A 144179-nucleotide genomic window follows, 5' to 3' on the forward strand; every position below is an offset into this window, starting at 1 on the left:
ACTCACCCCTTACTAATGACGTCAGGTTGTGTAATTACCTGTAGGTTGTTCCCAACTGTCTACATAAATCAACCTATGTTTCTTTGTGATAAATGCATTGTTTTGTTTCACTCTGACTGCATGTATGTGCAACAATTCATCGGATTGCCAATACTTGTTGAGAGATAGGCTATAAAGGAGAGCTCCCACGCTCGACAGCCTGTGTTGTTTGTTTATGCATTTGTTTTATATTACATAAAATACTATCAACATAGACACCCAATCCATAGAGACATGAACTGGCTTCTTATAAAGTCTACTGGAAATATGCTGTTGAAGAGGTGTAAGGTAGCCTAGCGGTTAAAGCGTTCGCTTGTCACGACAAAGGCCCGAGTTCGATTCCCAACGTCGGTACAACGAAACCCATTTCTTATGTATACTGTCGCGATATTGCTCGAATATTTTTTACAAGCATGAGATACCTTTTATACCAGAAATCCAAGTTTCTTAAGGGACAGTTAATTCAAATATTGTTTTATTAATGTATTGCTTCTATAAACGGAAATATGTCAGAATCAATATTTTGAATCCAACTTAAGGTAGAAAACATTAGTCATTACAATCCGTCATGTATTGGCTAGGATTGTTTTACTTGGCAGTAACGTTGGCCGGGATCTATCGCAAGTATCATGCAACATGCTAGTACCTTGGTGAGCAGGGCTCAATAGTCCAATAACAGACCTGCAATGACTCCTTGCAGCCTCCCTGGCAGGGGATATAATGATTCATAAGGATGGGGGGTGATGTACATTTAGTCATACCAATTGGTGCCAAGTCTGTTCCATATTTGGTACCCTATAGCCTTGTGATCACACGATATTTAAAAAACTAACGGTAAAGACATGTGTGGTGGTTGTTATTCTAAGCGTTACCAATGACATCATCAAGTCTGACTAGTTGAATAGTGAATACCTCTAAAATTTGACTACAGGCTTTCTTTCAGTTAGTCGCATGACTATGGACTGATGTTTCTTTTCTATTATTTTGTTTTTTTTTATTTTGTTGCTGTTTTTCAGTGTTTAATATGACGAAAATTGTAATAACGCGGTAAATTGTAATAAACTGCGGTAAAATGTAATAGCACTGCTGTTGCCACCCTTAACATAATAATCAGCATATTAATAGTGCCTTCCTTCTGTCAAGTATTCCCTGCAATATCGAATTGCTCATGTCCCTGAAATAATTTGGGTAGTATGCATTCAACACACATATTTTACTTTTACACTAAAAATATTGTATCGTGTCTGATTGTGTTTAAATGAGCATATCAATGTTCAACAAACAAATGGACACATACGATAGAAAGAAATATGTTTTTAATATTCCAATTTTGATATGAATATCACTTTCTAGGAGACTCCGGTATGCGAAAAGTCTCTGCAATCTGAAATAGCCATTATCTGCGGACCAGCATTTTATTATCTTTACGTAAATATGTATTTGAATAAACAAACATAAACGTTTTAACAAAATGCTCCTTTTCTTAATTCCTAGTTATAGCCAGTGGCAAGGAAAGTTATATCAATGAGAAAGATAGGGTTTGTTTATCAACGCCAGCCTGTTCTTTCGACGTCGAGACGCGACGCAGTGTTTGTAACGCGAGTAAACTTACACTTCCGGTAAAGTCCGTCAAACAAAGGCTGATAAGACTGAGATACGTTCAGGGGCTCCGAACGCGACATGTGGTCGGGCACTGACTGAAATATCAAAACAGCTTGGCTTGCCTATGTGATACAAAAGAAGAGATGTGGCCGAAAAAACTGTATTTTGCACCACTCGTGGGCGTTATCATTTGTAAACATATAGTTATTAGATTTTATCATTGAATGATACTTTGTAGCTCCGCAGCCGGAGTGGTTGATTCGTGGACGAATAATACTTACTTCTGTTGGAGAGACAGAACAATGATCACTTGAACTTCTAAATCTTACGTCAGTTTGAGACGGTCAAACCGTTAATGGGTTATAGCTCATTTGGGCAAAGTATATTTTGCTTTCTTATCGGTACTTAATTAAACTGATCCATGATGTGGAATGTTCGAGCGGTCGTTTTACCCCGATGGAAGTATGTGGAAAATGTACATAACGCCCTACATTTGTATCAACATTGATGGCGTTCTGCTGTAAATGGTATATCTGATTGAAATCTTCGCTGAACGAACATGTTTTGGACATGTAAATGTTTATACATAGATACGGCGGCACTTATGTTTGGCTGGTGTATGATATGTCATGTGTCGACTGACGAGCAGAGGTTACATGACATGACATTCATTCCAAAGATCGTTTCGAGAATCATTTATTAATATTCATTAAAAACAGTTATTTTGTGTTTACGTGACTCCTATCATATTTTACTATTTTGTGAAGTGACATTTATCAATATATTGGGTCGTCATCATCATCATCATCATCTTGTCTGAGAAATATATTCGCACACAGGATACGGTTAAGTTTGTGGTAGGTGGCAAATCTCCGCATTCTGTTTAAGAATTATATTCTGTTAAAATACTATATTCTGTTAAAATACTATATTCTGTTAAATTATTACATTCTGTTAAAGTATTATATTATGTCACACAGATAAGCATGACTGCAGTTGCGAATTTTCTCCACATTCATGATAAACAAAAAATGGTTGTATCAGATATTGCCCATATCGTAGTCTGTCTTACAGACCCTGATACAAATATATATCAAAATTAGCCCATGCAAGTCTATAATGTTTGGCAAGTCTAGATTACTGCAATATGAAAATGAACAGAGTCACTGGGCTCCCTTTTACTGTATTTTTATTAATATAACTGAACAACTGGTTTTTTTCTGTACGATATGTTCATTTCAGAGTTAGTAGTCTACCCATATCTGTGTGGAAAGTTCTTTATTGACACTTGTTCTTTCTCGTTTTAGGTCTCTGTCTCCCATTCACAGACGGATTGGAAGGAGTGACGATAAGCCACGAATGACCACCAGTTATTTATTTGCTGTGGCGTTATAAGTAAATGTATAACATGGCTGTCATTCACTACATGTCTCACTGGCCACTGGTCATCAATCCTTGTCCAGACAGGTCACGTGACGACCAGACACATCGCTTCACGGTGATGGGTAGTGATGCAGGAATCTGGCAGAAAGCCATTTAATAGTGGTGATAGACGTGCAATGCGATTGTCCTGACCAAAGAGATAAGTATATTTTCTGCCCATGTTTAACGTTATATTCCATTACTCAGAGTACGTACAGCTCCATGGTCACATAGGTAGACAAGCATTTAGTCCCAGAAATAAAGTTATCTTATTTCAAAATATATATCTACAAAGTTAAGTCCAAACTGAGCCCAGAACAATGCTTAATTTCAGGAGTCAATCTAGACTTGCCAAATCGTTCTAGACTTTAGTTGGATTCAATTTGAATTTATTCACCAGGGTCAAGGGACATACATATGACAAACATACATGTGTACATACATACGATGCATGCCATCTATGGCAGATTCTTTTTTGTGGTTGTGTGGCGTGTGATTGTTGTTGCCTTTTGTTTAGCGAGTGAGTGAGCATTGTTTTACGCCGCTTTTAGCAATACCCCAACAATATCACGGCGGGGGAACACCAGAAATGGTCTTCACACATTGTACCCATTTGGGGAATCGAACCCGGTTTTAGACGTGACGAGCGAACGCTTTATCCACCAGGCTACCCCACCGCCCCTTGGTTTTGTCGTGCCACGGACCTAAATATAATAAAAATTTAGGTTCGTCGTAACTACAAAAAAATGTTGTCGACTTTCGCGATGTGAAGAAGAGCTCCAAAGTACACTTGTACCAAGGGTTATTTTCACTGGCGTAATTATGTAAGATACTTTTAAACGTTTATTTATCTATACGCAATCTCACGATAAATGACGTATAAATATTCAGTTCCCTGGAACACACCTTTTCCTCCAGCTAAACGGATTCAAATGTTCTAGTAAATTACCAAAAAGCGTTAAAATATCCATCAATCTGAACACATAAGTGGAACATTGACGTTTTGAGTAGTTTTGCCATTTTGGAACCGCCTGTCCAACTCATGGAAGCTATTTAAAATATTTAAAACGCTACTAATGTGGTTCATGTCATTACACGGAGCGCCAATAAACAATTTCGGTTAAATTCCTACATGTTGGGTTGAAATTCAATATTAACACCTATACGAACTCGCTGTCTGCGGTGTATACAGTGGTGTACTGACAAGTTGCTAGAATTGAAATGTTAGTGACTAAGAGATAGGTGAAATGGGGTTTAACGTCGCGTTCAAGATTATTGCACTTATATAGCGACGTGCATGCACGTGTGTGTGGCTGTTTGTACTAGTCCGGACTGATGCCGATGTTATAGTGCTAGCCCCCTGAGATACCATGCCGCAGTTCAACATGAAAACCCCACTCAGACACAGTATACTGACCCCGAGCCGACCAATCCTTGTTTTAGCCCCTTAATGCCGAAAGCCAGACAGGGTAACAACAAGTACCATCTTTTAACGTATTTTGGTATGACGAGGCCGGGGATGAAACCCCGGACCTTCCGCTCTCCGGGCTCTACCACTAGACCACGGAGGCGGTCTTCAGAGACGTAGAGCCATTTACTCTAACATCTGTATCATTAGAAAACACATAGGGTGAATAGAAAAATGAGTTTGTGCGTATGGTTATTGTTTAGGGCCATTTGTCTAAGATAACAATACAATCGGTTAGATGTACATTTGTCAAAAAGTACTAAACGATCACTAAGGCATGTTCATTTCATTGTTGATTTTTCATTTGAATAAGACCGGGCTCTTTGACAAACAGTATGCATCATCACTAAATGTTTTGATTGACAGGAAGTGAATAAATATTGATTTGTTCCATTAGACCTGACCGACACCCTAGCATCTTACATCTAGTAAATAAAAGGGACAAGGCCTTTCCCAATTGTTAAGATATTTCTGGCAAAAGCAAGGTCTGTTGTATGGCTATGTCGTAAGAATAGTGATGAAAGCATGTGTTCGCGAAAAGGTGAGCGTATCCTATCCCACTAGAGCACCCGTCACAAACACATGCAAAGGCAAGTCAAATGTTCACATGAAGAAATAAACACAATGGTTCACCTCAAAAAAGGAAAATTGCATCGGACATCATTGTTGTCACTGATGCGCCAACTTGGCAAACAAGTGATGAAACAAATCAGAATGTGATAATGACAGCTCAGTTCAAGCCAAACTGTCATATGTCCACCACTGCATACCCTGCACCAAGCGTTCATTCAATACTCTGTACCTGTCAAACATTTCTTTTTTTTCTAATTCACAAAACAATCTGTCTTCCTAGCATCGCATAAATCACAGTGGAAGTCACAATCTGTAATGGGTAGAGCTTACTTTAAATCCCCTAAATATCCCAGTTCCCATTGCACATCTTTAAATCTACCCTCGGTTCCTTATGTAAGAGTGTCCCACCATGGTCTCTCTCAAGACCCGCACTTCCTCCTTGTAAGCCTCTGAAATCCACGTAAATCACCGAGTGTATATTTGAAGACGCAACTCCTCTCAGAGGAGTTAGCTAGGACCGTCGTGACGTAACACAACACTGGAAAAATATGGTGGTAATTTAAAGTTTATTTTTTCTGAAAGTGATACACGGGACATGCGGTTATATGAAATTGCCATTCATCATACGCTCTGGGCTTATGATTGAGAACACGTGCTTTCCTAAACCGAAGGGCAAAAAGTAAAACTTGCCTCGTTAAATTGCAAGGCACTTATTGCATAATTTTCTTTTCCTACTGTTTTTAGGTAGCACAATGACAGTTGGAAGTATGCCTCGCTGCTGGAAACTAGGTTGTTATAACGCTAGACGAGGAATGCATATCAAGTCCTTTACCTTTGCAAATGATTAACCCTTCAGGTCTGTGAAGCACTGCAATACAGCAATTGATACTGTTGAGATTGAAGGAGCCACGAGCACAATGTATACTTCAAGGATGACTGAAGTCCTTATCGATGATGCTGTATCATCCATTGAATATTGATTTTGTCCAGCGTGACCACCTTGGTTGTTTACCCATTTGTTTATTCTGTGTCATCCTGACTCTATGGCATATCCGTTTCTTGGTTTTGATCGAATCCAAATTATTCACCAACTCATCCCGGATCGGATACTTATTCCAAAGAACATCTCGTATGTGAGACACATTGCAAAACGTGCTATATTAAATAGACATAATACCAAAAGAAAAATGGTACTGAGACTGAAATTTAGTGTACATGATATGGTCCCATTACCAATGTCGTAGAGGTACATGTTATATCATAACAAATGCTATATTTGGGAGAATACTTTCGTAGTAAGGTACAGATTCTAGTACTTTTGGGGGTTGAATCCCATCCGTCATTCGAACCCACCTTGCCAGAGTGAGGCACCTAATCGCCAGCAGACAAAGTCAGCGATCAAACCACTCAGCCACAGAGACACGCTTCCACAACAGATAATATCGGTACAGTTTTGGATATTGTTTTACATTATGAAGGGAATTTTATTTCATTTGAGTATGTTCTTTAAAGGACCATAGTCATTATTTAACTTTTAAAATAATTCGATTTGTCGATGAAATACTTTTTGTAGGGTAAAATATAATGTTTTTCCTCCTGAACATAGGCACATCTTGTCTACAAACGTTGATGTAGTTGGTGGTTTAGTGTGACTCTAGACACTCATGTGAGTATTGCTGAAACTACTGTAAGCGATTCCAAGTAGTGGCACTTAACCATGTCACGTATCCAACTTGTTTACCTACAGCAACATGCCTTATTGTGAACACAGTGTGAACACTTCCGATGTTAGGAACCTAATGAATCCTATATAAGATGCTTGTCCCTAGCAGATCAACCCTAACCAATTCCAGTATATCCATTTGGGATGGCGTCATTAACCCTTTCTACATTAATATGCCGGTGGTAAAACTGCTTTAACGGTAGGAGTCGGACCAACCCATGGTGTAGTTCCCTATGAGACGGATTTACTTCTTTCTTGTGTATTTACTAAAGTCAGGGAAAATACAAAATCAGAATTCCGGAATGCAACTACTGATAATGTCAGGGATTATATCGGAACGTACTGTGTTTAGTTGACTGTGGAGTGCAGAATGGAAGGGGTTAACACGAATCCTCCCAGCCGTGCCAGCAGTGGCAGATGCAACCCAACACCTCCCACCATGCCTGTCCCGTCCTCCCTGGAGGCGGAGCAGCTCGCCTCGCCTGACAGCTGGTGTTGCTGACATTGTATACCATACTGCTTAGAAAACATTACACCACCTTACACTACACCACTACACCACATTAGACTACACTACTACAACCACCTTACACTAAACTACTACACCACCTTACACTACACCACCTTACACAACACCACCTTACACAACACCACCTCAAACTACACCACCTTACACTACACCACTACACCACCTTACACTTCACAATCTTACACTACACCACCTTACACTACACCACCTTACACTACACAATTTTACACTACACCACCTTACACTACACCACCTTACACTACACAATCTTACACTACATCACCGTACACTACACCACCTTACACTACACCACCTTACACTACACCACCTAACACTTCACCACCTTACACTACACAACCTTACACTACACAACCCTACACTACACCACCTTACACTACACCACTACATCACTTTACACAACACCACATTACACTACACCACTAAACCACCTTAAACTACACCACTACACCACCTTACACTACACCACCGTACACTACACCACCTACACTACACCACCGTACACTACACCACCTTACACTACACCACCTTACACTACACCACCGTACACTACACCACCTTACACTACACCACCTAACACTACACTACTACACCACCTTACACTACACCACCTTACACTACACCACCTTACACTACACAATCTTACACTACACCACATTACACTACACCACTAAACCACCTTAAACTACACCACTACACCACCTTACACTACACCACCTTACACTACACCACCGTACACTACACCACCTTACACTACACCACCTAACACTACACCACTACACCACCTTACACTACACCACCTGACACTACACCACCTTACACTGCATCATCGTACACTACACCACATTTCACTACAACACCGTACACTACACCACATTTCACTACACCACCTTACACTACACCACCTTACACTACAACACCACACTTCACCACATTACACTACACCACCTCAAACTACACCACCTTACACTACACCACCTTATACTACACCACTTCAAAACTCCACCACCTCACACTACACCACCACACTACACCACCTTACACTACACAATCTTACACTACACCACCATACTACACCACCTTACACTACAACACCACACTTCACCACATTACACTACACCACCTTACACTACACCACTGTACACAACACCACACAATTACAACACCTCACACCACCTTACACTACACCACCCTACACCACTACACGACACCACCACACCACTACACCACCTCACACTACCTTAACGAGATGCATTCGACACTACACCACCACACCACCACACAACTACACTACCTTACACTACACAATCTTACACCACTACACGACACCACCACATCACCACACCACCTCACACTACCTTAATGAGATGCATTCGACACGACACGACACCACCACACCACCACACCACCTAACACCACCTTAACGAGATGCATTCGACACGACACCACCACACCACCACACACTACCTTAACGAGATGCATTCGACACGACACCACCACACCACCACACACTACCTTAACGAGATGCATTCGACACGACACCACCACACCACCACACACTACCTTAACGAGATGCATTCGATACGACGACACCACGCCACCACACCACCTAACACTACCTTAACGAGATGCATTCGACACGACACCACCACACCACCACACACTACCTTAACGAGATGCATTCGACACGACACCACCACACCACCACACACTACCTTAACGAGATGCATTCGACACGACACCACCACACCACCACACACTACCTTAACGAGATGCATTCGATACGACGACACCACGCCACCACACCACCTAACACTACCTTAACGAGATGCATTCGATACGACACCACCACACCACTACACCACCTAACACCACCTTAACGAGATGCATTCGACACTACACCACCACGCTACAACACCACCACACCACTACACCACCTCACCACCTCACACTACCTTAACGAGATGCATTCGACACGACGACACCACGCCACCACACCACCTAACACTACCTTAACGAGATGCATTCGATACGACACCACCACACCACTACACCACCTAACACCACCTTAACGAGATGCATTCGACACTACACCACCACGCTACAACACAACCACACCACCACACCACCACACCACCACACACTACCTTAACGAGATGCATTCGACACTACACCACCACACGACTGCACCACCTAACACCACCTTAACGAGATGCATTCGACACGACACCACCACACCACTACACCACCTCACACTACCTTAACGAGATGCATTCGACACGACACCACCACACCACTACTCCACCATACACTTACACCTCGAAGTATTCAACACTGCCACTAAACACGAACCTGTAGTGAAGTATTGAACACTGCCAATTAACAGAAACATGTAGTGAAGTATTCAAAACTGCCACTTAACACGAACCTGTAGTGAAGTATTCAACACTACCACTTAACAGAAACATGTAGTGAAGTATTCAACACTGCCACTTAACACGAACCTGTAGTGAAGTATTCAACACTGCCACTTAACACGAACCTGTAGTGAAGTATTCAACACTGCCACTTAACACGAACCTGTAGTGGAGTATTCAACACTGCCACTTAACACGAACCTGTAGTGAAGTATTCAAAACTGCCACTTAACACGAACCTGTAGTGAAGTATTCAACACTGCCACTTAACACGAACCCGAAGTGAAGTATTCAACACTGCCACTTAACACGAACCTGTAGTGAAGTATTCAACACTGCCACTTTACACGAACCTGTAGTGAAGTATTCAACACTGCCACTTAACACGAACCTGTAGTGGAGTATTCAACACTGCCACTTAACACGAACCTGTAGTGAAGTATTCAACACTGCCACTTAACAGAAACATGTAGTGAAGTATTCAACACTGCCACTTAACACGAAACTGTAGTGAAGTATTCAACACTGCCACTTAACACGAACCTGTAGTGAAGTATTCAACACTGCCACTTAATACGAACCTGTAGTGAAGTATTCAACACTGCCACTTAACACGAACCTGTAGTGGAGTATTCAACACTGCCACTTAACACGAACCTGTGGTGAAGTATTCAATACTGCCACTTAACACGAACCTGTAGTGAAGTATTCAACACCTCCACTTAACACGAACATGTAGTGAAGTATTCAACACTGCCACTTTACACGAACCTGTAGTGAAGTATTCAACACTGCCATTTTACACGAACCTGTAGTGGAATATTCAACACTGCCACTTAACACGAACCTGTAGTGGAGTATTTAACACTGCCACTTAACAGAAAAATGTAGTGAAGTATTCAACAGAGCCACTTAACACGAACCTGTAGTGAAGTATTCAACACTGCCACTTAACACGAACCCGTAGTGGAGTATTCAACACTGCCACTTAACACGAACCTGTAGTGAAGTATTCAACACTGCCACTTTACACGAACCTGTAATGGAATATTCAACACTGCCACTTAACACGAACCTGTAGTGAAGAATTCAACACTACCACTTTACACGAACCTGTAGTGAAGTATTCATCACTGCCACTTTACAAGAACCTGTAGTGAAGTATTCATCACTGCCACTTAACACGAACCTGTAGTGAAGTATTCAACACTGCCACTAAACACGAACCTGTAGTAAAGTATTCATCACTGCCACTTTACAAGAACCTATTCTTTCACACTCATATTTCACTACAACATCATCATGATGTTGCTAGTCACTAAATGGAGACGTATAGATCGAATACGTTGACAGCAACGAGAATTATGATGTTTATAGAGTTTACATCACAGCCGCCAAGAAAGCAAATATGTCCCAAAATGACCAATGACCAAGCAATATATTAAATCTAAAACGTCAACTCCAGAGAATAACTAGCCTTGGTCATCTGATTTCATTTGGCGGAAAAGGCAACAAAGTGGTGACAAACACATGAATGGACTGCTTAAAATCTGTGATGACACCAGATGAATAATAATGTATAATTCTTATAACTAATGTTATATAATGATTTAACAGAAACATTAATTTTGATACCCCGATTTGTTACGCCGTGATCCTTTGCAACATATTAATCTACAATAATGATCTACATCAATATTCTATTCATTGTGCATCCTTAATCAATAGTTAAGTTATTCTACCACTATCAGAATTCAATACATGCGAATTAATCAAAGTTTAGCAAAAAGTGTATGAATTTTTTCTTCTTTCTGTTAAAATTAAGAATAGTGTGTGATTTTGAAACATATTGGCCACAGATGTACGAATTCAAAAGTTTAATTGATTAAACAAATTGTGTCACCACCGTTAGTACGCATAGAAGCCCCGAGCTTCACGTGATGCATGGCATATCTTCTCGTTCCGTTTAAAGAAGACTCCATCTTGTGTCTCGGTCTCCAGCCCAGTCTCCGATGCCATCTGTGTCCCGGTAGGAGTAAGCCATTCACACATGTGGTAGGGTCGGGATGGGGGGAGGGGGCGTATCGCGTTCCTCGAAATTCCTGTGGACCAGGAGGAGCCTCAATGACTGCCTCACGACACTCGAGAACGTCAAGTGACCCGTGTACATAGATGCTACCCTTTCCGATGTCTCGCTGCCTGCTTCTTCGCTTGAACCAACCGCCATCTTGAGCTCGCATCTCACACGTGGCTTGTAGGTGGCTTTCTTAAATGTTAAAAGGCGTATTTACCGACTGCTTTGTTCTGACGGTAACACGAACCATACGTTATGTCAAATGAATCTAAATCATAGCTAGGACTGTATTATCTAACCTAAGAGTTCTTTGTTCTCGAGAGTTACTGTAAACTATCACAACAGTCCCCTTGGATACTGTTATGTAAACGAATCTGAAGCTCATTCCTTTAGAAATAAGTAAACTTTGAAACAATTATCCATCAGGTATGTTTTGTTACTATGTCCGAAACGACAGAAGTATTATTGTATTTCGTGGTCTTAAAAAAGGCTCTAAGCCTCGTTTATTGTGAACTCTTTAGGCTCTTAGCCTTATATATCGAGGCCTGCTGGATTTTTTATTGAATATTGCTTACTGTGGCCTTTAAAGGCTCTAAGCCTCGTTTATCGTGACCTGTTGGGGCTTTGACTGAGCCTTATATATCGTGACCTGTAGGGGCTCTTAGTCTTCTATATCGTGAACCGTTGGTGTTCTTAGTCTTCTATATCGTGACATGTAGGTACTCTTAGTCTTCTATATCGTGAACTGTAGGGGCTCTTAGTCTTCTATATCGTGACCTGTTGGTGCTCTTAGTCTTCTATATCGTGACATGTAGGTGCTCTTAGTCTTCTATATCTTGAACTGTAGGGGCTCTTAGTCTTCTATATCGTGACATGTAGGGGCTCTAAGTCTTCTATATCGTGAACTGTAGGGGCTCTTGGTCTTCTATATCGTGACATGTAGGGGCTCTAAGTCTTCTATATCGTGACATGTAGGTGCTCTTAGTCTTCTATATCGTGAACTGTAGGGGCTCTTGGTCTTCTATATCGTGACATGTAGGGGCTCTTGGTCTTCTATATCGTGACATGTAGGTGCTCTTAGTCTTCTATATCGTGAACTGTAGGGGCTCTTAGTCTTCTATATCGTGAACTTTAGGGGCTCTTAGTCTTCTATATCGTGACATGTAGGTGCTCTTAGTCTTCTATATTTAGCAATATTTAGCAAACGTCAGAATAAAGTATAATGTGTGCCTTTAAATAATTACATGCAAAGGTCAACGGAAACTTCAGTAAGTTTACTGCAGGCGCATCTGTTGACATTATTATTCCTAGAATGACGAATACGATTCCATTATGTTTAATATTATGGCATTTCTGTGCCAATATCGACGCCTCACTCTTCGTTCTTCATTATTCTTTCCCAACCTTATCACTCCTTAAATGCCACGGAGACAATCCTTAAATAATTGAAAGCTCCATACAGCTTTCCACAACAATTTATCTAATCTTACTACAACATCACATAAAAATACGATTAAGCCAGCATGTCAAGTGTCACCTACCCCTGCTGGAACACCCAAGAACTACAAAGTGAAATACCACAATACCACAATACCATCGTCTAGGCTTACATCCTGCCCTCCAAAGTAAAGAAAGCCAAGAAGATGAAAATGAGTTACGTACGATAAAATCAGTTAAGAGTGTGTGCTGAAACAGACTAGAGGTTCCCCCTTGAAAGACGAACCTACCATGTCAATGACTGACACTTTCTCGTTAATTATGAAGGTGAAGCCAGTGTGTTGGATTTGGCTTGCTTCCAGGTTCGTCAAAAGTTCACACGAACATCCAATTTTTCAGTTGTATCTTTTAATCTGCGATACTGTGGGTATGTGTTGATAAACTGAAGACAACTTTTTACCTGCCTGTCAAATATGTTATAATTAGTTTGCACTCCAGGTGAGCATTACAACGACTGAGGAGCTATTATCTAACTCCGGCTACCTTCGGAAATATATTGTGTGAGATCGTAAGATATTGCCACTTGATGATAACGCTTCCTGATAAACCAGGTGATTGGCATTAACGTTGGTATGCGGCTTCTTGTTATCCAAATTGCCACTATCGAATCTGTTTTTCCACATCTCACTAGAAAGTTCATTTTTTCATGATTTACGTTAGCTCAAATATACTGAAGGTTTTAATGATCAGGATTGGGGTCGACTGTTAAGTCACAAAGTTCTTTTTGTTTTGCTATATCTTAACAAAGTAACAGTGATACGTTGTGTATGGTAGGAGGGACATTTTATATCTCTCAAACCACAGATGACGTTTTTTCCACAGTTGTCAACGATCGGCGTCATTTTGCATTGGTCTCCTCAGTCAAGCAGTCCTGGAAAATCAGATTCAAGAGGGTCATTTCGTTCGTTCGTTCGTTCGTTTGGTTTTTTACAGTCAGCGATATAAGATTTCAGAGCACTAAGTGATTACGATTAGTAGAAACGACGCAAAGCCTAAACACCCGGTCCATTTGGTCACCTCTTACGCCAAGCATAGGTTGGGGATCAATTTAAACCCCGGGTTGCATGAATCGGTTGAACTTCACTCACCTGAAAGACGGGTAGTCCTCACACTATGTTGAACAATATTCCAGCGCTTCACACATTGTACCCATGTAGGAATCGAACCCGGACTGCGACATGACAGCCACCATTTCAACCACTAGGCTATCTCATCGCACCTTATTTGTACACCATCCAGGTACCCGTCTAATCGACGTTTGGCCCAATAATGGTTGTCCGCACCAGATGACCAAGGGAGCCTGGACAATGCCTCGAGGTGAGATGGGGGGTTCATTTGGGGGTTCATTAATGACGTAAATTATTTATTGGAATCGTGTAGGTGGCGCTAGTCTGTAAGGTGGTGTAACTTTGGTTGCTGGTGGTCTATGTTAACAGTACTGAGTAACAGTAAGTGGTGATTAGAATGTTGTTTGTCTGTTGTTTAACGCAGCACTCAGCAATATTCCAGCTATATGACGGCGGTCTGTAAATAATCGAGTCTGGACCAGACAATCCAGTGATTGACATCATGAGCATTAATCCGCGCAATTGGGATCGATGACATGCATCAACCAAGTCAGCGAGCCTGACCACCCGATCCCGTTAGTCGCCTCTTACGACAAGCACGAAGACCTATTCTACCCCGAATCTTCACGGGTGATTGGAATGTCTCAGTATGTGAAAGGGATAGTCGTGTGTCTGCATTGTGTGATATCTTGCTGGCATCTTACTGTCGTTGAGGACAGATCTTTATCTATGTAACTGTTCTCATCACTGTATTGGGGGCGGTGGGGTAGCCTAGTGGTTAAAGCGTTCGCTCCTCACGTCGGGTTATATAGGTCCGTGCTTGAAGCAAGTTTTTTCGGCCGGCAAGATGTCCTGAGTTGATCCCCTTTATCACTGAGTGATCGTTAGTGGTTGTTGTGATGTTGTAGCGATAATCGTTCTATATTCCTCCCATGAATGTATTTCTCATGTTGTTGGTGATTACTTCGAAATTGCCGTTTCCGTCGAAGAGATTTAATTATTTTATTTACCTTTAAAGAGCAGATGTGTTTATGATTGGTGATTAATTCGTTGATGTTCCGTCAAAGAACAAATTCAAACACTTCAAATTGCGTAAATACATTTTAAGAGTTCCACTTGACGTAAGGGTCATTAAAAGAAATGAAGTTACAAAACCGGTATCGGCTAAAATTAGATTTATCAGAATATTTTTATTTGTCATAAAAATGTCCCAACAGATGGAGAGCCACGAATCAGTCTCTACGACGAAATTGCCGATTTCCACAATCTCTATACCCTATGCTGTGAAAGTATGTCACAAAGCTCTCAGTTGGGTACGGCAAATTTATCCCTGTGTGGAGCCTGGGAATTTCACCGTCCACAGCAAGTTGTGACGCCACATCCAATGGCAGTGGGTGAAAATGTATGTGCTCACATTAAATTAAAAACGTTTCAGACTCGTAAAAACAATCTTAAAAATAGTGATCATTTTCGGTTATCACGATGTGTCAAAACATGGGGCATAAAAATATAAGACGGCTGTTGTAGCACGAGGCAGGGCCCATCAGTCCGAGACTAGAGGGCCACAGAATGCCAATACTACAGTACTGAATGATACGTTCACCTGTGCCAGGGGCGGTGGGGTAGCTTAGTGGTTAAAGCGTTCGCTCCTAACGCCGATAACCAGGGTTCGATTCCCCATATGGGAACAATCTGTGAAGGCCATTTCTGGTGTCCCCCGCCGTGATATTGCTAGAATATTGCTAAAAGCGGCGTAAAACCATACTCACTCACTCACATGTGCAGTACCAGTACTCGTAGTGACCAGTACCAATACAGATGCACGTAGACTAACATTTTGTCTCTGAAATCTTATATTACACAATATCCTTCTTGACCCTAAAAGTAAAAATAAAAATTCCCTATGCTGATTTGGGGAATAGAGCTAGCTTGAGCTGGCTAGACTTGCTTTTGTATGCATTTCTAGATTATTTTTTTTAAATAAAATAAATATATTCCACGGTCATGGTGCAGGACTAAGGTACACGTGCTTATTGTATTAATCTAGGACCTGGTCACTTTGGATGGACCTTCCTCATAAATTAAGAGAGCATTTACGTATAAAACCTTAAAATGTTCATATAATAGTTTACTTAAATTTTACATTATATATAATCGTCTTGGTCCACACAGACACGAGTCATGTCGGAACGTGGTGAAACGTGATCCTCGATTTACGTCCTACTAGAGATGAAACTTGAGTGCAGGCCGAGTTCATCTCACGCTGAATGTTACTGAAACCAGATATTTAATGACACAAAATTAACACTTAATTCCTCGTATCAGAAAGTGTCCCATCTCCACCTGTTTCTGTGAAATCCCCGCTATGTCTGATATGCGGCCCTAACTAGACGTGTTTATGATCTTGCAAGACATTAATGTTGAGCTTAAAATTTGCACTGGGGATAGATCTGCCTTTAGTGCGGATACCGTAACATCCGATGCACTTTATAGCAGTTATTTGTAAACAAAACCATACTAATGATATATCAAATCTTTATTGTTCAAACACAAGAATCCAGATATTCAACTTTATTCCATATGATACCGGTTTAATTACTGCGGAGGGGGGGGGGGGGGGGGGGGGGGGGGGGAGTATAAAAAGGCTTATTCTTAGCTTAACGTTAACACATAACGAGAGTTTAAAGTGAATTCACCTATGCACAAGTCACAAGTCACGTGAGACAAATATTGTCTGTAGTATATAGGTTAAAGGTCATCCAAGTGATGTCTTATGACAGCGATAACGCTCTTCATTTTGTTTGCAGCTGAAACGTTAGCCTGAAGCAAATTCATTCATATCGTAACACTACTCAAAGAGAGTGACTAACTACTCACTAATCACTACTATGATACAGTGAGATCACACCGGGTGTTCGCAAAACGGTCAAGGTCAAGGCCACGGTATTTTTTTCTCATTTGACATACTTATCACTGCAAGACTCAAGACATACCAATCGCTGCAAGACTCATGACATACTAATCACTGCACGACTCAAGACATGCATACCAATCACTGCAAGACTAATGACATACTAATCACTGCAAGACTCATGACATACTAATCACTGCAAGACTCATGACATACCAATCGCTGCAAGTCTCATGACATACTAATCACAGTTTGACTCAAGACATACTAATCACTGCAAGACTCAAGACATAACAATCACGTTTTGACGCATGACATACTAATCACTGCAAGACTCGTGACACAGAAATTACTGCAACAGGCATGGTTATCCATTCACTTCACTATTCATGACACTCCAATCACTGCAAGATCCATGACATACCAATCACTGCATGACTTATCACATACCAATCACTGAAAGAACTACGACAAACAAATCACTACAAGACTTATAACATACCAATCTCTGCAAGAACCATGACATACCAATCACTGCATGACTTATCACATACCAATCACTGCATGACTTATCACATACCAATCACTGAAAGAACTATGACAAACAAATCACTACAAGACTTATAACATACCAATCTCTGCAAGAACTATGACATACCAATTTCTGCAAGAGCTATGACAAACCACTCAGTGCAAAAGCAATGTCATACTAATCATTGTAAGAGCCATGACGTACCAATCACTGCAAGAGTCATGCCATACCAATCAAGACTTCACACACTATTCCATTATTCTCTTTTAAAGAGCATTTTCACGTTGTTTAAACTACTTTATTATAAGATACCCCTTGAATGAATCGTTCACCGACGTTGTGATGCGGAAGCCTAACGAGCGAACGCTTAAACTACTACCACAAGCAAACACACACAGCGAGTAATGTACTATGATAATGCACTAGCTCTGACAGCAACACGTCTACGCCTTGCCTCGCATTGAGCAGGGCGTCCGTCGTGTATTAACCTTATCAAACCGGTGTTGTTTAAACATGGTCTGGCATATTTTTAAAGGAAATGCAATTCTAAAGAAATTTCAATCATATTTTGCTTTTCGACATAAGTTGTTTATCCAGCAGTTTTAGAAATACAAACAAACTTAATCAAACGTAATATGGAACAAACAATGTCTTAATATTAGATACCGATGTTTGGAAAATGCCATTCCCCCAAGAGCGTTATTTCCATGAAGAACATTGCAGTTTTAACGAGAATACAAATGTGATAAAAACATTAAGACTGACGTAATCCATCTTTCACCAAACCCTGGGTATCGCAAGGTACATTTGGCATGCGGTAGACTTCATTTAGAATAGCATCGCCCCTCCTGGCGGCCCAGGACGGTCTTCTCACTACTGTTTGTGTAGACGACCCACAGTAGCACGCCGGTCCGTTGCGGAGTCGCCAGCTCGTAAACCCAAGGTGTCTGGGAGGTTTTTTCTTGTTCTACAATCTCTCACACGTCTGTGAACTCGTTATGAGGTGATATCTCAGGAGCATCTTGTGACGTCAACTAATGGATGAGCGAGTTCTGTCTGTATTGACGTCTGAGGACATGCCAAATATAACGGTAGATGCTTGCACAAGGAGAATGGGGATTTGAAGAAACGAAGGCTACGACCAAACGGAACTCTTTGATTTACCGTTAATAAGTGTTAATGTTCAGGGTTTTTAAAAGAAATCGAATTTGAGGCATTGTTAATGTTGTACCAATTATTTATCACTTTTTAAAAAGTACTTTCCTTGAAATGTTTCGTGGGTTTCATGGTCAGGGCGATCAATTGGGTATCGTGTGGTCAATATGGCAGTTGGCATGTGCAGTATCGAAGTCTGTGTCTATTTTCACAGACATAACCTTTTCTTCTTCAAAATAAAAAAGTTTTATTGCTTAAATTTTTATACGCTCACCACTGTAAATTATATTCACTGAGTTTTCAAAACTGCTAGCGTCAAACCAGTACCACGAATGGTTGAACACCACCCCTCCGCCCACCCTCAAGGTTCAGAGCTCACTTCCGTGATGATATAATGGTCGGTAAAATGGAATGCATTCCCTTTAAACAAGTAGTTCCTCTGCTACAAGTACACAAGATGGCTAAATGATGCCAGTGAACGAGCAACAGGCCATTACAGGGCAGAAGCAATGTTGCCAGTAACACTTACTGCATATTACCGCCATTCCCACGCCTTATATCACCGTAACCTATCCACAAGATCATCCGGCATTAGTGCCAACCACAAGACTCAAAGATCCATATAAACAGAATCCAATTTAACTGAAACACTTAATGTAATCTTTGACCTTTGAGCCCCAGATACTTTCTGAAAAACAGAACCATATTCATGTTAGGCCTACTCCGTCTCATCACAAGGCCTCGTTACAAGCAGTTAGAGCGGCTGTGGACTTGGTAATAGTTGATGGTAGCATCCCGGTGTACGTTAACAGAACCCAATTATTCCTTGTAACGGGCCTCTGCAAAATACGCCATTTTGAAAGGTTTACTGGCATCGGTAGTTGGACCTAGGCGACATGATGAATTGGTAAATGATTGGACCTAGGCCATATGATGAATTGGTCAATGACGTCATTGCAATGGTTGGGGTTGTAATTGACTGAGTAATGACACGTAACCTATGACGTCATAATTATCGGTGCTCAGGAGGCCCCATTGGATTATGACTGGCACATATTTGACAAATATATATCGTGTTTTCAACTCGGCTCTGTTACTTATAATTCCCTGGTGTTTACTGTATCAACGTAGCGAAGGACACAAAAATTCATCATTGTCTTTTTACCATTTCACAGACACATGGAATCTGTGCGTCTGGTGGAGAGATGATTGTTTTTCTGTCCCTCCTGCTTATTGGCGTACAGCGCTCCACTGTTTTTGAGTGTTTTTTTGCGTTCATTTTTTTTGGTATTGTGTGAGTCACGTGTTTGTTATACGTGTGGGAGCCGAGGCCAGAAGTGTTTGCATTCATAAACCATGCGCAAAAAATGCACTTTGGAAAACAGATATATACTTTTGATGATTGCATATGGTTCTTGGCGTAGGTTATTCGTATATCATTCTAAAGTGTATGCTGCACCAGAGTAAACATTCCCAGTAAGACAATCCAGTTGAGGATGCACATCATTACATCAGCATCCATCAGAAGGGCGTGCCGGATACAAACCATTATTAACGGCAATTATCTCACACCTGTGAAGAAAGAATAGACTCTCCAGGTGCCAGAAACCTATGATCGTGGGTTCGAATCCCAGATTGGATTAATTACGTTTGTCAGTACCATTCCCGTGCTCGTGGTTTTCACCCAAATGTAAGACCTGCATCAATTTGGTAAGGGAGAGGTGAAAGGGGGTTTAAACGTCGCGATTAAGATTATTGCACTTATTTAGTGTGTGTGTGTGTGTGTGTGTGTGTGTGTGTGTGTGTGTGTGTGTGTGTGTGTGTGTGTGTGTGTGTGTGTGTGTGTGTGTGTGTGTGTGTGTGTGTGTGTGTGTGTGTGTGTGTGTGTGTGTGTGTGTGTGTGTGTGTGTGTGTGCGTGCTTATAATAGTCCGGACTAATGTCCATTTTACAGTGCTAGTCCACTGAGATGCCATGCCGTAGTTTTAACATCAATACTCCACTCAGATACTGTATTCTCCGAGCCGACTCAGATACAGTATTCTCCTTGCCGACCGGTCCTTCTTGTTGATGCCTTAATGATGGGCCCAGGTAGGGTAACATCAAGTACCATTTCTTTACGTCTTTTGGTAGGACGCACCCGGGGATCGAACCCCGGACTCTCCGGGCGCCATTCTTTACCACTAGACCACGCAGGCGTCTAATAGTTTTGAAGTTTTACGTGCATATATAGTCTGTTTTGTTCCACGCTACTGTCTCAGGGTTTTACCCTGGAAACAAACGTACCCATCAGTTTTTACACGATGACCCACACCTATTATGATTTACAGCGGAAGTGAATTCCCATGGGGCAGTTGGAACCGGAAGTGGTCGTATATTTTCTGTAGTGACAAGATTATCATGAAATACTGCCCAGCAATGACGTAATTGGTTGTCCTCGAATCAATGTCTGGTGAGGCAAGTATTAATTTTCTACGATAGGCGAATAATCTACGACCGAAGCAAAGGATTTAAAATATCAGGTATCTAATTAGCGTTGTAAACGAGAGTTGTAAATTCAGTCAGTTGTCAGACGTCAGTGAAATGAGTTCTTAATAAGCCCATGTAGATATATATGTGTAAGCGTGCACCTAAACACTTCATTGTATTCGGTGTAGATATGTAGCAGCCTGTTCGTGAGGTGTTCGCGATACAATCTCTCACCTCCCCGAGTAATTTAGCGCAATTTAGAACAAAAATGCGTCGAAGGTTTGGCGCACCTGAGGGCTGTCGTGATGGGTTTGTGGATGGGGTGATGGGTATTTAGATGGGGTGATGGTCTTCTGGATGGCATGATGGGTTTGTGGATGGGATGATGGGTATTTAGATGGGGTGATGGTTTTGTGGATGGCGTGATGGGTTTGTGGATGGGATGATTTTTTATGCACTTTTGCCAAAGATGTTTGAGTGATTTATCCAAAATTCGTAGAAGTCCTGCTCTTGGCTGTCCACTCAGCTCTCCGAGGTGAAAGTGGTTCCTGCAAGAGTTTTCTTCATGGTTAGGAAGAGATGGAAGTCTGACGGAGCCAGATCAGGAGAATATGGTGGGTGCTGAAGGAGTTCAAAGCCATACTCGTGGATTGTAGCCATGACAATGACTGATATGCTTCCACTTCCAAATGTTTTGATTGTTGTTTGGAAGTGGTGAACCCACGTTTCATCAAGCGTCACAAGGTGTTGCAAGAACCTTCGGAACCCAAAGAGTGATACCTTCTTTATTGCCAAAGTATTTTTATATTTTAATGTACTCTCTCCTGAGAACTGGCAAAACGACGCTCAGTCATTGGCAGGTCGGTCACATAGCGGATTCTCTTGATCATTTCTGGCGTGGATTGTGTCCCAGGCCTTCCAGGATGGGGGTCGTCTTCAAGACTCTCCCTGCATGGGATGGACAGTCTTCCCTAGAGTTGTAATTATATCATCTGGTGTTTTTCTGCAAGTACTTGATGACTGCACAGTCCTCACGTTTGTCCTTTACCCAAAGGTCACAGACCCCTGCTGAAACAATTTCCTCAATTTACAAATGGTTTTTGTCTGGCTATACTTCTGTGACATCATGGAATGTCCACAACAAAGATTTCACTATGACGCAACTCTCGTAACAGTATACTTCCCGATATTCTCCCTGTAAGGGTGCGTTTACTGAGACACATTGTGCATTATTTATTCGCGGATTGCATGACATCAACGTCGTCGACAGCCACAGTAACACCACACCATATACGACATTACTCATATATTACACATGAACACCATACATCACACACACATGACACACTCCTGCATAAACACACACATGCATATATACACCTACAAACACACACACATATATATACACACAAACGTACACTCACAAACACACACACATATACACATACAAACACATACACACAAACATACAGACACATACACACACACATACACACAAATAAACACACACATACACATACAAACCCACATACATACACAACAACATACACACACACAAGCACACATACACATGCAAACACACACATATAAACATGCAAACACACACATATACCCACAAACATACACACAAACACACACATACATACCAACATAAACTTATACACATGCAAACATACACATATACAAATGCAAACACACACACACACACATATATACACATGCAAACACACACATATACCCACAAACATACTCACACATACACACAAATAAACATACACATGCAAACACACATACATACACACAAACATACACCCACAAACACAAACACACACATACACATATACATATACAAACACACACATATACCCACAAACATACACACAAACACACACACATACCGACCTACACATATACACATGCAAACACACACATACACAAATACACATGCAAACACACACATACACACATATACACATGCAAACACACACATATAAACACAAACATACACACAATCACACACATACACACCAACATACACACACACGCATACAAACACACGCACATACAAGCACAAGCATACACATACGTATGCACACATACACACACACACACACACTCAAACACAATCACAGACTTCGCACAAAAACGACATTGCACATGAGAGTTCACCGCATCATCACACAGCAGCATCAGCAGCACCCAATTCAAGGGAATCTGTAGCCAAATGAAACGTTTACCGTGCATTATGTCGCTACAGGTTCCTTTTCTCAGTTACAGTCACACACCACCAACACATGTACCAATACAAGAATACTGCAGCGCCACCACTACTTCCGGTATACATGTCGGTGAGAGTTACAGCTGGGGGTTCAGAAGATGATGATGAATACGTCCACGGACACCTTCCTCCACACCTGACTCACCCAGACGTCTTCAACCCCGGGGGCATGATTTGTAACGAACGCCAGAAACATTCATCGAGGTCAACCATATTTACAGATTAAACATGACACACGTCAATGTTACACATCTCTACCCATGAATACCCGGGGTAGAATAGGTCTTCAGCAACCCAAGCTTGCCGTAAAAGGCGACTATGTTTGACGTAAAAGGCGACTATCGGGATCGGGTAGTCAGACTCGCTGACTTGGTTGATGCATGTCATTGTATCCCAATTGCCCTATGTTATCACCGGATTGTCATATTCTAAAAGCATAAAGTTTTATAGGCAGTCTTAACCCTTTAGAGTGAGTGAGTCTAACGCCGCTTTGGTTGGTTTTAGAGTTATATCATGGCGTGTCAGCTCAAAGCTGGAGTGATGTAGAGTTTATGAATGCCATAGACCATGACTCATGTGGCGAAGCCCATAGGGATGACCCCTTGCAGATACTGGTTAGTATTGGTCTTGGGGTGGTCTGGCTCGGTGACGTGCTTGAAGCATCCCAAATGCGTCGATGTTCATGATGTCAATCTTTGGATTGTCTGGTCCAGACTCGATTATTTAAACACCGCCGTGATACAGCTGGAATATTGCTGAATGCGGCGTAAAACAACTAACAAACAATCACATATATGGGTACCTTTGTGGCGTCACTGTTAATTACCATCCTCCAAACGTGTAGTGTATCCAACTGAATCAACTGCTACACCGGATGTGGAAATCAAAGCCACTAATTAGCTTCAGGTGATAACACCTATTAATCCACACTGACGGTTTATAATTACTTATAATCAGACACTGTGGTATTTCATTGTGATAATTACTAGCTTTTCGGCGCTTGGGCGCATGCATGAATTCACTGCCTAATTCATTAAGACAGTTCACTTCAGCTAATTATACCAGGCAGGAAGTCGGACGAATAACTTCAACAGGTGTCGTGAATCGCCGGATGTTACAAACGAGGAAAAAGAGTCCGTTATTCAATTGTAAACAGGTGGACCCGATCCGTGTGTTGTATGTCGACGCCTTGGTTTGTTTGGGGGCCTCCACTCATTATCAGTGCTCCAATCACACCTTACCCCTGTCTGGCGTTGAAGCACCCCTTGTATCGCTGATTCTGACAGTTTAGAACATTTTCCAATTTCGTCAGGGAGTTTCCGCGCGAACAAAATACGTCAGGAATGTTGTCAAAACTTATCGTTTTAGAAAGAATTTATTTGATAAGATAACTGACGCAGTGGCTGGTTCAAAAGAACAAAGACGTTCACGTGTTTACAACTCCAAGGCCTCCCTATCTACCTTGATGATAAGAAAATAAATGTTCCTGTACCAACACGTTGCTGTTGGGGAGCTACCTGTGCACCAGTTACAAGTATACGGCTGCAAAAATAAAGTGCAGAGCAGGTGTTCCTTGCCGCGGACTTTGATGTAAGTCAGGGTGTTCTGTACCTCGCGTTGTATATAATCTCAGGTGCACGCCACATGTTTGTCTGGTTGATTGATTTGCTGTAGTAATACATGTATACGTTCATGTCAAGCACCAATACAGTCACCTTGATTATATGATACAACACGGGTCTAATTAGATTTCGAGCTCTGTGTTTAGAATTGTCGGTGGTAGTTTGAAAACACAATTGCAGGTGCTTACTGTCGATATGTCTGTCACCGCCGTGCTTAGTCCTGTCTGTTGACGTTACCTGATGTTGCTGGAGAGCAGTATGTCACTTTTGTATATGGGTTTTACATTTCAGTGATATTTTGCTGACATCTGTAGTGTGACCCTGATCATTACCGCTAGGCGTACTACTACTACTACTACTACTACTACTACTACTGCTGCTGCTGCTGCTGCTGCTGCTGCTGCTACTACTACTACTACTACTACAGCTTCTGCTACTACTACTACTGCCGTTGCTACTTCTACTCTATGACTGCTACTCCTACCACCTATACTACCGCTGCTGCTACTACTGCTACCAGTACTACAACGACTACCGCTGCAACTACTACTTGTATCCAACTACCGCTTTAACTTCTACGACTTCTACAACTACTACTACTTCTACTACTACTACTACTACCACTACAACTACTACCGCTGCCACTACTACTACTACTTCTACTACAGCTGCTGCTACTTCTACTACAGCTGCTGCTACAACTACTACAAGAACTACTACTAGTATTATTACTACCACTACTCCTACTACAACTTCCACTACTACTATTGCTGTTGCTACTTTTACTGCTGCTACTCCTACTATCACTACTACTTCTACTGCTACTGCTGTGACTACTTCTACTGCTACTACTACTACAGCTACTGCCGTTACCGCTATTTCTACGACTACTTCTCCGAGTACGTATTCTACTAATTCTACGTCTAGGTTGGTCATTCTCTTGCTACCACTACCACCTCTGCTTCTACTGTAGAGATACGTTCCAAAAGGCGTGTTAGAAACCCAAGATCGTTGGTGCTATTAAGAAGGGGAAAATGAACAAAGTTTGACAAATATTTTATTACGCTGAATGACACATATTAAGAATTGAAAATTGTGAAACAAGGGAATATTGCAACTAACGACCACGTTCCATTATCATTAGACGGTCAATGGATATGGGGCAGGACCCGCATCTCTCATGGTGCTGGTCAGATAGGGTTAGGAAAACAAATGTAAGACGTTAATATCTTTATCAAATCACACGTACCACGTATACATTCGTTGCATACTAGCAACTGGTAAACTATTATTCTTGCTAAACTTCACTCATAAACACCTTTATCATCAATGCCTCGGTCAAACTAAATTATATAATTCTGTCCAGATAGCGTCACTAAAGTACTCAATAACAAATTTATGATCAGTTTTCATCAGTCAATGAGATTATCTGTAGTTGTTAGAATAGGTATAAATGCGGACGACAGATAGTCATATTTCTTTCTGTGTCTGTCTTATAAAGGGGCGGTCGGGTAGCCTAGTGGTTAAAGCGTTCGCTCGTCACGCCGAAGACCCGGGTTCGATTCCCGACATGGGTACAATGTGTGAAGCCCATTTCTGGTGTCCCCCGCCGTGATATTGCTGGATTATTGCTAAAAGCGGCGTAAAACCAAACTCACTCACTGTCTTATAAACTGACTGTTAAGTCACTCAGGTCTTGTGTTGGTCTGTGCGTTGGTCGTGTACCGTAGTACCTCTGCTAAGCGACCTGATTCCCCTCACTCGTTTTAAACTGTGCCTATCCCGGTTTTAGGTTTGTCAGCACCATATGCCATGACAGATTAACTAGAGCAATAGGAAAGTCTCGGGAGGTCCTTAACTTCTTTAAAGTAGCATAAAAGGACCCTGCCAATCTTCCAGTACAGGAACTTCGTCAATTACAGGACCCGCTTAACACATATACTATGACATACGGATCCGTCTCATTTCATTCCGCGTTCATTTGGGATTTCGACGCCACACCAGTGACGTCACGTCCTGTTGCACACGTGTAGTTTTAATCAGGACGTCTTCAGTAGTCCACGCAATTGACATTATTGTATAAATCATTTCATCCAAGCAGATCGAAGAAAAAAGTTTTGATTGCAATGAACATGGCCTTGGCGGTGACCCGTAGTTGGTTACAGATGATAGACATGTCTACACTGAAACTGAGGAGAACGCCAAACCATTTCATGTCAATGCAGGCATCACGGTGTGAAATCAGCACCCGTCTATTATCCACTGAAATCAACAGGGAATCCCTGCGGCGCCAAGCAGTCTGGTTTCAGAAGCACGAGACCAATAAATGATTTTTGAATTTCTTTAAAACCTGTCAGGGCATCGGTCCGCCTTCATATTTACCTTAGCGTACTGCTCGCTGTACAAAACATTATGCTAGGAATGAATGCCTTTACATGCAATAAATGAGCCGTTCTGGGTGTTTTAGACGCTTTTAGCCTTTGTTTAATGTGTCGTAAGAGGGCAGAATGGTAAATAAATGTTATAGGCCGCTGGTGGGCTTTCAACGCGGCGTGTTCTCGTATAAAGATAACTATTTTCTAAAAAGGCATTTGCTATAAATTAGTTTTTTAAATTAAAAAACTGCTGAGTGCAAAATGGGTGTATAATAGCCAATCGCCACGTTATCAGTGTCATTTATCGTTATTTGTTTGGGGGGAATTGTTTTGACGACAGGTGTCAGAGGCGTTATCTTTACGTCCCAACGTAACGGGCCGCCATTTTGAAAAATGGCGTTTTTATCAAAATGAAATCTTAATGATGTGATGAATTGGGACGTCCCACTGTAGAAGTGTCAACCAGACATTGTTGAAGGTGTCATTGGGGGCAGCGTGATTGTAGAGGTATTCGGGCATATTTTAGGCGCCCAAATGTAGACACCACCTGCGTTTGGACCAGGAGGATGCTACGCACACTTGCGGAACACGTGATAAGAAGATCCCGTAATCAATGACTCATGTCCGTTGTTTTTTTTTGCTGCGTTTTGATATGAGATTACATCAGTTTCAATTTCTTCAAATATTTACGATAGGAAACAGATGTTTGTGGTAGACATGCGTTTTAAAAAAATCTTGTTTCATATCATATAGTTCCTTCTATGTAACGGCGTTAAGATTAGACGTCTTTTCACTCATAGGCTCTGGTATCTGTGTTTATTTTTCTGTTAATGCGATTTCTTTAACCAGAAACTTACTTTTTAAAAAGTAGTTTCTGGGTTAGAAAAATATTTTGCAGTTTCCGTGATAAAAAAAACACGTTATATAATACAAAATGTTTTGTTTACAATTAACGCATTCCGTTCCTCCTTCAGTGCATAAACCAAACATTCCGTATCAGTGCCGTTATGTCTTCAATCATACACAAAGTCGTTCTGTGTTACTGTCTACAGATGGACGCTTAGAATGAAGTCTACAAGTCCATTGTGTGCGTGTGTGTGTGTGTGTGTGTGTGTGTGTGTGTGTGTGTGTGTGTCGCTCTAAGCTCCCTGGGTATCATCTTCGGTAACCAGGGGGATTACAGATGACTGTTACGAAGGCTGGATTGTTTGACGTGGGTCAATGGGCGGTAATATTTGGCTTATTTGTCACCTCTTTGTCTTTATGGGTCTTTTCCTTCCAAGAAGAAATGACTCAGACATGATCTCGACAACGACTAAGACCTTGACAACGACCACAACCACTTCAACGATCAAATCGACGACCATGACCACGACCACCATATCGACCCATTCACGACAACGAACAAAAGAACTACTACTACAGCCTTGACCACGACCACGACTACGACCACAACCTACCCCTATACCTTTACCACGACAACGACCACGACCACAACCACAAACCACAACCGAATCACGACACAACATTGTCCACGACCAATGACTGGGCCTCGACCATGACCACTGCCACGACCACGACCAAACCACGACACGTATCCCAACAACAACCATTACTGGGCCTCCCGGTGTTTAGGTAGTGTTTAGGATGTGAGACGACAGCTTCTTTCATGTGTTTAGACCCTAAACCTGTTTAGGTAGAACACACCACATGTGTAGTGGGTTTAGGCTTGAAACACATTCCTTAACAGGTTTGGACCTAACCATGTCCATTTTTATAGTGTAGTCAAATTCACAAACCCACTCGTCAAATTAACTTGTCTCTTTCTGAGTAAGAAACTGAAAACTCCCATTTGACAGTGGGATCGACATGCACCTTGCACCTTGCAACTTCCACGACGTTTATCAAATCCAATCCGTTTAATCCGCTGGTTAGAAACTAATAAGGTTCTTGCTGATGAACAAAACGGTGTTCGTACTCAAGTACTCAAGAACATATATATAGTTTATTTTCCCTTATCAATAATAGAAAGTTGTCTAGAAAATCCACATATGTTTGTTTCATTGACTCGATGAAGGCGTTTGACTCGTTCGTGTTTATGGTCTAAACTTCGTCGGCTTGGCGTCAGTGGTAGATTTCTTCATGCCGTACAAGCAATGTATGATAACACCTGGTCTCGTGTAAGGATAAATAATTGCTTAACAGATCCGTTTCCAGTAACTCCTGGAGTTAGACAAGGATGCGTGTTATCTCAAACATTGTTTTCGGTGTTTATTATTCACAGAGGAAATTAATAAACTTAAATGTGGTATTCAGGTAGACGATAATATGTTAAGTATTTTACTGTACGCAGACGACGTAGCTTTGATTGCTCCAGACGAAATTTCCTTACAGCGCATGTAAGACTGTGTCTCCCGCTGGGCAGCACAATGGCGTTTAAAATTAAATGTGAAAAAGCTAAGGTTGTTCATTTCAGGCTTTTGGCTTCAGTGGCATTTGGATATTAATTATTCTGTTAAGGAATTGGCAAAATCAGCAAATCAATAGAGCTCTTGGTGCTCTTATCTGTAAAATTAAATTAGTGGGTGGTATGTTATTTTAAGTTTTTTGATAAACTGTATGATAATCTTGTTCAGCCTATACTTTCGTACGGTTCGGCTATCTGGGGCCTCAACAATTCAGCTGTATTAATTCTGTTCAAAACAGAGCTGCTCGTTTGTTCCTTGCGGTTAATAACAAAACGCCAAATTTATCTGTCCGTGGCGAAATGGTACAAAACAGCATATTGAAATACTTTGTTTTTGGCGTCGAATTCAACCGGTCGATCCCAATAGACTTCTTTGTTAGTACATGTAGATGGTCTACAAAATTCCGAAAATCCTGGGTAAACAATGTTTTGGCTTTGCTTAAATGTCTCTGACGGTATGCATTTAACCCAATCCGATTTTACCCGTATAAAATATAAGTTGTTAGCGTTAGAGGAGCATAATTGGTATTCAGAATTTTGGAATGATAGAGGTTTACAAAATGGAAATAAGCTTCGTACTTATCGATTGTTCAAACACTCGCTGTCAGCTGAACCCTATGTTACATGTATAATGAACAGGTTTCATCGTAGTATCTATCCTAAGCAAGTTACGCTGCGGCACATAAGCCTTACAAGTTGAATTTGATAGATTTGTTAAGCGTATCACACCCGAATAGGGTGGAACTTGTAAATAATGTAATAGTAACGCTGTAGGAGATGAGATACATTTTCTCATTAATTGTCCATGGTTGAGAATTATAAAGCCTGATCCTACATTTATTTCATTGTCTCCTGTTGACCAGACAGTGCTCTTAATGAATTGTAACACGTATATAAAACCTCTTGCCGCACTTATTTCAAAATTGTTTGCACGTAGGCAACATTTCATAACTTAAAATCGTAATCCTTTTTTATTGGGTTTCCGCAATTCTGTAAGTTCTAATTCTATTATATAAATAATGTTTTTCATTGTTCATTGTGTCTCATAGGCCTTTTATGACCTGATGTTGTATGTATTTTATGCAAGTTTTTTATGTCTAATGTGTACACATACAACATGTGACACAGAAATAAAATATTTTCTTCTTCTCCAATTTAGGATTACCACTGTTTAGCTTTGAGAAAGGTGGACTTTTAGTGCTTGTCTGAGCTGTCTAGGTATGCGTTTTGTAATGAACTAGTTATGATAAAACATTGATCAGACAAATGACCCAATATTATGTTGTTTCAGTAAACTACGGTTATGACGAACTCAAATGGACCATTAACTTTAGTTCGTTATAAGCATACATAAAGCAAATGAACAGGATCGTTATATACGTCAGTTCGGTATAAGCGTGTTCGTTATAAACGTAGTTTACTTTTCAATAGATAAGAACAGTTAATTTCCGTCAGTATATACTCAAAACTGGTCCCGGGTTTCAACTGAATGGAGTCCAAGTACATGTTGAAAGCTGAAATCCCTGTTCAGAACAATGGGATGACGTCACAGGAGGTGTATAATTCGTTTTTCCAACTTTTAAGAGCCTCCTTCGTCAGTTGATCGTCAATTAGTTGAGGAGGTCGCGAGATTGTTTTGCTAGGTGACCTAGTTAAGTTGACTAGGTTTTTTTTCAGTGTACTGGTAAGACAGTGACTGCGACAACATCAATTATATACTACTCAAAAGATGGTAAAGAAAATCCGATTTGTTTGTGATCGGTATGGATGGTGAAATAAGAAAATGTAAATAAGACATAATAAATCGGTTATTAATGACAGCTGAAGCGCGAACTGTGAATGGTCAAAGAAAACAAGAAAAATACAGCTTTCATGTGTCGCGTTTCAAAAGTAATTCTATGTGGTGAGTGCTATTTGAGCGGAATCAGTGTCAGTGGGTTTATTGTAATGGTAGCCAATTTCAAAGAAAACACTCACTAACATATTGATTACATTAGTGAAATACAATATATGACAACGTGACCTTGCCAGCTTGTTTGGAACAGTTTCAATTCGAGGCTAGATTGGCTTACGTATTCAGCATACTTTGCAGTTACAAACCGTTAATGACGATGCCAGTTCCGCAAAGCAGGCCCGGTAAAAATGTCCAAACTTACAAACATCCTGCAACTGGAGAGACACAAAATAGCTAAAAGGTTTATGAAGTCACGTGATCAGGTTGAGCACAGCAGGGTCACGTGCTTGACTCAAGCGCGTGAGACGACGTGATGACATGTGACGTCACATATGCACACACGGGTCTATGTAGATCATCCAGGAGAACGTTTTTGAAGCTATTTGGTGGTTTGAAGGGCATTGCACGCCTGTGAAAACTCTTACCCGAGCGGAGGCAGTTGTCTAATGACTTTCGCGTGGAGTTTTTTGTCGATTAATTGTGTAATACGACACGCGGAGGAACACAGTCAGGAGCATATAAGTAAGAAAAAAGGCGAAACATGAAACCTTCCGCCGCATGTGTTGAGATTAAATTTTGCATGACTGTGTGCGACCATTGGGTTATGCAGTGCTCTTACAAATATATAACTTGAATGAAAACTTGTATTATCTTTTAGAAAAAATATTCACAAAATATTTCAACCCTTATCCAAAAAAGGTGATCGCTCATTTGTAAAAATGCGATTTCCATTAGATGTATTTTGTACCAAAGCAATAAAGAGATCGTAGCTTTTTAACTCTCATAGGTATATCCAAGGATACGTCTTGGTATATATATCCACCTTGTTTACACATCTGATGGTTGTGTAAGTACGAGTGTACGACTTTTACCCTTTTCTCGAACACCTAGTATCATCCCTGATTTTCAGTGATACATTCAGATAATTTTCACCGCACTTTTGCCTTTCACCCCCAATAGAATCTGTTTCGGTGGATAACTGAGACTGGTTATTCTCAGGCGTTGACGTTTCATGATTAAGTACGTCAAACAATAGTTTGGTACGACTCACTCTTCCCAGAGGAAGCCTTCCTTGTCATCACCTTGTTGTTATGAACAGTCGCTATGGTAACGCCTCTCACTTGTTGACATAAATACATTGCATTTCACCTCAGTATTGGCTCATATTCACTGCAATCAAGGTAACCATTTTCCCAGTTACCATGGTTATCAGATGATATTCGTACGAGTGCTTAAGAACTAAAAATCCCGTTAAGCATTTTTTTAAGACTGCATTATCTCATCAACGCATACTGCCATTAACCCAATGTGATTATTATTTTTTATAATATAATGTTATGCAAACATAAAGCAATCTTTAGTTATGTAAGAATATTCACCTACCATGGATATGAGAAAAGACAATCTGCGTTACATAGTGTAACATCCTGAAATCCCTGTATAATGTTGTATGTATACTACTCAAAAGATGTTTAACAACACCCGATTCTGTCGTGTTATGACAAATTAACTGTAGTACACTACGTTTATAACGAACATGCTTATAATGAACAAACGGGTATAACCAACTGTTTTGGGGTGCCGGACATTTGCTGTATTTTGTAGTTGAAATGCTTATAACGAACTACGTTTATAACGAACTAAAATTGGTGATCTCTTTGAGTTCGTTATAAACGTAGTTTACTTAAATAGGAAATAATCGGTGTTTTTTTTTAACTTTTTTTTAGAATAGTAAATGTTTCATTTTAGTTGGAGTGTACATACGAAATATACACTGGACTATCCAAACATGGCTGACCTGGTACCTGGGTGTAGAATATAGACATTATGGAGTCAACACTATTATCAAGTTTGCATGTATGAAGTAAAGCTCTTAGTTCATTTTCATGTCAAAAGATGATCTGGACAACTGATGTTATTTCAAGATTCGTTTGGAATATGTTCAATGAATATCGTTAAAGTGGCTGTGTCTCGAATTTAATGAAAAGTGCCTTCTAGCTCTTGAGGTAAGGAGTGTGTAATATTCCTGGGGCTAGTTTCCGTCAGTTTCTAAATGAATTCCGCCAATCCGTTGCGGCAAAATGTCATAAAAAATAAAACACGAGCTACTCGAGACGTTGTCATGAACGACCGACCCATGCCATCCCTCGTGAATCACCATCAACATGAATACTGGATGAAACAACATGAAACATCCGCCTCATGTCGTAACAGTGAAGATCTGGCGAGTGTTGATGAATATACCGAACTGATGAAAGTAGACATCTGTTGAAACAAATTGTAGAATATCCCACCACCTTCCTGCATTTTGTGATCATTTCGCGAAACATCGTACCGACATGTGGCGGGTGATGGTACAACCACGTGGTCCTAAACCGGAAGTGACGCCACATGGAATCAGCCATTAATCCTGATGGGATGACCGCGAAGACGGACTGTGGTGTTTCCAGATTGATTCATTAAATTACCTCCGTCTTTGGCAACTGTGGAAGTGTTTCCACGTACTCTACACGTGATATGTCTATGTGTGTGTCCTAATTTCCTGTTCCGCCTGTTAAAGGAAGGGCGGGGATTGTTTTCTACATCCAGACCTTGGTGTAGTTGTTGTATTAGGACTACATCATCCGTTCATGTCGCCGTTGAGCAGAACAAAACATGCCATTCATAAACACTCTTTACATGCTTCTAGTCACATACAAAACCACAGTTACTAGTTACCAGACACCCTCGTTAACCTATCATAGGGTGCCTCAGAGGTTGTGGTAGTGCATTTACTTGCTCAGATTGGTGATGGTTTAGAGTAACCCTTCACGCAGTGTGTGTGGCTATTAAACTATTAAAACGGGGGTCCCCTCCTATACATCCACACATGAACTCTGTGCCCAGCTATGCTTTCTTGGTTTGGTGTTTAACGCCGCACACAGCAATATTCCAGCTATATGGCGGCGGTCTGTAAATAATCGAATCTGAACCAGACAATCCAGTGATTGAAATCATAAACATCGATCCACGTAATTGGTATCGATGACATGCATCAACCAAGTCAGCGAGGCTGACCACCTGATCCCGTTAGTCACCTTTTACGACAAGCATAGTCGCCTTTTACGGCAAGCATGGGTTGCTGAATACCTATTCTACCCCGGATCTTCACGGGTCCCGAGCTATGCAAACAGTGAATTTATTAATACGGTGTTCGATGTTTCTTGTTATATTTGCAATGGTATTCTGGAGTAGGTATCCCTTATGTGTATATTAATGAAAAACCAATGACAATTTTCAACAGCTCTGGCACAGCGACTCGTTGAACAGTTAAAGATGTTATTTCATGCTAATATCAAAACATTTTTTGTGTGTGAAGATTATTTACAATTCATTAAATCAAGTAAGCTGAAAATATCTCTTTCCCCATTTCTGCTGAGCTGTCACCATTTAGAAATCGAGAGAGGACAGCAGTTTGATATTCTGCGGGAATTTAGAAAATGTTATGTTATGTATGTAACTCTAATTATATTGGAAATGAATACCACTTTTTGCTAATATATACAGCATATTCTCACCTTAGACATATGTATCTGAAAACTCATATCAGAATATATCATATATACCCAAATATACAGACGTTTGACTTACTGCTGCCATCTTCAAGTCCAGGTAGCACCGCAGAGTTTCTGTACAAGGTAAATGTGGAAATATCCTATATCCTTAGTTTATATCGTTTGATTGTTGTTCAACGCCGCACTTGTCAATATTCCAGCTATATCACTACCCTCAGTTTACAAAGGAATGAAATACAATTATCAATATGGACTGTATGGAATGTCTATATGTTAGTTTTTACATGTATGTGTGTATATTGTCATATGTATGTACACAAAGGCCTGCGGTAAACACGTGCTGAAATAACATGATGATGACGTCATATCTATAGTCGTCTAAGGCGCCCAAATTCGCTTTGCAGAGTTGCGTACCTTGGCCACGCCAGGAACATGGAGTCGTGGGTTCGAATCCCGGTTCGCCCCGATAATGTTTCTAGGTTTGTCAGCACCGTGCCCGCTCTCGTGAGTTTCACAAAGCAGTAAACGTCTGAATACTGCATCACGTTTGGGCTTTCCACCCTCATTAAGCTGACACGCCGTGATACAACTTGAATAATGAGAAAATCAAAATTCACTCACTCACTCACTCACTCTTGGCTCCTTTAAAACTATATTTTGAATGACATTCTAACAAAATAAATTTTCATTTCAGAGACGTAATGTTACAATTCTGCTGACTCCGCAACATTCCCCAACGCTGTGATACACTTACTGCTTTTATGAAACGTGCGAAAAAGTGTTAGTTCAGAAATACGTAATTACTAGAATTCAATATAAACCTAAAACAAAGATAGCAATAATAAAATCGTGATGCTTACACATACTCTCTGTGAGAACCCATCATCACAATGCATAACATTTACAGTAAAAAACACAACCCAGAGCCTCCATCTGCTGTATGTTGCATAGTGCAATTGAACATTTTATTCCGTGATTAATAACATCGAGAACATTAAACTCACCAACGTTAACAAAACACATTGTAATCTATTGCAATCTTCTTCATGTCCTGCGAACACAAAAGCAAAAACCACGTCTCCCTACCTGTCAATCTTCAACAACATCAATTTTCAAAGCAAAACGCTGCGACCTCGAGACACCGTTTGACATAAAACCCAAGTAGTTAATTTTTAAACCTCTAAAACACGACAAAAAACTGCAATAAATTGCGTGGAGATTACAACCTCTCACGCCATCCCATGAGTCCGTCAGTATCCGCAGCCACAAACGTATGTTCAACTAATCATCACCATCTGATACACCAGGGATTTGGGTGGCCACAAGACTTTTTTGCGATTTCAGTCACACTCAGATTTCCACGATAATCGTTTCTCTGTCAATATTTTCTTTTCTGTCTCTAAATTGTCTTTGAAATCATGTCTTTCGTTTTGGTTGGCGTGTTTGTTATCGGCGTCGGTTTGTGGAGATGGTTTAGTCAGTCTTTGGTGTTTGTGTACGTTGGTTTAGTTCAGGACCGTAAACTCTTTATTTGTGTGGACTGCTTTCACTTGTGTGATATTTAACATCTGAGGCGGTGATGAGCATCTAGCGGGTTTGGTATCTCTGGTCTGTAACAGTTTTAATACCAGCTTAGCCCCCGTTGTATTATTATATAATAAAATAACATAGTCCAGCATCTTCTGTATATCAGTTTATTTATAAAAAAAGATGTTGAACTAACGTGGACTTTATTATTTTATTATATATGACATGTCCACCGAGTAAACTTTCCTTTGCCTCGGTTTTGTGTGTGTGTGTGTGTGTGTGTGTGTGTGTGTGTGTGTGTGTGTGTGTGTGTGTGTGTGTGTGTGTGTTTCTTTATTTCTATTTTTAAATAAATTCGTCATCATATGTCTGAAATACTGCTGATGTGACGTTAAATATTAACTCACTATTGATAGCAGCCCAGGTTACTTTTGTAGTTTATGGTGCAATATGTATTTACGTTTCTACAAATCAAGACCTATAGTTCAAGTCTCCAGTGACGTCACGGTATTGTTTGTGACGTCAATAGTGTCACTACCTGATGGACGCCACGAAGCTGTGTGTTTCCGTGATTAAACAGATGAATTATCAATTATTATATTCCCACCTTGTAATACTAATATGCAAAACATAACCACTATGTGGTTCAAAATAAAACACTAAATAATCAACACAATTGTCAAACGTTAGAGCTGCCTAACACAGCAATACGCCGTATAGGGTAAGTGTATTGTGCAATTCTGTAACGGTGCTATGACCCGTGAAGATCCGGGGTAGAATAGGTCCTCAGCAACCCATGCTTGCCTTAAAAGGCGACTATGCTTGTCGTAAGAGGCGACTAACGGGTTCGGGTGGTCAGGCTCGCTGACTTGGTTGATGCATGTCATCGATCCCAATTGCGTGGATCGATGCTCATGATTTGAATCACTGGATTGTCTGGTCCAGACTCGATTATTTACAGACCGCCGTCATGTAGCTGGAATATTGCTGAGTGCGGCGTTAAACAACAAACAAACCAACCAACTTCGCTTGACGTTAGATCAGCGATACTTTTTATGATAAAGTGAAAATGAAGTCGGAAATTGTTGTAATGTAAATAAAATCAGCAGTAGCGCATGATGCAACATCAGTCATCGTCACTGTTGCAGACAATACAATTATACAGAGGATATTCACAGATACCTTTAACTGTTACCCCCTCCTTGCAGACCGACGCTATAAAGTATAGATATGTTTTATTCAAAACTTTATTAAACATTTCAAAGCTATGCCGCTCAAGGCGCTATCGGGGAACCGCGATGTAAACATTTCAAGATACTGGCTTAGCTCTGTACAGTAAATGGGGATATAGACTGTACCGAGTCTTTGTTTATAAAACTGTATTTATAAAAATGGAAATAGAGGTTACTGTATGTATGTGCGATTAATAAAGACGCTCTTAGTTGATTTATTTACCCGTTTCCAAGGTGTTATTATTTCATTTGATTTATGTCTATGATAATCTAATCAGTTTATCACAAAGTGTTGTTATACTAAACAAGAAACAGATCAAGTCTAGTATGAATTTGGTTTCGATACCATCTGTTAGCAAACTAATGCAATTCACAACATCCAGGTTACAAACAACATGTCGGCCAACAAGCGTTCAAACACATCCGTATGAGAGGGCTTGGCACGGACGTCTGGTTGTGACATGAGCTGTATAACATGATAACGGGTTTCCGGCTACTAAAGGCAGTGGCGATGTTAGTCTTTAATCTCATGTTTGCAAACAGCATTAAGACCTTTTAGCTGCAGTGAAAGAAATTTTGGCGTAAAATAAACATTGAAATAATACTTCCTAACAGATTACTGTTGACGTTTAGTAACAGCATATTCTGAACTCGGGTTTGAGTGGAACATTTGTTTTGGTATTCTGTTATCCTTGTTATAAATTTAAAACGTGTTCATTGTGAAGAAACGTTCTTGTAATATTTGTTTTATGGTTTAATTAGGACCATTCCTCATCAAAATAAAATCAAGAAGACACAAATTCGCTCTGATTATGTTTCTAGGTTATTAGCACCATTCCCATGCTCTTGAATTTCACCGAGCTTTTCTATATATAAAGTGTTATGATATAACTGAATATTGTTCAAAACGGCGGTTAATGGTATTGACCCACTCACGCACTATTTCTTGTGCATCATCATTAGCCCCATCACACCTTGACGTTGTTTTGTCAGCATAACACCAGCGTAATAATACCATTATCCCCAAAACAGAATCTGACCCGCCACAAGCCGTTATCTATTTCGTTCTTCAGTTCCACAAAATGCCCCTAACCTTTGTCCCTGCGCTTGTTGCACGCATCTATGGAACTCGCGTACTTTCGGTTTTTTCTGCCCAGTCCTACTTTCCGACGTAACCAAACATAAAAAAAGACGTTATCCGGAAGAAACAACATTTTAGAAAAGTCAGCTTTCGGTACCAAGGGGGGACCTCCGGATTCTCTTGCAATATCTTGCAAGCAAGCCGCGTTGAGAAAATAACAATGGATAGAATGTATGTTTATTATGGGACCGTGTATGAGTTGAAGGAGCTCTGGGGCACTGCTGGTAGTGCTTAGCGAGGTTACAGTGTGTGTGGAGTTCGTTGCACCCGAGATATTGGAGAACATGTATGGGGTGAGTCACGGACGCACGGTAAAAGCCGACAATTGATGAGCGTGGCTCGGAGAACAGACGGTTTAATATCGATATGACTTGCTGTGGGTATTGTAATGTGTCGGTATTCACATACCGTGTGGTTATTTAGGAGATGAAAATACTCCCTAACCTCAGGGTTCGGGTCTAGAGTCTTTTATCATATTTAGTAGTGTTGGGTTATAACATATGTAGGGCAGTTGAGACAGACTGGAGTCATGTGCTTCAAGGATATTATATTAGAGTGTATCCATGTTTTTCATGGCGACCAACATTTCAGCTTTTATGGGCTTGGCTAACACACACACCCTAACTCCTTACCCCTCCCCCCCCCCCCCCCCCCCCCCCACACACACACACACACACACCACCACCACCACCACCAGTCTGCCATACAAACCCTGTAACAAATATATCCGACACAACCCATGCAAGTCTATAATGTTTTGCAAGTGTAGATACTGCAGTATCATGAATATGAAGAAAGTCTATGGGCTCCTTTTTATTATATTTTATAACTATGATTAAACAATGTCCCCCGCCGTGATATTGCTGGAATATTGCTAAAAGCGGCGTAAAACCATACTCACTCACTCACTCACTCACTCACTCACTCACTGTTGTAATGGAAAAAGCAGAGAAATCATTTAAACACGTTTATCCTAAATTTGCTTTTCACGTGCACAATACAAAATATCATTTTTCGGAGATTGGACTTTTATTCGTAACTAAACGTTTTATAACCATCTTGTCAAGTCGTAAATATACTCACGTCAATCCAACATGGTCGGTTGCATATGATGTCGGATTAACGATAAACGACATTACGTTGTATCAACGGTCGTGCTCGAAAATCGGACGACTACACATAAGATAACGGCACATGTGTGTTGTAATAAACTAATGAAAACAAATACGTGTCAACTGGCTGGGACAAATTAAAAAGCGGTATATCATGTGTGATTTGAGGGTTACTGCACGTCTTGTGTATTCCCTAGAAAGATTAATGTATTCCTATACTAACTCGGTAACACACACAAGAACTGACAAATTGGATTTGATTTATACCCCCCAAAGACGTGAACGAGAAGTGCAACATATTTTCTGATTTCGCACCTGGAGACAGACAGCCTCAGAAGTCCGACACTTCCCGAGCTAAACACTCGTGAAGTATGTTAAGGAAATACCGCGATTGCTATCACGATAGCTATAAATCAGCGCAATCATATATTCATATTTTCATGACGCAACGCACTGAGAAACCTGGTGTAAAACAGACGTCAGCAACAACTACTCGTTGAGTGACGACAACATGTTTTTGTTCAGGTACTGTAACTACCACCTATCACATCATTAACCCTGACGTGTCATCACGGCATAAAACACTACGCGGACTCTCCAGGAATAGAGCAAAGGTCGCGCGCAATCTTGCTCAAACGTGAATCAAACAAACAAAGATATAGATCAAAGATCTGATAAAGTGCTGCGTATTAACACATAGGAATATCACTGCATGTTGTTCCGCAGGAAAAATAACAATCATTTCCTACTCTCAAACAACAGTTCTGTCATAAACATTAGGAAAAACGTGTCTCTTGTCTACTTCCGGCGGTTCACACCTCGGAGCGATACTGGTTTCCTCTCCTGCCCAAATAAACATATATTGAAAGAAAATAGCCCCAGCACTCTATGATTCTGCTAACGTTGGTAACACTATGCCTTGTAAACTTAGAGGCGGTCCTTTTTATTTTGTTTGATGAACTTTGAACACACATACAAACATGGTCGCGAGTTTTGTGTTTTGTTACGTTTTAAGAAGGCCGTTTAAGCTGCAGGATTGAGTGAGATCACACATGCGCATTGTGTAAATTCTTCTTTTTTTTCAGCCTTGAACAAATAATGTCTCACAGATTCATATTGAAATGCTATTTAGCTTTTTGTTAAGCTTCCGAGTTTAAACGTCTCCCTTCGGATGAGGTGCAACAAGGCTGGATAATGGAGTCTACGAATGACAAGTGAGCCAGTCAATAAAATTCAATATTTTCACACAGGCCTGTGATGTATTCATATCTAGTATAGTGTTCGCAGTTTACGTTGACGTGTGTAAGAACACACAGACGCAGTGTTGGAAGGACCGATGACATATCGTCCAGTATTTGTGATGTTTCTTCGCGAACATCTTGTCTCATCGTTTGCATCTTATTTTAGCTTTGAGTTTTTGATAAATTGCACTTGGTTCTTGAACAGCTTAGAGGGGTATGACGTACTCACTAACTCTAATAGCACTTTGCGTCCAGTTAACCGTCTCTGTGGTGAGTGTGTATGCCGGAGGGCGAAATGTTGGGGGTTTGATTCCCCAGACCGCGTCATTCCAAAAGACGTTAGAAGATGGTATTTGTCGTAACCCTGCCTGGTGCTTGGCATTAGGAGGGATTTGTCGTTACCCAACCTGGCGCGTGGCATTAAGAGAAATTTGTCGTTACCCAACCTGGCGCGTGGCATTAAGAGGAATTTGTCGTTATCCTACCTGGCTCTTGGCATTAAGAGGAATTTGTCGTTACCCTACCTGGCGCGTGGCATTAAGAGGAATTGTCGTTACCCTACCCGGCGCTTGGCATTAAGAAGAATTTGTCGTTACCCTACGAGTGAGTGAGTATGGTTATACGCCGCTTTTAGCAATATTCCAGCAATATCACGGCGGGGGACACCAGAAATGGGCTTCACACATTGTACCCATGTCGGGAATCGAACCCGGGTCTTCGGCGTGACGAGCGAACGCTTTAACCACTAGGCTACCCGACCGCCCGCGCGTGGCATTAAGAGAAATTTGTCGTTACCCTACCCGGCGCGTGGCATTAAGAGGAATTTGTCGTTACCCTACCCGGCGCGTGGCATTAAGAGGAATTTGTCGTTACCCCCACCCGGCGCGTGGCATTAAGAGGAATTTGTCGTTACCCTACCCGGCGCGTGGTATTAAGAGGAATTTGTCGTTACCCTACCCGTGGTATTAAGAGGATAAAACAAGGACTGGTCAGCTCGGAGTCTGTGGGTGGAGTATGCAGGGTACAATGTGGCCTGGTATCTCAGTGGACTAGCACAACAATACCGGCCATACACCTGGAAGCGGACATGCACCTTACTATGCCGCGTGTCCAACAGGCACTTCTTTCTTTCAGTGAAAGTTCAGTGAACCGACTTACATTGTTCTTACGGAGTATGCTGATTGGCTGAAAGGTTCTGAGCCTGAATACGATGGATGTATAACAGTCCACCATAACACTTTGCATGTAAAAGTACAATACCACCCATGCTTACAGACAACAAGCGAACCAAATACACAGCCAGGGAGCATACTTCAGCAGGCATCAAGGTGACCAGATTACTCTGTTGATAAAAATGGACAAAAGTGTCGGACATGGTGTCAACTGTACTAGATGATGCGCCACTGTTAGGACCTGGGCAGCTGAGTTCAAAAAGGGAGGAGACGGCCTCGAAGATGATCCAAGATCCGGAAGACCTTCACCTGCATTCACTGGGGATAAAGTTGAAAACACCACGAAACGATTATCTATCACACGTCACATAGTCAATATAGTGGGCATCTATACTAAGGAATTATCCAATTGTGTGGATCGATGCACATGATATCAATCCCGGATTGTCTTGTCCAGACTCGATTATTTACAGACAGCCGTCATATAGCAGGAATATTGCTGAGTGCGGCGTAAAACAACAGACAAATAAACCAACTAAGATATGAGTGAGTGAGTTTTAGTTTTGATTTTAGCAACATTCCAGCACTATCACAGCGGGGGACACCAGAAATAGGCTTCACACATTGTACCCATGTCGGGAATCGAACCCGGGTCTAGGTGATGGCTTCGGTTTTCTGGTGGCCTATTCCTACACCATTAAAGGCCAGTATTATGCCAATCTGCTTTGGCAGCTGCATAAGAATATCAATGTAAATGTCCGACCCCGACAGCATGTACTGCTGCTACTTCTTCTACCAGCGTCCCTACCCCACCTGCACCCCCCCCCCCCCCCCATCCCTCCCTCCCCTCCCCATGAAGCAGTACGCACGACCAGACTACTAGCGTCCCCCCCCACCTCCCCCCCCCCATGAAGCAGTACTAACGACCACACTACTAGCGTCCCTACCCCACCTGCCCCCCCCCCTCCCTCCCCTCCCCATGAAGCAGTACGAACGACCACACTACTAGCGTCCCTACCCCGCCATGCCTTCCATCCCCACCTCCCCACTCCCATCAGTACACACGACCAGACTACTAGCGTCCCTACCCCACCTTGCCTTCCACCCCCACCTCCCCACTCCCATCAGTACACACGACCAGACTACTAGCGTCCCTACCCCACCTTGCCTTCCACCTCCACCTCCCACTCCCATCAGTACACACGACCAGACTACTAGCGTCCCTACCCCACCTTGCCTTCCACCCCCACCTCCCACTCCCATCAGTACACACGACCAGACTACTAGCGTCCCTACCCCACCTTGCCTTCCACCTCCACCTCCCACTCCCATCAGTACACACGACCAGACTACTAGCGTCCCTACCCCACCTTGCCTTCCACCCCCACCTCCCACTCCCATCAGTACACACGACCAGACCACTAGCGTCCCTACCCCACCTTGCCTTCCACCTCCACCTCCCACTCCCATCAGTACACACGACCAGACTACTAGCGTCCCTACCCCACCTTGCCTTCCACCCCCACCTCCCACTCCCATCAGTACACACGACCAGACCACTAGCGTCCCTACCCCACCTTGCCTTCCACCTCCACCTCCCACTCCCATCAGTACACACGACCAGACTACTAGCGTCCCTACCCCACCTTGCCTTCCACCTCCACCTCCCCCCCCCTCCCCAACCCCCGACTGCACGTACTACTTCTACTACTACCGTCCCACCACGCCCAAGAAGCAGTACACACGACCAGACTACTTGCGTCCCTACCCCGCCATGCCCGTCCCTCCCACCCCTGCAGTACACACGACTACACGACTAGATTACTAGCATTGCAGCCATGGTTCCTGCAAGTCTCGGCATTCATGTTTATGTGGCGGGGTGTGGGGTGTGTAAGGAGGGACGCACCAGACCCTAACAGAGATGTGGGTGAGGTATTTGCAGTCTCGGGAGGTACACCACCTGTGTTGCTAGACAAAGACAATCAGATACAATCACGTCTCACATAATTCACAGACGCTCTCTTGCCTTTTAGCACGCCTCGGGTTTAAGTGCATCTGCATAGCTCGATCCCGATCACTAACAGGGCCAGTTGTTTACAGAGATGCTCGGGGAGCCCCAGACTGAGGTGTCCTTGCTGCGGATGCAGAGGTATGAGGAACAGTTACATAATTCACTCGGTTCGCGTTACATTGTCAATTCTACTTCCGCCATGTCTACAACATCAGGACTGTGTGAGTTGCACGCGCAGGCTTGAAGAATGAGGTTCGATGTAACTTACAACTTTCCTATCTCATTGGATGTATGTCTGTAATGATTCTTAAAAATAAACAATAAAAAAACGTCAGCGCCATCTATACACTCTTTAGTCGTATCAGCGTACACCCTGCGGGTACAAGTAAATGAGACGTGGTTACTCTTTGCAAGAAAAAACAGACGAAAAATAAATGTCAACTTTGAAATAATATAGATAAAAATATTTATTTACATTGCGCATATTTATACACCACTCAGGGACATACCCAAAGGGCTATTATTACCCTGGTCACTGCACTCAACTATCATTCTCAGCTCCCTGAGGAGTACACAAATATTGGCATCCGGTTTCCAGAAATATATTTCATGTCATCCAACTTCACATACCACTGAACAGGATGGGCCTCCTGTGCACCAGAAGGGGTTGACAAACTCATATTCTGCATATGCATCGGTGTAAGAGCGTATCTGATCTCGGGAGATAACAATCTCACGACACGCACACCCCACACCACAGTGCAACCACACACATCCACAACCCAGTATGGGGAAAATGTACGCGACACTGATCTCGCTAATTAAAGCCAGTTGTTTTTAGGTATACCTCATCGCGTACATACAGCTACATTGACCTACTTTGTCCACTGGTATTTTTTATCAACACTCAAGGTCACATTACCTCGACCCGAAACGACTGTACTTACTGTAGTTGGTTTGGGGATATTGTGGAATAACTGGTACTGCTTCTGGAATGCGCCATCTTATGGACGCATTCAGCCAGAGTTAGCGACAAATGGAAACTCAGCTTGTGCTATGAGAAAAAGGAATATCTGGTCCCGAAGTCGCCCGCCTGGTATTCGTTACCGGCAGTGTTTTTCAACTCCCAGAACAGCGTTGTGAATGTTTAAAGCTATCGTCTAACACTACATTACCTTTATAGCTACGAATACGAAAATAATGTTGTTTGTGTTTTGTTGATGCTGGGTTATAAATAGGCCCGTGCATGCTACACGCCTTTTCAGTAAACAGAATGTCAGGATTTTTGTAAGATTTATATTTATATATATTTTGAAGCATCTCTGATACCGCGAACCTGTTTGATGTCATAAAGTGCAAATGCACAAATATGCACATATCTCATTTAGGGGTTTATCACATATCAAACTGCCATTATTTAGATACGTATATATATATAGAGATACAATATTATTATAATTACATCATAAGGATATATATCTGCTATCACTAAGGTACATGAAGTTATCGTCTGAGAAATTATTAATGTGAAGTTTACAGAAATACACGGACAGACATTAGAAAATGCCTGTTTACGAAGTGCGTTCAAATTAAGTCTGATTGTTAACTGTTCATCGATATATGGTGGTGCTCCGTGTTGAATACGTTCCAACTTCAGATGGTACGAGTTCCCTCAAGCCATCTTAAAGTATGCTTCAGATCATACGAGCTCCTTCATGCCATCTTGAAGTATTCTTCAGATTATAACAGTTCCTTCACGCCATCTTGAAGTATTCTTCAGATTATACCAGTTCCTTCAAGCCATCTTGAAGTATTCTTCAGATTATACGAGTTCCTTCACGCCATCTTGAAGTATTCTTCAGATTATACGAGTTCCTTCATGCTATCTTGAAGTATTCTTCAGATTATACCAGTTCCTTCACGCCATCTTGAAGTATTCTTCAGATTATACCATATCTTTCATGCTATATTGAAGTATTCCTCAGATTATACGAGTTCCTTCATGCCATCTTGAAGTATTCTTCAGATTATACCAGTTCCTTCAAGCCATCTTGAAGTATGCTTCAGATTATACGAGTTCCTTCACGTCATCTTGAAGTATTCTTCAGATTATACGAGTTCCTTCATGCTATCTTGAAGTATTCTTCAGATTATACGAGTTCCTTCACGCCACATTGAAGTATTCTTCAGATTATACGAGCTCCGTCACGCCATCTTGGAGTATTCTTTAGATTATAGGAGTTCCTTCACGCCATTTTGAAGGATTTTTCATATCATACCAGTTATTTCACTCCATCTTGAATGATTCTTCATATTAAACCAGTTCCTTTTCGCCATCTAGAAGGATTCTTCAGAAATGCTGGGTTTCATTTTTAAACCTGCAATTGATTTACGTGATCATATGCATGGAGACTGCGGATATAAGGAATGGTTTCAGCGCACCTAAACCACTCTTTTGGCAAGCGAAGCAATGTAATTGGATAGAAGATAATGTTGTAGAAGATTACTAGAATTGATGCTGACGGTTTTGCAGTAATGTTTAGACTATGTTGACCTGTTTCAGTGAACAAATTAACGACAAGAGTACCGTTTAGCCATGCATGCCTCCCAAAACAAGTTGTTGGCCAAGTGCAATACGGGTTCTCATATTTCGACACCTTGACGTCACAGGTTATGATATCAGAATATATTCCTGATAACATGCCAATCTTATCATTATATCTATAGGGGGTAACAATGCACGTGCTTTATCTATCCAGCTGTTAGCCAATGAGATTCCCTTGTCTGAATTAGTGCGTGTGACCGTCTATGGTGTTACAGATACAGTAAAATACTACGAGGTCATACATGTAGGACGATGTGGTCGCACTAACGTGAGTTATAGTACTAGTACAACATGTTTACAAACTACGGCAGTGCCATGCATAGACTGAAATCGAAATTTGAATAATTATTTTTAACAAATTCTTTTCTTATATTTTATCATGTCATTAGTGTATTGGTTTAAAAAACGATGACCTCTTTATTATATTTAACATGTAACCCGATTTGTTGTTTAGTTTATTTATTTTTTGTCTTTTTTTTGTATAATAAACTAAGCGGCAAAAGAAAGAGAGTATAGGTTGGCAATTTGTAATTTTCCTAAAAACAGCGATAACTAGTGGAAAGTGGGTATTGGGAATATTACTGCCCAGGAACAGGTACCAAAAATCACCTCACCCGAACGCGTCACCTTTGACGGCGCTCGTGCGGTGACAAAAAATGTTAAAACAGGTTTCCCGCCAAGACATAAACTGCATGTGCATGTTAGCTGTATAAATGCGTTCGTCTGAAGGGTTTCACCATGGCCGAAATGGGGGCAACACAGGTCCAAATTGCCAGAAGTTTTGGTTGTACACCATTGACAGTAGCCAGGCTGATTCAACGGTACAGGCAGACAGGGAGGAACTCCCACACTTTAACATAGGCTTATGATCGTCTTAGCGCTAAGATCGCTTTGTGCAAGTTGGCCCTGAAATGGGCTCCACACATTGTACCCATGTGGGGAATCGAACCCGGGTCTTCGTGATGACGAACGAACGTTTTAGCCTCTCATCTTCCCGAGGCTTGAGAGTTAACTGACTATAAATGTCCAGTTTCCACCCTTGCCAAACTAGGCTGGTATTATGGAGTTACCTTTTGGCAGGACTAACGAGTCTATGCATAGTCCAATCAAAAATCGCACAACGAAATCGAAATCCGGTTCGTAAACTTACATGCAGATTTCGGTCGATTGCAGGATTTGCAAAACGTGTGCACCGCCAACACGTTGTCAACAGGTATTTTCTAAATTTTTTCATGTTTTTAATCAAGGTGCTCACGTGATTTGATGCACTTCGGGATGTAAGACTCGTTTTATCACAATATAGATCTTGATTATCGACCAGATCGTCTTGACTGGGCGCCGCCATTTTGTTTGAAACAAATGCAAATGATACGAGAGGTGGAATCTGATTGGTCCACAGGAGAGGCATAGAAAGGACATAACTCGTAATAGCCACTGATGGCGCTAAGATCGAGCCCAGGAATTCCAGCATTGTTTGGCAAGGGTGGAATCTGGACTTTTAAAGTCAGTTAACTCTCTTGCCTCAGGAAGATGTAGTCACTATTGGATATTAGCATAATGTACACCTTCTTTAAGGATGATGACAAAATGTACAAACTTTAAAGATATTTTCCCGTTTTTCAATAATGATGACTCCCTCAATAGAATCCGACCTCGACAATGTCGGACAAGTTCATTTTATGAACAGGTGGGTATTTTATATGCTCACCTACCTCACGTCGATTACCTGAACTTTTTCTCCCAATACTGTTTGTCATATCTCTCCCACTTTTCGTTGCGATCGTTCGGCCATCGCGTTTATCTGCGTTGCCCAGCTACATCTGGGGAACAAGTGACTACACACTCCCCTCTCAAAAATATTGTCGTCCAATAAACGACGTCATCAAGTTGCGAGCACATGTTCGAATCTCCATAAATGACGTCATGAGAGAACAATGTTTCATCGCGAAATTAACCACGCTTCGTTCTTCATTGTTCTTTGTGATTTATCGCATAGTTATCTTATATTGTGTGTTACAACGTTGTATCACTTCAGCTTCATGGTTTAATCGCCCACTCGCTGGATCGCCAAAGATCAAGATTGATGCCTGTATGTTGTTATTACCACAAGTCTACCTTATTTCCGATATATTGATCAAAGCCATATTCTCAAAGCTAACTGAAGTTATGTAGGCATTTTTAATCATTTTAGAGTGTGTGAGTCTAATGCCGCTTTGAACGTTTTTACAGTTATATCACGGCATTTCAGTTCAAAGGTTTAGTGATGTAGAGTTTATGAATGCCGTAGACCTGTGCCAATGTGGAAAAGCCCACTGGGATGGCCCCTTGCAGATACTGGTTAGAACTGGTCTTGGGGTGGCCAGACCAGACTCGGTGATTTTGTTGACGCATGTCATCGTATCCCAGTTGCGTAGATCGATGGCCATGATGTCAATCACTGGATTGTCTGGTCTAGACTCGATTATTTACAGACCGCCGTCATATAGCTGGAATGTTGCTGAGTGTAGCGTTAAACAACAAACAAACAAACAAACAAACAAACTCGGGTATGGTGCCAACCATATATCTTAGCCTAAGCCAACTTTGTCAATTAGAGTGAGTGAGTTGGGTTTAACGCCGCTTTTAACATTATTCTAGTTATATCACGGCGTGTCAGCTTAATGTGGGAGGAAAGCCCGAAGTGATGCAGGTCTCAGTTTCTGGCGTGTCCAAGGGACGCAAATCTGCACAGCGAATCGCGGCGCTTTAGACGACTGGGTCACCCGTGCCCCCTTGCCAATTAGAAAAAGGCCAGGTTAAGATAATGTTATACAGTTGAACCCTGTTATCTCGAACAACGCGGGACCGTGTTGTACCTTCGAGATATCGGGAAATTCGAGATAATGAGGCATGTTGATCCAGACGGATCAAGTAACCGTATTATAGATCTATAGCAACACAGTTGCATACACATGAAATTAAGAACACAACACGTGCTTGCTGGGACAGACTATGTACAGTGTACATGCACCTCATTAGCCACAGCAACAATCACTTTTCACTTTGTTCATACTTGGAAAGAACAGTCGATGCATGCTGCGTAGTCTGACTGACCGACCCCAAGGCATAAATTTAATAAAATATCGAACCCGGGTCTTCGGCGTGACGAGCGAACGCTTTAGCCATTAGGCTACCCCCACCGCCCTTATTCCAGTCACTCTATGTTAGCCTGTATTAAATGGAGTAGTATTTATTCCCGTAATGCAACATCCCCGGGTTGTGATATTGTTCCGAAGCTATGTCGACCTCAGCTGACCCTCCGTAGCGCGTATACTAGACTTGCACAAGTCTCTAAGGCAATAATTAGTTCTTTAAATCATATTTTATAAATAAATAAGAACAAGTTGTCCCTATAAGAGACTGGGGTCCTAACTGTCCACAAATCTAGACTTGCCTATTAGGAGGATAGAATCACAACACATCCATGGACTTATGTTTCAGTATAGCCTTGGAGCAAGTCTGAGCTTATATTCGTGACTTGACCTCAGCGTCAGTCCGTTCACTCCTCCTCTGATATATTCTTCAAAGCACACATTGACACGATGGTGCACGCCATCACCATGCTACATAAATATATTTTTAATCCCAAATCTACGTTTTTCATCGGGAACGTGATATTTCACAAAAGGTTGTCATGGCGGTTTTCCCCATGTCTAACTGTTCATTTCTATTTGATATGATACCAGATAAACACCAAACTACAAAAAACTTTTTTTCAATTAAACAAGAAATATGTAGGTTATGATTTTACTCCGATAACCGTGACCTCGCGGGATGAAGTATTCTTCAAAGTTACGTCCGTGTTGCGTTGGATTGCGTGGAAAGAAAACAGATTACACAAAGTCCAATAAAAACCTGTTCACTTCAAGGGAGAAGGGTAACATTACAAGGCGAGTGGGGACAGCAAGCTAACTGCACTTCATGACTGAGGTAATGTCAAAACAAAACCGGAGAAAACACATGCTTGAATAGGGATTTCCCGACATATTTCTGTAGATTTGGGCAGCTGGCGTTCCGAGCTCGATGGGACACAAGCTACGCTCTACACAAGATAAATAAGCTTGATCTGCGTATGTGTAGGAGGACGGACGACGCAGTGAAAGTATCTGCTGGTGAGGTGCTGTTGTGTGGCCAAGAGGTATTTAGAACCTCCTATCCCAGACGAGGGACACGGGTGGCCCAGTCTTCTAAGGCGCCACAACTTGCTGTGCAGAGTTACATCCCTCGTATTACATCCGTGCTAGATTCACTCACTCACTCTCTCACTCACTCATCCACACACTCACTCATCAATACACACAGTCACCGACTCACTCCCTCACACTCATCCAAACACACACACACACTCACTCACACACTCACTCCCTCACACTCACCCACTCATCCACACACATACACTCGCTCATTCACTCACTCATCCACTCACACATACACTAGCTCACACACTCACTCACACACACACTTACTCACCCACTCAGTCACTCGCCCGCTCACACACTCTTACACACACACACACACGCTCACTCACTCACTCACTCACTCACTCACAGTCACTCACGCACTGGGATGATCGATGCTCATGATGTCAATCACTGAATTGTCTTGTCCAGACTTGATTATTTACAGACCGCCGTCATGCACCTGGAACATTGCTGAGAGAGGCGTTAAACAACAAACAAACAAACAAACAAACTCTCAGCCCCTCATCCACGGGCTGCTTTGTGCAAATAGTTTATTTAATTTATACATAACTGTTTTAGGAAACCACATGTTACTCTGTGAAAACATGAACGTTTTTATTCCACTGGCAGGGAACAGAAGTACGCGTGCTGGTGGAGTGGACTCCGAAACGTTGTACTGACCTAACCAACATCAGCTGTGCCAGTCAGCATCTTCATCTTGATCCAACGCACGCGATCCATATCGGCAACAGTGTGTCTATACCCTGATCTGATTCACCATGGTTTGCGAGCTTCACGGACATATCGATGCCCGGATTTCAGTCCAGAAACGATGAAGCAACGAAATGCGACCCTTTCCGTTTAAAAATGTCTAACGATAACTCCTTTCAGGAGTTGGATTCTGCCCTCTACCTGCTAAATTGTGGCGGATAATTTCTTTACGGTGTGACAATGGCCACGATGAACTGACGAGATAGGAAACCTTCAGATTGGACCGGCTCTCATCGTCAAAATATGTCAATTCCCAAGTAATCGTTTTGCCACAAGTCGATAGTATACGTAACGCGATACAGTCAAACAGGTTATTTTTCAAGAGTTTTAGATAAAATTCTTGCGATTGAGCCTTATGAGATAAGATTAGGAAGCCTCCGCGGCAGGTCCGCTATACCGAGGCCAAGCGGTGCTGTGAGAAAGTTGCGATTTCTGTTTTTATACCCAAGCACGCTGGGCCGACGCTACAGACCATGTCAACAGGCTCTAGCACACGTGCATGTCAAATTTTATGAAAAATGAAAAAAAACATATGATTTGTGATGATATGATTTTGAAATATTAGTAGCAAACTTCATGCGACATTTTTGTATGGGTATTGGAATAAAAAAAAAACGGCCGTGCGTCGATCTCCGCTGGAGTTTATGTCACGATCTTAACAGTGCCGCCGGTTTATGTCTTCAGTGTGCAGTTTTTTCTAACTTCTAACTCATACCCAAATGACGGTATATGCACTTCATGTATATGGTGTAGTGTATTGGTATTTGATGAAGTTCAGACATAATATGTGCACCTAAAACTTGTTGCCAAGGAATGTTGTTTGGTTGATTTGTTGTTTAACGCCGCACTCGGCTATATTCTAGCTATATGACGGCGGTCTGTAAATAATCGAGTCTGGACCAGACAATCCAGTGATTAATATCATGAGCATCGATCCACTCAATTGGTATCGATGACATGCATCAACCAAGTCAGCGAGCCTGACTAGGAATCCCCATAGGGTAGTATTAAGATTGCGAATGAGTATAAATTAACGGTGAATGTACTTCAATGATTGTGAATTTGGGGTTTATTAGGGAGGTGACGGGTATTGTGTGAGGGAGGGAGTTATCGTCCTCAAAAGATTACCTCTCGAATAGTGTGTACATTATATTAGAAACTGAACGAATAAAAACTGCCGAGCAACAGAAAATATATATATATATTGTACATTGGATTTAAAATTACAAATTAAACACGAAGAAAAAAAAATCTCTCTCTCTCTCTCTCCTCTCTCCTCTCTCTCTCCTCTCTCTCTCTCTCTCTCATCTCTCCTCTCCTCTCTCTCTCGTCTCTCTCTCTCTCTCTCTCTCTCTCTCTCTCTTTATTGTTGGGATTGTTAGGAGCCTTTCTGTGACGCACAATAATAAGTTAACATTCTCAGAGTAAATGGCTGCCCCTTTCACTGGACCCTCCCAGAAGATATTTGCAACCCTCTCCCTTAACCACGTGTTCGCTATTGATGACTCTTACCCTGTTCTCCATGGCCAGCTCGCCTCTACAACCAATTACTGATGGCCCCGTATACACCCACTGCATGCACTAGATACCACAGATGACATATATATTTGATTTCGCCCTATAATGTCAGAGGTCAAACAAATTGATCACTGACGATATTTGACCAGTCGCTGGAAAAACAATGACCAAAACTCTTTGATGTTCATGGATCTTAGAACAAGAGTCTGGTATTGTTTGTATTGGAGATAAGTGGTCGAGTGGTTCCCCAGATAGCAGTGCGTCTGTCCTCACGTGGGGGTAATGGGAAAACCATGGCAGTGGCAGGGGACGCTATAGAGGTGTGTGTGTGTGTGTGAGAGGGTGGGGGTTGGGGGGGGGGGGGGAGGAGAGCAGGCACAGGGGCAGTTGGGGGAAGACGGAAAACGTGAGGTCCTATATGACTATAAAAGCCTTGGTAAATTGAAGACGTAAAACTTTCAGGGTCGACAACTTTATTGTTTGTCACAATTATTCAGCGCCCCTCCCCCAGACCAAGTTGTCATGTTCACAAGAACCTACCAATGCCAATCAAAAACTTTACTTTGACAAATGTTCGGGGGTTGGCAGGGGAGGATATATTGTTTTGTGTGGAGGGATGGGCGCGGAGGGGTGGGGAGATATTGTTGTTCATGGAGGGGTAGATATTGTTGTTCATAGAGGAGTAGATATTGTTGTTCATGGAGGGGGAGATATTGTTGTTCATGGAGGGGTAGGAGAGATATTGCTGTTCATGGAGGGGTGGGGCAGATATTGTTGTTCATAGAGGGGTAGGTGAGATATTATTGTTCGTGGAGGGTTAGGGGAGATATTGTTGTTCATAGAGGGGTGGGGGGATATTGTTGTTCGTGTCCGACGTGTGTAGTGCATGTAGTTGAGGGAATTATTGTAACGAAGCACTTTAATAAAGGAATATTGAAACCGTCTCTCGATTTAAATCCAGTTTAAGAACAGATAAATCTACAGTTCCATCATATTTCTCATCTGGTCTAAGGACAATAAACACAATACATACAAAATGAAGACATGGTGATGGTGAATTAAAAAATGGCTTATTTGGAAAAGGTTTGTACGAGGATCCAAAATACCGATGTGGCAGCCCATGTGTAAATTCATGTATTTTTTTCAGTGAATGTCCAATTCTTAAATCACCTGGAAACGAACTGATGTACTCGCTATTATTATTTGTGGAAGATATTTACGATGTAAATATTGACCTGATGCTAGTTGGCAATGCAATTCAACCTAATCATGTGAAGGAAAACATTTCTAGGAATTTATATACATATATAAAGAAAACAAAAAAGGTTTGAGTGAGCAATGTGAATGAACATACATATTTCTTTTCTTTCCTTTCTGTCATTTAATTTATCAATTAAATGACATCCATGTAAATCTATGGGAGAGGGCGTTCTAAGTTGGAATAACTTGTGCCCACTCCATCCTTTTCACGAGAATAAAATACGTTTTAATAAGTTAAGTTAAGTTTAGTTAACTAAACGGGGGGGGGAGGGGCGAAAACAAAAGGGTGGGGGTGGGAACAAAAGGGTGTGGTAAGTTGAGGGGTCGGGGTGTATATTGTTGAGGTGGTTGTGCAGCCAGAAGACATAAGGACTGAAATGCTCTTCCTAAACGAACGGGGAATATGTGAAACAAAGGACATCGGGATATAGAAATAATTTCACGGGGGTGTTCACTTAACAGCCGCGGCCACTGAAACACTGTGATCATTCTTCAACAGAAGGTGATCGGAAGAACTGATGGCGAGGTGCTGGGTGAAAGAATATGATAGAAAATTGGTCGACAGTTGAAACGAGGTTAGGAGGGAGCGTTAATGAACCCTGAAAGTGTGTGTGTGTGTGTGTGGGGGGGGGGGGGGGGTAAAGTAGGTGTAAATAAGGTTAGAGTTACAGCCACGGACAGGCGGTGGGCAGTTTACACCGACCACTGTCAGCAGGAAGATGAATGACGGACATCAGAAAGCCGTGACACTGTTTGATCAGCCGGCAACCATTACAAGTTTAAGACTATACGTCTTGACGCGGAAGTAAACAGGCTGTCCTGAAAGGAGTTAAATTTTACAAACAAACAACTCTATTCCGGTACTGGATTGGTTTATATACTTACTGACCAAAACACAATAAATGGCTTTTACGTGGAAATTATCATTTGTATGGAATGGGGTTTAAAACGTCATTTTTGTTGACTTACAACGCACCATGATATTTTTTGCATCTCTTGATTAACATACAAAAAGTGTTGGTTTAAAGTAAATGTAGTACGTCCATCGTGAGAGGTTGATGAGAGGTTTGCAGCAAGACATGTGTCTGTAAGAGCTTCGTTTTCACGGCATCTTTTAAATAAAATGTTGAACTTCCTTTGTAATTCGAGCAGTTTATATGAGAGTTTTACAACATGGCTCCAGCGATTTCACAGTGAAATGTAGTCTTACTGACTAAAGCCACCATTCATCTTGACCCTCTAATGGTGGGCATAAGTTGGACAACAGGTGTTGCCACGTGAACACCCTGGCCAGACAAACACATGGTCTGAATCTGCCTAATGACCGTAGCCGACCACTTGACTGGGCCCTGTCTACAGTGATATACGTTTTGAACGCGCCATGGATGGCACGCATAGCAGCTAGAAAGCTCGTTACATTCATCACCCGATACAAGAAGGGCGATATATAGTGGCCTAAGTGGTGTATGGTGGAGAAACTCGACACAGTCGGTGAGAGTTATGACAGGTTATTCGAGACAGGCGGGGTGTGAAGACAGTCAAAATTTGGCACTCCGAAATGATCCAGCTGGAAATGTATATGACTTCCTACAAACCCATATACATAACAATAACACACAGTAACATACACACATTTAATTATACAGCTGGTTCAACTCGTTTAAAAGATCAAATACAGTTTAACCTTTTTCCGCCATACTGGCCAACGCAGACAATACAACCAAATCTCAAAGCCTGTTCAGGGAAATGTTAAAAAAGAGACACGTTTAATTAACCATCGCCCTCTCAAAATTGAATATCGTCTAATGTCTTGCTTTTGACATTCAGAACTATGTCTTTTGTATACAGAGCGAGTGAAGCGGTTGTATTCGTCACACGAATCATATGTGAGTTAAGCCAAACAGAGTTATCTCCCTTTCATTAACTTACATTCGTTTCAAACTTGACCATAAATTGCAAGATAAATGTTTTCAAAGCTTGAAATTTGCAGTTTTCTTTTTTTTATTATAAACAGAATTTATTATTCGTATCAATAAAGAGATATTCACCCTAGAATCAGTTGACATACCTTAAATATTTTCACAACCACAAGATTTTATACTTCATACTACATAGATCTACATGTGTCGGAGAAAGGGGTTAAAGTTTGTTGAACACGTTTTCACATGTTCACAGATAAGTTCCGTTTTTTTGTACGGATTCAAAACATAGTTGACCAAATGTATCATCCCAATTTTTAAATTGAGTGACGCATACACCGATTTTATATGTATACAATCTTTTCAAATTACAGGGAGAATATTCATGCTATCGCCACCCCAGGGGTAAGCGGCCCATGGGGTGAAAACAGATAATCGGTCAGATAGAGGAGATAACTCTTCAGTTGCAGATCTGACTCACCGCTATCAAAAGACGATATGGGGCTGCCCCATGGTGAGTTATAGCGATATAACGCCGACATTGGCTCATGACTGAGTCAGCACGTGTGTCGTTTATGACAGAGAGGACTTTAAGCTGTTCTGTCTCCATCTTTATCAAGTAATAATTTTTACAAATATTTTACAAGTTTAATGTATTTTGAGTGCGTGGATTGGGTCTTATACGAAAGCCCAAAATGGTGCATGCCGTTGACGTCTACCAATTGTGTGCAATCAAGAGCCGGAATATTATGACGACAGACTCACATCATGATCAACACAAATCAGCGGATCATGACCCGACTAAGGGATGTAACTCTGCACTGCAAATTCTGGCGCATTGGACAAGCGTTCTCCCTAATGAAATGCGTTAATGAATACCAATTACAAATAGAACATTTGAACAATGGTGCGGCTTTAGACAATATCAGTTCGAAGATATTTCTTCCGGATGCCGGGGGACAAGGGTTGCACGAGAACTGTTCCCCAAACACGTGTCAGCTATCACATATGTCCAAGGGACGTGCACGTTCAATGCATTTCATTCTGAAGTGTGCTATGACTGCTGCACGCGTTTAGGCTTGTGTAACATGTGGAACGACTTGCGTTTACATCATGGCGTCTCCTCTATATAAAGCTTAGTCTAAATTTGTCGCTAAAAAAGCACGAGACTAAGTTGGAATGGACAGATTTTTTTCGTTTGGCCGCAGGACCCTTTCAGACATTATTAATCTACTTGAAAAGAAATTGGATTTTAAATTGTTTCAGATTCAGATTAGGTCATGGAAAACGAATCTATAAATAGAACATACATGTGGCGCTTGTTACGATAGTCAACGTCATTTTAGTTTATTGATTGGAACTAGAATTAGTAATTGCAGTCCAAGTAAGAATTGCATTTTGTCATTTAAACACCTAGTTTCCTCTTCTTCCATGTGACACATGTCCCACTTTCCCTTTTGCGTTGATCGATGCTCATGATGTCAATCACTGGATTGTCTGGTCCTGATTCGATTATTCACAGATCGCCGTCATATAGCTGGAATATTGCTGAATGCGGCGTTAAACAACAAACAAACAAATATCCATGAAACTTCATATATTCAAAATGCTTGGTGTATTGGGGCCCACTGGAAACTCTTAGCGCCCGAATTAGCCCCAGAATCGGGTGGTCTTGCCGTGACAAATCTTGTATTAGGTCACAGGTGTGCCTGGTCCAGAGACGCTTATTTACAGACCGCCGTGGAATAGAATTATAGAATAGTGGTGACTGCGGCGTTAAATAATATTCACTCATTCCTTGACTGAATCTATAACTCCGAAGTGTACGGAGTTGGGCACACCTGACGTAAAAGGACAAGCAGGTTGCTGAAGACCTATCCTAAACCAGATCTTCACGGGTAGATGTGATGTTGAAGTGGGGTACCCCTGGCAGTGGCACATAAATCCGAGTATACTCAAAGTATTTAAAACAACTTTGATCACAATGAGTACTTTTAGTTTTTATACACTGGCTTCATTGTATTGCAGACACAAGTACGTAGAGTGATGGTGGGGGTTCGTGTAGGAAGACGACAGACTGTGAGTACTATGACACCAGGTGGTTTAGCTGATGGGCTGTCAGAACTATGATACCAGGTGGTTTAGCTGATGGACTGTCAGAACTATGATACCAGGTGGTTTAGCTGGTGGACTGTCAGAACTATGATACCAGGTGGTTTAGCTGGTGGACTGTCAGAACCAGGACACCAGGTGGTCTAGCTGATGGACTGTCAGAACTATGATACCAGGTGGTCTAGTTGATGGGCTGTCAGAACCAGGACACCAGGTGGTCTAGCTGATGGACTGTCAGAACCAGGACACCAAGTTAGGTGGTCGGGCGTTGTAACAAACGTGGTATGGTTTCAACAATACATGGCAGCAACATGGTCAAAGTCACACACAATTCAATAACTCACTGGCCCTTTCACAGTGAGTGAGTTTTGTTGAACGCCGCTGTAGCCAGTATTTAATTTGTGCATGGTGTGTAAATGTACAACAGAAAACATCGAAATGACTCAGGTTTGAGATGTTTACCACTTTAATTAACCCATAAAATCAAATATCGTTTTGACTGACCATGGATCATTATAAGGGCTAATCCGGGATTCGAACCAACGTTAATTGGTTCCTTGCACGTCCAAGGCACGCAACTCCGCGTAGTGAACTACGAGGTGGTTGGGTGAAATGGGGTTCAAAATTATTGCACTTCTGGACTTTCGCGACTGACCTCAGTTTATTTCAAGGATAGTTTGCTAAATTAACAAAAATCAATTACATGCGTAATATTAATATGATGAAGCAAACAGTGCGTCCATCACGCTAGGTGGCACAAACACCGGCTGTGTTGATATATAGATGAAAATATTGTATTGTATTGCACAGATGTTGGGTACTGGTGCTGTGTTTGATTATCACACATCCACTTGTTGGCGTGGTACAGGTAGGTGAGGATGTTTTATACAGTGAAATACGGTACTATCGTGTTGGCAATACTGTGATAAGTTGTGCTTTTAGCTTCAGTAGTACTGTGGCGAATATGTTAAGGATTAAGATCTTGTAGTACTTACTGTGAGATATCTCGACAGTAAACATCCAACCAGACATTTTTCTAAATCTTCAGTGGTTGAATCGCCACTTCGAATTGTAATGTATTGCAATATAATGCGAAGCAATGAAGTGTATTGCTTTAGTCGGTATGTGTGCAGGATGCAGTGTGTCAAACACTTCCGTGTTCAACGTGCATCGCTTACCGAGTTGGTTTGACTGTAGCGACCACACGGAAGCACTGTATTGTACGTGCGAAATGCCACTCGTCATGAACCGATATCGGTTTGTTTATCACGTGACTACGACACAATATCAATCCGATAGCTTGTCAGACAGGGAAGATAAAATACGAACATTGGACATCTCGGGAGATATTTCCTTGCCGAGACTTCAGCTCTTGACAACAAGGTCGCCATCTTGAAATTCAACATTTGTCTTTCAAAAGGATATCAAAGATGTCGTCTGCTCTGAGAGCGGCCATAACGAAGTTGGGACAGCCCTTGAAGACCCAGGTGTGGCAGAAAGCAACAATTGTCTCAGGTCCCCCGAATGTCCGAGTGTCGTTTGCTGAGAAGGTGACCTTGGGGGGCGTCATGGTCGCTGCCATCCTGGCCCCTGGCGCGTATATTCTGACGACCGTGAAGGACAACCCAGGACGAGAGATCCACTAGGGGTAGTGACACGGAGGTACCCGAGGACAGCGCTGGTCATGGAGGGTTTAGTCGGGGAGCATCTGTGAGACGGATTGACAAGAATGTTGCACCAGCATCAGTAACAAAAAATTCTAGATCAACCGTTTGGATAATCGCAAGGTTGACTTTTTGTCCGAGTGTATAATTATATAAACACGTTGGGCAATGACGTGTTTCATTAATGGTCGTTTAAACAGGATAATTATTAGACACGTGACCTGTGGATGCTCAGACGCTCGTTCGTCACCATGAAATCTGCATACCTGACATTCTTGTACCCAGTGGTTTCATCATTGTGATTGCCGAAATCATGAACCTGACTTTCATTGACCAAAGTCACTCACCAACACGTCACTCCTGTGACCTCCGCTAGAATTTATGTCTTGTTAGGACGCATCTGTGTCGTTATGTGAATAAAACTCACAATGGATCAGCCCTGTTTTTCTTTGGATGGTTCCATGGTGCCTTTCCATATCTCTCATTTGATAATTAAAGTATTCACGGAAATGAAAAAAAACTGTTTTTCTAAATTTAAAAATCGACACAAAGTGTTACGTAGCTGTAAATACGAAATAACAAAACAACTCGAAAAGTACTAGTCTGGATTTGCTAGTTTGATCTCAGTGAACAATACAAAATGTACTTTACAGGAGGTAATTATAACATTCAAAAATATAACAAGTCCAAATTGACATAGCAGAAACAGACTATAGGCATTACGCACCTGTTCTCACCTGTCGTCAAGGTGTCATAGGTCACCTTGATCTACTTACACCTGGTTATGCTCTGTTTCACAATAGTCTGTTATATTCACATTTTTACATAATTTTACGTGTAAAAAGGCATAAAAACATTTGATACGCTGTATTTGTGCCACGGCCCAATTAGTACTAATTTAGTTGTTTGAATGTTTACATTTTTTGTATATTAACTGCAATAATTTAAGATCTGAGGTCGAAAAAACAGTTTTTTATACATTTCTGTGAGTACTTTTTTTTTTTAAGTTGATGAAGTAATATTATACACAGTACATACAGAGGTGAATGACCTTTGTGTTATCTAATGGGCTAATCTAGATGCCGCGACACGCCTGTAGCTTGTGGATACCTCGATTCTATTTGAAACCATATTATTTCTTCATATTTTTACATAGATGACTCTATCTGTTGCGACTGAATGTTTATCAAACCTGGCCACAGGGGTTCAACGTAGGGAAAGCTAATGTATTTGTAACGTTATTTCTGATGAATTTCCACATGTTTTAATGCAAATGTTTGTGTGTATTTTGAATTTCAAATCTTGAAGAGTTTTGACATATGTTTTCCTATTCCCCTAGTGATAACCACATATACCTCAGATATCTGCGCTGTGCACTATCGGTTGATGTGACGGGTACATCTACAACCACATATTATGAGGTGTGAGGACATACTTTATCAAAAAGGAAAAAATACATTTATTTGCAATAAATATTAACTTGAAGGCGGCTAAAGAAACAAAAAAAGATTATTCTAAGTAATATATTCTCGTATTCATCAGATCGTGAGTACAGTAGATACCCTGTAGATACTGAGTACTTTACTCCTATGTAATACATGTACTATTTAGCCATATCCCCAGGTCCGTAAATGTATAACATTATGAATAACACCAAGTGACCAAGCGTAATCAGTTAGGCGTGCTAAAATATCAATACACTATGAAAAGTAAATTATGTTAATCCTTGAATGTGTAAATGCGATAACTAAAAACACATCGAAATGGCTAGTGATAGCATAATTACATATTAAAATTTTGATAAAAGAAGAAGCCTTATACAAAATAAAACAAGGGTCGAGTTTGTTAAATCAACCTAAAACCTGTTCGTGCTTTTATATATATATATATATATATATATATATATATATATATATATATATATATATATATATATATGGAAACGCTTGAAGTTGCGTATAAATGGAAACGCTTGAAGTTGCGATGTACTGTGGTTTAGTTTCATTCTCTGCATCATCTATGTCCTGGTGTGGTCGCTAATGACCACATGATGTATCTTAACAGGAATGAGCAGAGAGGTGGGTTTAAACTCGTGTGTATACCCCGTCTCGGTGAGTATTTTGTGGCGAGTCGGCTCAATCACGGACTCCAGTCAGATCGTAATGTAAATCCATAGCTCATAGTTGGGGACACAAACGAATTCAAAGAGGTGCGAGACGCACAATGCTGGAAACTCCGACATCAGGGTTTGTGATTACAGACCAAGGATCATAATCAGGGATTCGAACCAATGACGAGCGCATCTTGGTAGCTAAGGGAGGCTACTCATGCCAAAAGTGTGTGTGAGTTGGTCTTAACGACGCTTTGACAAATATTTCAGATTTATTCTCAAGGATCTGGGAGACATACTAAATTGTAAGAAGCTCCCCGAAAACAAGGTTTCGGTATTTAGAGTTATCTCCCTTACACTGTACTTTAGATAAAGATCTGAACAGAACGCAAACGATTCATACTTAAAGATAAAAAACAAACTACATTGTTATGTATGGCACTAAAGCACCACTGTACAAGTATGTAGCAAACTGTCATGTAGGTTTGGTATTTTTGAAATAATTAAAAAAGTTCACAGCATTTTAAGAAATGTGTATTTCATATTAAAATTGCAGGAGAGATTTTTCATCAAAATATAATGTTCATCACATGTGATGTTTCTTAAAGAAGACATGGTGTTGAATTAACATTTCATCACGTTTCTGTCACCATCCCATGCATAGTGGGGAGTGTAAATACTTATTTAGAGGTTCACTGTTCGCTGTAGGTTTGTTGTGGTGTTCATTCTCGTATAAAACCCATATGTATCTGTGTGTTGTGCATCTTCCATGTCGCATGTAACCTCATGTGTTATGTTACATTGATAATAAGCTAACCACTAACGATTTGAATCTTCAACTTATAACATATAAGATATCCATCGGCACTTGTGTATTGTGCGACAAAGTCTTTGTTTTAATTTTTAAAAGTTTTAAATAACAATGTATTTAAAAAATTAATTCTATGTAGAATTATTTTTAAAGTGTCAGTAAAGACAAGATATTTTATGGATGTCAAATTCTTTATTCTATTATGATGCGACGTTTCGGTATAGATAATAGAATAAAGAAGTTGTCATCCATAAGATATCTTATCTTTACTTTTACTTACCAACTCCTAAAATGCCAATGAAACGGTTCATATTCCTTGAATGCTGAATACGCGCCAGTACAAGTCATGTTTTGGATATATTATCGTTTACATAGATATTTTCAATTGGAAATCAAAAATTTGATCAAATCAACTGCTCAGTTTATGCTTCTGCTCAGTTTAGTGAAAAGATTGGCTGGGATTGTATCACGGATCAATGGTCATACTTGGATCCCAATCGGTTGCTATTTTTTCACACACAAAAAATGGATGTTGGCGAGCCTTACAATGATTTTTATAATACAATTCTTATTCATCAGGGGAGTCGGGTGGACGGGGTGGATTTGCAGAAATGATGTTTGAATACGACAAGAGATACCGTAAATCTTATAATTTGATATTAAAGGTGATTGGGTACAATTGATTATGGACACTGGAATGCAGGGTTGCCGATTAATCGTTACTTTATTTTATCGCATCGGAGCATCGACAACTTACACTATAGGTCTAGTACCAGCTGGAATACGTCAATATGTTCATCTGTTATTTAAAAAACAACAACATCATCCTAATGGGGCGGTGGGGTAGCCATGGGTTTAAAACGTCATCTCAGGACACTGAAATCCTGGGTTCGACAGACGGTACTATAATGTGCACCCCTCGTCTTTCAAAATCCTGGATCGCCTCTGGTATGTATACACTATATCATTATAAGAACTAGTGGACTAAAACTTAGTTTCTATCGCTGTATTTTGAATAAACGAACTCGTATCATCCAGATTGCCATACACATTAAACGAAAAGAAAAAGTTTGTGTCAGAAGTGGGATTCGAACCCACGCCTGGAGAACCAGACTGCGACCTGAACGCAGCGCCTTAGACCGCTCGGCCATCCTGACATGTAGCACGATGAGAGAATTTTAGAATTTCAATAACAAAAATGTCAATCGATGCGCTCAAGTGCTCAAGTGCGTGTTTTTCAGTGTAATTTTTTAAGGATTTTTAATGTAGATTCTTGATTTATTTCTTGTGCAAGCTTGATATCGACACAAACTTCTCCATAATACCAGTTTACGTGACCATTACACTCCGGACAGCGTTACTACAGTAGGGGGTATTGCTCGATAGATACATGAACCCAAACTGGCGTAGCATGCGCTGCTGTTGAGCGTACATAAACATGTGCGTTTGACTGGTACCCAAGTCATTGTCATTTGATTCTACTTATTGAGAAAGGGGATTGCGCATCCTATCCCAGGTACCAGTTAAAGTACCACCCGGACTCGCCCATTCACATTTCTATGGACGCGAAAAATAAAGTTCCTGTACTCTGTAAAGTTGAATATTACACTGATACACGTGTGTCTTCTCCTGACCCTACCCTCTCCGCCAATTCTAAGAAAAGGTGACGAATAGGAATCATTTTAGAAAAGTGTTTTACAACCACCAACGAAATCATCCGGATTTTAAGAAGACCATTTCCTGTTCGTCATATTAACTTTGAACGCTAGGGCTTGAGCTGAATCTTGCCGAAGTGGATTTATCTGCAGATAGAAAGGTATACATTATATCTAAGTCTTTCCTCCTAGGGGTATCTCATCGTAATTTGTTTCACAATCATAACGATGTTACACTAAATGACATTCATTTCAAACACAGAAACAAATCCGTTTCCAAACGACAGTCCCTGAAAGTTTCAGTGAAACAATCAACTGACCTAATAAATGCTTGCAGTGATTTAGTTAGCTGCGCCAGGTGGGTGTAGGCTAAAAAACGTCGTCTTGGTAGGTGTTTTATATATTGCTATTGGTAAGCACTTAAAGTCAATAAATCGATTGTTAAATCAGTTTCCGATCAATAGTATCGATTTCATTTAAGAATATCGATAGTTTCGACTGTATTTCCAATATTAATTAAATACGATAAAAACGATTTATGTAGTTGTATTTATACTTTATTAATTGGTAACATGATTCTACTTTTGTCACCATACTATCATCACTATAGGCTTACATATATAGATATGATTTCATCTATTAATTTTATTTTTGTCATTCTCTTTTAACCATATTTCATCGTAGCATCACATGATACTGGGTGTTGATTTTACCAGACTGTCTTCTCACATACAACATATGTCATGCATCAGTTTGACATTGAGCTAAATTGAAAACTGTTGAATGAGATGTTTTTGCAATATGTTTAATTTCAACTCCCAATCGGCAAGTAAAGTGGAGTACAGTCTAATTTCTAATGTAAACATGTTTAAAAGCAATTACATGTTACAATTATATGTGTTTGCATGTGAAACTGTGAGTTTAATTTCATCAATTGTTTGTTTTTAAGAAAAAAAACAGATTGAAAAATTAATAATCGGTGCCATTTTAACTCATTCATTTTTAGCTGAGGTGCTGTTAAGCTATAACCCCCGCATTGCTAGGCGAATGAGGTTTCCCATACTAAATCCCGCTTGTTCCTTTTCAACTAGGACAGACACTTGAGTGCCAGCCTCATGTCACTGGTTGTTGAGATGTCAGTCACTAAATGGTTTAAGTGTTTTTATTCCCTTCTCAGTGTAGTACATTGTGTATAGGTAGTTAGTTGTTGGGATCTGCCAAATTCATGTTTCCCTCTCAGCACACTGAAATTGAAGTAACCTTCAACCTGTTGAGAAAATCTTGACTTTGCACTTACAAGAACGTAATTTGTCTTCATGCACAGTACATGATATTCTCCAGCATGCATGGCAGTAGGGCTGTAATTACTGAGTATACAGTCAGTGCATTAACATTTTATCAGAGATCACTATTTATCACAACAAAAGCTGTCGTCATAAGATGCTTCTTAATTGATAAACATCATAAGATACTAAACTGTTCTTTATTTGATCATGTTGATACTGAAATAAAAAATACTGATAGTTAGTAACTAAACAATCCAATGATATATATATGTATGTTTTTTTAAACCATCCTTTGAGAAATGACAAATTTTAATTCTAGCATGATAATAACATTCTCTACAGATCAGAAGATAGGAATACATCATACAATGTTATACATATTATTATGAAATATGAAACCAGGTTTCTTTTGATAAATCTATGAAGAATTTGACTCAGTTCTCACAGATCATCAAAGTCAGACAGTTTTGCCGTTTCTCTTTTTGTCTTATTGTCAAACTGTATCATCGTCATCAGTTCCACAAAGAAATTTGGTCAGGAATAAGGCAATCATTCACATAACATTCGGTGATTTTGACACAAAAGGCTGTATATGAATCAGTGAATTGGACCCAAGATATGTAGCAAGTCAATGGCAAAAGTTAATAAGTCAGTTATGTGGGGCATGCAGCAGATGTGATGCCTTTAAAAATCAAAATATAAAAATGTGCAAAATGTATTTGTTCAAACAGCATGTTTAAAAATTATGGCAACTTCTGTGCATCTGTCAGTGTGGGTTACTGCAGTAGAAATTCAAAGTTAAATCGGTACTTTTAAGAAATCGGGCATAGCTTCTGCGTACCCGGGTCTGGGGGCAATTCTGCCTTAAACTTCATCCCCCAAACCCCAGACACAAGGACAACTGTCACAAACGTGCAATGTCTAACCCATGTTGAAGCATTATGAAAAAAAAATTACCGCGTATTTACTTACCTTTTGTTGAAAAAAACAAGACAACATTGCCAACATAAGACATTAATACAAATAAAATATCCTTGTGTTATGAACAATAATTAAGGCATGATGCTGAAAAGTTTGATCGAAAATAGGACAATATTGTGTTGTACATTTTCAGAATGACACAAAACTTTCTGAGAGCATTTCATTGGTCATTAAAATGATACTGTTAGTAGGAATAACTTTTTAATCATGAAGTCATGAAAGCTTGTGATGCCTTTCTCAGCATTTCTATCGGTCAAAGGGCGGTCGGGTAGCCTAGTGGTTAAAGCGTTCGCTTGTCACGCCAAAGACGGTGGTTCGATTCCCGACATGGGTACAATGTGTGAAGCCCATTTCTGGTGTCCCCCGACGTGATATTGCTGGAATATTGCTAAAAGCGGCATTAAACCATACTCATCCACTCTGTCGGTCAAAACAAACCATCTGACATTTGAAATTTTATCTGTCTGTGACCGGTGACCGACGGCCATCTGAAACACTGTAACACAGGACTTAATTGAGTTTTCATCCCAAATACTGAATTGCTATAGACTATTTTTGCCACTATTAGCATTCAAGAGCTATGGGTACCCTAACCCTGACACAACTAACCCTAAGGATTGAATGGTCACGTTTAAATATGTATTTTCAGACCTCATTTTCTTGTGTTATAGCTAGTTTTGTGATACTTTTTGGTGGCGAACAGACTCTATAATCCCACCCAAAATATACTCACCTCCAAAAGAAACATGAACACCATACCTGTTGGTTAATAGATGAAGACGTACTCATTCAAGAGATAAGAATGCTTTGATACTCAAAAAACATATTGAACTGACGCTGATGAACGCATCACGTGACATCACAGATCCATGACTCCAGATGCACCATTTGTCTTGTGCAGGATTAGCGTGTAAAGTTTGGAAATCACATGCATCATATCATTATAAGAATAAAGACACTCTATGGTAATACTTGATTGATTGTTTGTTTTGTCCTTTAGTGGTACACATTAGAAACATCCCTTCTTGACGTACATACTTCTCTACATGTTTCTATTGTTCGCTTTTCTATTGGCGGTAAGTATACTTGTAATCGTGATCATATGTTTTATTTGGGATGAAACTTTCCCAGTTAAGTACAGATTCTTGTACTTTTTTGGGTTGAATCCCAATAACCCCAAAAAGTACGAGAATCTGTACATTACCAATTACTAAGAAAGTTTTATCCCAAATATAACATTTGTTACATTTGACCACTTTCTAAATGGCATTGTGTGTTCATAGCTTTTGGCCATGGGAACCGTGCCAATTTACACTTTTCAGAGGGGTACACAAAGTACATGATCTACACTACCAATTGTCGGACTTTCATTTTTGTGGAATCCTCGGTGGCTGAGTGGGTTAAACCGCTGACTTTATGTGCTTAGGTGCCTCAACCCAAAAAAGTACGTGAATCTGTACTTTACCAAGAAAGTTTTATCCCAAATATAACATTTGTTACATTTGACCACTTTCTAAATGGCATTATGTGTTTATAGCTTTCGGCCATGGGAGCCGTGCCAATTTACACTTGTCAAAGGGGTACACAAAGTATGTGATCTAGACTACCAATTGTCCGACTTTCATTTTTGTGGAAGCCTCGGTGGCTGATGGGGTTAGATCGCTGACTTTGTGTGACAAATCCCGGATGGGACTCAACCCCCAAAGTGTACAAGAATCTGTACTTTCCTTAGAAAGTTTTATCCCATATCATATTTGATGCAAGATATTCTTTCAGTTAGTTCTAGTTCCTAAAAGCGTCCGATGGACAGAATTTTAAAAAATTTTTTATTTCAGTTCACATGTTTCAATCAACATGGATGAAATAAAAAACTTTCTTCCCTGAAATAATATCATGGAGACTCTAAATTGTGATTATGATGAAACAATGTTTTTATCTTGGTTCAGAATAACCCTAGGCTGTATATACATGATATATATTTCATCCCTATTTTTCATCATATGATATTATCATTATTATTTATGATCATTGCATAAAAATAATTCCAATGTTAAAACGTTTGAGTGCTGGTTGACCTGTTTGACAAATAACATTATTAACAATGGTAAAGGTTTGAATGTTTTTGTGGGTTGTGTGTGTTGATTCCTGTTGACCAATGTTTATAGATATCAATAGAGGCCTCACCCATTGTCATTCCAATTATAATGCATGTTTATAATGCACCCAAGCCACTCTTAAGCGTGCTCAAAGCGCTACATTATTACACCGTCAATGGATCAGTGTGTCCTCCATTTTCATTCTTATCTCCCTGCAGAGACAACAACCCAAGCTGCCTATGAGGCGCTAGACAGTTAACCGTGTTAGCAGCCACATTACATCTCTTCCTACCAGGTACCCTTTCACTGCTCTGTGAACAGAGGCACATTTTCAGACACAGTCCATCACTTGCCTGAAGACACACATGCTCCATCTGCTGTGGGGCACGATCGATGCCCCCAAAACTCTCGGGAGTCTAGCTGCCATACACAGTCACCCATCCATCTACTTTCCGCCACCGACTTTGGTTAACTTCACCTGATTATTACCAGGGCACGATTTAGCTATAATAAAAAATGCACCAGTGCAAAATATTATTGAAAAATGCAACCTAATATTTATGTCTTAGTGACATGTCAGACAATCCAGTGATTGACATCATGAGCATCAATCCACACGATTGGGATACTATCATGGTTCTGTTCTGATGTACAAAACCTTCCAAATGGCGTGCTGGTTTTCTTGCAAATAGCCTGAGTCACAGGAGACAATTACAATTTTATTTGCAAGAAACTTGAACAATGAACAATATCTTAACTATAGCTGTGGATACCGCAGAGAGGGGTCTGACCACCTCAATATGACCAGTTTATATGTTTCAATTGTGATAAATTTATGAGACCAGGGTGCATCCAGCTGTTCCTTGAACCGAGCCCTGATTACTGTATGCTGAAGTAAACATCTAAGGCATTGCTGACGTGCTGTGATATAACGGGAATATGAACAATATGTTAAGACACGAAACATTATTTTATAACTTCTTTATTGAATTGTTTGACAGGCATTACTTAGAGTGAGTGAGTAAGTGAGTGAGTATGGTTTTACGCCGCTTTTAGCAATATTCCAGTGATATCACGGCGGGGGACACCTTAATTGGGCTTCACACATTGTTCCCATGTCAGGAATCGAACCCAGGTCTTCGGCGCGACGAGCAAACGCTTTAACCACTAGGCTACCCGACCGCTTGCATTACTTAGAAGAGGACAATGTAGACACAATTTATAGGACGTCTTTATTTACTGTAAAGGCGACATTTGATATAGATCCTTATACCGTTGTCAAGCAAGGCTGGGTGTGATAACAAAGAGCTGACTAGATTAACAATCCAGATGTCCAATGAGGTTCCTGGTCATGGAAGAGGTCCTGAAATGTTGTTACAAGCAAAACAGTTGTTATCCCAAACGGTTTCACGATCTTGTGTTCTTCCAGCTTCTAAGTATCCATCAAAAGCAGTGTTAAATCCATAGACCATCTACATGGTCTGTACTTGCTGTTAAAGGTAACTATGCTTGTCGTAAAAGGCAACTAACGGGATCGGGTGGTCAGGCTCGCTGACTTGTTTGATGCATGTCATCGATCCCAATTGCATGGATCGATGCTCATGATATCAATCACTGGATTGTCTGGTCCAGACTCGATTATTTAAAGACCGCCAACTACATGGTCGGTGAATAGATCATAGATGCCGAGAGAGCTGAATGTCGGGTTCGATCTCTGACCTCATCATACCAAAAATATAAAATATGGTACTTGTGATTATCCTGCTCGGAGTCAGTACACTGTATCTGAGTGAGATATTCATGTTAAACTACGGTATGGTATCTCAGTAGGCTAGCACCATAAAACAGGCAATAGTCCATACACAACTTCACACACACGTCGCTTTGTACATGTAATAATCTGTACCTCACCTCACCAGTAAAACAAACATTGTTCACTCATGATACGCCTCATCTTTCTACTTTCAGACCGAAGCATGGTGTCAAGTGGTCTGCTTATCCTAACACAGCCCCTCACAGCTCTGCGAGGACAGATTCCCTCGCTACTCCAACGCGTGTCCCAAGTGGTGTCCGATACACTCTACGTTCATCTCCAGCCAATCAAGACAAGGAACGCCAACACCAAGTTCCTTCTCTCCCCAATCCCTGTTACCTCAGAGATAAGGAAAGTTGTGAAGGACATTTATTCCATTGGTTCCTCAGTCTGCCGACAGTTAGACATCCGGGTCCTGCTAAGCCATATCACAAACCATGATCTGCAGTTAGCAAAATATCCTTTACTGAGGGAATACGGCCTAGTTATCCTGGACAACACCCCAACATCAAATGAGTTGTCTGAGGACAAAGGGTTTCTGTTGGAACAGGTCAAGTCATTGTTTTTGACAGATGCAGATGTGGACTTCCATATACTTGACCCACAAATTAGTTCTAGTTCCAGTTCTGATCCCTCGGATGATCCTGTTCTTACAACATATAAAAATGTTGTATTAGGCGGAACCTTTGATAGACTGCATGTTGGTCACAAGATTCTACTGAGTGAAGGCTGCATGTTTGCTAACAAGAAGCTAACTGTAGGTATTTCTGAAGGTAAGATGAACGACAAGAAAGTTGTTGCAGAGCTTATGGAACCCCTGTCTGTGCGGACTTCAGCCGTGGAAGATTTCATAAGGGACATTAAGCCGACAATTGAACCTGATGTGGTGACCATATTTGATGCCTATGGACCAACTGTCACGGACCCTGACTTTCAGTGTATCATTCTGAGTGATGAGACCCGGAAGGGTGGTGCTATGGTTAATACCGAGCGAGAGAAACGAGGGATGAACAGACTTGAACAGGTAGTGATTGATCTCGTGGCCGACAACAGCCACACCCCGGATGAAGATGATAAAGTCAGCTCCTCCTCTTTAAGGAAACGTCTTCTCGGAACTCTACTGAAACCTGTTGTCAACTCCAACGTTCCCAAATCACCGTACAGGATTGGCCTGACTGGGGGAACAGCTAGTGGGAAATCCTCCATCTGTAGAAGACTTGAAGGATTAGGAGCAGGAGTAGTGGATTGTGATAAACTTGGACACGAAGCTTATAAACCTGGGACACCTGCCTATGATAAGATCAAACAAACCTTTGGGGAAGGTATTGTGGGCTCAGATAGGGAGATTGATCGAAAGAAGCTGGGGGGTATTGTGTTTTCAGACCGGAGTAAACTTGATGAATTAAACAAAATTGTTTGGCCAGAAATTATTAAACTAGCCGAGGCAGAAATTAGTAGGTTTCAGGAGAGCGGGAAGGAGGTAGTGATCTTGGATGCAGCTGTGTTGCTGGAGGCTGGATGGAACAGCAGGGTGCATGAGGTCTGGTCAGCGTTTGTACCTCGTGTTGAAGCCACCAAGAGGTTGATGGAGAGGAATAGCTTGTCGGAAGAAGAAGCAGTAAAGAGGCTTGATGCCCAGCTGACCAATCAGGACCGACTTGCACAAGCTAATGTGACCCTGTGTACGATGTGGGAGTATGACTACACACAGAGACAATGTGAGAAGGCATGGAGACTGCTCCAAGACAGGATCAGCAGAGGGGCAAAGCTCTAGTTGATATCACAACAGGATTACAATAGTGTCACCAGCCAATTTCCAGATTTAAACGCAGAGGTTAATCCAGAATTGGGTTGGTACAGAAGTATAAATAATCTGTAAATTACAACACAAGATCAATGAATAATTAACAAATTTTATAGAAACTCACTGTTTAATTTTACAATGAGTGAAATAGGTGACAGCACCAATAAGGCAACTAGCCCATAAAATGTCACGTGTACATGTTTGTATCATTTCGTTCCGATACGTTGATTGTTAGTGCAGAATGTATAATTTATGTTGCAAATCTGTTATGCAAAAATGTTATGAATTTCATGTACAGATATCAGCCTTAACAATGGTCTGTTGGTTATGTCACTGGACTAGCTGCATAAAGGTCCAGGGTTCAATCCCAGGTTCAGGCAAAAGTTTTTGTGACTTATAATCAGTTGTGTTGCATCATGGGATTAGTCATGTGACCTCATCCACTGTCACCTTCAGTTTGAAAGGTCTCCATGTTGGAGAAACATGTCATGAACTATTGCAGAACACAGATGTAAGTTTTTAACTTGCATTTTCATATTTGTACAACGTGTGTACATCTAAAGTAATGTTGAAGCTATCATTTATCTTCAAATGATATAATATTTGTAGAATTTTGTATTTGTAACAACTTAGCCAATTCACTGTTTACACTGTAACTTAGCACATTTTCTTGTTATTTTCTAGTTTCTTGAACCTCAACACTGTTCATTCAACGCTAACGTTCAAAGGAAAAGCATGTTAACGGATCCAAACGAATGAGCTTTTCACTTATTATTGTCAACGAATAACGGACAATAAACATCAATTGAGAGTATCAAGACTGTTGATTTCTGCTATAATATTGATATTAATGCACCAAACTTTATATGTAGACAAATTGAAGACTGACTGGGTCATCATGAAGAGTACATATAAACTCATTAAATTTCACATAATTTTTCTAAGGTTCACTCACTTATCAGCTGATTTGTTTTCCTGACCTAGAATTACTCCAGAACTGGCACCCAAGGTGTAGCCTGATGTAATCGTAATCACTACCAACCTTTTTTTCAGGAGTGCATTCTTTTTTTATTTTCAATGGGTTGCATGTTGTTTTTTTCAGTGATTGAATTTTGATTTTTGTGCTGCATGGGATGCAGGATTCTGATAACAAACAACAATATTTAAACAGAGAAGTACCCAGTGTGATAAACTGTGATGTGTGTGGACAATACTTGCTGCTATTTACTTTCTCCTTAGGTCACAGGGTAGGCTCATCACTAGATTCCTCAGTGTATGCATGATTAGCATCCTCCAGTTAGTGTTATCTTTTCTATTATGATAATTCTCTTGACCCATTCACCATCACATCTCTTATTTTCAAATGACACAACTCTAAGAGTATATGTCCAGTCACATTACATCCCAATCCTTCTTCATGATTGAAACAAGTGGGATACCACTTGTACTTGAGGCCACTGTCAGGTGCCATGTCCAAAACAACATCATCATCCAGGGGGATGGGTCTTTACTCCATCATTATACTCAGGAAAATATATTTTTTTTTTTTAAATATAGGTCATTCAGAAGAGGCATTTTTGATAAACTAAAATTAGTTTATAAGTTAGATGAAACACTTCCCCTCAGGTGTTTGAGATTTAAGAACAGAATCCAAGGGATAAAACCCAGGGGTATTAGCCCTGGGGTTTTAACCTGAGGATGTGGGTTTTAAATCTCATAAAAACCTGAGGGGAAGTGTTTTGTCTAACTTATAAACCGAAGAAAAACTTAAAAAACATTTATCAACATTTTTATTTTTCAAACATACTTTCCATGTTCCTTAAGAAACCGGCGTAAAATATCTTTTGCTAGCGTACGGTTGCTGGCAAAGGAATTATTAAAAGCAAAGTGATTTATCAGTGCCTCTCCAGCTTATTGTAACACTCACTGGGCTACAGATACGTAGGTTGCGTGTTCGATCCGCGGGAATATAAAGAAAAAAATAGATTTGATGTTACATTTCATTTTATTGTGTTAAAATGCAAAATAATTGTCTTTCTAGAAACCTGCATATGCATATGTTACAATATAAGCGGAAGTTGTATTAATAAAATCCCGGTGATATTTTAACTTATTATATAGCAAATATCCCCGGGATAGTATATCATCCATATACATGAGATTTAACCCCTCTAGAGGAAAATAGGATGACGTCACTGGAGATTTATAATTCAAGCCAAAGAATGATAGATCATGTGCTAAGAGGGATTTACAAACGAAGCTATGTTAGTTAATGGGTCCAGGGGATTGATTCTAATAGAATGGAGATGTTATTCCCTGGACGATCAAGGATGAGCTGAAAACAATCTTGTTCAAAGACTGCTTTTTCTCTTTGCCTGATTCATAGTTTATTTTTATCACTGACGGATGTTTGTATATGTGTGTTGATTGTTGATCATGTTAATTGTTACAGATATTTTAGTGATATTAATGTTGGCTACTGCACGTGTGTGAGTGAAACAATGTGACACAACCCAGGTAAATTGTTTGTTTGTTGTCCTGGTGTAAGGCTTATTATGTATCTTGGTTGACAGTGATACTGAGCTGTGTGTATATGTCATAATGTGTGTATAATGGATAATAAAAACAGTTGCCACAAGTATCCAGAGTGGATGGTGGGTAAAATGAAATAAACTGAATTGTAAACTCTGTGGTTTCTTTCTTCCCCCGTTGGTTGGTTGGTTGGTTTGTTGTTTAATGCCGCACTCAGCAATATTCCAGCTATATGATGGCGGTCTGTAAATAATCGAGTCTGGACCAGACAATCCAGTGATTGATATCATGATCATCGATTGGGATCGATGACATGCATCAACCAAGTCAGCGAGCCTGACCACCCGATCCCGTTAGTCGCCTCCTACGACAAGCATAGTCACCTTTTACGGCAAGCATGGATTGCTGAAGACCTATTCTACCCCGGATCTTCACGGTCCGATGAGTGGTGACATCACTGACACAAGACAACAGTGGACACGTGCCCAGTGTGAATACATTATACGGAAATGACTCAGGATCATGAAAACTATGTATGCCATAGGAATTCCCCAGAATAGCTTTGGGCTTTCACTGTGCCTGGGACTAGGTTTGTTCTGAATGCAATCCAAAACAAATGTAGTAGGCATATTAAAAAATCTTAAAATTTTGACAATATTACATTATTATGATTTTTACTCGAAGATATACATTGATGGACATCACATTATTTTTCATAACAGTATCTATAGACAAATACACACTCAACCCGGTAAGGTATCAATATTCAGCTAATGGTATCAATATTCAGCTAATCCGCCATGGGAGAGCCTTTGTGAGAGAATTTGAATGTCAATACACATGTGTTTCTGTATACGCGCAGTGTTCGGGTATTTCGATGTGCGTTGTTACTGTTAAATGGATTAGAGGCATACAATATACGTGATGGTCTATTCACAAAGGCCGAACTATTTGAAGTGTAAGTGAAAAGACGTGACAGTCAGATATAATCGTATTTCAATCATAACGCTACCTTTAGAAAGTCCGTGATATTCCGCGATGATTTGGTTTTCAATCAATCATGTCCCACGCCCGGCGATGACACTAACGTTATTTGTGGTGACGTGTCGAAGTTCACCCTTTGAAATGGAGCTTGTTGACAACTAAACACATACCAGTACCTTTCAAAAGATTCATTATGGCGGATATACTAAAGCTTTTAATATTTCTTTTCAATCTGTTGATTATTTGTTTCGAACAGTCACTGTATACATTATATGATGTGACCACACCAAACAATTCAAACACCATAGTTGTATATCTCACAGTGTGTGCTGATATTTGTGTGAGATCGAAAAGTCAGCACGCTTTTTCCTTTAGGGGTTATATTTGAATATGACCAGAAACCTTCTGAATATAACGAATACTGTATGTCCTTTATCGTGTCGTACGTGATGTTGCGGAACACCCTGATGACGTGACAGTGGGTACAGTACTTGTAGTAGTCGTAGTGCTAGACATTAACCAGTAGATGGTATCGTTGTTGTAGTAGTAGAAGTAGCAGTAGTAGTTGTAGTTGAAATCTTGGTGGTAGTAACAGTTGATTTAGGCACATTAGGAAACCAGACGGTCTATATGAAAATTTGACACCAATCAATATGGGTACCGTAACCATCACCAACCGTTTGAACTAGTTGTTTGGCAAACATATTCAGAACATGTTTCTATAATTATGTGTTTAAAGTTTTTAAAGACAAGATTATTTTGAGCACTTTCCAGTCAGGCTTTATACCTGGCGGTTCTACGAGCTGTGTGTTTTACGTTTGGTATTATTTACTTCAAAGGCTCTAGACATTGGAAAAAAGGTAGGAGCAGAGTTTGTTGACATAAGCAAGATATTTGATAAAGTCTGCCATAAAGGATTACTTTATAAATTATCTTCATGTGGAATTCGAGGTAAAATGTTGAGATAGTTTGATAGTTATCTATCAAAGAGAACCCAGAACGTGGTTTTAACGGTAAAGAATCACAGTTACAATCTACAATGTATAGAGGTATTACACAGGGATCGGTCCTAGGACCATTATTATTTTCTATTTTTGGAAACGACCTGGTTGATAATATAGACGGTAACATTTCAGGGGAATTTGCCTTTTAAATGTCATTGGCAAACGTCTTACAAAAATATTATAGAAAAGAATTATAGTTTGAGGTAAATGACGTGAGGAGCAAGCTGGCGACAGAAGGGGTTATAGTACCAGCCATAGTATCTGTATTTTGTAGTCTGTTATTCAAAGGTTTTTATCTAAGAAAGGCTGTATGTATATAATGTATGTTGATTTTTCCAAAGCTTTTAACTCGGTACAGCATTTTCTGTTGTAGTATATATTATTAAAAAATGGTATATCAGGTAAAGTATATGATGTTTGGAAGACAATGTATTCGCACCTACGTTCTTGTAAATACACGTTATGGTTTAGATGATTTCTTTGACTGCAGTGTTAGAACAAGACAGGGTTGTACGCTAAGCCCTACATTATTTATTTACTTTTTAAATGACTTGATCATGATCAAACAGTCTGACTGCAGAGGTATATATTTTGGTAATCTTCCAGAAAATTTCACCACCTTATTATTTGGCAGGTAAATGCTGCAGGTAGCCTGTATAGATTACATCAACACATATTTGCATCAAAGTGAATAAACAAAAGATCGTGGTATTCCGAAGAGGTGGGCAGTTTAAAACAACTGAAAAAGGAACTGTGACGGACATAGTTTAGAAACCGTATCTGAATATAAACTTCTCGGTATCTATTTCACACCTACACTGAGTTGGGGGAACCTGTCTACACTTATCACAACAAGCTCAGAAAGCCACATTTGGCGTTTGAGAGTTATTAAGCGTTATAAGCTTAATGTAAATACGTCAATGTACTTAGTTTGACAGAATGATCACATCCATACAATCTACGCTACTGAAGTTTGGGGATATCAACGCGCAAGGTGCATTGAAGGTGGACAGGTATATTTTTGTAAACAAAATTAAGGTATTTGTGGTTATTTTGTTGCATTTGTTGTAAAAAGTTTTCTTAAAATGAAAAGTACTCCAATAGAAGAGGTCTCATCGCACAAACACCTAGGTCTAAGTCCCATGATTAACTGCTTCAGAACTTTCAAATACCGACTGTCCAGAAATAAACGTTAGGGAATATACACATATTTTATTTTACTAATATTGACTATTGTGACAGGTATGGGATAATTGTTCTCAAGGACAAGTATGGGTATTGGAAAGGCTATTTTAGACGCATTGATCACAATATATGTAGAGCTACAACGAACAAACAAACCAACGGTTCAACATGCAGTAGCTAAAAGACAACATCTAAGCCAACGATAACCAAACTGTTTTTTTAGGTTTATTTATGATGTTTCATCGATCACATGTTTTTCTTTATGTATGATTTGGTCGTTGCTGCACTTTGCTGATTCAGACATGAGTCACACGTCATATTCCTGCCTTACACATATAGGTTAATGTGTGGTCCTGTGAAAGCGGTTGCTTCTACCTGGACCTAGGACAATACACACACACACACACACGCACGCACGCACGCACGCACGCACGCGCATACACGCGTACAGATATAAACACATGATGATATCACTGTATCACCATTTCGCAATATCGCCATATCGCGTGACTATATCGCCATATTGCCTTGTGGCTTTATCACCATGTCGTGTCGTACGATCGCTTTGTCGCGTGTATATCTCAGGGCGATATGGCGATGGCCCTAATCAGCCACCATATGTTTCGTTGTTTTTAGAAGAAAAAATAACAGCTTAATTCATATGCCAAATATTTCACCCTGTACTTCATCTTGACCTACATTCAGGGGCCCGTGGGGTGCCGGGTAAGAATATAGGACCCCAGCTTGCTGACTTGGTTGATACATGTCACCGTATCCCAACTGCGTCGACCGATGCTCATGACGTCAATCACTGCATGGGTCGCCTGGTCCAGACTGGATTATTTACAGACTGCCGTCGTATAGGTGGAATATTGATGAGTGCGGCATTAAACAAACTAAACAAAAGACAAAACATCAAGGGAGACTTGTCTCGGGCCATGTGACAATCACAGCAAATTTGATCATGTTGGTTGAAGTCAGTCAAAACCCACTGTTTGTCTGATAAGTCATCCTGCGGATGTATATCAATCGATCAGCTGATTCACCAAGACACCCAGACACTCAGTTTGACACACGTCTACAACGTCTAGATAGGGCAACAACCAATCTCATTAAAATCAGATCTTAGTTCTCGCTATCGAAGACAAAGAGGGGCGGTCGGGTAGCCTAGTTGTTAAAGCATTCGCTCGTCACGCCGAAGACCCGGGTTCGATACCCGACATGGGTACAATGTGTGAAGCCCATTTCTGGTGTCCCCCGCCGTGATATTGCTGGAATATTGCTAAAAGCGGCGTAAAACCACCCTCACTCACTCACTGGAAGACAGATCTGATTTTAATGAGATCTCACGGGGATATCGGAGATTTAGATAACTCAAGTGCGTTCTCTGTGCCCGGGATCTTTTTCGTCGAGTGAATGTTTTGACTTCAAATCTAAACACAGTTTTATTTTGTGGCGTCAAAGTTCGCCAGTGCATAGTGACGCCGTACTTGAGGAGCTGCAGGGAGGTTTGCCTTGTGGGGATGAATCAGTCGAAGCAGGATATGAGTGGAGAGTGGTTGAACCCTTCCTGGTGTAGAGTAACACGCTGGGCTAAGGACACTTCCAGCTTGGCACGTCACTATGGTTAGTAAAAGTATTTCTTTAATGTTGAGCCACAAACTATCGCCCACCCAACTCTACCAGTACATTTGAAAATAGAAAGAAGACGTGTTTAAGGTTATTATTCTTATTTTAGGGGTATTATATTAATATATTAAATCAGAACATCAGATTTATATGGATATCCAATAATAGCCGATTATTAGGATTCCGTCAAGTCCTCGCGAAATTACTTCAGCAACAACAAATATAACTACTACTACTACTACTACTACTACTACTACTACTACTACTATATGGATGAAATAATGCCGATGCGACGTTTAATTCTAACTCACTCACTCGATCACTACTACTACTACTACTACTACTACCACTACTACCACTACTACTACTATTACTACTACTACGTACCACTACTACTACTTTTACTATTGTTGATACATGTGGATACATATATGTGTTACTGACTAATAATTATATACAAAAAACACGAGGTGAACATAATTGACTTGAAGCATCTATTTCCTGATTCAGATTACACTCCATGGGGTCTAGACGTGGTTGGAGCCGAGAAGGAGTTGTGTGTTTTTTCAGCACGAGACGTTGTGTGGATACCATATCTGTGAATTATTCCCTCTAACATGGGTAAGTGAGTTCACGCTATGAACCTTGTTGTCCTCAGTTGGAGATAGGGTGTTCGAGTCAGATTGATACACCCGAGAACGGCGACTGTCAAAAATGGCTATAAATGACCGGAAAAGTATCACATTAAAATTCGTGCACAGTGGTGAAGTGTAAACACTTATGAAAATCTTGATTTCTGATGTTTTATTATCATTCTGCCCGCTATCAGGCCTCCATAATATATATAGATCTATATATAAAAATGTAAACGATAAAAAGTATTTATGAAAATACGTTGCCGTTTTCGTTTCTGATCTATATTAAAAGCGGATGCCGTTTTCGGAATAAAAAGTGTTTTGCTTTTTGCCACGTCTGCTGATGGAACATCTAGTCCAAATTCAGCCCCACTGCTATTCAAAGACTGGCGTTATGTTAAATATACATGACGCATATGAATATAATACATTGTGAAATATATACTTGTCCACGAAGAGGTTATGGTTCTTTCATAAACCTGATAATACGTTGTTTTTTTTTAATGGAAACTATCCAGATTGCAAATGGGTGTCAATGAAATAAATTGACAATATTTTGGCTCGTGTCCTGACAGTTTAGAAAAGAGTTTGGTCCACTCCCTCTAAATACGTTTTTTTAGCAGCTCTCGCACTGCACGTGATCAGCCTGCCTGATACATGTTCAATTGTTGAAATATATTAAAACTATGCATCTTTTGTAAGTGAAATATCTAAACTCAGCTTTACATTTTGGTGTGAATATGTCTTGAAATGTAAGCTCCGATTAACATGGGGGTTCAAATGAATAAATGATCGGTCCCTAATATGAAAACTCACAGACTGCTCCCCGGATTTGTAAACTTCCGGTAGGAAAAAGGGAAATGGCGGCCAGAGAATTTACTTTGGCTTCCGTGAAGGATTTTATGATTAATAATGGCGGTAGAGTGAAAAATCATCAGCTGGTAACCCACTTTAAGACATTTCTCAACGACCAATCGCACAAAGGTAACTCTTTTTAAAAAAACACACCCAATATACAAACATACGTCGGCACAAGATAGATCCTGACATGTAGTGAAAACTTCATCCGTCCACAAACTGAAATTGACAATTTTAGATCGTGATCCTTCAAATATTGTTCATCATAGTTGCAACATTGAGGTTCACGTTGTTAATCGAGCTCAGGACTGACAGATTTCACGCTGCGCTGACATCGCTTACCCTACCAATATCTTTCACTAGTTTCAGTTGCAATTTTCACTGACATATTTACGTTGTTTATCGGGTGAGGAATAACGAGAGATCGACGTATTTTTGAAGATCAACCGAAAGTACCACAATCAACACATTACCCCAGTGTTATTGGTACACGGTGTGGCAACAATGCAGTATACCGGACATAGCGTATTCACTGATCTTGCGTGCCTCTTCGATCCTTTATTGGGTTAGCTGTGTTTGGTTGCGATAATTTCGTGCCCCTAAAAATTCAAACATTTGTACTCTATTTAGTATTTCTAAGTATATCTTTATATATCTGATTAGCAAGATAACTAAGAATGTTTAAGAATTGGAAAACCCATAACACGTCGTTCTGACGTGACACATGATGTGATGTCCTCAGATCATTGTTTAGCGGTCGCGACAACTAAGATCTGATTTTAATGAGATTGATCAAGCAATTTATACAGTTATGTTGATGAACTCAATATTGTTTGAATAATGTATTCTTTGTAGAAAGTAGATGTACATTAGAACAATTGAAAATGTCACATAAAATAGACGTATTTATTGTTTTTCCTTCCCGACTTGAAGAAATTGAATGTATCAAGGCAATTATTGCTTCTTTGCTCCGACATCAAATGCAAAGTGTATTCCCTTACACAGATTAACAACTGACTAGCTGATAAATATGTGTTATTTCAGTGCTTACAAATCAAGCGACAGGTCGACAGTTTGGTACAGTTTGAAAACGTGACCAACTCATGAATGAATGAACTTATAGTACTACATTTCCATATTTAGTGGCCTTAGTCTTGCAGCCCAGCAGCTGTGTATACGTGTATGTCACGTGATGCACATTATCGATTTTCTTCCTGCGAATTATTGTTCGTGCTTGTTGGCAGGTGTCGAATGAAACGCTGATCGTTAGAAGAAACCAACATGGTTTGTGTTCAAATGTATTGTAGTTTTTGTAGATGTGGCGTAATGTTTTTGAAGGTCGTGATTAAGATTAGTGCAGAACTTTACAAGCAAACATTAACACTGAACACTTCCATACACTTTGACAGATAAACAAGTTCTGTGGACGCTCTCTATTTACATTTCAGTGTAGTTCAATTATATCTATAACATGTTTTAATACCTTTAGATGGCAATTTTGATCTAATGAATCAATATTCTTAAAGGACGTCCTATTTTCGGGTACTCGAGTACGAGTCGAGTTTCACCCCTCGGGTACTCGAGTCCAAAAATTTGGACTCGTGGAAGCCCTAATTAGGACAAGTAGAAATTTGTATGATAGTGCACTAAAACCGTTGGTTTCTATCACTGCAAGTAATCACCACCCAATTATTTACCTTTATGCGCATAAGCCATTTTCTTCATGAAACTCTAAGGATACGATACTGATTTTCCTCTAATTACTTTGGATTTCTTCATTAAAAGTGATCACTAACCCTTAGCCTACCTCACAACTAACCCTAAGGACTATAAGGAATGCCTAACCCTTAGGACAAGGGGGTAGTTGACTGGCAAGTGGTACCAAACACTTAGGATTGTAAAAGGATGCTTGATTGGAAAGGGGATCCAAGGGCTAAGGAAAGAGTTTCGGGTAAAATACCCTAACCCTAGAAGCACAACTAACCCTAAGGATTGAAGATGCACTCAACAAGTGCTCAAGGTCTGTGAATGTTGAGCCAAACATTAGCGCTATGTTAGCTGCGCCTGGTAAACTGCATTGTGGTCAAATAAGAATAACTCATTAGCACAGTTAATTTGTCCTGTCATTTGTGGTAAACATCTACTTGAATACTACTGAAGCAACAAAGTTAAAACTTCACACACTTCTTCCAATCAGTGATCATTCCTGATTGACTGCCTCCATGGTTTAGTGGTAGAGCGTTCGCCCAGAGAGAGGAAGGTCCGGGGTTCAGTCCCCGTCTGCGTCATACCAAACGACATGAAAGGATGGTACTTGTTGTTACCCTGTCTGGAGCTCGGCATTAAGGGGCTAAAACAAGGACTGGCCGGCTCGGAGTCAGTATACTGTGTCTGAGTGGGGTATTCATCATGTTCATGTCAAACTGCGGCATGGTATCTCAGTGAGCTAGCACCATAAATCGGCACCAGTCCGGTCTAGTACAAGCAGCCACACACACACACACGCAAACACACGTGCATGCACATAGCTATTTAAGTGCAATAATCTTGGACGCGACGTTAAACCTCATTTCATCTCGCTTCACCTTATACCTGATTGTGTTCAAGGGGTTTGAATCCAATTTTTGATATGGCCAGCTATATATGGCGATTAGTCGGCCATTTTTGTACAAAATGAATGCATTTTGGTATTTATTTTAGCTACTGGTGGGTCACAACAGACATGTTTCCTTTTTTGCTGTATTGTGGTGTTTGACCATGCTCCTAAATACTCTCAAAATACATATTTGCCTCTGTAAACTTCTACTTTTTTTAAATTGCCAGACAGGACCTGGACATGTATGTTTCTCCTTATGACATTATATATTGTTCTATTCTTTGTTAGCATGGTTAGATTTTAGTCCTGAGTATTTATGCAGAACATATTTGAATATCAATCATCTCAATGTTGACAACAACTTTTGTTCAATGTCCGTCTTTGTTTTGCAAACTGTTGACTACTATGATATATTTCTATTTCATGTATAAAGTAGCAAACAGATTAACTAGTACTTTAGCTAGATATTTCATGCAAAGAAAGGGATGTCATTTATTTATCATATTTACCATTATGTACATGGTGATGAGTGTTTTTTTGTTTTTGTTTTTTTCAGCTCACAACAGGGAGAAGTTTAAGGACTATGTCAATGAGCTGGCAACAATAAAAGTTGAAGATGTAAGAAATGTCCTGAGTTTCTTTTTCATGAGAAAATATCTACTGTTTATTTTGCTATCGCTTTCATAGTGTTATGCAGTATTTGAAGTTAGTTATTATAGTTATACATCTGTAATCTCCAAATTCAACACATTTCACTTTCACGCTTAATTCTGAACACTGCCATGTATTTTATCATTGTTTATCTGATGACTGCAGATTTGCCAGATGTTTATTTACTTCTCTGACCAAATATGATAATGTTCATGATGTGTACATGGAATATCTGATATACAGGAATTCCTCTGACAACAAACAATAAGTTATGTAATAATAAGCTTGATTGATATTAGGACAAGACAGACGTTTAGTCCTGAATCAAGGCTAGCAGCTTGAAACAGCAGGCTGTGTTTCCAAGGATTTATCTAAACCGGCCCAGAAGCCGATATTCAGCCCCAAATTTGTAGCAAATGCCATTAACATGATTTAAACTTGCCCAATTCATGTTAATATTTTTTACCAGTAACTAATTTAATGCTTAGGTTATATATTATTGCATTAAATGCAATATCCAAAACCAATGTTAAAAACCCCTCTGGATTTAGGAAAATAAGAACTTAAGGAAGTCCCATAATCAGAAATAATAATGATTTTTTCCTAATTTGCCTGCCAGGAGACTGTAGTTTAAAATGCTGGATCCACCCCTGGTTTCTCATCTTCTGTTGGTCCTGTGTTATGTATGACTGTCCTGTACAAACATGTAATCACACCTATCTATATCCACCCATTAGGAATATCATCCCTCCCTGGAAATGCCTGTTCCATAATGCTGGACTTTACTGAAAGGATATTTGACGAAGAAGAGAAATAACTCAACAGATAATTGTCCCTTTTCCTTTAATGTTTTCGTTATTCAAACCCTCAATCTCTTCCATCTTAAATAGCTTCCCAGCACCATGTAACAAGACTGCACTTTGAGTATAGCACAATAACAATGATAGGACCTTAGGAGCTCATTTGCTTTTGAATTTTTTTAAAGTTCATTACCTGTTTTGAACTCATGGAATCATGACTTCAAATTGTGAACCAGAACAGAACTTATCGATTTAACAAGGCCAGTGCATGTTTTTAAAAATTAAAAAAATCTTTTGCCCTCCTGACCCCTTCCTCTGAAGCCTAGAGGAGGAACACAAAACAGACAAAACCATGTAGCATGTGTGACCAGCTCTACCATGTGTCTACTGGTGTTGATCCAGGGGGAGAAGGTTCTCGTCCTGAAGAAGAAGTTCCGTCCCGAAGCAGGACCAGTAGCTGCAGTAAAGTCTGTGGGTGATCTCCAGCGGGCACAGTCGGAACCCCCTAGCAAGCCCCCGCCCTACCCCCCAGGCCAGGATGATGTTGAAGGGGGCTCCATATCTAAGGTGCGGAGTGAAGGGAGCCTGGATTCCCAGATGAAGGGCTCCGTCCATTCTGCAGACAGCATCAGCATCAGCAGCCTGGCCATGTCTACAACATCCATTGCTTCCACGGTCAGTAGAACATTCATTGCTTCCACGGTCAGTAGAACATCCATTGCTTCCACGGTCAGTAGAACATCCATTGCTTCCACCGTCAGTAGAACACTCATTGCCTACAACAGTCAGTAGAACAATCATTGCCTCCACGGTCAGTAGAACATTCATTGCTTCCACCGTCAGTAGAACATTCATTGCTTCCACGGTCAGTAGAACATTCATTGCTTCCACCGTCAGTAGAACATTCATTGCCTCCAACAGTCAGGAGAATATTCATTGCCTCCAACAGTCAGTAGAACATTCATTGTCTCCACAGTCAGTAGAACACCTAGAGCGCATCTATCATTGTGAAAAATGACAATGAGAGTGATTAATTCATTCTGTGCCAAGAACTAGTGAGTCAACTATCCCAAAACTATTGTTTCTCAAAATCAATTTTACTTTTTATGTGGGCTATTATCTGAGCTTTTTAATGTATTAGAGGGGCGGTCGGGTAGCCTAGTGGTTAAAGCGTGTGCTCGTCACGCCGAAGACCCGAGTTCGATTCCCGACATGTGTACAATGTGTGAAGCCCATTTCTGGTGTCCCCCGCCATGATATTGCTGGAATATTACTAAAAGCGGCGTAAAACCATACTTACTCACTCACATGTATTAGACTGAGCAAAATTTGTCTGCGATTTCATCCACTAGTCTGAAGAAGGAGTCGAAGTGAAAGTTTGATTGCCACAGTATGCTTAGCTAAGAAAGTCCATATACGTGTATTAACCAGGTGAACATGATAAATACAAAAATCTTCTGAAAATGACGCCAGGAGACAACATTGTTGGGGTAACAGACACTGAAGGGTATGGCACAGACTGTACGATGCCTAAGCTTTGGACTACCCCTGACTGTTAATTGAGAACAAGTTATTAGCAGAGAAGCAGTAAGGGATTACTCAAGTTAATGTGTTAGATTAATAATGTAATTATGCTTCTATGATTTGTGATAAATTTTGGTGGTGCTACAAGGTGATTTCCGATTGAAATGCAAAGGTGAACCCTGAAGTCTGTCCCCAAGGAACTAAATTGTGAAATCTCTAAGTGACCACACAGGATCAATGAATACATGTAATCAATAAATTATGTTAGGTTTACAATCAACACATGCAATACAATGCAGCAATAAGTACCACGCATTAGAATGAATGTTCAGAATTCTGTCACTGTTCAATTGTCTTGAAAGAGTCCCGTGTCCATGCTTGATTCCAGAAGATGGCAGGAATTTGGTGTGTACAAATAGGTATCCAAATTGCACTTGCCAAGTAGATTAGCAACTAGTCGAAAAAAGGCATAGAGATGCCGTCTTATTGCCTTAGGTACAGCCAGCGTTTTAGAAACTGTCTCATCCCGAAACATCTCAAGCCTGCCATGTTTATGTATACAAGGGGCGGATAACTCTAAATTATAGGACCAAACATTCTGGATAGCTAAGCTGGCTGCTGTTCATTGCTGTTCAAACCTGACCAAGACAGCACTTGATATTTTTACCAGTAGTTCAATCATAGGCTGGCTAACTGTGATGGGCAAAGTTTTGTTCCACGCCACATCCTGGTGCTGCATTTATTGGCATGTGTTATAACTGTTAAGAGATGCTTTTGTCTGTTCAGAAAAAGGGAAAAACAGTGAGACTTTTGTTTGATGTTTTCAGGAATCTCAAGGTTCCGGCAAGTCTTCTCAGACGTCCACTGAGGAAGACCAGAACATGTCCGTGCTGAGCGTCAAGGAGCGGGCCAAGCATCTGAACCGCATGCAGTCCGAGAGTGACCTCCTCGTTAACCAGCCTTCCAAGAAGAAGGAACCAAAATATGTAAGGTCATGTGCTTAGAAGGCAAGGGTTCTTTAATAAGAGTTGGACATGCAAGTACAGTTCAATCTCATTAAAATCAGATCTTAGTTCTCGCAAACGCTAAACAAAGATCTGAGGACACCCCATTATAGGTCACGTCAGACCGACCTTATGCGAACTTTGACTGACCAATGGAATGACTAACAAGAAGTCGACATTAGCCAATCAGAAGGCAGCTTTCTTGTGCTTTACGACGCTAATTTCAAATTGGCGACTACGCTTCGACACATATTTTGACAAATTCTCGATAAAAAATTTGAAAGCTGAACAAAAGAACATTCTGGAATGACTTAATAGATGGTCCAGATTGTATGGATTCAGTCGTTATGCCCGTAACTATCGTTCGGAATACCCCATGTTAAAGTTTTTGAGGTTGCATGATCAGCAATCACATTCCGACTATCACTTTCATGATCTGGTAAGTGACTCTCTGATTGGTCGGATGAAAGGTTGTTCTGACGTGACCCCTAATGGGATGTCCTCAGATCTTTGAACTAAGATCTGATTATAATGAGATTGAGTACACTTTGTCAGCTTGTCAAGGATTTTCATGTTCAGGCAATGTCTACCTGTAATCACCTTATGCTGAGGAAATGTCTTTGTAATAGTTTCAGATGACGAAAGTCTGTTGTTAATCATTGGTTAATTGGTACCTCCGCAACCTATCCAGTCCTACCCGTGGGGATTCCGGGTTAGAACTGGTACCCTCGTAACCTATCCAGTCCTACCTGTGGAGATTCCGGGTTAGAACTGGTACCCTCGTAACCTATCCAGTCCTACCCGTGGGGATTCCGGGTTAGAATTGGTACCCTCGTAACCTATCCTGTCCTACCTGTGGAGATTCCGGGTTAGAACTGGTACCCTCGTAACCTATCCAGTCCTACCTGTGGAGATTCCGGGTTAGAACTGGTACCCTCGTAACCTATCCAGTCCTACCTGTGGAGATTCCGGGTTAGAACTGGTACCCTCGTAACCTATCCAGTCCTACCTGTGGAGATTCCGGGTTAGAATTGGTACCCTCGTAACCTATCCTGTCCTAACATGGGGATTCCGGGTTAGAATTGGTACCCTCGTAACCTATCCAGTCCTACCTGTGGAGATTCCGGGTTAGAATTGGTACCCTCGTAACCTATCCTGTCCTAACATGGGGATTCCGGGTTAGAATTGGTACCCTCGTAACCTATCCAGTCCTACCCGTGGGGATTCCGGGTTAGAATTGGTACCCTCGTAACCTATCCTGTCCTACCTGTGGAGATTCCGGGTTAGAACTGGTACCCTCGTAACCTATCCAGTCCTACCTGTGGAGATTCCGGGTTAGAATTGGTACCCTCGTAACCTATCCTGTCCTAACATGGGGATTCCGGGTTAGAATTGGTACCCTCGTAACCTATCCAGTCCTACCCGTGGGGATTCCGGGTTAGAATTGGTACCCTCGTAACCTATCCTGTCCTACCTGTGGAGATTCCGGGTTAGAATTGGTACCCTCGTAACCTATCCTGTCCTAACATGGGGATTCCGGGTTAGAACTGGTACCCTCGTAACCTATCCAGTCCTACCCGTGGGGATTCCGGGTTAGAATTGGTACCCTCGTAACCTATCCTGTCCTACCTGTGGAGATTCCGGGTTAGAACTGGTACCCTCGTAACCTATCCAGTCCTACCCGTGGGGATTCCGGGTTAGAATTGGTACCCTCGTAACCTATCCAGTCCTACCTGTGGAGATTCCGGGTTAGAACTGGTACCCTCGTAACCTATCCAGTCCTACCCGTGGGGATTCCGGGTTAGAATTGGTACCCTCGTAACCTATCCAGTCCTACCTGTGGAGATTCCGGGTTAGAATTGGTACCCTCGTAACCTATCCAGTCCTACCTGTGGAGATTCCGGGTTAGAATTGGTACCCTCGTAACCTATCCTGTCCTACCTGTGGAGATTCCGGGTTAGAATTGGTACCCTCGTAACCTATCCAGTCCTACCTGTGGAGATTCCGGGTTAGAATTGGTACCCTCGTAACCTATCCTGTCCTACCTGTGGAGATTCCGGGTTAGAATTGGTACCCTCGTAACCTATCCAGTCCTACCTGTGGAGATTCCGGGTTAGAATTGGTATGCTGGTCAAAGGAGGTAACTGAATGAATCGGGGGGTCAGGCGTAGTGAGTTGATCAGTGTGTCCTGGTACCCCAGTGGCATGGATTGTTGTTCACATTCTATGTCCATCACTGAATTGTCTGGTCCAGACTCAGTTATTTACAGGCCTCAGTGCTTCTGTAAACAACGAACAAACAAACAAAGAAACAAACAAACAATGATGAAACTAACTGTCTGTGCTTGTACCTTCAGGGAAGCCGGGGTTCTGGAGGAGACGACGATGACTCCCAGTCAGGCACATCATTTGTCACGGTGAGTAGCACGACACACACCATGTTGACAGCTCGTAGCGGTGGAGAAACAGTGTAAACTCTACTCCCTCCCTCTGTATTTGTGTATTGCCTGTTTCAGCTGGACCCTGAGGACAGTGTAAACACTACTCCCCGCTCTGTATGTGTGTATTGCCTGTTTCAGCTGGACCCTGAGGACAGTGTAAACACTACTCCCTCCCTCTGTCTATGTGTATTGCCTGTTTCAGCTGGACCCTGAGGACAGTGTAAACTCTACTCCCTCTGTCTATGTGTATTGCCTGTTTCAGCTGGACCCTGAGGACAGTGTAAACACTACTCCCCGCTCTGTATGTGTGTATTGCCTGTTTCAGCTGGACCCTGAGGACAGTGTTAACGCTACTCCCTCCCTCTGTATATGTGTATTGCCCGTTTCAGCTGGACCCTGAGGACAGTGTAAACTCTACTCCCTCCCTCTGTATATGTGTATTGCCTGTTTCAGCTGGACCCTGAGGACAGTGTCAACGCTACTCCCTCCCTCTGTATTTGTGTATTGCCTGTTTCAGCTGGACCCTGAGGACAGTGTAAACACTACTCCCCGCTCTGTATGTGTGTATTGCCTGTTTCAGCTGGACCCTGAGGACAGTGTCAACGCTACTCCCCACTCTGTATTTGTGTATTGCCTGTTTCAGCTGGACCCTAAGGACATTATTAACGCTACTCCCCGCTCTGTATTTGTGTATTGCGTCCTGTTTCAGCTGGACCCTGAGGAGAGGGAGTGGATGTTGACGTGCTGCCACTCGGAATACCATGACATGAACAGGCTGCTCAGCAAGAACCCACAGCTGGCCAAACTTAAGGTACGTGCGGAGCACAGCATCCACTGTTACAGATGAATGTCAGTGTTTTACCTTCCAAACAATTTAAGTGTCATGTGTAGCATCTTCCCGGGGCAAGGGAGTTAACTGACTGTAAAAGTCGAGTTTCCACCCTTGCCGAACTAGGCTGGGCTCAATCGTAGGGCCACCAGCAACTTTTACGAGTCATGTCCCTCCTATTGACCAAACAGATTCCACCTCTCATATCACTTGCATTTGCCTCAAACAAAATGGCGGCACCCAGTCAAGACAATCTGATCGATAATCAAAATCTGTTTTGTGATAAAAGGGGACTTTCTATGCAAAGTACATCAAATCTTGTGAGCAATTAAAAACATGAAAAGATTGGAAAATACCTGTTGATGTTAAGTTGTCGATACACATACTTAGCAAATCTTGCAATCAACCGAAACCTGCATGGCAGTTTATGAACCAGATGTTGATTTTGTTTGACTATGCATAGACTCATTAGTCCAGCCCAAACTCCATTCCAAACTCTATTCCAGCCTAGTTTGGCATGGGTGGAAACATGACTTTTGTGGTCAGTTATCTCCCTTGCCTCAGAAAGATACATATGTAGCAGTAAGTGTGTGTCGGTTTTGGAGTATTTTTTTTCATTTTCTATGTCTTAAATAATTATGAATTACAAATTCATGTTTTAGAGAGATATAATGTTTAAATCAGTTTCCCAGATACCAGCTAGAATTACTTTCATGAGTTCCCTGGTATCATCTAGATCATGTTATCATAACTGTTTTGTATTTCATCTATTTTATAAGTATTACAAAGTCGTTTCCACATTTGTGTTTCAGAATTTCACGAATGTAAGTACAGACCCACGTCTCTGTCATCATCCAAACTGTGGCCAGATTATCATTTGTAATGTAGTTATCATCATCAATAAGAGACAGAGCACCAGCCTGCTACATCACCAGTTAGCTACTTCACCAGTTTGCTACATCATCACCCAGCTGCTACATCACCCAGCTGCTACATCACCAGTTAACTACATCACCCAGCTGCTACATCACCAGTTAGCTACATCACCCAGCTGCTACATCACCAGTTAGCTACATCACCCAGCTGCTACATCACCAGTTTGCTACATCACAAGTTAGCTACATCACCAGTTTGCTACATCACCAGTTAGCTATATCACCAGTTGGCTACATCACCCAGCTGCTACATCACCAGTTAGCTACATCACCCAGCTGCTACATCACCAGTTAGCTACATCACCCAGCTGCTACATCACCAGTTAGCTACATCACCCAGCTGCTACATCACCAGTTTGCTACATCACAAGTTAGCTACATCACCAGTTTGCTACATCACCAGTTAGCTATATCACCAGTTGGCTACATCACAAGTTAGCTACATCACCAGTAAGCTACATCACCAGTTAGCTACATCACCAGTTTGCTAGATCACCAGTTAGCTACATCACCAGTTAGCTACATCACCAGCCTGCTACATCAACAGTTAGCTACATCACCCAGCTGCTACATCACCAGTTAGCTACATCACCAGTTAGCTACATCACCAATTTGCTATGTCAACAGTTAGCTACATCACCCAGCTGCTACATCACCAGTTTGCTACATCACCAGTTAGCTACTTCACCAGTTTGCTACATCATCACCCAGCTGCTACATCACCCAGCTGCTACATCACCAGTTAACTACATCACCCAGCTGCTACATCACCAGTTAGCTACATCACCAGTTAGCTACATCACCCAGCTGCTACATCACCAGTTAGCTACATCACCCAGCTGCTACATCACCAGTTAGCTACATCACCCAGCTGCTACATCACCAGTTTGCTACATCACAAGTTAGCTACATCACCAGTTTGCTACATCACCAGTTAGCTATATCACCAGTTGGCTACATCACCCAGCTGCTACATCACCAGTTAGCTACATCACCCAGCTGCTACATCACCAGTTAGCTACATCACCGGTTAGCTACATCACCAGTTAGCTACATCACCCAGCTGCTACATCACCAGTTAGCTACATCACCCAGCTGCTACATCACCAGTTTGCTACATCACAAGTTAGCTACATCACCAGTTTGCTACATCACCAGTTAGCTATATCACCAGTTGGCTACATCACAAGTTAGCTACATCACCAGTAAGCTACATCACCAGTTAGCTACATCACCAGTTTGCTACATCACCAGTTAGCTACATCACCAGTTAGCTACATCACCAGCCTGCTACATCAACAGTTAGCTACATCACCCAGCTGCTACATCACCAGTTAGCTACATCACCAGTTAGCTACATCACCAGTTTGCTATGTCAACAGTTAGCTACATCACCCAGCTGCTACATCACCAGTTTGCTACATCACCAGTTAGCTACATCACCAGTAAGCTACATCACCAGTTAGCTACATCACCAGTTAGCTACATCACCGGTTAGCTACATCACCAGTTAGCTACATCACCAGTTAGCTACATCACCAGTTTGCTACATCACCAGTTTGCTACATCACCAGTTAGCTATATCACCAGTTATCTACATCACCAGTTTGTTACATCACCAGTTAGCTGCATCACCAGTTAGCTGTATCACCAGTTAGCTACATCACCAGTTAGCTACATCACCAGTTTGCTACATCACCAGTTTGCTACATCACCAGTTAGCTACATCACCAGTAAGCTACATCACCGGTTAGCTACATCACCAGTTTGCTACATCACCAGTTAGCTACATCACCAGTTAGCTACATCACCAGTTAGCTACATCACCAGTTTGCTACATCACCAGTTTTGTTCATGTTAAATGTATCCTCAGGAGAATTTCCAACATTTTGTAGGGGTTATTCCTATATGTCATCACTATTCGGGCTTATAGATGTTTTTCAATTTCTATCCCTATAAATTATCGGTTATTTGTTCATCTGATTTCTCTTTGAGTTATTCCAGATTATATGTGGTTATGATAATTGATAATAATGTTTGTATCATGCAGTATTGCCTCTGTCACAGATGTGACGTGTGTAATGGGAATGTTGATACATACTAATCAGTGTTTTATTTCTTCCACATATCCACTCAACAACTCCAGGGTGTAAGTATTCAATCATTCAACACTGTGCATAGAGAAGGTTAAAGAGAACTGGTTAAAGATGATTGTTTAAACGTTTTAACATGTTCAACCATATGTGATAAAACATTTGATATTATTCTGTGAGTAAATAAGCATCATATGTTTAATGAAAATACTGTATGCTGAACAAGGAAGGAGTGTTTTTAGATATGTATGTATAACATGAAGAGGTCTAATGTGTTATTCTGTTCATTTCAACTGCCGCTGCCTCTCCTGGATTCCTCAGTATGTAAGTATCAAGTTGCTGAATAATAGTCAAGGCAATGAAATATATAGTTGTGTCAAAGTCTACAAAACCTTTCAAGTTATTAACATTCTAGACACTTTTTCAAGACTTCACGACCCATGAAGATCCGTTGACTTGGTTGATTCATGTCATCGTTTCCCAATTGCTTAGATCGATGATCATGGCATCAATCACTGGATTTCTGGTCCAGACTAGAATATTTACAGACCCCCATCATGTGGCTGGAATAATGCTGAGTGTGGCAAAAAAAAAAAAAAAAATTTTAAAAGAGAATAGACATATAGGTTTATATAGATTTTCCTCGTTTGGATTCCGGCCCTCATTAACCTATGCTGGCTGTAACACGCGAGGGACAGTGGGGTACCCTAGTGGTTAAAGTGTTTGCTTGTCACCCCTAAGGCCCGGGTTCTATTCCTTACATGGGTACAATGTGTGAAGCCCATTTCTGGTGTCCATGGCCGTGATGTTGCTGGAATATTTCTAAAATAAAGCATAAAACCATACTTCCTCGTAAGATACGACTTGATGGATCGGGCTGTCAGACTCATTGACTTGGTTGATTGTGTGTCATTGTACCCTGAAAACGTGGGTGGTTGCTTATAAAATCAATCACTGGACTGTCTGGTTCAGACTGGATTATTTACAGGAAGCTGTCATACAGTTGGATTATTGCTGTATTAAACAACCAACAGGTACTAGAGATGACATGCATCCAGTATCTCGTTGTCAGGGTGATAGTCATATTTGCAACCCGAAACTGTCTCTGAACTCATCTTCTCTGCCTCTAGACGGCGCTGCACTGGGCATGTAAACACGGCAAGGCAGAGGTCGTCAAGCTAGTTGCATCAAAGCCTGGCGTCAGCGTCAACTCCAGGACGGTAAGAGATCTCCTCTCAGTTTGTTCTTTCCAATATGTAAGAGGACTAACATGTAGCCTTGATGCTGGTTGCTTGGACCCATGTTTGCGTGTGCCTGTGTAAAAGCTACAGAGTGAAACCTTATATATTTGAAATTTTTTGATAGTTTGACATTGGAGTTGAATTCCACTACATCTTCAACATGTTCAAATGTAAATATGTCAATGAACAAAGGGACACGTACATCCTAAAACACTGTTAGAAAAGACCAAATATGTTACAACTCCAGCAATTATTTAACTGTCATAAGATCTCTGTCAAAAAGAAACTATGAAAACTATTATAATGAAAATTGTCAAGTCACTTGCTTGATGAAGGTGTTAGGATCTACACCGAAACGTCGCGCTTATTGTAATAAAGCGGTTGTTCATCCATAGAAATTGTCTTTTTAACCTAGTTCATGTTTAGCAGTAAATGGATTACTTAAGGTCTACATAGGTAATGTTTGTCTATGCATACACTCAGTATAATACATTTTATTATTATTTATATATTGATATATGAAGATATTTTTTAATGGATTTTTCAATGCTAAACTTTTAATCAATGACACTCCTCAATGATACCAGAAACTGTAAATAATGTTATAACTTTGTGATATGCATGGTACAAGTAGCTCAAACCTGACTGGCTTCATGATGGGGTTGTCCAAGTTGTACATGGGGAAATCACTATGTGGAACTAATTTGAAGAATTTCTTTTTTTTCTTGATGATGCTACCTGCCTCTGTTTGAATCTACAGCACGTAAGTAGGATGTTTGACTGCCATTTGGTTTAACAAGGACTGTTGATTCACTTCCTTCTGTGTTCTTACTTAAAACAACTGTAAACATGATATGTAAACATTGTTGACAGTAAGTAAGAAAACATACAAATTTATGGATAGTAACTTCTTGTCAGTGATAATCCGCTGCTTATCACAACATATCATGCAAATGATACCTCTCATCACTTGGGTCTTGTCACTCCAGTTTGATAACGGTGTAAGAATCTACATAGAAACGTCTCTGTATGCAATATACCAGAACTTGTTGTCCATAAGGTTGTATGTTTTCTGACTTACTGACCAACTTGTAGAATGCCAGTCAAACAATTGTACACAGTAACTAAAACTCTTTGTTCTGTGCTTGACTGATACTGATACTTACATTGGGGTAGTCATGGTAGTTGGTGGCTGTTGTGTGTTGACTGATTTCATTGTGTATATGATGTTCTGTTCATGTATGTCATTTCTCTCTTTTCCATACTGGACCATCTAGGGGGTAAGTACAGACATGTAATACAATATATCTAAGGTCTGATCATATATGATATAGCAACATATCTTGCTGAGAAAATCATGTAGACAGTTTACAAGTTTGTTTTTTATCATATTGTCTAAGATATGATATGAGCATGTTCAGTATGTGGTGCTTAGTCTATGACAGAAACTTATGATAGGTCTTGTGGTAGAGCATCCGCCCGAAGAGCAGGTCGGTGGTGCGATCCATGGCCATCTCATACCAAAAGACGTAAAAAGATGGTACTTGTTCTTCAGCCTGGTGCTTAGCATTAGGGGGATGAAACAAGGACTCGTCACCTCTGAGTCGGTTTACCATGGTATACTGTGCTCATGTTCACAACAAAATTCATGTTCAACTGCAGCATGGTATCTCAGTGGGCTAGCACTATTAAACCAGCATTAGTCTGGACTAGTACAAGCAGCCAGTCACACACACCTGTCGCTCTATAAGTGCAATAATCTTGAATGCAACGTTACACTCCATCCCACCTCTCCTAATGTCCTGAGTACCGTATTTTCTTGAGTATAGTGCACACCCATGTATAATGCGCACCCCCCTCTAGCGGGTTCAATATTTTGGAAAACAAGAAAGTTGAATATCATGCGCAGAAAAATATTACACCGTACCCTTTCAGCAAAGTCTGGCAAACAAACGGGTGATGAGAAACTTCATCAGTACAAATTCGAAATTTGAGATAAAAAATCACCAGACATGTTGATTTACCGTTTAAATTGTATTTTTTGTTCAGCTTGGCATTGTTTTATATCCAGGGATTAAGATTACATTTTGTACTTCATGCAGTGTTTTGTCCTCCCCAGGGTTACACACCTCTCCACATGGCAGCCATCCATGGTCATGAAGACATCATATCTCTCCTGGTACAGACATACAGTAAGTCGGTCCTATCTATACAGAAAACATGAGTGTCATAGCCATGTAATATAACAATGCTGGTTGCTATTATATAGAATGTCTGTCCATCATTGATGTCTCCACCAAGTGACTTCATCATCACCAGCCTATGTGATTCATTGTTATGAGTGAATTCATTGATAATGTGTTAAATTTTAATTATCCCTGATGTTACCGTGTCAGTTCATAAAGATTATGACGCCCATTTATGATGAATGATGTTGTGGTCCAACCCAACAATTGATCATAGATTTCACTCACTCAAGTTTTTCTTGCGGAATACAATTCCAACATATTAACCAACAACGATCACTCATCTTTTGCGCAACCAGTGCACAGACCAGGCCTAGCTTAGTTGTTAGTACTGAGAGTAAGTCCCCCATATTCAGTGTGCCCCGTCATGTTCCAGGAGCTGATGCCAACATGAGGGACTTCAGCGGCAAGAAGGCCAAGCAGTATCTGAAGAACTCCGCCTCTACAAAAGCACAACGTAAGCGAATATCCTCCTATTCAGGACCCTATGATTCACAGACAATCACAATCAGTCTCCCCACGCTCCCCCAGGGTAGCCAATCACGGCGCTCCATACTGCACCTGTCCCTCAGCGATATGCCCAATCAAACGTCAGCTTAGATCTGCTGGTGCAGGAGTCACTGCACCATTCAGTGTGGCTCCTCCTGATTGGCTGAACTGACATCACAGGACAATGATGCCATGTTCTCTCCTATAACCATGGTAACGAAGTCTACCTTTGTAGAAGACAAGCGGTGCTGGTTCTAGTGCCTTCATGATGAAAGCTGACATTGAGATCTTGGCTCACTGAAGACTCGCTTGCACAAGATGTAGATATGAAGTGTTTCTAACATATACTACTCAAAAGAAGTTAAAGAACACCCCATTTTTTCATATGCCATGACAGATTAACTTTTGTGATATGACAGCATCAGGTGATCCTTAACTTCTAATGAGTAGCATATGAAAACAGTGAAACTGTATAATTTTCAGATTTGCCGATATGTTGCTACAAAATCCATATCATTTGCAATCAGGCTTCTGAAAACAATATAAATGGATATGCATAAATGAACAATTATTTGCTAGTCTTTACTTGCAAGATGATTTTATGCAGTGTTAGAATTTGGCACTAGTCCTGTAGTTCTTGCCAAACTGCCCAATAGTTAAGGTATCAAAAGGACTTGTAGAAATTTGCCATTTTTGAGGGTTTTGCTATATATTATCATTATAAGAACTAGTGGACTAAAAAAGTTAGTTTCTATCACTGTTATGCATGGCTGCCAGGTTAGATTAACACAGAGCAAGTTAGCTATTGACTTCTTTAAACGGCAGTTGATGATCTCAGGATTAAAAGACAACTTGAGACCTGTTAGGTGTGTGTTTAGTTTGAGAATCTTCAAATATCTTTCTCACCTCACATGTGTAAAATCAGGGACCACTGAAACATATCTCGATGAACGTGATGAAAGGGTTGTATGCTCAATATAACTGACAATTGCACAGATACTACTATAGTAAGCAAACAAAAGCATCCTTTGTTGGACAATTGTGATGATGCTGCACAGTAGTTGGCGCTAAGAAGTGTCTGTGCCTTGATGAACCAGATTATTTTACATTAACCAAACATACTTACGTCAGATATTTATGACAACATGGCATATCATTATGATATTATCAGACAAGAAGGCATTTAGAATATGTTTTATGAGAATACCCCACATAACTTACATTGTGATGATTAGCAAGTAACATTATGTGTTGAACATACTTGACCCTGTCCTACTTTCATGTAGATAGTAGAATCTGCAGACTTCATCAATAATCTCACGGCACTGTTTGATGTTTTCTGCAGTTACTCAGCTGGATGAAATTGCATGTTTCAATATTGATTGATAACATTTACGCATATTTTTGTGAAGTATTACTACATATATGACTATGTACATTATGCTCCTTGCATATCAACATTTATATTTTTGTAATTTTGATATACACTGATATATCAGTTTAGCTTTGACATATATCAGGGTAGGAAGCATTCCATACCCCAGAACAAGCTGCCCTCATCACCTCTGCATTCAGTTGAGTGGGGCTTTCCTCTCTGATTGCGAGGGGCGTTCCTCTCTGATTGAGTGGGGCGTTCCTCTCTGATTGAGTGGGGCGTTCGTCTCTGATTGAGTGGGGCGTTCGTCTCTGATTGAGTGGGGCATTCCTCTCTGATTGAGTGGGGCGTTCCTCTCTGATTGAGTGGGGCGTTCGTCTCTGATTGAGTGGGGCGTTCCTCTCTGATTGAGTGGGGCGTTCGTCTCTGATTGAGTGGGGCATTCCTCTCTGATTGAGTGGGGCGTTACTCTCTGATTGAGTGGGGCGTTCCTCTCTGATTGAGTGGGGCGTTCCTCTCTGATTGAGTGGGGCGTTCCTCTCTGATTGAGTGGGGCGTTACTCTCTGATTGAGTGGGGCGTTCTCTGATTGAGTGGGGCGTTCCTCTCTGATTGAGTGGGGCGTTACTCTCTGATTGAGTGGGGCGTTCCTCTTTGGTTGTGTGGGGTGTTCCTCTCCAACTTTTTTCAAATTTGCCTGCCCAGGAAACGTACTTTGGAAGCCTAGATAAACCTCTGTTTAAGAGTTTTTGTGTGTGTGAAGTAAGCCTTAATTGCCATACAATGAATTTTAATACATGTATCTGTAAGTGTAAGAAACGGATTTGTTCTCTTCAGCCTAAAGATGTGGTTCAGTTTGTGCTTGAACACATTAACATAGTAGGGGCAAGGGTGGTCCAGTCATCTAAGGCGCTGTGATTCACTGTGCAGAGTTGCGTCCCTTGGGCACTCCAGAAACCTAAGGCGCTGTGATTCACTGTGCAGAGTTACGTCCCTTGGGCACTCCAGAAACGTATGATTGTGGGTTCGAATCTTGGTTCGCCTTGATTATGTTTCTAGGTTTGTCAGCACCATACCCATGCTCGTGGGTTTCACCGAAGTGGTAAACGTCTGAGACCTCCATCACTCCGGGCTTTCCTCCCACATTAATCTGACACGTCGTGATATAACTGGAATACTGTTAAAAGCGGCGTTAAACCCAACTCACTCACTCACTCACATTAACGTAGGAGATATGTTACGGTATGCCTTTTATGATAACTGCTTAAAGAAATATTTTAAAAAAGAAGTTTTTTATCATGTTAATAAATTGCAATTTTTTAAACAATAACCATGATATCTTTTCTAACACATTGGAAACTTATAACTAATAGAAAATATGTGAAAGCACTCTCCACTACTGAATGCAGAGCTGATATGTGTTTTTGGGGGTTGTTAGCAAGGATATATAAGGCAGACAACTCTGTATGTCATGCTAGTTGTACTTATCGCTTATCATTTCATAATGCTATTAGTATAGATCGTTCTGCTTTTTCATATTCACATATACTCTTTATGAATGTGGTTTATGAACATGATGAATGTGGTTCTCTTGTACAAACTTTACAATGAATTGTACTTGTATTCATTCATTCCATATGCTTGAGATCAGATGTTATGTTATTAATGAAGGCTTGGAATGTAAGTAGTTTTAGTCCTAATTTGGTTTTGTTGGAAGTCAAGAATCAGAGGTTATTAAGGGTTTGTTTGCTGTGATATTTCTGTTCGTCAGATCTGTTATATGTAGGTTGTAGTTTATTACGGTATTGTTTTGCAGACTTACTGCTTTGCATTTTACATTTTACATTTTACAGATTTGTTGGTTGTTGAGTAGAATTATTTTGAAGTAAAGTATGGAGTATGAAAGATCCTGGTCCCATGGCTTACATAGTGTAGAAGGGGTAAATGCAGAGTGAGATTGTAAGGAATTTTAACACCAAACCATCAACATGATCAAGGCTGAAAATGGTGTTTTGTATATAGCTTAAGTATCAGATGAGAAAATGTCCCAAAAATAAGGACATTGAACCTTTTGATTTGAGAGGCAGATTTAGACATTGATGGGTCTTTTCATGGGACATGACTTATTGTCGATATTGTGTGATGTAGAGCAAGATTGAGTAAAATTTATGATCGGTCTGAAGAATTATTGAAACAATTATGTCCGGTCTTTTAATGGGACATGGCTTATTGTCCATATTGTGTGATGTAGAGTAAGATTGAGTAAAATTATGATCGGTCTGAAAAATTATTGAAACAATTATGTCCGGTCTGAACAATTATTGAAAGTTATCAAAGAGTGTTGAGGCCCCAGAAGGAAATATTTTTCTATTACTCACAGATGGGCGTTATCTAAACTTGAAGATTCAGTCAGCTGCTTGTAGTGTTTTGACATCTTGATCAGGGCTTATATTTTCTTGCCAGTTTAGAATGTTCCAAAAAGTTAGCCATGTCACATGGCGTGAAATAAAATACATATTCAAAACTACCGTATTACACGTGTCTAAACCTAGAAAACAAATGTAGTTTAATTTGTTGATTAACTGGTTTATTTGGTTTCGGAGCGTATTGTCTCAAAATGAGATTCAATGCCATGAACACTAAACTGTGCATCTGAAAAGCACTTATGGTGTGTCCCTTAGGGCCTGTGTTATGCATCAGTTGTGCAGTTCTGGCAGTTCAAGCCAAGGTTTGATCTGTGCGCTGTAGGCCTGTGCTGTTGGTCTGTATGTCTTTTATAACAGTATGACAAAGATGATATGCAAAGGTTTCATCTTCAGCGTGTTCAGGCACTGGAGAATTACGTATTGTATACTTGTAAGTTGCCTCTCCAACCAACACAATGTCGGCATGGTCGTGACATTGGCATGGATCTCTGTTGGATCTCTGTTGGACCTCTGCTGGACCTTCTTCACACTTACAAAGGACCAAACTTCAACCAGGACCACGCTCTCTCTGTGTCTAGTCACAAGCGTAGTGGACTCTCTCGAAACAGGCAGTACTGAAGGCCAGCATCCTTGTCTAGAGTTAGAAACTGGCACTAGTCCTATTGTCCTTGTCAAACTGCCCAATAGTTAAGGTATCATAACGAGTAATAGAAATTTGCCATTTTTAAGAGTTTCACCATATGTTATCATAATAAAGACCAGTGGACTAAAACTTTATTTCTAATTGATTGTCAGATTCATATAGTATCGTAGTTGTGATAACACTCCATTCCAAAAAATATCAAAAATTAAAAATGTTGTCTATTATTTCAACCTTCGCTGTGGTGGTTCTAGATGTTGAAGCAAATTTAAGGCTGAAATACATTCTTGTGTAGCACTGTTAATCAACATTAATTCAACATAACCTGAAGTTTTGTTTTTGTGCTGTATTGCTTGAAGTTGAAAGAATTTTTGTCTCAGCCTGTATTTATTGACATGGACATAAATGTCAAATTCAACATTCCTTCTATAGTTGTTGTATTGCTTGATTTCTAGACGTAGAAGGATTGATCATTATAGGCAAAATGATAGGGCTTTCATCCCAGATCTATCTGACGAGATGTATTAAGTTGGTGTTGAATAACAATATAGAATCTACATTCTCACACATGTCAAACATGATGACAGTCAAACACTTTTCGTTTGTTAATTTCCTTTTCCTAGCTGTCAAAATGCTTGAATCTTAATTAAGAAAAAAAATTTGGGTTAAGAACAGACATAAATGTTTTTGATTATTGTGGTTTGTGATGGACGTCGACCCATGGTAAGCCCTTGCGGGCCACCAGTACTGTCTGGTTAGAGAGAGGTCCACTGACCTGAGATAACTCCCTGCTTGCCCATCAGCTTACGGTGTGATATCGTCATGCATCATATGTTTCTCGTGTCTATGCTGCGTTCTTTACTTCCTCGTGCACAGACCTGTTTTCCATGCAGTCACATGTTGCTTACATGTTTTCATAATATCTATCACTTGTATTATTTTTAGTACTTGACTGAATAAAGAATCTCCAATTTTTGTTAATCCTTCATTGTAGTCCTGCAGCGAATGTAATTTGAAAACGGCTGAAAAAACTCTTCTGTAACAGAATCTGTTTTGACAGTGGGCGTCATCTTCACCAGGATTATGTCTGAACACTTTGGCAGAGATGATGACGTGTTTGTTGCCATGGTAACACCAATCTCATTAAAATCAGATCTTAGTTCTCACTACCGCTTAACAAAGATCTGAGGACATCCCATTACGGGTCACGTCAGACCGACCTTGCGAGAACTTTGACCGACCAATTGAATGACCAATCAGATGGCAGCTTTCTCGTGCTTTACGGGACAAATTTCGAATTGGCGCTAATTTTAAGTTGGCGACTACGCTTCGAAACATATTTCACAAATTCTCAATTACAAATTTGAAACCTGAACAAAAAAAACATTCTGGAATGTAAGGATTCAGTCGTTAAACCCGTAATTATCGTTTGGAATACCCAGTGTTAAGTTTTCGAGATTGCATGATTAGAAATCACATTCCGACTGTCACTTTCATAATCTGGTAAGCGACGCACTGATTGGTCGGATGAAAGGTCGTTCTGACATGACCACTAATGGGATGTCTTCAGGTCTTTGTTTAGCGGTAGCGAGAACTAAGGTCTGATTTTAATGAGAGTGGTAACACTATCTGCACAACACATTGGCTAGATATGGATAGACTTGGTGGGATGAAGTTATCTCCAACTGGTGTCTATTGTTTATCTCAACTGACGTATATTGTTTATCTCAACTGGTGCATATTGTTTATCTCAAGTGGTGCCCACCAGCATCTGACATGCTCACATTTATCTCCTGCTCTCAGTTCTCCCTTATCTCCAGGATTTCCCTTTGACCTGGGGGCACAGGTGGCAGTCGTCTAAGGCGCCGCGATTCGCTGTGCAGAGTTGCATCCCTTAGGCACGCCAGAAACATATGGTTGTGGGTTCGAATCCCGGTTCGCCCCGATTATGTTTCTAGGTTTGTCAGTACCATACCCGTGCTCGTGGGTTTCACCGAAGTTGTAAACGTCTGAGACCTGCATCACTTCGGGCTTTCCTCCCACATTAAGCTGACACACCGTGATATAACTGGAATACTGTTAAAAGCGGCGCTTAACCCAACTCACTCACTCACTCACTCCCCTTGACCTGGAGATAATGGAGTCTGCTGTATGTAGTCTGAGACTCGCGCTCTACATGTATTAATGCGATGTTTGGAACTTGGATTGTGTTGGAACATGTTGAATTCTGAATGTTCACTCTGTTTCATATCATGGTTACGATGGTAACAATTTCGTCCTGAGTCACTTTTTGCAAAATTGAAAGCGTTAAAAGTCATCATTTGGGTATTATTGCCGAACTTGAAAAGTCTATCAGGATCACGTGATTGTCTCAGTGATTTAGCTGGAGATAAATGGCATGTGGACATTTTTGTGAATTTATCGACTTTTGATGAGATATTTTTCAATGTTATTACCAAATTTGAGAAAAACCTGCAGGATATTTTGGATGACAACCTATGTCTCCAAGAAAATGAACCAAACATGCTGGTTCGGAAGGTGAGTGGATGATCCCACAAAAGACGGAAGATTGTTGTGAAGGCCATATTTTGAGACCTCACACATCCTCTGCGTCAGTTTTCTTGGCTTGTCTGAATCTTTACATCTTCAAGCTCTATTATAACCTGGAAGCATCACACCAGTCTCTAGCACTGCCCTGGTGGAGCCAGGACAACGTCAGATGCCGTGACACGCACTGCCGAGGATGAACTGCCAAGATAAAGTAGATACATGGAGTTTAATCCCCAAGAACTGGATTATTTATAAGATTTCTAACATGTTTTTACATAATTTTATATGCTCACTTTGTTTTCATTCTCTCAAGTGATGGATGTGGGTCTTATGTTTTTAATTTTTTTATCTTAATTGTTGAAAGCCATTCTTGTTCAGGTAGTTTTATAACAAAGTAAATCAGCAGAGCAGTTTTTGAATTTGCCCATAATGGCAAAGATTGATAAGCAGTAATAAGGTTTGTTAAAACATTATATATACTATTCTTGATATTACTTCTGATCTACACCCAACTGCTGCCAGTGCAACTCTATTATATCTTGTGTTGATATTAATATTCAGTTCTACAACTCTTGTTTCCAGCGTCCTTCCATTGCCAAGCCATTAATCTCTGACGCCATCAAGCATCTCAGTCACTTTCAATCAAATCCTCCGTTCCCAAGACCAGCACCAGAGTCTAGGTTGTACTAGGTTTCTGTGTCGACATTATCCGTGGACCTTCACAGTCCAAGTTTCACTTTACCTTACCAAATATTCAGGTTTAAGAAGGAAGAAGTTGACATGACATGTTACCAATTTTACCTCAAGATTTCTAAATTCTTGCATTGACTTATCCCAATCCTGCTATGATCTAAATCACACTGACTTTGCACGATTGACCATTGACCACTAATGATTGACCATTGACTACTGACCATTGACTACTGACCATTGATATCAGTTAAGATCCGGGTTAAAATTGGTCTTCAGCAACCAACACATGTTGTAAGAGGCGACTAACATGCATGTCATTGTATCCCAATTGCGTACATCGATGCTCATGATGTCAATCACTGGATTGTCCGGTCCTTATTGGATAATTTAGTATTTACAGACCGCCATCACATAGCTGAAATATGGCTGAGTGCGGGGTCAAACAACAAACAAACAGACCACTGACTACTTACCATCCCTGTTTAACTTCATGTCTATTGAAAATATAGAATACTGCTGGCTCGTTATATTTAAAATGGTAAATTAATTTTTTTATGTTTTTAATTTAGACATTCTTTCATCATTTTATTAGCGTATCACCTGATTTGGATCAGGACACTAATCCTTGAAGGAGGCTGTCAGAGATTTGGGTGGCGTGGCACTGTGAGGATTGTACCTTACTTGATCTTTCAATATTCCACCTCTTCTAAAGATATTCGTCTCAATTAATTCCAACATCACAGATTACAATGTTTAAGAATCACTAAATATTAACTCCACAAAGGAGTTCTATCAGAAAGACATTCATAAAAATTATCTTTTCATGAATTATTTATTTTAATTTAACTCTTATTTTTTATGTTTAATTGACACAAGACACCATTTGATCTAAACATTTATATTGTGTGTGTCTTTATGTACATGTGTGATTTAGTATGGCTTAAATAGAAGGCTAGTTTCAATTCCTCTTGCAAGGATATTTTCCACCCGCTATGGTAAACATCTTTGTTGGAAAATCTTAGGCACTATCTATTTGTTTGTCATATGTAAGTCTATACTAATCATTGCTAAATGTGAACTTTGAGATTCAACCAATTGTCCGGTAATTCTATCAGTAAACAGTGAATTTTTAATATGTTAAACATTTTATAGAATACATTAGAATATTAACTGATAATGCTCTTAAGTGCTTCATAGTACAAGTGACCTGTGTGATTTTTGTTTTTGTACTAATAGTAATATAGTTATGACATTGCTGTGAGTGAAAGTACTGTTATATGGAAGTACTGTTATAATACTGTGTGGATGTACTGTTATACGCCAGGTAGTGTTTGACTACGAATTGCCCCCGAATCAAACATTTTGACAGGGACGGTGTAAGCTGTCAGTTATGTATTTTTGTTTGAAATAGACAACTTTCAGCTGAGTGAAAATATGCATTTGATGTGATGGTAAGTTGTTGCAACTTATTTCCCACTTTGACATGTGAAGGGCCATGTGCATGATATTCCCACCTGGGTGGTCACTGTGCTTGTGCCTTCTGTTGTAATGAAATAGACATTGACATCACATCTTTAGCGACAAATCACTGAACTTACAACATGGTACATAGATGATTGAAGGGGGCACCTGTCACAGGAGTCATTTATAATCTCATATCATCATCATCATCATTGTCATCATCCTAATCGTCATCATCGTCATCATCATGAATCATCATCATTCATCATCATCATCATCATCATCATCATCATAATCGTCATCATCGCCTTCATCGCCGTCATCATCATCATCATCATCATCATCATCCACCTCATGGCCATGCACTGCATCAGGAACTAATCACGTATCTTACTCACTGACATTTGAATGAGGAGACCAAACTGCATCAGTATGTTAGGCATGAAATGATATTAACAGATTAGGAAATTAATCAATATTAATACCTTTATGTACCTCAACTCGTCTGCATATTGAAGAGCATTTGAGACTAAAATCGAGTTATTCACAATGATAAGCATTATTTACTTGTCATGAAGTCCGCTGTTACTGTGTTTAGTAAATAATGCTAAAATCGTGCAACTTAACATTCAGAAGGTTTGAATATTGCTTTCTGGGTATATTACTTCATTATTTACTTTTGCCTCTCAATTAGAAAGTCTGTTGTTTACCAGTTAGGTCTTCCCACTTAGTGTATCATAGGTAGGTCCAGAGGCCCACCCACCACCACCAACCCACCCACACCCCTTGACAAATCAAATGTGGTATGTTGTAGGCAGTAAAATTGACAGAGAGGTGTTTGATATTTTGGACCCCCCCCCCTTTTATAAACGCTGGATCCACCCTTGTGTATTCCAGTGAAGATGCACTGTATACATGAGTGAGTTAGGTTTATGGTTTTTTAGCAATGTCCTTGCACTATAGTGGCAGGGGGCACTAGAAAAGGGGTTCCCACATTGTATCCATGTAGGGAATTGAACCCAGGCATACCTGGCAAATTCCTGGATCACTTAACTGCCCCGCCGTTATACATGAATAGCTCTACCTAACATTTGGACTGATTAATATAAGGGTAACGCTATTTTTCAGGGCATTATCATTTGCAGAACCCAGATCTTCCATTAACTGCCCGACGAAGGAGGGCCGTTGAAAAGACCGCGGGCTTCTGCAAATGATAATGCCCTGAAAAATAGCATTACCGTTATTATAGCTAATATGGATAGCATTTGTTATCAAATAAAAATAATCAATATTGGTTTTGAAACATTTAGTGCAATCAACAGGAATGTCACTGACCCACTTTTACAAATATGGAAACATCATAGAACAAACCAGATGACGTCACTATTGAACATGACATCACCTATTCCTATTCCTATGACACCACCTAACAACGGGCGTGATAATGGCCCGTCGTCAAGCAATATGAGGGCATTATCAAGTTACAGTGGCCCGCTCATTTCAGATGACTAGCGGGCGGTTTAATGATAATTCTATCCATTTTAGCTATAATGGGTTCCCATGCCCCCACCTGGATGCAATGTGCATTTGATGCAAGGAAAGCCAAAGGAGGAGATAGTGAATGTACCTGGAACTCTCAGATTAACGCAGACAGATGCTAAAGCTGTGTTGGAGGAAGTTGCAATGCCTCTGGTTGCCTCGTCACGGAGAGTAGGGAAGTGCTGCTTGTGCATCATGGTGACAAGGGCCGCAGTTTTCATAGTCAGGGCCCCAGATGATTGAGTTCTTGCAGGATTTAGTATCATATGAATGACCTTGACATGAGGGTGACGATTATGGTGATTTTCAACAGGAAGTGGCTTTGTCATTCATTGATAACATCGCACATCAGAATCACAGCACACAAAACACTAATCCACATAGACACTATAACAAACATCATCTAGATACACTTATTCATACCTAGCACGGGACAGCATATGTTGTATATGTAAATCTACTTTATGTATTTTTCCTACAATGAGAAAACAAATCAAATTTGTTATTTTTCCTTTTAAGATGAAGCATGTACAAGTTAAAGTGCTGTTGATTTGTTTCCTTCGCATGATATTGATTTGTGAATAATTTCAACATTTTGATTTCCCATTTGACCTCTGCTTTGAGTTGCTGAGAATAGAAAGGTGATGGTTAAGATGTTGATCTGTACGATGATATTCAGTTTCTTGTGACCTGCCTGGCATGTGTCTTATGATCATGCATGTTCCTCCGTTGGTTTCCCTGTGGTGTAGGGACGTGTGATAATTTGAACTAGTGTTGTTATTTGTTATATTGAAAACGTGACAATCATAGTGTTGTGTAGTGTTGTTTTAGTGTTGTGTAATAGCAACCATTACATGTTGATTATGAATCATTGTCAAAGTGATTAGCAATATATGAATTTAATAATTAAATATTTTATCACATCAGGGATGAAATTATGTGATGGTAATTTAATTGTGTTCTGAATAATGATGTAATTATTAACACATGGAATACAGTATTTCTATACCTTTTTTTCAGAAACTCTTTTATTTGTATAAATTATTTCTTTTCCTTTCAATTTTAAATTTATCTTCTTTCAATTTACAGAATTACTTCTAAGCCGAACACTACAATCAAATCTGGGTATGTAACCAGTAGCCTAGCCGATGGCACTCTTACTAACGCCACATATAGCTTCTTTCAGTGTCTGTGATTATGTATGGGATGAATGAAAATATTAGAGACGTAGACTGCTTTGTACACAGTATTCCAAACACATTGTGTCATCCCAAGCCTCGTATCGACCTGTGAAGTTCCGGGGTAGAATAGGTCTTCAGCAACCAATCCTTGCCGTAAAAGGTGACTATGCTTGTGATAAGAGGCGACTAACGGGATCGGGTGGTCAGGCTCGCTGACTTGGTTGATGCATGTCATCGTATCCCAATTGCGAGGATCGATGCTCATGAGGTCAAACGCTCGATTTTTTACATACCGCAGTCATATAGCTGGAATATTGCCAAGTGAGGTGTTAACAAACAAACAAACAAAAACAAACATCCCATGCCTCCTTCAAAGGGTTCTGACGACTTTGCCCACGTGCACAAAGCAGTCTTAGCACTAAGACTATCATGTGTTTATGATAAAGGATTGGTGTTACTATTATTGTTGTGCTAAGATCACTTTGTGCAAGTGGACCCTTGGGCTTATTTCAAACAGTCGTCCCAGTGATGACTTGTTTAAGTTAACTATGACTGTTAATATTCATGGTGCTTCTGTTCCTTAGTGAATGGGCGCTGGACCTGCATGTATATATTTATTCATTGCATTTCGTACACTAAGGACAACTTTACTTGAATGTTTTTCATGAGCTGTGTGTACATGAAAGAAACAATACTTGCTGTAACAAAACAAATTCTACTCAAACAAGTTAAGGAACACCCCCAATTGGAAGTCTGTGTCAGTGTGTTGCAAGACCCACCAGCCATGAATTAACTAGAGTCAAATAGAGTTTTCTTTAACTTCTTTTGAGTAATATATGTTAAATAATAACACTTGCAACAGTTACAGCCTTAGAAATTCATGCTTGTCCGCTGGCCTGTGATTATTGAATTGTGCTGTGACAAGTAAAAATCCAATGATGGTAGTCCTCAGGCAAGTAGCATTTGAGGGCTGTAGTTCTGAACAAGTTCTTCATGCTTCAATTTTGGTATAATTTAGAAGCGAATGAAACTGACAGAATATATGCATAGTAAATAAACATTGTAAACATGTTTGTCTTGTTCAAGCAGGAATCCCCAATAACTCTTGAGAACTAGTGAAAAAAGTTTACATTAGACACATTTCTAAGGCTGCTGTTAGTACCCCCATGGTATTCTTGCTTAAAGAACATGATGTCCTTCTCAGTGACGCCATCTCCAGACTACAAGAACCAATGTGATATTCCATCAGTTTGTTGTATCTGGACTTGTCACATCACAGTAGTGCATGGCTTGAAACTGGTGTCAGCCTTACATCCTGTATGTTGTTAGGCCAAATAAACATATCTGTGTTTCAGGTTTCCTTGTATCACGCAAATGTTTTCATTACAGAAACAGTCGATAAAAATCAGATGTTTCTACATGTTATCTATCGTTGCTTGTTGAATATTGACCTACAAATTTAACAAAACATTGCAACCAACTGGCCTAAACAAGCCACTGGTGTTAAGCTTTCTTTAAAAAAAATATCAAATTTAAAAAAGAACCCATCCTGCTGACCCATACTTGTTGACTTGGAACCAGAAACAAAGATATTTTTGTTTGTTAGGCCTCCTGCTGATCTGTATCTGTAGAACTGTAGAAGACTGCTTCTTTCTCTGTGTGGTTGACAGATTGGTTTGTTCCTATAGCAGTTAAACACATCCATGCTAACAGTCTGTGACTTCAGTCAAGTGTCTGAAGCCGAGTTTTGAACAATTTTAATTGGTCTAGTACACATGGCCAATGATAACCCACATTTTAACAAAAATCTCCCTTAAGTTTCAAGCTACAATTTTGGGCCTGTTTTTGATACACCTTTGCTTTTACACTTCTAGATTTTGTTTTGTTGGCCTGTAATCAGGTAATCACACTGCTTGAAACTAAGCTTGAAAGTAGAGGGGTTTTCATCCTAACCCTGATGTTAAACAGTAAAGATCTATGTGTCCCTAGATTGATTCCCCTTCATTTCAATTGATCAAGTGTCAATTGTAGAAGTATATGCCAGTGAGCACACTGGTAAACTCCTGCTTTGTATCACATCCATGAGCGATGGCAGACAATAGATGCAGCAGTGCTGTAAGTAAACAGGCATCCATCCACACATCCAGCGTCATGTGTCCCTCTGACACTGTATCAACACAGACTGATACTGTATCAACACCGACTGACACTGTCGAGTAGAGCAGGTATTGTATCTATTGCTGAAATCAACATACGTCAATTTCCTGTATTGATAATGTAAACAACGTAGGTTAGGTTGTGCTTGTGTTATGTGTCGTCTGTGGAGGGTAGTCATCTGTGTATTTACTTGTGTTAGTCATGGTCATCTGTGAGCATCACAGACTGTTGGAACTGCATTCAAAACATGCCAAAAATATACATCTGACGAGTTGCTTCATATTTTTTGTAAAAGATCTTGTTTGAAAAACCAAGAATACTAACTATGTTATATCACATTCAGGACTTCAATGACTTGACATCTGAAAATAATGTAAAAAAGTAATGTCAATTATGTCTCAGTGGCTAAAATAAATAATTATTGATTGACAATTCAAAAACAGAATCTGTTTATAAGTAGCCATAAGATCTAGATTCTATCAAACCAAGCTGATCGAGGAGTTAGGATAAGGGACAGGCAAGGAGGAACTGCAGACAGTGTGTACACAGTAAGGTAAGTAGATGTACGAATCACGAGAAGTGATCGAGATAATCAGGGGTAAGGATTGAACAAATATTTGGGTTACTTCTCAGGTTCTGGGCGTTCTCTGGATGACTCTTTCATGAGGACGATGTCGTTCAGGAAGAGTCACCGCGCCAGGGCGATCTCCTCGCTACTTCAAGCCACCTCCAGCATCACCCGCACCCAGACGTTCAGGTCCAGCTGGGATGGGTCGTCCGAGAACCTGAGGGGGGAGAAGTCCACGCCTGATTCCTCCCCGCCCGGCAGCAATACGTCCTCCCCGTCCTCGTCCAGGAAGGGATCGGTATGTTCACAGTGGGAAGCTGCTTCTTCAACTACGGGCTGAATACCAGTAATTGTAGGAATTTATATCAGGCTTATTAAATAACTCTTGTTTCTCTTGAACGTGAATATTTTGCCCTGAAGAAGGTTCCCGGTAATTAGAATTGCTACAATTTTCCCCCAGTTCTCCAAACCAGATCGTGACATGATGCCGCCCCCCTCAGCTCCTACTCGCAGGAAGAGGATGCCAGCTTCTGGCAGCGGAGATAATTTGTCCTTGGGCAGGTGAGTTTTCGAAAAACTGTCACTTCAGAAGGAGCCATGAGCACAACAAACAAAATCCTCAACTTGAATGAGTGTTCAGGTAACCCTGTGGTAAAAGTGTTTTTTCCTCCTGCCTTCAAATGTGTACATTAGTGTGTGCAATACCAGGAATATTGCTAAAAGTGGCATGAAAACTTCTCACTCACCCATTCACTTGACTTCATGTTCTGGTAATTTTCCATGCTCTTGCAGTCCATCTGAGAAAAGTCTTGGGACAAGATCGGAGTCTGACCCTTCACTGACCACACATTCAGCCAAGATGACCTTCATCTAGATGCAATACACTGCCGCCGCCAGAAGTGCCAAGCAACTACAATATCAAACACAGACTTGTATCTGTATCGTGTACTTGCAAGTTAGTGGGGCTGTGAATTGCCAATGTCATACTGCAACATGTTGCAAGACTTTCGGCTGTGTTGTGATATGTATTGCAATATATCATCATTAACATACAAGTATGTTTTCTTACACTTTCGTACTGCCCTTCGTTATGTAATCAAATTTTTACCTTACAGAGTAGGCATGGCAACCATTTGTAAAGCTTAATCAAGGGAGGTAACACAGTGAATGTAGTGGCAGATAACAAAATTATTATCGTTTAGCTGTATGAGAAAGATTTTAATGTATATCATTATTCTTTCAATTTAGCATCATAAACATCCTCAGTGGAATATACTTATAGTTGAGAACTTGTTCCTCGAGTGCATTGAGATAAAGCTTGTTATATAATGGGAATATAAAACTAATATGATATACTTGCATCTGTTTAGTGCAGATTTTATGGAATATTAGGCATACATGCAGCTGTAACAAAGCTATAGTTTTCTATTGTAGGAGGAACTTTCAACAGTCAGTAAGATTAAGCAAATCGTCATGTGAATCAGTTTAATCAGAAATCAAAATCACATTCTCACCTTCAGCCTTTGCGAAATGTATATATATCGTACATATGAAATTATCTTTTAGTTTTACATTATGAGATTGCTAGGGTCCTTTTGTATAGTTATTTGACGTTACTTTATGTTTGATAAAGTCAACTAGTGTTCAGATATGGAAAAGTTGTATATACATATGGACTTGTACATGAATGTGTTCATTAGCTGAGATTTGCTGTAGAATATTGGTGATTATTTATGATGTTTACACAAACAATATTTGTATGAATATATATATGTGCCTATGTGATAATCCTTTTATGATTATGTTTTGGCATGTGTTTACATGTGGTTATCAATTTGTGGTTATCACAGCTATTGAACTGTTTTGTTAAATACATTGTGGCATGGTTACCCTGTACTGCTGAAAATTGCTGATACCTTTTTCAAGGTTTGGACAAATCTTCCTTGTATTTCCCTGATCACAGATTTGCTTGGTCAAATCTGATGAAAAAATATTTTATTTTTTTTTTCAAATTTGCTTTTATTTCAGCTATTTGTAAACCTAAGCATGGCATGGTCACTCAATAACTGTGTAAGGTAAACTTTGGAGAAATAGAAAATGGATGTGAATGTGACTGAGGGCGTATGCTGTTGTACTGTCCAGTTAAAAACAACAGTTCATTTTTCACTGCCACCTGGGGGCTTTTTTCTTCTTCTTTATTATTATTATTATTATTATTATTATTATTATTATTATTATTATTATTACCATATTCGACATAAAAAGCACCCAGGGCGTTCTCAAAATTAGAAATAGGGGGCTCTTATTACAATATTATTTTGGTGAAAAACAACATAGTTGAAAGATCACAAATTTTGGCGTTTATACTGACAGTCTGAAATGTTAATATACGACAGATAAATTTTTCCAGAATTTAATTTCCCTAAATAAAGATGCATATACGACACATATTATACATGAATAAATAAGTCTTGTGTACATTAAACAAGCGGAAGGGGTGCTAATTGGGATTGTTCACTAGCCAATAAAAAGCAAATGTCGTCGTGGGCGCTTTTTAGAGCGGGGCACTTATTACGTCGAATACGGTATTATTATTATTATTATTATTATTATTATTATTTCAACTGAATATGTGATTCCAATAATTTAAGATGGTCCTCATGAAATAAAGCTTATTTCGACCAGTGATGTCTTTTTGAGCTCATTTGACACTTTGCTGCAAAGTACGGTTATAGTGAACTCAAGGGGACCACTAATTGTTCTCTGGTATATCCATCAGTTCATTATAAGGGTGTTCGTTATTACCATAGTTTACTGTAGTTCTTTTATAGTTTGAACCTAAATATTGTCTTCATGATGTTATTGTGTGCATGACTGATGCCTATGAATACCAGATGATTAAGAGTACAGACAGTCACTCTTGCAGGATACACTGGATATGGTGAACAAAGGGACCATGCTAGTGTACATGTACACATATATATAGTGTGCCACTTAGTTTGTTTCTTTGTTTGTTTGTTGTTAATTACGGCCCTCAGCAGCAATATTCCAGCTACATAAGGACCGTCTGTCAAAAAACCAGTCTGGACCAGATGATCCACACAATTGGGATATGATGACATCCATCTACCAAGTCAGCAAGCATGACCACCTGATCCCGTTGGTTGCCTCTTACAACAAGCATGGATTGCTGAAGACCTATTCTAACCTGGATCTTCACGGGGTGTGCCACTGAGACTAACAATGGACTTATCAACAGCTGACAGCAGCAACACCTGTTCTAGATGTTCTGTTTGCATCACACCACACTATAGACATGCATCATCCACGTCAAGAAGCCACACAACCTGATCCCTCAAGTCTCCTTTTACAACAAGCATGGATTGCTGAAGGCCAGTGTTTATTTGGATCTTCACAGGGGTATGGAAGTCGTACATCATGCAGCAACCTTATAGCTGCTACACTGGTCAGCTGAGCCAGGAATGTGCTGATGTGTGGCGTTTTGCGGGTATATGATATTTCTTCACCAAACCTGGCACATAGATAGATCTAGTGGTGAACTGGTGCCTTTGTAAAGTTTGGGATGTTTTTAACAAACATTTTTCTAAAGCTTCCATGGGAACAAGTTTCAAAGATTTATTCACAAGTATTTATCATTGCAGTTGTTATGGATGACTTTGTCCTCTTGTCTGGAATTAACAAGAAAACTCTGTGGAATCATTTAACCTTGTAAATGAGATTCTGTTACCTTGTAAGGCATGTCTTTGTGGAATGGTTGTCATGTTCTGGAACCAGTCACTGATACGTGTTTGTTGTTCCGTTTGTAACCCATACATATTTAAAGCTCATATATACATGAGGTTTCACTATGTGGCAGCTTGCTGGTTGCTTGCCACCACACCTAGAGAGCTTGGAGCTTGGTTCAAGCAGTGTTCAGGCCAGTTGAGGACGATTTTGCGGTAATGTCTATTTACTGCTACCTGCGATATTTTTCTCTTTAAAAATATCTAAGCAAAGGTTTTAGATTTGAAAATATATACATAACAGGTCCTGAAATTAATTGAAGTCTGCAAATGCATGATTCAGAACTCCCCATTCCACCTTCCGCCACCTTCAGGCTTTCCTACAGTCCTCCTGCTGACGTTACCATGGCAGTCAGACCAGCTAGACAGGTGCCCTCAAGATTGCTTGGTTGGTTGGTTGATTGTTTAACGCTGCACTTAGCAATATTCCAGCTATATGACGGCGGTCTGTAAATACTAGTAATCGAGTCTGCCCAGACAATCCAGTGATTAATATCATGCGCATCGATCCACGCAATTGGAATCGATGACATGTTAAACCAAGCCAGCGAGCCTGACCACCCGATCCCGTTTGTCGCCTTTTACAACAAGAATTGTGGCCTTTTTCGGCAAGCATGTGCCCTCAATAAACCTTGTACAACTGTCAGCCTGGAATATATATGTATGCAAGTAAATAACTCAACCGTGACTTCGAGTGTATAATATATAATGAATGTCCTTTAAGATTTTTTTAAAAGCGTTTATCCAGCATTATACTAAACAGATTTTGTTTCTTTTCAAGGGAAATCACAACCAAAGTATCAAAATAAAAAATTCAGGAGGAAAGGGAACAACTACTGTTAAGATTGGAGTAGATACAAAGGACGAAACGTTACATTGTTTGTTGGTTAATGCTGCACTACCAGTATTCCTACTATATAATTGCGGTCTGTAAATAATCAAGTCTACACCAGACACTCAACCATTTACAACCATCCAGGCAATTGGGATGCGATGACAAAATAAATCTCTTTTGACAAGTATTGGTTACTGGAGACTAATATTCATAACTGGCATCCGCACTGGCGAACCTTAAGGAAATATTTAACCATTCAATATATTATTCAAAAGAAAATACCTCTCCGCCAAAGAATACGATCTTTAGTAAATAAAAGCCTGAAAACCCTTTCCATATTCATAAGAAATCCATTGTACAAGTTCGCCCACATCATGAGCATGTGTTTATGAATCACTATCACATGCTCAAATTTATCTCCTGCTCTCAGTTCTCCCTTATCTCCAGGATTTCCCCTTGACCTGGGGGCACGGGTGGCCCAGTCGTCTAAGGCGCCGCGATTCGCTGTGCAGAGTTGCATCCCTTGGGCACGCCAGAAACCTATGATTGTGGGTTCGAATCCCGGTTCGTCCCGATTATGATTCTAGGTTTCACAGCACCATACCCGTGCTCGTGGGTTTCACCTAAGTGGTAAACGTCTGAGACCTGCATCACTTCGGGCTTTCTTTCCACATTAGGCTGACACGGCGCGATATAACTAGAATAATGTTAAAAGCGGCGTTAAACCAAACTCACCCTTTTCTCACATTTGTGAAATTTGTAAAACAGGACTCTGGTATTCATTAAATATGAACTGACTGCATCGTCGTATCTGTATTTGGGACCTTCCATCTTAGTTGCTGGTGTGTTTATCTGCTTCAAGCTTGGCCACATATTGCGCAGACCCCGTGATTGAATGAAGATTGCGGACACGGAATCTGTCCACTCAATCCAACATGATTAGAACACTTTGTGTGTTTATCTGTGGGACCCTCCACCAACAGCTGCACACTAAGCTGAGGAGGTGGGGTTTGTGTTTTTAGACTTTCAAAAACACAATCTTCCAAATTAACATAAATACCTTGAAGTTTGTTTTAACTGTTGAAGAATTGCCAGTAGAAAGACGTCGGTCAAAACACGGAGACCCTCTGAACTGAACTAGACGTTCATGGTTGTCGTGTAAACGTGCTTGGGAAAAACCGAAATAAACACGACTCCAGTCAAAGGGAGCCAAATTGGTTGATTTACGTTGTGTGCTTGATGTTGATGCCTTGTTACTGTCACGTCAGTGGGACGCGCGAGTGAGTAAACAATATAGCTATCCAAAAATCATGAAAGTAATTGTGTTTAGCATCAATTCAACAACGCCACCACAATAACATAAATATAGCCAGCGCTGTCTTGTCCTTGGTTTGTTTGGCGATCTCTGAAAAACATCATTTGATTTGACTAAAGTCGATATTTTTTGGTTGGAATTTGTTTTGTTACGTTTCAGAAATACATGGTGGATCATGTTGCGGTCTGTTGATGACAGACAGACTGACACAGACAATAATTTATTTGCGTCTCACCCATAAGGTACATTGTACAATATACATATAAATCAAAACATGCTTAAAACTTACGTTTTGATATAATGTAATTAAAATGCGCATATAAAGGACAGAGTTCTGACCTCACGTGGAGCAGCACATTATCAATTGGTAGCTTAATTACCTCAATATCCAATAATGGTCTCTACAGATACGCGTGTTTTATTTTAGGCATGGTAATCATCCTCGAATGAAGGCGTAGTCTTGCCGCTACTCCCAACTACGTGCCGCACCACAACATGGGACACAACACACAACGTGAAGAAACACACTACGTGAAACAACACTCTTCCCCTAATAGAAGATCCGTGGTAGAATAGGTCTTCAGCAACCCATGCATGCTTGCCGTAGAGGCGACTATGCCTGTCGTAAAAGGCGACTTACGGGACCGGGTGGTCAGGCTCGCTGACTTGGTCGATGCATGTCATCGTATCCCAACTGCATGGATCGATGCTCATGGTGTCAATCACTGGATTGTCTGGTCCAGACTCGACTATTTACAGACCGCCGTCATATAGCTGGAATATTGCTGAGTGCGGCGTTAAACAACAACCAACCAACCAACCAACCCCGAATAGAATCCTTGGTTTGTGTATAGTTTTTTCTGTACAGATTCTCGTTCACTATAGTTTAGCTACGTTTAAATCTCATTAAACTCAGATCTTAGTTTTCGCTACCGCTTAACAAAGATCTTAGGACATCCCATTACGGGTCACGTCAGAGCGACCTTTCGCGAACTTTGACCGACCAATGAAATGACTGACAAGAAATCGACATTAGCCAATCAGAAGGCTACGTTCTCGAGCTTTACGACACAAGTTTCAAACAGGCGACTACGTATCGAAACGTATTTTGACGTATTCTCGATTAAAAACTTTAAAACTGATAAAAAAGGACATTCTGGAATGGCTAATAGATGGCCTAGATTGTATGGCGATAATCATAAAACCCGTAACTGTCATTCGGATAACCCTCTGTTACTTTTTTCGAGGTTGCATGATTAGAAAACACATTCCGTCCGTCACTTTCATGATGTGGTAAGCGACGCTCTAATAGGTTGGATGAAAAGTTGTTCTGACGTGACCCGTAATGGGATGTCCTCAGATCTTTGTTTAGCGATGAGATTCGTTACGTTTATATTGTCTTTGCAGGTGCACGGTCGCTCCGTCAGGTAAGGCTGTAATTTTATCCGTCAGGCGTACAAGGATAATAAGATCGTGAGTTCTAATCCTCGCTTAGCCCTGGGGGTGATACCCTGTTCTTGACATTCACCGACGTGGTATACGTCTACTATCTGCTTCAACTTGGCTCTCTCCTACATCTAACGTGATACAACTGAAAAACTGTTCAAAGCGCCCTTAAACCCAAATCACTCACGTACTCACTGTGGAATGTCTCGCTGTGACATAACTGAGCTATCGCCGAGGGGGAAAAAAAGCGAACAAGACGACACCCTCCCAGTGTTTGTGTACTCTGATGGTGCTGATTCCAATGAGACCGCATCCGTGGTCTAATGGTAGAGCGTCCGCCCGGAGAGCGGAAGGTCCGGGGTTCGATCCCCAGCCGCGTCATACCAAAAGACGTTAAAAGATGGTGCTTGATGTTACCCTGTCTGGCGCTCGGCATTAAGGGGCTAAAACAAGGACTGATCGGCTCTGAGTCAGTATACTGTGTCTGAGTGGGGTATTCATGTTAAACTGCTAGCACTGGGAATCGGCATCAGTCCGGATTAGTACAAGCAGCCACACACACACATACACGTACATGCACGTCCCTTTATAAGTGCAATGATCTTGGACGCGACGTTAAACTCCATTTCACCTCACCTGATCCCAAAGCCGTGGGTAGCCATCCTTCGTTTTCAGCCCAATTAGAATGTACAATCGATAAAAACTGCCGTCCAAACAAAAATATTCCACTCATGTTTGATGATGGCAAAAAATGAAACAACAAATGGTCATTCGATGACGATGTAACTGATACGGGTAGCATAGTTTTAGAGATTCAGCGACTGTTTTCAGCCCAGTGATGTTTTGATAACGTTTGTAATTTTCTTTGTCGAGTTAATACATCTTTTCCCCGACAGTTTATGTTAGAGGTAGAGCGACGGAGCCTGTGACGTCACTTATGGTGGCGAATTATTTCCGGATATGTATTGTAATAGGATGGATGTGAAATACACTGGATAACTGACATTGATGGTTTGTCTGTATCCGACTCTACTTCATATACTGCCCACACTGAACATTGTGCTGGATCATCAAATCAGAGATGCAGATAACATGGAGGCCGAGAGCTGATGGCACGATTAGCTTCATCGATCAATTTACCCAATTAATATACGTCTAACGTATTTTACATACGCTTTGGTCTACTGTCACAAAGGTTGCTGGTCATCCGGGGAGTTATATGTGTGCTTCGGAGACCTAAACCAATCAGTGTGCATGGGCCTCTCCTTTGTCGGTATTTCTGTAAAGCTGTTAATGTTCCATCCGAAATGTTACACAACTCCGTAATTGCTATACTATGATTTTATAGATTTCTTCTCGACAAGCCTGGCCTATCAAATTCGCATGAATATTGATACTTATTTCCTATTTTGATGAAATAAATCAAGGACAGACCTTGAATAACTATGCAATCAATACATAATTCATATTTATCGTTTGATAACATATTCAGTTCCACAACGCTTTTTCAATATCCACATGGAGTTCAGGAGAATATATAACTTCAAAAGGAAAAAACATTTGCAATGTGATACACGGAAATTAGCAATCCCATGCAGAGTGTATGAGTGGCGGGTTCTGTCGGTAGAGCAGGAATGCTTACCTTTCTCGCGAACACCTGGTGTCATGACTGACTTTCAGTGATCCATTCATATAGTTTTCACCGCTATATACGCCCGATGGACCCTGTGTTGGCGGAATCGAGACTGGTTTGTCTCTGGCGTTGACGTTTTCTATCAATACAAGAAACGTTTCCGGATTAATGGCGGAACTGTAGGGAGAGCTTTGGACAGTATTCCAGTTGTATCACGGGAAGAAAGTCCGAAGTGTTGCAATTTTTAAGACGTTAACCATGTGGTGAAATATAACAGCATGGGAATGGCGATGACGAACCTAAAAACAATCAGGGGAGCCCGGTAGTCGAAATCACGATGGTTTTGTGGTTCGACTAAGGGGGGCAACTCTGCATAGCAAATGAATCTAACCACTGCATGGCGTAGGTTCATGAGAGAAATACATTGGGTTACATTACGCTTTATCACCGCACAACGCAAAATGTCGTGCGTACCGCATTAACTTCCCCGGCGGGACCGACGCGTTGACCGACAGGTCACACGTTAAGTAGCTGTCCTCAATACATGTCCTTAAAGTCCTCTATTCTAAGTCATGTCCACCCGTAAAAGGCGGCTATGTTTGTCGTAAGAGGCGACTAACGGGATCGGGTGGTCAGTCTTGCTGACATGGTTGATGCATGTCATCGTATCCCAATTGCGTAGATCGATGCTCATAACATCTTTTACTAGACTGTCTGGTCCAGATTAGTTACAGACCGTCGTCATATAGATGGAATATTGCTGAATGCGGCGTTAAACAACAAAACAAAAATTAAGTCGTAAAAACAAAATCATTAATTTTTAGTAGGATAGGATCAAATCGCCTCAATGGGATTGAAGCATTGGGTAGAAGTGTAGGGTTAAATGTATTTGTAACGCGGATCTGGGATCGGAAGCGCTGAAATGGGTCTTGCAAAGCTATTTGCTGATATTAGAAACATATCGATTAACGCTAAGGGATCGGAAGCAGGTTCAATGTGTTGTTGATCGTTGTTGGTTAATATGTTGGAATTGCCCTTCCGCACGAATTACTTTCAAGCAATTTCCTTCCATGCTCAGACCAATTTTCTTGAGGAAGTTGAGTGAGTGAGTGAGTGAGAGTGAAATCAAGTTGTCACATATCAAACCCAACCAAAGGATTCTCTGAAAACCTGTTATTCGCAACATATGTCGGACATGTCAATACGTTATGATACAAAAGAACAGCGACCTTCACCTATCATGGGGTATGATCCATGTCGCCTTGTCATCTGATCTGTCGTGAATACGGCTGAAATGAATGTTTACACAATAATCTCCCATTACACCTTGATATTTGCATCGATTACTCTCAGCATTGTTATTTGTACCCGCATCCTTCACGAACAGTGTCAATATGACAGCAGCCGTTGTAATCAAATGCGAATGTCGCTTATTATGCATAGCACAGTACCAAGGCCGTAGGCCGTAGTTAACCTTTTATGACAGGGCGAGGGAAGTGGGTTGGGGGTGCAAATATTTGTACAAGTGTCACTTGTAACCAGCTTGTATTTTCATGATTCAAATAAAACTGTTTTCTATAAAAAATCCAGAGGGGCAACATAGTGGGCGTGGGTTTCACCACAGTAATAAACCTCTCAGAGCTGCATCACGTCGGGCTTTCCTCCCACATGAAACTGAAATGCTGTGATACAACTGGAATACTGTTCAAACCCGCGCTTAACCAAACCGTTAATATACTATATTTCAGCGTTAGAAATCACTTTCTATCGTAGTATAGATGCTACAATGGCTGTTTATGGACCAGTTTCAGTGCTTAAAGATCCCTATATCGATATGTCATAAATGCAAGCACATCTGTAGGAGTTGACAATCAACATGACATGTTGCAGAGTTTATTATCTTCAGCTTCATCTCTGACAAAGATCGAATATTGTTGTTACTAATGTCATCATCATCTAATGTGAAGGTCATGGCTCTTTATAGAACATATTGACGCCTTTCTTTTAAATATAAGTAGTCAATTCACATCATTGTTAATATAAGATGACTTCATAAAAAGTAATTAGGGCGGACAGGTAGCCTAATGGTTAAAGCGTTCGTTCGTCACGCCGAAGACCCGGGTTCGATTCCCGACAGAAGTACAATGTGTGAAGCTCATTTCTCTTGTCCCCCGTTGTGGGATTGCTGAAATATTGCTAAAAGCGGCGTAAAACCTCACTCACTCATACAAGTAATGGCGCGGGAAGTGGACCGTTGCCAAGTGTGTGTTATTTATCACACACTAATCTGCCGACTGCACCATCGTCATTGAAACCTTTCCGCATAATCTGTCTATGTAATAACTAAACACAAAAATATAGACGTAAACATTAGATGGCGATTGGCTGGCTGCGTTTATGGTTTGCGATTGGTTTGTTGTTTAACGCAATATTCCAGCTATATGACAGCGGTTTATGCCAACACGAATACAAGCGAACTGCAATATATTGATTTTCGTAGATTATTTAGAATTAGTAATGGCAACTATATTTTTAAGCCTTCGGCTAATTGAATAGTTTTCAATCTCGCGTAGTTAGAAAGCGTGACTGTTGTTGCTAGTCAAATAGTCATATTTAGTTTTACAGAATACGCTGGGAGTCCAAGTGTGAGACTATTGTAGGAACGTGAATGAGTATAGCGGCGTCTGAATAGCAGCTTCACAGCTACCCTGATGACACGAGCTTCATGACTTTAACCAAAGACATGTACACGATTCACAGAGCTATCCATGCATGGACCTATCCAAAGCGGCGTTGACAAGTTACATCTGAATAAACTGTTGGGCAAAACACGCGATCAACCAGGTTTGATGGTGGCTTAAATGAATCAAGAAATGGTTATTCAGCGGTGATGTATTTAATATGGGTATTTTATACGGTATCATAGTTGTGTTTTGGACCTTACGTTTGCAGTGTTTTGGCTACCGTTATCCGCATAGTGACGTTTTGATAACGATTGTAATTTTTTGGTCAAATTCAATTTTGAAGTGTAGACTTTCTTTTAAACGGCAGTTTGGAAGCTATCAACATCACGCTATCGATAGTTCTAACAAATGATACAAAAAGATCACAACAAGTCGATAAATTATGATACCTAATTCTAATATCTAATGCTTTAGTATTCCTCCTGGTAGTTGCTGTAGACAAGGTCCGTGTAATTACTGCTTCACAGCTGGCGCTATGTATCCACGTGTTGGAAGCGGTAGTAGCTTCATACTCCCGAGGCAAGCGTGTCCACTAGCCTATATCAAAGCCAAGTAAGAAACAAATTTTAAGACTTTGATAAAAAGGCTAGTTGACGCTCTTGCCTCGGGAAGATGTAGCACCCCGGTTTCCAGCTGTTCGGGAATTACTGAATCCACTCATTCACATCTGAGGCTTACAACAGTAAAAGGCAATTAAGTGTACACCATCATGTAAATACGTCCTTTGAGTACACACTAATCACTTTGATTACACTCAACGACATCCAGCTACATTAGCCAATATAATGCACGACATCCCAGAGCGCACTTTGCTTGAAACTAGATAATACGTTTCAGACATTCATGAGAACACTTTTTAAAAAAATGTCTGACCCTCGTTTCGTTAAAACAAAATGTCAAACTCCCTCGCGTGTTAAACTCTTTCTATACAGCGCATGCAATAACTGTATCAGGTGAGGTGAGGTGAAATGGGGTTTAACGTCGCGTCCAAGATTATTGCACTTATATAGCGACGTGCATGTACGTGTATGTGTTCGTGTGGCTGCTTGTACTAGTCCGGACTGATGCCGATTTATAGTGCTAGCATTGAGATACCATGCCGCAGTTTAACATGAATACCCTACTCAGACACAGTATACTGACTCAGAGCCGACCAGTCCTTGTTTTAGCCCCTTAATGCGCCAGACAGGGTGACAACAAGTACCCTCTTTTAACGTCTTTTGTTATGACGCGGCCGGGGATCGAACCCCGTACCTTCCGCTCTCCGGGCGGACGCTCTACCACTAGACCACGGAGGCGGTCCAATAACTGTATCATGTCGTGCTCACAAGTACAGATACATATCTCCTAGGAACTTTGATTGTGTGACAATATCAGATCTGCCGTACGGCTGCCACTGGGTTTGATGTGGTATCTCGCCGGAAATATGAACAGGGTCTATTATAAAAGACAAGCATATGACGTCATACGAAACACTATGACGTCATGATGACTGTACAGTTTGTGAGGATATTTACAAGACGGCGACTGGCCAATCAGATAGCTGGATTTTATTATATACTTAAGTGTGAAAGACTGAGTCTTCCGAAGTCGAGAAGGGTGATATTTTCATTGCTGCTGTGAAAATAACACTTTGACGGAACTATTCTCATACCAGCGTACCCTCCCCTCAAATTGTCACCCTTTATCGTAAATGTCTGGACCGTTCACAAACTGTGACTTCCTTTTTACGAGTACGTTAGTTCGACATTGACAAAGCAAAATAATGACAGATGATCATTTATGGTGTTAATATTGCTTCTTGGTGTTTGTAATTGTATGCCCCTAAATATTTTTTTGCTACTTTTGTATATATGTTTTAAAGATTTTGCAAACACGAAACTACTTTTTTAGTCGCAAATACAGGTGAACCGTCCCTGTGTGTTTGGTAGGAAGAATTTACATTTCAAGGTTTTACAATTTTAATGAAATAATATCATTGCCTGGAGACAACTTCACAAAAAGTACATAATAAATAGGATATTCCAATGTGTCTCGTGAAATATCATGTTTTTCTCATCTCGTGACACTCGTGAAAATATCTCCTTTCCCCCCGTCACTCAATTTAGTATTTTGTTTACTACAATCAATATATTTTGACAATAACATTCTGTTGAAAATTGATTGAACAGTTACCACAATATTGTTATTCATTTCCTTTAAAAATAAACGTCTCATGAAATAAACATCTCCTCAATATTAAACAGCAACAAAAAGGGCCTGTTTAATTACTTTTTCAGATTCTGAAGCTACAGAGATGCATCTGAAATATGAAACTGACGCTTCATTGATGAAGCAGGTGCTGGCCCAGATACCGTATTTAACTGGCAGTGCTATACATTGGCGGATCTAGGATTTTGAAAAGTTTGTGTGCGCGCGCGCGTGCGTGCGTGCGTGTGTGTGTGTGTGTGTGTGAGCGAGTGACTGTGTGTGTGCGTTGGTGCGCAAGTGTGTGTATGAGTGTGTGTGTGAGAGAGAAAGCTCGTGCGTGCGTGTTTGTGTGTGTGTTTGTGTGTGCGTGTGTGAGCGAGTGACTGCATGGGTGCGCGAGTGTGTGTATTAGTGTGTGTGTGTGTGTGTGAGAGAGAGAGAGAGAGAGAGAGAGAGAGAGAGCGTGTGCGTGTTAGTGAGAGAGAAAGTGAGAGAGAGAGAGAGCGTGTGTGTGTGTGTGTGTGTGTGTGTGTGTGTGTGTGTGTGTGTGTGTGTGTGTGTGTGTGTGTGTGTGTGTGTGTGTGTGTGTGTGTGTGTGTGTGTAATTGTATATATCATCGACGCTGATCTTCTTGCACCGGCATGTCACACATATAAATAACATACACGCAGCAATTACAAATATTCTTTTCTTCACCATCACTGCCAATTATTTCAACAAAAAAATCCATTTCTTCTCATTAAAGTAATGTCAAATAGATCCTTGCGCTCCAGCGTTATCGAGCGTCTGGAGGACCCGCACAGTTTAACATTGATCATACCATCCTGTTAAGTTACCAGAGCTTTCCGTAAAAACCCATTTCGTCTATTAGGATATATTTAGAAATATCTCATCATTTACAAGACAAAAAATCACTTCCTTGTGGAAGTAGCTTGAAGTGTTCTCAGTTTGGGAATCACATCACGGCCGACCTCTTCCATTACCTGGCTTAATCAAATCAGTGTGAATGGTGCAGAAAGGAGAATGCGTTAAGTTGGCCCTAAAGGTTTTACCCCGAACACTGTAGCCAATCTGGCTGAAGCCCAACCTGACACTTCCCGTGCAGTGTAACTGTTCCTAACAGCCGAGGTGTCACCTGTCTGTGCATCGGGGACTACAGGTCATCGCGGAATGGCCAACGCCGAACATATAGAATTAACTTGTTTTCTGATCAATATCTTATAAATTTGAGCGGTATCTTTCTAGCTCATAGGCAACAGGTGTTTTTTGCAAAAAATGTTTTCAAGATCGATAAAATTTGAAATATTGGTGTTATGCGGTACTGTTGGATAATGACTGTATTCACATGGTTTATTATTTCCAAGTTGACCGAACGAATTCGATATGTGTGGAGTTTGGAGGTATAGGAGACTCTTTACATGTCTGAACTATCGTTTACCAACATACAACTACCTATACACATGTAGAAACTATCGTTTACCAACATACAACTACCTATACACATGTATGAATTATCGTTTACCAAAGTACAACTACCTATACACATGTAGGAACTATCGTTTACCAACATACAACTACCAATACACATGTATAAACTATCGTTTACCAACATACAACTACCTATACACATGTATAAACTATCGTTTACCAACATACAACTACCTATACACATGTATAAACTACCGTTTACCAACATACAACTACCTATAAACATGTATGAACTATCGTTTACCAAAGTACAACTACCTATACACATGTATAAACTATCGTTTACCAACATACAACTACCTATACACATGTATGAACTATCGTTTACCAACATACAACTACCTATAAACATGTATGAACTATCGTTTACCAAAGTACAACTACCTATACACATGTAGGAACTATCGTCTACCAAAGTACAACTACCTATACACATGTAGGAACTATCGTTTACCAACATACAACTACCTAAACACATGTATGAACTATCGTTTACCAACATACACCTACCTATACACATGTAGGAACTATCGTTTACCAACATACACCTACCTAAACACGTGTAGGAACTATCGTTTACCAACATACAACTACCTATACACATGTATGAACTATCGTTTACCAACATACAACTACCTAAACACATGTATGAACTATCGTTTACCAACATACAACTACCTATACACATGTAGGAACTATCGTTTACCAACATACAACGACGCATTCACATATTTATGCTCTGTTAACCAACATACAACTATGTCTTGTATATACTGTCGTTAAATAACAGACAACTACGTATACATATGTTTATACTGAGGTTTTAAGCACACAACTACGCATTTACATGTTTATACTGTTGTTTACCAACGTACAACGACGCATAAAACATTGCCACTCTCTGTAGATAGAGTACGGTAATGCAACACTGCCTCACACAGCAAACAGCAGAATGTAACCCAGTACAGTGATATAACACTGCCACTCTCTGTAGATAGAGTACGGTAATGCAACACTGCCTCACACAGTAACCCAGTACAGTGATATAACATTGCCACTCTCTGTAGATAGAGTACGGTAATGCAACACTGCCTCACACAGTAACCCAGTACAGTGATATAACATTGGCACTCTCTGTAGATAGAGTACGGTAATGCAACACTGCCTCACACAGTAACCCAGTACAGTGATATAACATTGCCACTCTCTGTAGATAGAGTACGGTAATGCAACACTGCCTCACACAGTAACCCAGTACAGTGATATAACACTGCCACTCTCTGTAGATAGAGTACGGTAATGCAACACTGCCTCACACAGTAACCCAGTACAGTGATATAACACTGCCACTCTCTGTAGATAGAGTACGGTAAGGCAACACTGCCTCACACAGTAACCCAGTACAGTGATATAACACTGCCACTCTCTGTAGATAGAGTACGGTAATGCCACACTGCCTCACACAGTAAACAGCAGTATGTAACCCAGTACAGTGATATAACACTGCCACTCTCTGTAGATAGAGTACGGTAAGGCCACACTGCCTCACACAGTAAACAGCAGTATGTAACCCAGTACAGTGATGGAGTGACCGTGACCGGATTACGGAACCAACCCTCATCAGGAGACGTAATCAGAGTGGACATATAACTATACATCATGTGGCTGTTCAAGAAAGGTAAGTGTTTTCTGGTGAACATTTGAGCGCGATGCCTTTGCTGAGATGCTTCACTTAGTGCTACGTTGATGACGTTAACTATTGGGTGTATTGTAAACAGTGTGTCACCTCTCTGTCACATCAGCTGTTGATGTGCCGTGTTCAGTGGGCTGTGACCCAGATGGCCGAGTGGCCTGCACATGGCCATGTGTATTTCAGTTGGTTTAAGATAATACATGTTTGTTTTCGTATAAAGGTCAAACTTATTATTGAAAGGAACAATGGAGTATAACAGTTAATTATAAAACACAGTGATATAATTGTAAACTCTATCATTCTGTTTGGGATGGAGTTTGTTTACAAGACGGTCTTCAATCTGGCCATGTCAGAACTCGCGACGTACAGGTATTGACCGCAGTGGGTGTACAGGGCTGGGATGTTCCAACTGTGGGGAAATATCAGAGGTCTCCGTGATTGTATGTGGAGCGTTATATATCTGTGTCAATCACACCTCATTGGCTTTCTCGTGCTTGCTTCCAGGATAGAGAATATGCATGCATTGGTATATAGCATTGGAAGAGGAGATACACTTACAGCTTCGTGATATTTACATTGACGTCCTTCTCGACTTACAATACACTGAAAACTAACATCGCTGAGCTTATTCAATGGCATTACGTGTAGAGATGATAGAACACAGAGAGGTGATTATATACACCCGATGACCCCAGCAACAGGTTCTTGGTTAAAGTCACATGTCATTTTTTTCAATTTCCCAAGTTACGTCACAAAGTACTGTGACTTGTTTAGTAAGCTTTGAAGTGCAGGGCCCCCTTCCAAAAAGCGGCCCCAGCACAACTTCAGTCGTAAGTCTATGTTGAAATAAATACCTTAGCGCTACTGTAGCTTTGTGGAACGGACCCCTGAATGATAAAGATAGGCATTTGTGTGGTATTAAATGAATACTGTCAACTTTTAATATGTTTGAAGTATTATTCTGTAAACTCAATTGGAGTATGCTGAGCATCGTGTAGATATATATCTGCCAACTAATAAACACGATAGTGACATGGTAAAAAGTAATAAATATAATGCTGAACACGCCCCCGTGTAATACCAATTTTATCAAACGCGTGGATTTTTGTGATATCTGACGATCGAAAGATGAACAATACGTCAACTGTAATTCAAGATGGCTGTTTTTACAAGGGGAAAGGGTTAGTTAGGTGTCAGGTATTGTGACAGATGTGGTCATTGTTGATGTTTACCTGGTCCAGGTGAAACTGACAAGCGTTGTTCATTACTGGAGGAAACATCGATTGATTGATCAGTGTACAGATATTAGTGGCATTCAACAGATGTGGTGTAACCTTGACGTTAGTGATTGTCGTGATGATTTGTTATACACCAGTGAAACTGTATGTATGTGGTTGAATGACACAATAGTGATAACGTCAGCAATAACAATAACAATAACAGGGTTGATATTATTAATGATAATGAAGTACAGATGTTAATTTTTGTTGCAAAACTGTTGTGATGATGATGATGATTATAGTAATGATGATGATGATGATGATGTTAAGATGATGTTGATGTGAGGATGATGCAAATAATGACGATGATGCTAATGACGATAGTTATGATGACGATGATGACGAGGACGACATGTACACGAATGTTGTGTTCAAAGCGCGTGCCAATAAGACCATCTTTTCTCTATTGAAGCTACATAAAGGGTGGCTTGTAGCCTGCTCTAATACGCCTGCCACATAAATACCGCACATGCACATATCTCCTATATTATATTGTCCGCCATATGTTTGTTCGAAATTCTATATTTGTAAACTTAATATTGAAACGAAACTGATATCAGTTTAAAATAAACGAAAGAAAATATCAATACAATTTGTACACGTATACCAGGAGATAAGTTGGGTGAAAGATTATTGCACTTATATAGCGACGTGCATGCACGTTTGTGTGTGGCTGCTTGTACTAGTCCGGACTGATGCTGATTTTATTGTGCTAGCCCACTGAGACACCATGCCGCAGTTGAACATGAATATCCCACTCAGAAACATTATACTGACTTCGAGCCGATCAGTCCATTAACCCCTTAATGCCGAGCGCCAGACAGGGTAACAACAAGTACCATCTTTTAACGTCTTTTGGTATGACGCGGCCGGGGATCGACCACTAGACCATTAGACCACGCGGGCAGGCACAAGTAGATAAAGCACCAGGTGGAGCTTATTGTACAGTATGTTTTTCTTATTGTTGCATAATATCCTCTATATCCTGGAATACCGACTGACATGAGAGAAAAATATCGTATGAATCCTACTTATTAATACAAAACAGCGTCTGATGCAGCACTAAGGCTTCATAAGGATGCTTATAGAGGTAATAATGGTACAGAAGCTTATAGAGGTACTAATGGTACAGAGGCTTATAGAGGTACTAATGGTACATAGGCTTATAGAGGTACTAATGGTACATATTGCCCTTTTACTGTTTATTTGGGGGTAGTGAGAGGCGGGTAGTGGGGGTAAGAGAGGAGGGTAGCGGGGATGAGAGAAGTCTATTTTGGTATCGTGAGCTGTCCCTGAAGACAACGTGGGCCGCCCTTGAGAGGCCTCATGAATAGATTGTCTTCCGGGAAAGAAGAAGGTCCGGGATTCGCCCGTCTAGTCGCGTCAAATCAAAAGACGCTTAAGTTCTGTAAGGCCCAGACGCGATTATTAGCAGGCAGCTGTAAAAGAGACAAACCATAGAATGTTTTCTGATTGCGGCGTAAAACGTCGTACGTTCACTAACTCACATGTACAGTGTCGGGTAACATCACCTCTCAAGGGCTGTCTTGCTGCATTCGAGTTGGGGGTTCCATTTCAAATATTTTTATGTACTTTCTTCGTGCGATATAATCTAATACAAGGATAGGCATTGATTGTCACGCGAAAACAAAAGACAGTTGACACAAGACAATAAATGACACCGATTTTCTGTTTTCAAAGATTACTAATCTGACTAGGGCAATCACAGGAATCTGTAATGTACACTGGTATACAAAGTTCAGTACCTCATAGATAAGATTGAGGGATTGAGCGTTAAAGCATGGATATGCTTACCTTTTCAATCGTCCTGCACTTTCCCTTTCTTTGTAGAGATGAAATCCTATAACCCGCTTTATTGAATCTCCGCCAACCTGTGTTGTACAGATATACAAAACAGCAGTCTGTAACCACTTGCAGTGATAAAACGTTACCACTCTCTGTAGATAAAATACGGTAACGCTACACCGCATCACACAGTAAACAGCAGCATGTAACCAAGTACAGTGACAAAACATTGCCACTCTCTGTAGATAGACTAAGGTAACGCTACACCGCATCACACAGTAATCAGCAGTATGTAACCAAGTACAGTGATATAACATTGCCACTCTCTGTAGATAGAGTACGGTAATGCAACACTGCCTCATACAGTAAACTGCAGTATGTAACCCAGTACAGTGATATAACACTGCCACTCTCTGTAGATAGAGTACGGTAATGCCACACTGCCTCACACAGTAACCCAGTACAGTGATATAACACTGCCACTCTCTGTAGATAGAGTACGGTAATGCAACACTGCCTCACACAGTAAACAGCAGTATGTAACCCAGTACAGTGATGGAGTGACCGTGACCGGATTACGGAACCAACCCTCATCAGGAGACGTAATCAGAGTGGACATATAACTATACATCATGTGGCTGTTCAAGAAAGGTAAGTGTTTTCTGGTGAACATTTAAGCGTGATGCCTTTGCTGAGATGCTTCGCTTAGTGATACGTTGATGACGTTAACTATTGGGTGTACTGTAAACAGTGTGCCACCTCTCTGTCACATCAGCTGTTGATGTGCCGTGTTCAGTGGGCCGTGTCCCAGATGGCCGAGTGGCCTGCACATGGCCATGTGTATTTCAGTTGGTTTAAGATAATATATGTTTGTTTTCGTATAAAGGTCAAACTTATCATTAAAAGGAACAATGGAGTATTACAGTTATTATAAAACACAGCCATATAATTGTATTCTCTGTCATTGTGTTTGTGATGGAGTTTGATTACAAGACTTCAATCTGGCCATGTCAGAACTCGCGACGTATAGGTATTGACCGTGGTGGGTGTACAGGGCTGGGGTGTTCCAACTGTGGGGAAATATCAGAGGTCTCCGCACGTGTATGTGGAGCGTTATATATCTGTGTCAATCACACCTCATTGGCTCTCTCGTGCTTGCTTCCGGGATAGAGAATATGCACGCATTGGTATATAGCATTGGAAGAGTAGATACGTTTACAACTTCGTGATATTTGTGTGGTATTAAATGAATACTGTCAACTTTTAATATGTTTGAAGTATTATTCTGTAAACTCAATTGGAGTATGCTGAGCATCGTGTAGATATATATCTGCCAACTAATAAACACGATAGTGACATGGTAAAAAGTAATAAATATAATGCTGAACACGCCCCCGCGTAATACCAATTTTATGAAACGAGTGGATTGTTGTGGTATCTGACGAGCGAAAGATGAACAATACGTCAACTGTATTGCAAGTTGGCTGTTTTAACAAGGGGAAAGGGTTAGTTAGGTGTCAGGTATTGTGACAGGTGTGGTCATTGTTGATGTTTACCTGGTCCAGGTGAAACTGACAAGCGTTGTTCATTACTGGCGGAAACATCGATTGATTGATTAGTGTATAGACAATTAGTGGCATTCAACAGATGTGGTGTAACCTTGACGTTAATGATTGTTGTGATGATTTGTTATACACCAGTGCAACTGCATGTATGTGGTTGAATGACACAATAGTGATGACGTCAGCAATGACAATAACAATAACAAGGATGATATTATTTAATGATAATGAAGTACAGATGTTTATTTTAGTTGCAAAACTGTTGTGATGATGATAACTACAGACTCCCAATGGAGACACATGAGGAAATATGACACTGGTATGCTGTCATTTGAAAAGATCTGTATCCATGTGTAAGACTTATCAAGAACATATTACTTGTATATCCTTTTGTCTGAGTGCTACGTGTTATTTGAGTAGATCGTATACTGACGAGTCGAGCTGTGCTGCTTTTTCCATCACTCCTTCAATATATTCTCTCCTGATTGTATCTCCTATATTATATTGTCCGCCATATGTTTGTTCGAAATTCTATATTTGTAAACTTAATATTGAAACGAAACTGATATCAGTTTAAAATAAACGAAAGAAAATATCAATACAATTTGTACACGTATACCAGGAGATAAGTTGGGTGAAAGATTATTGCACTTATATAGCGACGTGCATGCACGTGTGTGTGGCTGCTTGTACTAGTCCGGAATGATACTGATGTTATTGTGCTAGCCCACTAAGACACCATGCCGCAGTTGAACATGAATATCCCACTCAGAAACATTATACTGACTTCGAGCCTATGAGTCCATTAAACTCTAAATGCCGAGCGCCAGACAGGGTAACAACAAGTACCATCTTTTAACGTCTTTTGGTATGACGCGGCCGGGGATCGACCACTAGACCATTAGACCACGCGGGCAGGCACAAGTAGATAAAGCACCAGGTGGAGCTTATTGTACAGTATGTTTTTCTTATTGTTGAATAATATCCTCTGAGCCAAAACGTGGAATACCGACTGACATGAGAGAAGGCATTGCATGAATCATACTAGTTAATACAAAACAGCGTCTGATGCAGCGCTAAGGCTTCATAAGGATGCTTATAGAGGTACTAATGGTACAGAAGCTTATAGAGGTACTAATGGTACAGAGGCTTATAGAGGTACTAATGGTACAGAGGCTTATAGAGGTATAATGGTACAGAGGCTTATAAAGGTACTAATGGTACAGAGGCTTATATAGGTACTAATGGTACAGAGGCTTATAGAGGTACTAATGGAACAGAAGTTTATAGAGGTACTAATGGTACAGAGGCTTATAGAGGTAATAATGGTACAGAGGCATATAGAGGCACTAATGGTACAGAGGCTTATAGAGGTACTAATGGTACAGAGGCTTATAGAGGTACTAATGGTACAGAGGCTTATAGAGGCACTAATGGTACAGAGGCTTAAAGAGGTAATAATGGTACAGAGGCTTATAAAGGTACTAATGGTACAGAGGCTTATAGAGGCACTAATGGTACAGAGGCTTATAGAGGTACTAATGGTACAGAGGCTTATAGAGGTACTAATGGTACAGAGGCTTATAGAGGCACTAATGGTACAGAGGCTTATAGAGGTACTAATGGTACAGAGGCTTATAGAGGTACTAATGGTACAGAGGCTTATAGAGGTACTAATGGTACAGAGGCTTATAGAGGTACTAATGGTACAGAGGCTTATAAAGGTACTAATGGTACAGAGGCTTATAGAGGTACTAATGGTACAGAGGCTTATAAAGGTACTAATGGTACAGAGGCTTATAAAGGTACTAATGGTACAGAGGCTTATAGAGGTACTAATGGTACAGAGGCTTATAGAGGTAATAATGGTACATAGGCTACTTGGACCGCCAGCCACCTGGGTATACAGATGTGTTCACACTTTTCATGACCCCCTCAAGTCGGTCTAAGTGCGCCTTCAGCTATTCTAGGCCTCCCTTCTGCATCAATGCCAGCTTGATAAAGCATCAGTATTGTTGGAAAATGCGTTACTTCCCACTCAGTAAATCAGGCCTGTTGGACTGACAGAAAACCAAATCTGGGAACTGTATGTACGTTTGTTAGCTAAGAGAGGTTCATGTCAGTATGGAAACCCCATGGAACACAACACAACACGTCACCTTATCACAATTAACACCACTTATCGTTGCCGTTTCCCAGCGCTGAAACAATTCAAATAGAGTGCTATCGAATATGTGTTGTTTGGTTTCAGGGCCATAGCATGTTCTTTGCTTTTATCAATCATAAACGCCTTCCAGCATGAGTCGACAGTTGAGTGATGATGTCACACCCATAACCATTCGCATCTTCGATCGATGAAGATTCTGTCTTAGCTCACATGGTTATAGTTCAAGAACGGTTTCGTCAATCAACACAATATCACTCTACTGAAACTTTACCCCATCATCACTGAAATACTATGTGAATGTTGGACACAGTAGGACGATTCTCCTGGCCGACTCCTGGTGTATATAGCATCCTTCAGATTCCTGGAAGCGCACTGTGCAAATATTGGCCAGCCCGCGCTGCCGCTAAGGTGAATTTAATACAGCTGATGTATGCCGGTCATGTTTAGGTTGTTTTGATAACTTATCCTTATGGCATTAAAGAGAGCCTTGCCTGCCAAATCAATTCCGACTGTTGTGTGCATGGCGAACGGAAAGTGGAATACCACTGAAAGGTACCATGGTTAGTTGCTTATGTTCCGTGGCTGACTCTACAGACATATATAGGTGACCATGGCTATGGGTATTCTTAGATTTGTAAAACCCCAGAAATGTTACGTCGTGGTATATCCCCATTGAGGTCGTGGTGGGTAACAGACAGCTGTTTGTTATTAGAAGACACCTTCAGTTCCATAAATGCATCACACTTCATCCTGGATTAATGAACACATTGCCCTTTTACTGTATATTTGGGGGTAGTGAGAGGCCGGTAGTGGGGTGAGAGAGGGGAGTGGCGGGGATGAGAGAAGTCTATTTTGGTATCGTGAGCTGTCCCTGAAGACAGCGTGGGCCGCCCTTGAGAGGCCTCATGAATAGATTGTCTTCCGGGAAAGAAGAAGGTCCGGGATTCGCCCGTCTGGTCGCGTTAAATCAAAAGACGCTTAAGGTCTGTATGGCCCAGACGCGATTATTAGCAGGCCTCTGTAATATAGACAAAACATATAATGTTTTCTGATTGCGGCGTAAAACGTCGTACGTTCACTAACTCACATGTACAGTGTCGGGTAACATCACCTAAGTGTAAGGGCTGTCTTGCTGCATTCGAGATGGGCGTTCCATTTCAAATAGTTTTATTTACTTTCTTCGTGCGATACAATCTCATTCAAGGATAGGCATTGATTGTCACGCGAAAACATAAGACAGTTGACACAAGACAATAAATGACACCGATTTTCTGTTTTCAAAGAGTACTAATCTGACTAGGGCATTCACAGGATTCTGAGATGTACACTGGTATACACAGTTCAGTACCTCATAGATAAGATTGAGGGATTGTGTGATAAAGCATCGATATGCTTACCTTTTCAATCATCCTACACTTTCCCTTTCTTTGTGGAGATGAACTCCTATAACCCGCTTTATTGAATCTCCGCCAACCTGTGTTGTACAGATATACAAAATTCTTTGAGTGTCATCGGAGGTTTCGCAAGGGTATATATTATCCAAACGGATTAATTCTATATTTCTGAAACGTACTGTAAATTATTTATAATTTAGCATAGGCCTTATCCAAATTAATGACATGTGGATTTCATGCTTCATACCTATATAAACAGCAGTCTGTAACCACTTGCAGTGATGAAACGTTACCAATCTCTGTAGATAGACTAAGGTAATGCTACACTGCTTTACACAGTAAACAGAAGTCTGTAACCAGTTGCAGTGATAAAACGTTGCCACTCTCTGTAGATAAAATACGGTAATGCTACACCGCATCACACAGTAAACAGCAGCATGTAACCAAGTGCAGTGACAAAACATTACCATTTTCTGTATATAGACTACGGTATTGCTACACCGCCTCACACAGTAACCCAGTGCAGTGGTATAACATTGCCACTCTCTGTAGATAGAGTACGGTAATGCAACACTGCCTCACACAGTAAACAGCAGTATGTAACCCAGTACAGAGATATAACATTGCCACTCTCTGTAGATAGACTACGGTAATGCACACTGCCTCACACAGTAAACAGCAGTATGTAACCCAGTACAGTGATATAACATTGCCACTCTCTGTAGATAGAGTACGGTAATGCACACTGCCTCACACAGTAAACAGCAGTATGTAACCCAGTACAGTGATGGAGTGACCGTGACCGGATTACGGAACCAACCCTCATCAGGAGACGTAATCAGAGTGGACATATAACTATACATCATGTGGCTGTTCAAGAAAGGTAAGTGTTTTCTGGTGAACATTTGAGCGTGATGCCTTTGCTGAGATGCTTCACTTAGTGATACGTTGATGACGTTAACTCTTGGGTGTATTGTAAACAGTGGGTCACCTCTCTGTCACATCAGCTGTGCCGTGTTCAGTGGGCCGTGTCCCAGATGGCCGAGTGGCCTGCACATAGCCTTGTGTATTTCAGTTGGTTTAAGATAATATATGTTTGTTTTCGTATAAAGGTCAAACTTATTATTAAAAGGAGCAGTGGAGTATAACAGTTAATTATAAACACAGCGATATAATTGTATACTCTATCATTTTGTTTGGGATGGAGTTTGATTAGAAATCTTGAATCTGGCCATGTCAGAACTCGCGACGTACAGGTATTGACCGCGGTGGGTGTACAGGGCTGGGATGTTCCAACTGTGGGGAAATATCAGAGGTCTCCGCACTTGTATGTGGAGCGTTATATATCTGTGTCAATCACACCTCATTGGCTTTCTCGTGCTTGCTTCCAGGATAGAGAATATGCACGCAGTTGTATATAGCATTGGAAGAGGAGATACACTTACAGCTTCGTGATATTTGCATTGACTTCCTTCTCGACTTACAATTAACAACAGGTTATTACTCGCCCGTTGAACTGTAATGCAAGTTGGCTGTTTTAATTAGGGGAAAGGGTTAGTTAGGTGTCAGGTATTGTGACAGATGTGGTCATTGTTGATGTTTACCTGGTCCAGGTGAAACTGACAAGCGTTGTTCATTACTGGAGGAAACATCGATTGATTGATCAGTGTATAGACAATTAGTGGCATTCAACAGATGTGGTGTAACCTTGACGTTAGTGATTGTCGTGATGATTTGTTATACACCAGTGCAACTGCATGTATGTGGTTGAATGACACAATAGTGATGACGTCTGCAATCATTTTTTATGACGATAACAATAGCAAGGATGATGATGATGATAAGCATGTACAGGTGATCATTTTGTGATGCAATAAATGTTAGTGTGATGATGTGATGATGATGATGATGATGATGTAGAAGAAAATGCTGATGTTGACGTAATTGTGAGGGAATCAGCAATGATAACTACAACAATAACAAGGTTGTTATCAATGACGATGATGATGTAAAGGTGCTGGTATGATGACGGCGACGTCGATGATGATAATGACGGTCTTGATGTGACAATGATATTCATGTGACGATGGCGATGATGCTAGTGATGACGAGGATGGGGACGACGACACATTTACACGAATGTTGTGTTTAAAGCACGTCGAAATAACACCATCATTTCTCTATTGAAGCTCCATGAAGGTTAGGTTGCAGCCTGCTCTGATATGCATTTTACATGTTTTATAGCTAATTGCATACTTAATATTAATCTTAATCGATAGTTTAATATAACAAGAAACACAATATCTATACAATTTGCAAACCAGTAGATAATGCACCAGGAGGAGCGCATTGTACGGTATGTTTTTCTTATTGTTGCATAATATCCTCTATATCCTGGAATAGGGACTGACATGAAAGAAAGACATTGCATGAATCATACTAGTTAATACAAAACAGCGTCTGATGCAGAGCTAAGGCTTCACAAGGATGGTTATAGAGGCAATAATGCTACAAAGGCTACTTGGACCGCCAGCCACCTGGGTATGCAGATGTGTTCACACCTTTCATGACCCCGTCAAGTCGGTCTAAGTGCGTCTTCAGCTATTCTAGGCCTCCCTTCTGCATCGCTGCCACCTTGATAAAGCATCAGTATTGTTGGAAAATGCGTTACTTCCCACTCAGTAAATCAGGCCTGTTGGACTGACAGAAAACCCAATCTGGGAACTCTATGTACGTTTGTTAGCTAAGAGAGGTTTATGTCAGTATGGAAACCCCATGGAACACAACACAACACGTCCAATAAATCGCAATTAACACCACTTATCGTTGCCGTTTCCCAGCACTGAAACAATTCAAATAGAGTGCTATCGAATATGTGTTGTTTGGTTTCAGGGCCAAAGCATGTTCTTTGCTTTTATCAATCATAGACGCCTTCCAGCATGAGTCGACAGTTGAGTGATGACGTCACACCCATAACCATTCGCATCTTCGATCGATGAAGATTCTGTCTTAGCTCACATGGTTATAGTTCAAGAACGGTTTCGTCAATCAACACAATATCACTCTACTGAAACTTTACCCCATCATCACTGAAATACTATGTGAATGTTTGACACTGTAGGACGATTCTCCTGGCCGATTCCTGGTGTATATAGCATCCTTGAGATTCCTGGAAGCGCACTGTGCAAATATTGGCCAGCCCGCGCTGCCGCTAAGGTGAATTCAATACAGCTGATGTATGCCGGTCATGTGTAGGTTGTTTTGATAACTTATCCTTATGGCATTAAAGAGAGCCTTGCCTGCCAAATCAATTCCGACTGTTGTGTGCACGTGGCAACGGAAAGTGGAATACCACTTAAAGCTATCATGGTTAATTGCTGATGTTCCTTGACAGACTCTATATACATATATAGGTGACCATGGCTATGGGTATTCTTAGATTTGTAAAACCCCAGAAATGTTACGTCGCGGTATATCCCCATTGAGGTGGTGGTGGGTAACAGACAGCTGTTTGTTATTAGAAGACACCTTCAGTTCCATAAATGCATCCCACTTCATCCTGGATTAATGAACACATTGCCCTTTTACTGTTTATTTGGGGGTAGTCAGAGGCGGGTAGTAGGGGTAAGAGAGGGGGGTAGCGGGGATGAGAGAAGTCTATTTTGGTATCGTGAGCTGTCCCTGAAGACAACGTCGGCCGCTCTTGAGAGGCCTCATGAATAGATTGTCTTACGGGAAAGAAGAAGGTCCGGGATTCGCCCGTCTGGTCGCGTCAAATCAAAAGACGCTTAAGATATGTATGGCCCAGACGCGATTATTAGCAGGCCGCCGTAATATAGACAAAACATAGAATGTTTTCTGATTGCGGCGTAAAACGTCGTACGTTCACTAACTCACATGTACAGTGTCGGGTAACATCACCTAACTCACGTGCTGTCTTGCTGCATTCGGGATGGGGGTTCCATTTCAAATATTTTTATGTATTTTTCTTCGTGCGATACAATCTAATACAAGGATAGACATAGATTGTCACGCGAAAACATAAGACAGTTGACACAAGACAAGAACGGTGACACCGATTTTCTGTTTTCAAAGATTACTAATCTGACTAGGGCATTCAGAGGATTCTGAGATGTGCACTGGTATACACAATTCAGTACTTCATAGATGAGGTTGAGGGATTGAGTGATAAAGCATGGAGATGCTTACCTTTTCAATCATCCTGCACTTTCCCTTTCTTTGTGGAGATGAACTCCTATAACCCGCTTTATTGAATCTCCGCCAACCTGTGTTGTACAGATATACAACTTTCTGTGAGTGTCATCGGAGGTTTCGCAAGGGTATATAGAATCCTGTATTTCTGAAACATACTGTAAATAATCTACGGTTTAGCACAGGCCTTATCCAAATTAATGACATGTGGATTTCATGCTTCATACCTATATAAACAGCAGTCTGTAACCACTTGCAGTGATAAAACGTTACCACTCTCTGTAGATAGACTAAGGTAATGCTACACTGCTTTACACAGTAAACAGAAGTCTGTAACCTCTTGCAGTGGTATGCTATTGGCGCTCTCTGTAGATAAAATACGGTACTGCTATACCGCACCTCACTGTAAAAAGTAGTATGTAACTAAGTGCAGTGACAAAACATTACCATTTTCTGTAGGTAGACTACGGTATTGCTACACCGCCCCACACAGTAACCCAGTGCAGTGATAAAACATTGCCACTCTCTGTAGATTGAGT

The 144179-nt window shown here is 40.6% G+C and overlaps 3 protein-coding genes and 1 non-coding gene across 8 annotated transcripts in view; 3 read left to right on the top strand and 1 right to left on the bottom strand.

Moving 5' to 3' along the window:
* Positions 1-65244: 65244 nt before the first annotated feature.
* On the bottom strand, positions 65245-65328 carry Trnal-cag (transfer RNA leucine (anticodon CAG)). The gene has a single exon. It is a non-coding gene; the product is annotated as a tRNA-Leu (tRNA).
* A 591-nt stretch (positions 65329-65919) lies between these two features.
* LOC139445286 (bifunctional coenzyme A synthase-like) lies at positions 65920-75359 on the top strand. The gene is made up of 2 exons (XM_071226420.1): positions 65920-65987; positions 72158-75359. Exon 2 carries the CDS (start codon positions 72166-72168, stop codon positions 73774-73776), a length of 1611 nt encoding a protein of 536 aa, XP_071082521.1. The 5' UTR covers positions 65920-65987; positions 72158-72165; the 3' UTR covers positions 73777-75359.
* Positions 75360-82629: 7270 nt separating this feature from the next.
* LOC139453971 (ankyrin repeat domain-containing protein SOWAHC-like) lies at positions 82630-116017 on the top strand. The gene is made up of 14 exons (XM_071235431.1): positions 82630-82759; positions 85786-85847; positions 87083-87355; positions 89032-89190; positions 91566-91625; positions 92359-92460; positions 93291-93302; positions 96637-96726; positions 98867-98939; positions 99370-99450; positions 111255-111290; positions 114137-114369; positions 114532-114632; positions 114864-116017. Exons 1-14 carry the CDS (start codon positions 82636-82638, stop codon positions 114943-114945), a joined length of 1488 nt encoding a protein of 495 aa, XP_071091532.1. The 5' UTR covers positions 82630-82635; the 3' UTR covers positions 114946-116017.
* A 24238-nt stretch (positions 116018-140255) lies between these two features.
* Positions 140256-144179, top strand: part of LOC139445297 (glycine receptor subunit alpha-2-like) — a 140574-nt gene continuing 136650 nt past the window's right edge. For all 5 annotated transcript variants that reach the window (XM_071226428.1, XM_071226452.1, XM_071226461.1 and 2 more), the window contains exon 1: positions 140256-140311. In XM_071226428.1, the coding sequence (XP_071082529.1) occupies positions 140293-140311 (19 nt within the window). In that variant the 5' untranslated portion in view covers positions 140256-140292. The remainder of the gene's footprint in view (positions 140312-144179) is intronic.

This window comes from Haliotis cracherodii, unplaced genomic scaffold, assembly GCF_022045235.1.
Source record: "Haliotis cracherodii isolate W230 unplaced genomic scaffold, xgHalCrac1.p SCAF_10, whole genome shotgun sequence".
Lineage (NCBI taxonomy): Eukaryota > Metazoa > Mollusca > Gastropoda > Lepetellida > Haliotidae > Haliotis > Haliotis cracherodii.

Bases quoted from the DNA above. Each gene is read 5' to 3' on its own strand.
- LOC139445286 (XM_071226420.1), top strand. From the start codon at position 72,166: ATGGTGTCAAGTGGTCTGCTTATCCTAACACAGCCCCTCACAGCTCTG.
- LOC139453971 (XM_071235431.1), top strand. From the start codon at position 82,636: ATGGCGGCCAGAGAATTTACTTTGGCTTCCGTGAAGGATTTTATGATT. The intron at 87,356-89,031 runs GTCAGTAGAACA...TGATGTTTTCAG, and splicing joins CAACATCCATTGCTTCCACG to GAATCTCAAGGTTCCGGCAA. The intron at 91,626-92,358 runs GTGAGTAGCACG...GTCCTGTTTCAG, and splicing joins CAGGCACATCATTTGTCACG to CTGGACCCTGAGGAGAGGGA.